Source organism: Martes martes (genome assembly GCF_963455335.1).
Source record: "Martes martes genome assembly, chromosome: 1".
Lineage (NCBI taxonomy): Eukaryota > Metazoa > Chordata > Mammalia > Carnivora > Mustelidae > Martes > Martes martes.
The window spans coordinates 211,075,463-211,203,262 of NC_137888.1; the positions used below are offsets into that span (position 1 = coordinate 211,075,463).

A 127,800-nucleotide genomic window follows, 5' to 3' on the forward strand; every position below is an offset into this window, starting at 1 on the left:
CCTCAGTTTAGCACCACACCCTGCCAACTGTAGTTATAAAATTTTGAGCTAATTTTTGAAAACTTTCTGTTGAGGTATGGTCTCCACCCCATAAAGTCCACAAAAGGCCCTCCTCGTCAGAGTGGATTTTTACATATGTGTAACCCTGTGGAGAACATGCCTTTCCTCTAGAACATGGCGTCTCAGCCTCCGCAGTGTTGACATTGGGCAAGGCAATTTTTCGTTGTGAGGGGCTGTCTTGTGCATTCGAGGACATTGACCTCGACCCTAGCCACTGTCCTCTAGAAACCAGTAGCACACACACCTCTCTGCTTTTTTTTTTTTCCTGGAAGTTTTTACCTTTGACTGTCGTCACCCATCTCCCCAACCCCTACCCTTTGCCTCCTACAGCCAGCAGTCTGTTCTCCCTATTAGCGAGTTTGGTTTCTTTGCATTCCATATGTAAGTGGGATGTTTTTCTCTCTGTCTGGCTTATTTCACGTAGCACAATGCCTTCACGTTTCCTCCAAGTTGTTGCCAAAGCCAGGATTTCCTAAGTCGATCAGAGAAAGACAATTATTATATGCTCTCTCTGATAGGAGGAATTTGAGAGGCAGGGCAGGGGGGTCGTAGGGGGAAGGGAGGGAAAAATGAAACAAGATGGGATCGGGAGGGAGACAAACCATAGGAGACTCTTAATCTCAGGAAACAAACTGAGAGTTGCTGAGGGGAGGGGGGTGGAGATAGCGTGACGGGGTTATGGATGCTGGGGAGGGTAGGTGCTATGGTGAGCGCTGTGAATTGTGTAAGACTGACGATTCACAGACCTGTACCCCTGGGGCAAGTGATACATCATATGTTAATAATAATAATAATAAAAAGGCAGGATTTCCTTCTTTTTCACAGCAGAATGCTGCCCCATTGTTTATCTATACCACATTTTCTTTTTCCTTTCATCTGACCGGGGGCACTTAGGTTCTTTCCAGGTCTTGGTGATGGTAAATAATGCCGCAGTGAACATGGGACTGTGGACGTCTCCTTGAGATCCTGTTTTCATTTCCTTTGAATGTGTACCCAGAAGTGGGATTGATTGCTGGATCAATGACAGCTTTAGTTTAAAGTTTTTGAGGAACTGCCATTCTGTTCTTTCTTGAAATGTGTATTTTAATTCCAGCACTCAGCATACCGTATGGTGATTCACCGCTTTCGTACGTCTCCCTGTGCTCATCACAAGTGCTCTCCCTCGTCCCCGGCACCTGTTTCCCCCAACCCTCTCCCCCTCCTCCCCGTAACTAGCAGTTTGTTCTCTGCAGTTAAGACTCTGCTTCTTCTTCTTTTTTCTTTTAAAGATTTTATCTATTTATTTGACAGAGAGAGAGAGATCCCAAGTAGGCAGAGAGGCAGGCAGAGAGAGGGAGGGGGAAGCAGGCTCCCTGCTGAGCAGAGAGCCGAATGCAGGGCTCGATCCCAGGACCCTGGGATCATGACCTGAGCCGAAGGCAGAGGCTTAACCCACTGAGCCACCAGTGCCCCAAGACTCTGCTTCTTGATTTGTCTCTTTCTTTCCTTTTTTTCCCTTTGTTTGTTTTGTTTCTTAAATTCCACAGAAGAGTGAGATCATAAGGTATCTGTCTTTCTCTGACTGACTTATTTCACTTCGTGTTATACTCTCTAGATCCAACTGTATCATTACAAATGGCAAGATTTCATTCTTTTTGATGGCTGAGTAATATTCCTGTATGTGTGTGAGTGTGTGTGTGTACCCCGTCTTCTTTATCTGTTCACAGGTTGATGGACTGGGGTGCTGCCATCTCTCGGCTCTTGTAAATAATGCTGCAGTGAACAGAGAGGTACAAATTATCCCCTTGAATTAGGGGTGCAAATTACCCCACTCTCCATAGCGACTGCCCCGAGGCACATTCCTGCCAACAGCGCACAAGGGCTCACTTTTCCCTACATCCTCACCAACAGTTGTTATCTCCTGTCTTTGTGGTCACAGCCATTCCAGCAGGTGTAAAGCGGTATCTCACTGCGGTTTTGATTTGCATTTCCCTGACAGGTGACCTTGAACACCTTGTTGTGTATCTGTCAGCCATTTGGATGTCCTCTGTGAGAATACTTCTTGTTTGATAGCCAAAGGTCTCCAGACATTGTCAAATGTCCCCTGGGTGGGAGGCCTAACAGCCCCGGATTGAGAACCCCTGCTCTAGAAGTTTCCCTCCTGTCTCTTCTCCAGACCTGATTCCCATCCCCAGTGCATCACTCCGATTTCCATCCCTATCCGTCCGTGAGTCCTGCGTATTCGGGAACCTGTTGTGAATGGAAATACACAGCACCTCCCCCTGCGTGGTCTCTGTAACTCAGTTCCTCCTCTGCGCAATGGGTTGATAACCGCCGCACCTCACAGAGACACCATGAGAACCCAGTGAACCCATCCGGTCGTGAAGGGTGAGGCTCAGAGAAAACATTGCATAAATGCTGTGGTTTCCTGTTAACACTCTTAGCCCCTGGCACCGTTCGTCCTGATTTCCCGATGCCTGGCATACAGTGGGGGGGGGGGGGGTCAGTAAACATTATCATGGTTGTTGTCATAGCCTTCAGAGTAGACAAGCTGGCATTCTCCTGCACGGAAACTCCCTTCTCAGGCATCACCCACTGGTTTCTTCTTGAGTTTTCTCTACCTCCGCCTTTTTTATGACATTTGTGGGGGGGGGGGCGGGGAGGGGGGGTGTTGGTTCTCTCTTGTCCTGGAAACCCACTCCCCCTGCTGGTGCCATGATGACACTATGGGGTTTCTTCTCCCACTTCTCTGAGCATGCCCTTTCCACCTCTGCCAAGGCACTGCTGAGATGCCTTTCCTCCCCTCTCTTTGCTCTGTTGGTCTGGACCAGGAGCCAGAGCTGTTTTGCTTGGGCTCGGATCCCATGGTTCTCAACACACGCCCGCAGAAGGACAGGCAGACCTGGAGGTCTGGAGGCCTGCGCCGTCATCCCTAATTCTCAGGATGTCCCACTGACGGACATACCTTAAACACCCTCACCACAGGGAGGGGGACCTCGGATCCCACCCCGTCCCTGTCATTAGTGCAGGAACCACCAAGACGGGCCGGGGGCGGGGGGGAGACAGAACAAAGAGAAGTGAAGGTATTTATAGTTAAGATAATTAAGGTTCCACAATTAAACAATACTAATATAATCATCCTAAACAATTAAGACTGTCTGTAGTGGGGGATGCTCAGATCCCAGATGGCATCATCCAATAGAAAGGGACCTCAAGTCACGTATGTAATTTTAGGCTTCCCAGTAGCCGGGTTAAGAGAGTAAAGGGACATCAGGTACAAGTAATTTCCATCAGATATTTTATTTATCCCAACATGTCCAAATATGTATCATTTTAGTCAGTAACCAGTGTGAAAATGACCAAGGAGACGGCTTACGCTCTTTTCCCCACACTCCGTCTCCGAAATCCAGAGTGCGTTTCCGACAACAGCACATCTCATTTCAGACGCTGGGTTTTCTCCCCTGACCTGCTTGATCTGCGTTGACATTTGGTACAATCCCGGTCGAAAGAGGACGTGCACATGCTCGAGCTGTTGCAAGCCTGCTGGTAGAATTTCCACGGAAATTGAGATGAAATGGAATTAGAAATTCAGGTCCTCAATTGCCCCAGCCACCTCTCCAGTGCCCCAGAGCCACGTGTGGCTCTCTGCGGGAGGCCCGGCCGGATGGTACAGCCCTGGAACCTGAACATTATCACAGAACGTTCTGCTGGATGACAGCCTGGCTTCCCACCAGGCTTTCAGACCGTGGCACTGCTGACACTTGGGGCCGGGTAACTCCCTGTTGAGGGGGCCGTCCTGGGCACCGTAGGGTGTCCACCAACATCCCTGCCCTCTGCCCGCTTGACACCAGCAGCCACCCCCCTTTCCTGTCATGACGACCAACGAGGACTCCCGACATTGTCCACTGTCCTCTGGGGGAAGAAACCAGCCCTGGGTGAGAAGCACTGTTCCAGATCAAAGCCGAGTTCAAATCCTAGCTCAGCTCTGTGGGGGCTGAGGGACTTCGGGCAAATCCCGAAGGCTTGGTGTTCTCATGGCGCCATGGAACAGTGAACAGCGAGCGGTCCCCTTACAGAACGGCGGCGACGGTGAGACCTGGCTTCAGCGTCCTGGTGAAGCCATGCCCGGTTCCAGTCAATGGTGTCCAGTAATACTGGGTGTCCGGTAAACAGTAAACAGTAGCTGTGATCATGCAGTGTGAACTTGAACCCGTTAGCCCGTGTGCCCCCTGGAGAGCAGGGCAGCGCCTGGATCTTGATGGTGCTTATGGGTGCTTGTTGTCACGTTCTAGAGCAAGAGAGTTTGAATCGCTTTTTGAAAAAAAATTTATTTATTTATTTGCCAGAGAGAGAGAGCACAAGCAGAGGGAGAAGCAGGCTCCCCGCTGAGCAGGGAGCCCAATGCAGGGCTCCATCCCAGGACCCTGGGATCCTGACCTGAGCCGAAGGCAGACACTTAAGAGACTGAGGCACTCAGACGCCCCCCACATTTGAATTGCTTAAAGGAGAAGGGTTTGGGGAATCCAGGGGTCTGGGATGTGGCCCCAGCTGTGTCATGGATCTGATGCTTTGGGGAGCGCTGTTCCCCGCTCTATGAGGTAGGGGGGCGCACACAGTGATCACCCTCCAACACGACCCACCTGCTCGGCCTCTGTTGCTCCAGGATAGTTTTCTTAAAGAAGGGAGGGCACGCCTCAGCATAGAGAACCCTGATTGGGGGTCAGGACAAAGGCCAGACCCCAATTCCCCCTTCCTGCCGCCTCCAGTCTTTGCTAACCCTGTGTCTTTTCTGCCGACCACTCCCTTCCCCTCTCGGGACCTTGCCCGGCCCAGCCGATCCGCCTATCCTTCAGGTCTTAGTGTACGTGGCTCTTCCTTCAGGAAGACTTCCCTGATTCCCTGCCGCCTCCCGGTCTGAGGGTCTGAGACGGGTGTTCCTGTCAACCTCGACCCTCCTGCCGCTGCTGCAGCCCGACCACCCGTGCCCGTTTGTTGTCCGTCTCGGCCTGGTGCGTGCCCAGAGCAGAGTGGGGCTCGGGGCTCATCTGTCCTAGGAGTGTGAATGGGAGCAGGACGAGGCAACAGGAGAGTAGGGTAGCAGGAAGTTACACCGAGCGTGGGAGGACCTGGGGGTTTCCGACAAGCTTGCCTTGACCTCAGGATCGTGGAGTTTGGCTCTGGGTATACGACGCAGAAGAGGGGCACCTGGGTGGCTCAGTGGGTTAAGTGTCTGCCTTCGGCTCAGGTCATGATCTCCAGGTCCTGGGATCGAGCCCTGTGTAGGCTCCCAGCTCAGCGGGGAGTCTGCTTCTCCTCCTCCCCCTGCCTCTCCCCCTGCTTGTGCTCTCTCTCTCAAATGAATAAACAAAAATCTCCCCCCAAAAGAGAGAGAGATGGCAGGAGAGGTGTGAGGCCGTGTAAGGTGTCCACTACCCCCCCCCCAGCTTCACACCGGCCACCTGCACGTGCCTTCCCCTGGAGGTGAGGATAAACCCCACCTGTCAGGCTGTTAGAGGCTTGAGGGGTGGGGCGGGAGGGGGGGTCTCCCCAGGGCAAGATGAAGGGGGAGTATGGGGGTGGGGGGCGGGGGGTGGTCACTGAGGAGCATGGCACCTAAGGAGGACTGCTCTGGTCATCTGCACTGGGTAGGTGGTGCGGGGACGCACTTTCGGTTTTACAGCCTGAGCCCAGGGGGTAGAGGCCTGCGGGGACTACAGAGTTTTCAAGGAGGAGGCAGGATCCCATATCCCCTCGCTGGAGCACTTGCCAGTCCCTCATGCTCCTCTCGGCCCCGGGCAGGGACAGCTGAAGGGCTCTGCTTGGGCGTGAGGGACCATGTGGGGCGGAGGCGGGAGAGGGCAGGGGGTAGGGGGGTTGAGGGATGGAGTGGAAAGGTACAAGAGGCCCAGCCCTCGGCTCCCCTGGCAGCGGGCCGTTCCCACGTGGGAATGCAGTCTCCTGTCCACTCCCGCACATTCCAAAACGCCCCGAGCCAGACGTGCCTCCCCCAGGGAGGGTCCACCTGGCTCCAGTCTGGTGGTGCCAGCCCCCTGAGCAGGAAGGTGTCTGGTACCTGTCAGGGCCTTCAAAGAACAGGACAGGTCCCTGCCCTCGGTCCCTGTCCTCTCTTCAGCCCAGAGGGACCCACGGTGGGGGGGGGGGGGGGCGGGGCAGCGGTTTGGGAGCAGCCCCAGGAGCCAGGTCGGGCTGGTGGGTGGCTGTCCCCTCCTGTCCCCCCCCACCCACAGAGGGTGTCAGTCTGCAGGTGTTAGTCACTGGCTACATGGGCACTGAGAAATGCCCGCTGACCTTTGCGGGCCGAGAACCACCGCTCCCCCAGGGCGGGCCCTGCCTCTCTAGGGAAGCTCAGCAAGGCGTGTCCTCACCACCCTCCCTGGAGCCGGCGGCCGGGCTGGGTTCAGTCACTGGGACTCCTTCAGGGGGTGAGGAGCGCAGGCCAGGAAGCCAGTCAGGAGCATGGGCTGGGAGGGCCCCGGGCACCCGGGCCACCCGCGCGGGCACCTGCTGCCTCTGGCTGTGAGCGTCCTCCTCCTCCTCGTCTGTGGGCCAGGTAAGCGGGGTGGGCTGGGGCCCCGGACGGGAGGGGAGACTGGCAGGCGGGACAGGTGCCTCCGGCTTCCCCCGCCCCCACGGCCAACCTGGGAGGTTTTCTGCTTTCTGGCGAAATCCGAGGTCACAGCTGGCCACGTGAGGCTGGGGATCCCCTCCACCAGACCAAGTCACAAAACCACCGCGTCCAGGATTGCCATGGACACGGCCAGGCGTCCGTTCCTTCCCGTGCCTGCCTTCTCCACCCCGCACAGGGCTGCTTTCCCTCCATGCCTTGGCTCCTGGCGCCTAGCACTCAGGTGGGAAACGAGCCCATCCTGGGCTTCCAGGAGCTGCCGGGTGCTGGCGGGCCAGGCATGCGGCGGCCCGGTCACAGTCACGAGGGTTGCGAGGCTGAGCAGGAGCACTGACAGCGGGGGGGGCTGCGCAGACGGCGGGCGGCATTGGGGTTGGCAGGGGTTTCTGCGGGCACACTCGGTGGGAGAGAGGGAAGGACCGGCCTGGCCGGGAGATCTGTGCGCACGGGGGCCGGGAGGCAGGAAGCGGCCCAGCGTTTGGGTTAGGTGGGTGTGATGTGAGCGTATTTGGGCTGCGCGATAGAGGAATGCACAGGGCAGGGGGAAAAGCGAAAGGTAGGCTGTGAGGTTTAGGGGAGATGGGTTCTTAGATCCCACAGGGAAGTCTGTGGGCCTGTTGGTCATTGGGGGGGGATTAGCTTGGGCCTTATGGCCTCGAGGAAGCCCACCAGCCTCGGGGAGAGGCAGGGGTCCAGCATGGTGTGTTTGCCCACTGTGGGGAGAGACCAGGCTCTCTCTGTATAGAGAGAAGGTCCTCAGTTCCCCACCTGTGGGGAACCTCTGGGCTGCCCAGCCCTCTGGATTGCTTTACTCTAGCTGCTTCCATGGGCAGAAGAGCCAAACCTCTTGGGCGTGCAAGACATCGGGGGGCCCGTAGAGAGGGACACCTGCCCTCTGCCAGGTACATAAGTACCTGTTCGCGTACTTGTTCCAGGAGAAAGGACTGTCCTCAATGTTTCACTGGGAAACGGAGGCCACCAGGCCATGAAGGGCAGTCGAGAGGGGCTTCCCCACCCTGGACGGTCATGAGACCCTGGACAGTGGCTGCCTGGGAGCTGCCCTACCAGGCTGCAGCTCCCAGAGCAGGTGGGGGTGGCTTCCCAGCCCCCCAGCCCTGAGTCACCGAGGCCCCGTTCTGGCCCCGGGGAAGAGCTTTGTGGTTAGATGTCATTGTAAGACACCCACACAATGACCTGAATGGTGGGCGGGTTTGTACCCGGCAACCCCACCACCTCCAGTCCGATAGGGCGTGTCCCCCTGAGCTGTCCCCAAAGCACGCAGCCACAAACAGAGGCTGCTTAACAGCTTTTGTCCCCCAGGCTCACTCCCAAATCTGATGCCAGGGTTCTGTTCAAGCTGTGTCCCCAGGAGTGCTGGTCACCTGGACTGTGGGTCGCTACCCCTCCGCATGGTCCCATCGTTTCCATAGTACCTGGGACACCTCTCGGGGCCAGGATTCCCCTGGAATCGATCCAGACACCCTCCAGGACTTTTGACTTAAATGCTGGAAAATACTCCCTTAATCCTTGGGCAGAGATGAGAAGAAATCTCAATCTAGCCCGGACAGGCTGTATGTTCTTGGGCTGCACACTTAACCTCTCTGAGTTTCCATCTCCCCCCAGGAGTCATTTTTTAAAAAATTCAGAGGTGGAAGAAATCCATTCCTCACTCACTTCTCCCTCCGCCTTGGACCCCATCCAACTTTTTCCTCTTTCTGTAGCCTCTGCTGTTTCCCTCCTTGCCCCAGGGGCTGAGACTCTCCAAGATCCCGAAGGACCTTAGTAACCCTCATCTTGTACTGTGCACATCTTATGTGCCGGGGACTCCTCTCCTGGAAAAGAGGAAAGATTTGCTCGTGTTTCCCCTGAGCCTCAGAAACAGTTCCCTTTCTTCCCAGTTACTGGGTGACCTCCCCCCAAAAGGAAGGTGACGGGTCCAGGCGGGTGGGACCGTCCTGGGCTTCTACGAGTCCAATTTGTCACTTGACGTTCCCAGGGCTGCTCCCAGGTGGACAGATTGAGCAGGTGACTGAGTCCTTCTCACCTTCTGGGAAAGTCAAGGCCAGACCCGGTAGCCTCTACGGACCTCCCCCCGGCTCTTGACATAGACTCCTGGCTGCCCATCCACGTTCTCTCTCCACATCTGCACGCTGTCCTGGAGGCAAATGGTGGCGAGGGGTCTCAGCCTGGCCCTCGCCTTCAGCCCTGGCACGTGCACAGGCCAGTTTCCTGTTGCTCAGATGTCCCCTTGGTGGGAACCAGCGCAGACAAGAAGAGGGAGTTGGAGGCCGGAGTCCTATCTGGGTTCTTCACGCTGCCCTCCGCTCCTTGCCCCTGGGGGATGGGTATTCCTCATCCTGGAGTCTAAGTCGTCCCCTGTATTCGGATGACAAAGGTGCAACACAGCGGAGCGGCTAATAGTACTGACACTGGTGCCTGGCCAGAGAGCCTGGGTTCAAATCCCACCTCTGCCACTTCCTGGACAAGCGACGTAACCTCTTTAAGCCTCCAGGGTCTTATCTAGATGATGTGAGAATAAATGTGTGATTGAGTAGTTGCAAAGTCTAGATTAAATTAGGAGATGTCTCCAAAATAGTGGTTCTCAACCGGGTGTGATTTTTGCCTTCTGGGGGACAATGGCGGTATCCAGAGAGATTTTTGGTTGTCACAACTGGGAGGGCAGGGGCTGCTGAGATCTGGCAGGGAAAGGCCAGGGATACTGCCAGACATCCTGTCCTTGCTTCTCCCAGGGCATCCTTTTTGCAAGACGACTGCTCAGTGCCTGCTGTCCTCTGTCCTGGGATTCTCGCCTGTGTCTTCTCAGGAGAACTGGTCTTACCTCTGTCAGGGTCTCTGGGAACATTTAAACATTTACGCCATTCTCTGGCTCCTGAGACATGCCATCGAGACCCCTCTGAGCTCCATTCCCCAAAACTGCATTCATCTCTTTAATTGCTTATGAGATGGTAACCTGATCTACTCAGTCCTAAAGGTTCCTTGCATTCTAGATCTAGCACGCTTTCACGATCCTGACCTTTACTCTGTTTTGAGGTTTCAGTCCTTACCAGTTGGAGGACAGAAAGCCAGTGTGTAACCTCGGCTTTGGACTCTGTACCAGAACCTTCTCAGAAAGAATTCTCTTTTCAGAGAAAGAGGGAGCTGATGTATGTCCCATGGCTCCTTGTATCTGCCATTGCCCCGTACAAAGCCCATCCTGCCAAGCTCAGTGGAGAGGGGGAGGAGGGGTAGCTGGTGACACTCAGGTACTGGAGAGAGCTGTATGTACCTTGGATATGAGAAAAAATGATCTTTTTTTATATTACCTCTGCATTCAGTTGTCCTGAGAAGGTAGAATCCTACGATGCCAGGGAGCCATGGTTGGGGGCCTTTCTATGGGTCGAACACCGTTTGCTTATATTAATTCATTCATTCCGTAGCAAGAACTTCACAGGGTGTTCGAGAGTCAGTGGGGCAACATATGCAAAGAGTGGGCCCGGCACAGAGATCTTGAATAATTTTTTGATTTCATCATGATCATCTCTATCTCCATCATCTTCTGCCCCCTCTGATGGACGTGGCCACTTTCTGCAGGACAGATTATCTGTAGAGGTATAAGGAAGCTGGTGTCGTCGTTAGCTCAGCACAAGATTTCTGTGAACAGCAGAGACTTAATGTATGAATGGACCAGGGAATTTTTACTCGCATCCCATTCCTACGATACATACGCTCAGGTTGCGCTCTCATGAGTTGAAGTCATTCGTGCAACAGATGAATGCAAGTCACTGATGTGCAGGAGAGATTCCGAGATTCCGAAGGCAGTTTCTGTCCGTCAGAAGCTTCCGGTCTGTTGCAGTATGTCACCACATAACTGAGATACAGTAGCAGTGAGGCTGAAATTACACTTTGGTGCTGAGAGCAGACAAGAGGATCCTCCCACTCAGGAAGGGCTCCTTTTCCGTTCGTGGATCCAGTTCCACTGTGACACCAGGAGGGTGTCTGAGAATTCAGTTCAATTCTGACACTATCTATTTGGAGGGAGCATCAAGATTCCTTGGGTTGAAGGCTCCGTCCTACCAGACTGCCCCTTCCCCCAACACCAGATACCAGTTGTAAGCCAGGACTGTTAGCTGTGCTTCTGAGCAACCTGCTACAAATGGAAGTTTCCAACAACCCCCTCCAGCTCAGGATGCCAAATGCAAGACTAGGTAACTGACTATAAATTAGAGGTTCCCACAACCCCTCCTTGGGGGTTGCTAGAACAGCTCCCAGAAATCAGAAAACTAGGTTATTGGTTTCTTTCTTTCTTTCTTATCTTTTGATTTTATTTATTTTGGAGAGAGAGTGCACAAGTCGGTGGGGGGGGGGGGGTTGGCATAGGGTGGGAGAGACAGGGGAAGGGAGGGGGAGAAGCAGACTTCCCTCCCAGCAAGGCCCTCCCCCTATGTGGGGCTTGATCTTAGGACCCTGAGATCATGACCTGAGGCGAACCGACTGAGCCATCCAGGTGCCCCAGGTTACTGGTTTCTTATGTAAGGATATAATGCAGGAACAGCTAGATGGAGGAGACACAGAGGGTGAGGCATGGGGAGGGCTCAGACCTCGCATGCCCCCTGCAGGGCACCACACTCCCATCTCCACATGCTCCCAACCCAGAAGCTCTCCCAGCCTGTCCTTTTGGGTGTCTATGGGGGCCCCATGACACAGGAATGGTTAAATCATCAGCCACTGGTAATTGAACTCTACCTCTAACCCTCTCTCCCACCCCTTGGTATCCGTCCTCCCCACCCTCCTGTAAGCCCCCATCCTTAGGCGGTTTCCCCAGAGCCACCTCATTAACATAACAAAAGCCACCTTTCTAACTCTCTTCACTTAGGAAAATTTCCAAGGGTTTTAGCAGTTCTTTGCCAGAAACAGGAACAAATACCAAATATATGCGTTTCTTATTATAAAGAATGTTATCACAACTTCAAAGAAGACCTTCTAGCAGAGGAGATAATGAAGCCGCGTATTTTTAAAATTTACATTACAGAGGGAAAAAAAAATGAGCAGTGACAGTTGATGTGGAAATGTTGGAGTTTAGAGCAAATGGTCAAGAAATTATTCTAGAGATGCCTTCGGTGCCAAAAGGTGATTTTATTCAAGCACAGAGACAGGACTCCCGTGGGCAGAAGGAGCTGCCCAGGGGTGGTGGCGGTTGGCTGATTATATGCTTTCAAGTTGGGAGGGGCTTAGGGATAGAGTCAGTCTCCAAGGTTCCCAGGACTTTGACGAGGTCATTTACTAGACTCAGTAAAATCTTAGCCATGACATCCTTCAGATGCTTGAAAGGTGATTGCTAACATGTATCTTGGCAGGGGGTAGAGATAGAGGAAGTTCCCAAAGGGATTTTTGTATGTTCAAGGAGACTTACAGGGTCCTGGAGGTGGGGCTAATGTTAGGCTAAGACTGCCTTTTGCCCGTAGCAAAGTAGTAACACGGAGGCAGCTGGGATCTTCCTAGAGGAAGGTCACTCGCCAGTTTCAAGGACTTGTCAAGGGGCTGTAAGTTGTAAAGAAAAACTTTTTTAATGTTTACATTTGTGTCCATATTAATGTTTACGGCTTCTCTCTTACAAAGTTAACGATGAAGATAATCGAACTCAGTCACCATTTAAAAATAAAGTAATATACTAATCAACAACAAAAAAAAGCAGACTAATGAAAACATTCCCTAAGACACTAAAATGATTTTTAAATGAACTAAGAAAAATCAAAAGTTGAATGACTGACATGTATCTTTCACAATACAGTTATAAATTAGAAACTCCAGGAATTTGCCCCAAAACAGAACCTTAATCCTAGTTTGCACAGGAGTATACAACCCCTAAAGGACATAATTATATTGAATAGTGACCTTTTTTAAAAATTATCATAATACCTTTTTAATTTTTTTAATTTTTAATTTAAATTCAGTTTAATTAACAGTGTATTACTAGTTTCAGAGATAGAATTTAGTGACTCACCAGTTGCATATAACACCCAGAGCTCATCACATCACGTGTCCTCCTTCATGCCCCTCCCCCAGTGACCCCATCCCCCCACCACCTCCCCTCCAGCAACCCTCAGGGTTTCCTGGAGTTAAGAGTCTTTTATGGTTTGCCTCTCTCTGTTTTCATCTTATTTTATTTTTCTTTCCCTTCCCCTATATTCATCTGTTTTGTTTCTTAAATTCCACATATGTGTGAAATCGTATGGTATTTGCTTTTGTCTTTCTCTGACTGACTTATAAGTTGTAAGGAGGTTTATTGTTTTTCTTTTACCTCTGTGTCCCACATCAGTATTTATTTTCCTTCTCAGACTTTCCTGCAAATTCCGGTGGAAGGAATACGTGCACATTGTAGAACACGTAGGAAATCCAGTAAGAACAAAGGAGTATACGAGCTTGAACCGAATCTTGAGTGATGAGTAGATATTAATTTGTGAAAGACGAGCGTGATAAGTATGGACAGAAGGGAGAGACGAGTGCAGAATTATGATTTGTTCGGCTGGGGAAGTGCAAGAATGTCTCTATGATTACCGCAGGCGATGGGAAGGATGTTGTGGGAGGTACCGCTGGGGCCAGTCGTCATTCACTATTCTCTGCAGGGCGGGCTGGCTCAGCCTCTGGGGCTCGCGGCGGCATCCCTGGCCTCTGCCACTAGGTGGCAGCAGAGCACCGTTTGTTGTAAAACCCCCAAAAGGTAGCACCTTTACCCAATCTTCCTTGGGGGGCGGGGTGAGACCGGGTTGAGAGCCGCTGTAAGAGGGAGACGCAAGATGGGTCATTAGGGACACAATACACTAACGAATGAGGTTTGAAGGAGGGAACTGATAGGGTCAGGTTTTTATTACAGGAAAATTCCTGTGGTTGCCCCGTCCTTTCTCTTGTGCAGATTTGTTTCTTCTCAGTCGGAAAGGTTGTCCAGTTCCCCCCCCCCCACCTGCAACGTCCCATGTACACAGCAGGTCTTCTAGATGTAGGGTTGGCCCGCAGAAGCAAAGAGATCCCCGTCGGATCGCCCATCAGAAAAAGCTGCAGGAAGCCCAGTGGCAGCCAGCAGCCTGCTCTCAGAGTCTTAGACCTGCCCCTGGAAGCCAAATGCGAACCCGCCCTGCCCCCTTGGGTCCAGTGCTCCTACCCTATCCCCACAGGGGCCTGCGACACTGAGTGCACACGGACACACACAGGCACCCGTTGGTGGTGTGAGGTTCCTGCAGCTGTGACCTCAGCAAACAAAAGTGCCCTGTCTTTTACTTCCCCAGCTGAGACCACGACCAGAACCTCTGCTCCTGGAAGGGAGAAAAACCTGACCGTCACCTCGGCCTCCAGCCCTGACAGCAAGGTGACAGCTGATGTTCAGGTGTCCTTACCCCACCCAAGATACAGCCCCAGCACGGCTGCCCTGGGGGGCTCCGAGCACCCCAGGGCACTCCTTCCCAGTACCCCCACAGGCACGGCACCGACCCAGGCAGGCTCAGTTCAGTCCACCAGTGAAGCCCGGCACACGCGGCGGGCAGAGACAAATCCTGGAGTGGCATCAAACGTCACGGAAACCGCTGTCAGCCCTTCTCCTGCTGTGGACGTCCCTGGGATCCCCACTCTGAAGAGCAGCCCCCACAAAGGAACTTCACCCGGAGAAACCACGGAAGCGAGACGTGGCTCCGTCACCCATGGGCGGACTGTCCCCACCAGCGTCACAGTGACAGGAAGTGGCAGTTTGGCGAGCAGCTGGGCCAGGACCAGCCCCTCCCCAGAAAGCCCAGCCTCCTCTGAGATACCCACAGGTGTGAGTGTGACAGTGAAAAGTGCCCCCGTCACCTCTGCAGCTGAGACGGCGACAGACACTAGTTCACGTACTCCAGGAGTGACACACTCGTCACCTGAGATGCTTTCTCCTACTTATCCCAAGACCTCATCTAGGGAGACCCCAGACTCCAGGGAGCCGGCGAGCCCAGGACAGACTCTGTCCCACACTGGACGTCCCTTGGCCTCCCCTGAGCCTGGTTCTGAGGGAGACACCATGCTGACCTCCCGTGTGCCTCTGCTGTCACCTGCTTCAGATCTGCGTGATCAAGGGTCGGGCTCCAGCACATTCTCAACGCAGAGACTTACCACTCCCTTGATCACAGGGACCCCTTTCCTCATGACACCAAGAAATACAGCAAGTACTGGAAAAGTCACAAGTCTGACCTCTGCCCTGGCCCGTCCCTCTCCCTCGGGGGAAGGGACCATGGGGATGCTGCCCGCCCTCAGCACCTCCCTGGAAGCCCCAGACACAGCCAGGACTCTGGCTTTGGAACTGTCAGGTCGCCCCACAGCCCTCAGCATCACCAGCGTCTCCAGAGTGAAACCTTCCCTTTCTCCATCGCCCTCCTCTGCCTCGGAGACCCACACAGACTCAGCAGGCCCTGAGTTTCCTACAACTTCTCAGTCATCTCAAACCTCCCCCTTTATCTCCGTGGCAGCGAGGTCACAGGCCCACACGAGCTCACTTCATTATCCCACTGCCCTTCGCGACAGCGCCTGGCTGGAGACCAGTCCCAGCTTTGAGACAATGTCCCCTTCGGCATTAAGTGCCGTTCCAGCCGCCGCCACTCCTCCTGCTGCGACTGATGTGGCTCCAAGATCAAGTGTCCTAAACACCGGCTCCCTGGGAGGAATGTCCCCAAAGGAACCTTCAACAGCCATGTTCCCAACACAGAACACGAGAGGCCCAGCCGCCGTTGGTGCCTTAGCTTCCAGAGGGGTGCAGCCCGCGAGGGGAGATGGCGGCGACCCAAAGTTGGGAACTACCCGGCTTCTCCCTGGAACCCCATCCCCATCTGAGACATCCATGTCCTCCTCACCTAGGAAGACCCCAGCCAGTACCAACCCAGGGAAGAGCCCCACCGTTGTCCTGGGTACGTCAGCCCCATCGGTGGGGTCCAAAGAAGAGACAGTCTCTCCATCCAGACGCCCGCTGGCATCAGCAGACTCATCGAGCTTCAGCCTCGGAGCACACACCCGTTCAGAGCGTCCCAGCGCAGTGGTGGAAACCGGCTCTGACCCACCCCTCACCTCCGCCTCCAGGAAGACCACCACGGCTGTATCAATAGCAAAAATGGACACGAAGGAAACGTCTGACTCTTCAGGATCACCCCCCGAGATGTCCGTTCCCGGAAAGACCAGCCCCCGTGGTACCTCCTACGTCACCCCTCTGGGTCCCAGAGTAACACAAACAGCTCAGGTCACCTCCTCCCTCCCAGTGAAGGAGCTCAGAACCGTGGACACCTATGCGGGTGAGTCCACCCGCCCAGCGACTCACCCTGAAAACCCCAAAACCCTAAGGCCACCTGGTCCCACCAGCCCATCCACAATAGCAGGGACGAGCGCAGACACAGCTGAACGCTCCACTGGGTCCCAGGGCCCAGGTCTGGCAGAAAAGTCCCCTGGATTCGGGACACAGTCAACCCTAGGACCCGCGTCTGGAGTGGCCACTGCCTCCCCTACCTCCAGAAGCAGCACCTGGGAACTGAGCTCTGATGCGGTAGGTGCGTCCTTGACCCCGACGACCAGTAAGGAGAACACAGTCACTTCTTGGCTGTGGGCTCTCACTACGTCTCTCCCTGTGGCCACGTGGCTGAGCACGCGCTCCACGGAGGACACGGCCTCGACCGCCCCTGACATCTCAAGTCTAAGTTCATCTGAGACAACGTTTGCTACGTCTACACCTGTACCTTCCAATGAACTTTCAAGTGTGGGGGTAGACAGCAGTGCTCTCCCAGAAAAGGATTTGACCCCTGTGGGCCAGCCCCTGGGAGGGGGTACAGACACGGCCTCCCAGCACCTCACCGTGGGCCCAGAACCTAGTGCACCCACTTCACTGATCTATCCCTCCCCCGATATCACAGCCAGAGGTGTCACAACCTGGGGGACAAGAGGCAGCACCGGTGTGTCTGAATCCAGACCTCCAGGCCCCCCCAGCAGAGCAGCTGGGCAGAGTGCACTGCCACCCCTCCCCGCCACTCCTCCATCGACAGAGCCCACCTCCCCAGCGGCACTCACCGCTTTGACATCCGAGAAGGGATTCACAGCTTCAGAACTGGCAAGACCGGTCAGCTTCGTGTCTCGAGCTGAGACAAGCTCACCCCCACGGTGGTCTACAGAGGATCAGCATCTCGCTGCCCGCTCTGCGGAAACCAGCAGAGGGGTGACTCGGACGTCTGACCACGGAAAAGCCACAGTTGAACTGGGAACAAGTTTAGCTGTCAAAGGGAATTCATCTCTGTCTTTAACTCCAAGCACTCCTCAAAGGCAAAGCGACCCCTGGTCAGAATCTTCAGTGACCATAAGCAGATTGGGGCCAGGATCCTCTTCTTCAGCCTCTTCTGTGTCCCCCGAGGTGACCACTGCATTGGGCATTTCCCCCACAATGGGGGAAACCGCTTCCTCCTTAGTCTCTGTACTGCAGGGCACGAGATCTTCCTCGTCTCCCCCAGGGGCTACATCTTCTGTGGACACTGGGGAGGACACGGGGACAAGCTCTACCATGTCACAGTCTAGCTCATCCCCTGGACGGGGGATCAGTTCCTCTTACACATCCCTCCCCGTTAGCAACAGCCCTGATTCTTCTGATCTGTCCCCCACGGCAGTGACCCAGGCCTCTCCCTTAGACCCCATGGCCTCAACTTGGGTCTCTTCTTCAGCATTTACCAACATTCTGGCACAGACCAGCCACCCCTCTGCCAAGACTAGAAACCCAGGGCTAGAGGACAACAGCCTGGGAGTGGAGACTGGCCTGGCCAGAACCTCATCAGGACTCTTAACCTCTTCTGAAGCCGAGACAGAGCCCCACCGGACATCCGCCTCTGTCCTCTCAGGGGCCCCACTCCACAGAGGTGAGACTTCTGGGTCAGGAAGCACCTGTTCCTGATCCTGACAGCTTGCCCCATTTATGAATAAGGACCGGCTGCCTCTGCCTTCTTGGAAATGGGTTTGTTTTCCTTGGTTGGTCAGTGAAGATGGTAAGAAATCCCTTCCCCTTTTCTGACAGCGTATTTTACTTGTATTGCTTCAGGATTCTGGCTGCAGGGAAATGTCTGGTCTATATCTGTATCTGGTTTTCTGGTTCACTGTAGAACTCGCCTGCATAGACCCAGACTGTGGGATTGCTCCTCCGTAATTCGCTTTGTAGCCATTCCTGATGCATATCACCTTTTTATTAAAAAGATGTATTTATTTGAGAGAGAGAGAGAGCACCAGCATGGGGTGGAGAGAGGGGCCGAGAGGGAGGAAGAGGAATGAGCAGACCGTACAGTCGTTGTAGAGCCTGACACAGGGCTTGATCTCACGACCCTGAGATCATGACCTGAGCTGAAACCAAGAATCGGACGCTAAACCGACCACACCACCCAGGTGCCCCATGCGTATCACATCTTTTATAAAAACTTCTTTTTCGTGGAGGTAAAATGTATAGTTCAGTGGCGCTAAGCACACTCACACACTGTGTGCAACTGTCCCCACCATCCGTCTCCAGAACTTTTTTTATCTTCCCGAGCGGAAACTCTGTTCCCATTAATCACTAACTCCTCATTTCCCCCTTCTCCTAGCCTTTGAAATCACCATTCTACTTCTGTCTCTGTGAATTTGACTATTCTAGGGACCTCATACAAGCGAAATCATGTAATATTTACCCTTTAGTGTCTGGCTCCTTTCACTCAGCATCATGCTTTCAAGGTTCACCCATGCTGTAGCAGGTGTCAGAGTTCCCTTCCTTTTTAAGGCTGACTAATATCCCATTGTGGATATACATCACCTTTTGTTTATTCATACACAATGGACATCTGGGTTGGCTCTACCTTTCGTCTATCGCCAATCGTGCTACTATGAGCATTAGTGTACGAATATCTATTTGAGTCCTTTTTGTGCTTTGGAGCAAATACCTAGTAGTGGAAATGCTACACAATATGGTAGAATACCACATTTCTGTGTTTGGGTTTTGAAACTTCTTCTTGGGGTCACCTGTGCTCACCCAGATGAGAATCAGCCCATTGTGACTAACCTTTCCTACACATCCCTGATGGATGATCCTTCTCAGTAAGAGTGGTGGGAATAGAACTATGTGGCTTCTGTGTCTGTGTCATCTCCCTGAGATGACTGATCACGTCATCTTAGTTGTCATTATCTATATAACGACCTGCTTCCCATCAGGAATCTGATGGGAATCTTTCCTGACACTATCTAGTATATGCCCTCCACTATGTCCTATTAGAATACCTAAGTCAAAGTCACCTGGGCAGCCAGCTGCCTCACTCATATACCTCTTTGACCAGCCTATTCTTTATAGAATAGACCAGCACTTTGATGCCATGACCTCCAGACTTTCTGTGGATTCTGTTGATGCTGGAACTAAAGGCAGAGGAGAACTAGTTACTGCCCATCAGTACCTTATTCCATGGTGCTTGTTCATGGCACAACTTTTGGGCAGAGTTGGCATTCTGGTCACCCCAAACCTATGTTCTCCTGTCTCTACTCTTTGAGCAACACTTCCTTGTAAATAATCTTTGTTTCCAATGTGTTCACATGTTGATTTTTCTCAAACACATTCCTTCTAAACTGACCAATATCCATCCAACCCACCTGTCTCTCCTGTAGGCACTGATGGGACTGTGGTGTCCATTACTAACTTCCCCACATATGAAAGTTCCTCATGGCCGAACAGTGATCCTTCAACACCTGTGACCGTGGATGACCCTGCAGGTATGATATGATAGCTGCTGCTTAACTTTATCTTTCTAGGAAACATGTTTTCTGTTCTCTGGTAAACTGTGTTTTGCTAGAACTAGTCTGAGAAGTACCACCTGGATTTCTCCTAAGAATGTAGGTCTTTTGGCCATACTTCTTCAATATGGATCTTAATTATCTCTAGGAACATAAGAGATCATTCTGTGTTCACGACGTGTTCATTAGTGTATGGCTTTTACTGAAAGAAGTCCAAAACTATCATGATAAGAATTGATCAGGGATGGTTGACGGCTCCTGGAATGATCCTTACATGGGAAAAAGCCGCCATCTTGGAAGATGGGATGCCATGAGCAAGTCAGCTCTGTGTCCCAGAGGTTCATCTGAAAAGGAAATTGTTCTCTCTTGTCAGGAAGAGGTGACAGAGGTTTGGACACTGACCTATTTTATAATCTAACTTTCCCTGCACTTAGTTTCTCTTTAAAGGCCATACAGGACTTCCCAAAATGGGAAATAATAAGAGAGGATGGATACGGAATTATGGCCTAATTCTTTAGAAGTAATATTCAGTGGTCAAGGGTTTTAGATGAGGGAACAGGGGCCATGGGCAGGGTAAATAAGGTCAGACATGGGAAAGGAGCAGTACCTGTAGGAAAGGAGGGACAGATTCTCCTCCACATGGTCAGAAACGGGACTTGTTAAATGTTCTCTCAGGACAAACTCAAAAGGGATTAATCTAATAATCATGGGAAACCTCACCACAATCACTAACACTTCCTAAAATCATGAGGACACTTTTTAGCAATGGAGGGCTGAGGAAACGACTACACTGTATCACGTCACAGCTTCTCCTGATGGCCAGCAGATGACCACTGTGTGTGCTAAGACTTCAGGAGTAGATCAGACTGATACACCATACATTTCCGTTACTTCTGAGAAGCCAAGCACACTGCCTTATGTGAAGGACACCTTTCTCGATTCTCTGCCTGACCCTGCATCTACCTTGATCTTGACAACTAGTGAATAGCCATCATCAGCACCTAAGTCCAGGTCAACTGCTCAGAGAGACACAAGTTCCCAGGAACTCATTCTGGAGCTTGAAACCAGCCTGTCCATCTCAATATAGGCCTTCTCTCCAGGGTCCAGGACAGATGGGGTCAAGCATCCTTGGAATGGTCAGGAACACAGGAACGGCCATCACAGGAACATGAGTCCTTACCAGCATGGAGAGCAAGCAGAGTTGTCCCTCAACTCTCACGGTGGCATTTACAATGTCAGGGCACAAGTTCCCAGTAGCAGTAACTCCTGAAGGAAATTAGATTCTGAGGACAGGTTCCAAGGGACAGAGCTTGAAGGTTCCTTTCCTAGAGATGAAAATGTCACCCGTTTTCAGTAGTGAGGTACCAGTGACTACTGAGACGATGGGGTAGGGGCTCTTGGCCAACTGTTGGGTCACTCACTCACCTGAGAGCGCAGAAGCTGGGAATAGTTCTCCAGCTTGGATCACTACCTCAGTGGAGATAGCAGCTGTGTCTGAGACCACCACAGACACAGAGGGAACTCATCCTTTCACACATGTGGTGGTGGCCACTTCTGGGGATGACCACTTTCTTCTGCTCCTACCCATTCAGAATCCCACAAGGTCACACCACCAACAGTTATAGCCTTCACTGTGGAGGCCACCAGCCTTTACATTTCAGCCTCCATTCTTCCTAAGTCTGCGAGGACTGGGGCAGAATCTGGTTCCTCACAATCTCCTAGATGGAGGGAGACGAGTACTTCTCAGGATTCCTGCACGGGCACAGACTCAGCACGGTCTTCTCCCAAATGTTTGGTGATGCTACTACTGAAATCACTGGGGCTGAGTTCACTTCCTGTGACAGAGTCCCTAGCCCAGATTTACTCAGTCAGTGGGTAACACTGACACTCTCTGACAAAACCAACATCAATCATTCTATCTCCCCTCCCATGACAGATTCTTTACACATGACCTTCAACACACCAACAAGTCCATCTAGGACTAGAGCAAACAGCTCTCTTACTCTGAATACCACAACTGCAACCTCCTGGGAAGGGTCCCCTCTGTTGAGACTCGGGGTTTTTCACTCTCCGAGATGACCACTTCTACAGAGAATTAGAGGATCCTTCATAGGCAAGACCTTCTTTTGGAGAACAGACTAAATCTCTGTCCTCCCTGGTACCTGCCCTAAGTTCAACCTCAGTTTCTTCTGTTTCCTCCAAAGCAGAGAGATCCAGAACCCCTAATTCTCCTCCACCTGCATCAGGACTAACACTATCCACATCAACCATAAACATTCAATCCCAGAAAACCACAGCTTCCCCAGGCAGTGGCTTTCCAGAAGATTCCTTCTGGTCCCTGAGCACTGCTGTGGAAGAAGACAGGAAAAGCATTTCTTGTGTATAGACATTTGAGGGAATGCTAGGCTGACACCTCAATCCTCTTATCCTTCAGGGACTCAGGACTCTGTGACAACCCCCACTCAGGAGCTGAGTGAGGGAACAAATGGAGCCATCATGTGGTCACCGGGTGACCCTACGTCTCTGGTGACGATCATCAGCCTGGGTATGTATGATCATCTTTGTGTACTAAGATTACCACTGGTCTCTGGAGTAAAATAATTGATTGCCTGAATCCTGTGCGCTGGTACATAATCAGAACTTTCTGCTGTGGTATCTAGAGGCTATTGATAATATTTTTTTTAAATTTTGACTTACTTAATTTAAATTCAATTAATTAACATACAGTGTTTCATCAGTTTCAGATGTAGAGTTCAGTGATTCGTCCATTGCCTATGACACCCAGTGCTCATTATTTTTTTAAATTTTATTTTATTTTACTTTTTCAGTGTTCCAGGATTCATTGTTTATGCACCACACCCAGTGCATGCAATCCATGCCCTCCATAATACCTACCACCAGGCTCACCCATCCCCCTACCCCCTACCCTCCAAGACCCTCAGTTTGTTTCTCAGAGTCCACAGTCTCTCATCATTCATCTCCCCCTCTGATTTTCCCCCAACTCTCTTCTCCTCTCCTCCCAGGGTCCTCCATGTTATTCCTTACGCTCCACAAGTAAGTGAAACCATATGATAATTGACTTTCTCTGTTTAACTTATCTCACTCAGCATAATCTCCTCCAGTCCCATCCATGTTGATACAAAAGTTACATGCCCTCCTCAATGCCCATCACCCACTTACCCCATCCCCCTACCCACCTTCCCTCCATCAACCAATATTTTTTATGGAGCATTTATTGATTTCTTTCTTTTTTTTTAATATTTTATGTTTTTGTTTTAGAGACAGAGGGTGTAGGGGGAAGGGCAGAGGGAGAGAGAGGGAGAGAATCCTCAAGCAGGCTCCCCACTGAGCACAGAGCCTGATGTGGGGCTCCATCCCAGGACCATGAGATTGTGACCTGAGCAGAAATCAAGAGTTGGATGCTTAACCACCTGAGCCACCCAGGAACCCTTAGATTTATTGATTTCTCATATGAATTGCTTCTCCTTAGTAATTTGTATGTTGAAGAGCCAATCTCTTCAGCCTTAGGAAGAGATGCAGTGTCTATACAAATGAGTTGAGCAATAGTGAAGGGCCTTCCTAACTCAGACACCATCACTAAAGTCAGGGATTGGCACAGACAGGAAAAGATACACTTGAGATGCCGTTGGTTTGCTCTATGGGACAATTCATAATTATAAGATGATTCCAATACTATCCACTGTTACAATATTCAGTACATGGCCCGCAGGTGAAAGGTGTTCATTTAAGGTGCTTAAGAGGATGAATACAGCTGTCCTGATGCCTGAAAGCATCATTTGACATTCAATGTCATTTGACATTCAATGGCATTCGATATCAATTTGACATTGACAATCATTTTACCTTCTATGGTAGAAGGTAGAAATGTTCTGCCTTTTCCTGATGAGAGGTGAAGGAATGTGCAAATACATAGGAATTAATGTGCCTTGATATACCTCTTCCCTTAACCTGCTAAAACCAAGCCACAGAGCTTTTAATTAGAATCACAATTTTGAAGTCTGGGGGATAAAGGCAGATATTAGACTAAAATAGAATGATTGAAGGCTGGACCAAGGAGGAGAAGCAGAGCAAAAGGTGGAAGAGCTTTCCCCCATTCCTGGGTAGAATCTTAACCCTCCATTAAGGCATGAGATATGGTATATATGGTCTGCATGGAGGCCACACTGATATAGAAACACAGGATGCCAGAGGGAGCTCTGCGAGCCAGTAGACCAAAATCATATACCCAACATCAGACACAAGGATGGACAATAGGATTCCTGCCACCTAGAGGAGCAGAATATGTGTAGATTTGTAAGGAGAAAGGAAGGAGAATCAAAAGCAGAACCCCTTTTTTACTTCCTTGTAAACTTCCTAACTAAAGAGCTGTTTCAGTCACAGGCCTGTCCACCAGAAGCCCAGGAACATCTGAAGATATCATAAACCCAAGCTCTAGGGAGCCCAGCAGCAGCCACAAGACCAGAACCACTGTGGGAACTTCCTTTAGGGAGACCACAAAAGAGACTGCCTCCACAGACGTCGTGGTGGGACCCGCCACCCTTCAATCCCTGACCACAGGAAGTGGCAGCACCAGACTCCTTCGCTTGCCCACACGAACTGTGGTACCAGCAGAGTCATCTCCAGAAACAGTGGTAGTTACAAAAAACGCCTTACATTCCCCATATCCAGCTGAAGCTCGGGCCACTACATACTCTGGGACACCAGAAGGGACAAGCCAGTCAAGAGGAACAATGTCTTTCCCCCACCCAGAGTCAACTTCCACAGGGACTGTCCAGCAAGTGAGCTCAGTCCTGACTTCTAAAACAACTGAAATGGACTTGTCCACATGGCTTGTGGGGACCACAGTGGGCACGAATTTCCCTTTCAGCACAACTTCCACTGGCCTTCAGCACTCTGCAACAAGTCTATTTGTAACCCCCAAAGTAGCCACGAGCTCAGTGACAGAGAAATCTGAACTTGAAACCATGACAAATGTCAGCACCATGGTCACTCCTTCCATTGCCTTCAGTAAGAAGGCAGTGATGGCTGAACCACAGACCGGTGGATCTGTGGGGGAGGCTCATTCATCCACTAGCCCATGGTCAGAGCAGACAGCTGGGCAGGACCCAACACTGAGTGCCTCCCCTGCAGACCCAGACACAGCTATTACCACCCCCCGTTCTGATAGGTCAGAAGGCTCAGCCACTATCAGCCTCATCAGTGTGGCAAGAGAGAAAGCTCACTCCTCTGCATCAACTACCTCCCCTTTCATGGGGCCCAAGTCTAAGTCCATCACGGGATTGGAGACCCCTGAAACCTCACCTCTACCTGCGGCCCTTTCTGTGACATCATCTCCTACAGAACAAACAAGCAAGGGAGGGGCCCTCCCTGTGAAGGTCATCACCTCCAGCCCCGGGGGAACAAGGTCAGTTTCAACTGTAATGCCTAGCCCAGAGAGGAAGTCCAGGACCTTAGACAGCACCCAAACACAAGGGACCTCTCCATGGACTGTCACAGACACAGCAGCCTACTTCCATGTCACTGGTTTGCCTGGAGCCAGTTCTACAGGGACAACACTGGCTTCCTCGGCAGTGGCCATTGCAACAGCTGAACAACAGGCAAGTATGTCTGTGGGTGAGGCTTATTCAGCTGCTGTCACATGGTCAGAGAAGACAACTGGGAGTGATCCGATCCATGGTGCATCTCCAGAGGCCACAGACACATGGCATCTAACCACCAGACAACGAACTACATCACCATTGGTGACCTTTAAAAGCCAAGCCACTACTGGCCTCACCTATGGCTCGGGACGAATACTGAGCTCTTCCCTATCTATCACATTTCCTTCGATGGGGTCTAAGGCACTGGTGGCCATCACAGGTGTAGTGGCCGGTGATGCTGCCTCTACAACTAGACAACGGTCACAAACCTCATCTCCTGCAGAAGTGAACATCACGGGTGTCACCATAGCCCCTACTCCAGATATCGCCACCACCATCACCACCATGGGAAACAACTCAGTCCTGACTACCACGTCCAACCCGGAGAGGAGAGTGAGCACCCTGGTCACAGAGACCAGCATGTCTACCCAAGAGCATCCTTCCAACTGGTCACCTACAACTGCTTCTGTCCCAACATCAAGCTCCTGGGCTGTAACAGACACAGCTTCAATGTTGGAAGCCACAGGTTCTGCTGAAACAACTTCTGTAATGGGCATGTTATCCTTAGCATCTAGCACTGAATCAGGCTCTTTATCTACTTCCCATGGCCTTGGGACCATCCTTGGAACCAGCCTAGCCATTCCATCTCCTCACGCTTCAGCTGAAGACACAAAGTCCACAAATATGAGAACATGGCGTCCTTCAGACACAACACCATCTATGCCCATCTCAACCACTTCTGGGATCAAGAAGATGAGCCCCTCATATCCTCATTATGTAAGCACAAGTGGGACCAATGACCATCCAAATACAAAGACTGACCCCCAAATCCCCCCTCCTATTTCTCCATCGGATTTTTGGCCCACTCTGGACTGGGCTACTGGGAAATCTGTATCATCATCCACAGCCACTACCTCACTTCCTCAAGGGGGCACAACGCAAGAATTACCTGGGGAGAACAAGGTCAGCCCAACTACCTCACAGCTGCCAGTCGTGACAGCAGAAACTAAAAGTGGGTTCACACCTACTGAGATGGTAAGTCCTTCCAGAGTCACTTTATCAGGGAGGACAGATCTCATCAGCAAAGAAGCAGAACACAGTTCTCACCAGTTTCCTACCACAACAGCTATAACCAGGGAAACCCAAATGTTAATCCCTGGAGTTACATCACAGGGCACAGGTGCCATGGATGCGTCAAGAGCCTCCTGGGCCGAGACTCACTCGGCTGGGACTCAGGGCTTTACACGCTCACTTGTGACCATTAGCGTGGACACAGGTTCTGAGGATGTGTCACAGACCAGCCTTTCCTCTGTCCATGATACCACATCTCATTCCCCCCTGGTGGCCTCGCATGCCCCAACGTCACCTTCTCTAATTTCCCCCACATCACAAGCCAGGGACCTTTCTCCATCTGTCCCTGCCACATCACCTGCCACACAAGGGACCACCGGCACATTGAACACAAGCTTGGGACCTGTGACAAGTCCACATTCAGGTTTGAACAGCACCTCAGGTGACACCCAGGTAATTTCAGAAGCATCCACTGCTACAGAGGGACTCCACCTTTCCGGGAACACAGCAGTGACCAACATGGGGACCATCACGACTGCACAGGAGTCCCAGTCCTCTGCACCAGCAGGATCAGAGACACCGAAAGGCACCACTACAGTAGTCACCTCTTCGCTCAGAGTGGATGCCTCATTTTCCACACCAGAGGCTGGCCTTTCTGAAGCCACAGAGTTTAAGATAAACTCAATGTCACCCATGGGCCTGGAACCATGGGATACTGGCACCTCGTGGCACACCATCATGGCCTCAGAGAAAAACACTTCAGTAGTAGTCACTGATACTACCAGAGAAGCCCCACAGACCAACGTCAACTCCTCCAACAGGACATCCATCCTTGGCACTGATCACTCCACAATGTCACCAGACACAAAAATCAACACCAGCCTCTCTACCTCCTCCATTGTAACTGAGTCCACAGCTATGGCCATGGCCACCAAAACACCTCTCACAGGGGATACATCACAGGACATGAGTACCACAGATGCATCAGCCATGGCCTCTTGGGCTAAGAGTCTCTCAGCTGGGACTCACGGTTTTACCCGCCCACTTGTAAACATTAGTGAGGAGACAGGTTATGAGAAAGTCTCACAAACAAGCCCTTTCACTAACGAAGACACCAAATTATCTCCCGTCCTGCCCACACGTACCACAACGTCGACGTCCCTGAATACCCACACATCACAAGCCAGAGACCTTTCTCCAACCCTCCCTCCCATCTCACCAGACACGCCTAGCATGCTGGGGAAGACAGGTACATTGAACACAACTGTGGGAGCTAGAACAAGTCCGACTTCAGGTTTGAGCAGGGCCTCAGGTGACACCCAGGTGATTTCAAATGCATCTGCTGCTACAGAGGGACTCCACCTGTCCGGGAACACAGCAGTGACCAGCTTGGGGACCATCACGTCTACACAGGAGTCCCAGTCCTCTGCCCCGGCGAGATCAGAGACACCCAAAGGCACCACTGCACGAGTCACCTCTTCGCTCAGTGAGGACGCCTCATTTTCCACCCCAGAGGCAGGGCTTTCTGAAACCACAGAGTCTGAGACACAGTCAGCGTCATCCCGTGGCCGGGAACCACGGGAAACTAGCACGTCCCCGCACACCACCGTGGACTCGGAGACAATGAGTGTCCCTTCTCCAGTGTCCATTGATACTACTGCAGAGGACTTTAAGACCCATGCCATCTCCTCCAGCAAGACATCCATCCCTGGCCCTTCTCAGTCCACGATGTCAGCAGACATCTCCCCAGGAATCAACACCAGGCTCTCTACCTCCTCCATCTTGACCGAGTCCACAACGATAGCCACGGTCCCCAAAACCGTTCTCCCTGGGGCCACATCACAGGACACAAGTACCACGAATGCCTCAACCACGGCCTCCGGGGCTGAAAGTCACTCAGCAGGGACTCAGGTTTCTGCAAGCTCAGTAGTGACCATTAGCATGGGCACGGGTTCTGAGGTTGTGTCACGGACAAGCCCTACCTCTGACGAAGACACCACATCTCCACCCCCCCTGGTGCCCTCACATGCCTCGACATCACCTTCTCTACATCCCCCCACATCACAAGCCAGGGAGGCTACTTCACCTGTCCCTGCCTCTTCACCAAGGACGACTGTCATGCTGGGGACCAGTGGCGCGTTGCGCACAAGCTTGGGACTTGTGACAAGTCCACCTTCAGGTGTGAGCAGCACCTCAGGTGAGAGCCAGGTGTTTTCAGAAGCGTCTCCCGCTACAGAGGGACTCCACCTTTCCGGGAACACAGTAGTGACCAGCTTGGGGACCATCACGTCTACACAGGAGTCCCAGTCCTCTACCCCAGCGAATTCAGAGACACCCAAAGGCACCACTGCAGTAGTCACCTCTTCATTCAGTGGGGATGCCTCATTTTCCACCCCAGAGGCTGGGCTTTCTGAAACCACAGAGTCTGAGACACAGTCAGCGTCATCCCCTGACCTGGAACCACGGGAAACCAGCACGTCCCCGCACACCACCGTGGACTCGGAGACAATGAGTGTCCCTTCTCCAGTGTCCACTGATACTACTGCAGAGCACTCTGGGACCCATGCCATCTCCTCCAGCAGGACATCCATCCCTGGCCCTTCTCAGTCCACGATGTCAGCAGACATCTCCCCAGGAATCAACACCAGGCTCTCTACCTCCTCCATCTTGACCGAGTCCACAGCGATAGCCACGGTCCCCAAAACCGTTCTCCCTGGGGCCACATCACAGGACACAAGTACCACGGATGTCTCAACCACGGCCGCCGGGGCCGAGAGTCACTCACCAGGGACTCAGGTTTCTGCAAGCTCAGTAGTGTCCATTAGCGTGGGCACGGGTTCTGAGGTTGTGTCATGGTCAAGCCCTACCTCTGACGAAGACACCACGTCTCTATCCCCGCTGGTGCCCTCACATGCCTCGACATCACCTTCTCTACATCCCCCCACATCACAAGCCAGGGAGGCTACTTCACCTGTCCCTGCCTCTTCACCAAGCACGACTGTCATGCTGGGGACCAGTGGCGCGTTGCGCACAAGCTTGGGACTTGTGACAAGTCCACCTTCAGGTGTGAGCAGCACCTCAGGTGAGAGCCGGCTGTTTTCAGACGCCTCTCCCGCTACAGAGGGACTGCACCTTTCCGGGAACACAGCAGTGACCAGCTTGGGGACCATCACGTCTACAAAGGAGTCCCAGTCCTCTACCCCAGCGAGATCAGAGACCCCCAAAGGCACCACTGCAGTAGTCACCTCTTCGCTCAGTGGGGATGCCTCATTTTCCACCCCAGAGGCTGGGCTTTCTGAAACCACAGAGTCTGAGACACAGTCAGCATCATCCCCTGGCCTGGAACCACGGGAAACCAGCACGTCCCCGCACACCACCGTGGACTCGGAGACAATGAGTGTCCCTTCTCCAGTGTCCTCTGATACTACTGCAGAGCACTCTGGGACCCATGCCATCTCCTCCAGCAGGACATCCATCCCTGGCCCTTCTCAGTCCACGATGTCAGCAGACATCTCCCCAGGAATCAACACTAGGCTCTCTACCTCCTCCATCTTGACCGAGTCCACAGCGATAGCCACGGTCCCCAAAACCATTCTCCCTGGGGCCACATCACAGGACACAAGTACCACGGATGTCTCAACCACGGCCGCCGGGGCTGAAAGTCACTCACCAGGGACTCAGGTTTCTGCAAGCTCAGTAGTGACCATTAGCATGGACCCAGGTTCTGAGGTTGTGTCACGGACAAGCCCTACCTCTGACGAAGACACCACATCTCCATCCCCGCTGGTGCCCTCACATGCCTCGACATCACCTTCTCTACATCCCCCCACATCACAAGCCAGGGAGGCTACTTCACCTGTCCCTGCCTCTTCACCAAGCACGACTGTCATGCTGGGGACCAGTGGCGCGTTGCGCACAAGCTTGGGACTTGTGACAAGTCCACCTGCAGGTGTGAGCAGCACCTCAGGTGAGAGCCGGCTGTTTTCAGAAGCGTCTCCCGCTACAGAGGGACTGCACCTTTCCGGGAACACAGCAGTGACCAGCTTGGGGACCATCACGTCTACACAGGAGTCCCAGTCCTCTACCCCAGCGAATTCAGAGACACCCAAAGGCACCACTGCAGTAGTCACCTCTTCGCTCAGTGAGGACGCCTCATTTTCCACCCCAGAGGCTGGGCTTTCTGAAACCACAGAGTCTGAGACACAGTCAGCGTCATCCCGTGGCCGGGAACCACGGGAAACTAGCACGTCCCCGCACACCACCGTGGACTCGGAGACAATGAGTGTCCCTTCTCCAGTGTCCATTGATACTACTGCAGAGGACTTTAAGACCCATGCCATCTCCTCCAGCAAGACATCCATCCCTGGCCCTTCTCAGTCCACGATGTCAGCAGACATCTCCCCAGGAATCAACACCAGGCTCTCTACCTCCTCCATCTTGACCGAGTCCACAGCGATAGCCACGGTCCCCAAAACCGTTCTCCCTGGGGCCACATCACAGGACACAAGTACCATGGATGCATCAACCACGGCCTCCGGGGCCGAGAGTCACTCACCAGGGACTCAGGTTTCTGCAAGCTCAGTAGTGTCCATTAGCGTGGGCACGGGTTCTGAGGTTGTGTCATGGTCAAGCCCTACCTCTGACGAAGACACCACGTCTCTATCCCCGCTGGTGCCCTCACATGCCTCGACATCACCTTCTCTACATCCCCCCACATCACAAGCCAGGGAGGCTACTTCACCTGTCCCTGCCTCTTCACCAAGCACGACTGTCATGCTGGGGACCAGTGGCGCGTTGCGCACAAGCTTGGGACTTGTGACAAGTCCACCTTCAGGTGTGAGCAGCACCTCAGGTGAGAGCCGGCTGTTTTCAGACGCGTCTCCCGCTACAGAGGGACTGCACCTTTCCGGGAACACAGCAGTGACCAGCTTGGGGACCATCACGTCTACAAAGGAGTCCCAGTCCTCTACCCCAGCGAGATCAGAGACCCCCAAAGGCACCACTGCAGTAGTCACCTCTTCGCTCAGTGGGGATGCCTCATTTTCCACCCCAGAGGCTGGGCTTTCTGAAACCACAGAGTCTGAGACACAGTCAGCATCATCCCCTGGCCTGGAACCACGGGAAACCAGCACGTCCCCGCACACCACCGTGGACTCGGAGACAATGAGTGTCCCTTCTCCAGTGTCCTCTGATACTACTGCAGAGCACTCTGGGACCCATGCCATCTCCTCCAGCAGGACATCCATCCCTGGCCCTTCTCAGTCCACGATGTCAGCAGACATCTCCCCAGGAATCAACACCAGGCTCTCTACCTCCGCCATCTTGACCAAGTCCACAGCGATAGCCACGGTCCCCAAAACCATTCTCCCTGGGGCCACATCACAGGACACAAGTACCACGGATGTCTCAACCACGGCCGCCGGGGCTGAAAGTCACTCACCAGGGACTCAGGTTTCTGCAAGCTCAGTAGTGACCATTAGCATGGGCCCGGGTTCTGAGGTTGTGTCACGGACAAGCCCTACCTCTGACGAAGACACCACATCTCCATCCCCGCTGGTGCCCTCACATGCCTCGACATCACCTTCTCTACATCCCCCCACATCACAAGCCAGGGAGGCTACTTCACCTGTCCCTGCCTCTTCACCAAGCACGACTGTCATGCTGGGGACCAGTGGCGCGTTGCGCACAAGCTTGGGACTTGTGACAAGTCCACCTGCAGGTGTGAGCAGCACCTCAGGTGAGAGCCGGCTGTTTTCAGAAGCCTCTACCGCTACAGAGGGACTGTACCTTTCCGGGAACACAGTAGTGACCAGCTTGGGGACCATCACGTCTACACAGGAGTCCCAGTCCTCTACCCCATCGGGATCAGAGACACCGACAGGCACCACTGCAGTAGTCACCTCTTCGCTCAGTGAGGACGCCTCATTTTCCACCCCAGAGGCTGGGCTTTCTGAAACCACAGAGTCTGAGACACAGTCAGCGTCATCCCGTGGCCGGGAACCACGGGAAACTAGCACGTCCCCGCACACCACCGTGGACTCGGAGACAATGAGTGTCCCTTCTCCAGTGTCCATTGATACTACTGCAGAGGACTTTAAGACCCATGCCATCTCCTCCAGCAGGACATCCATCCCTGGCCCTTCTCAGTCCACGATGTCAGCAGACATCTCCCCAGGAATCAACACCAGGCTCTCTACCTCCTCCATCTTGACCGAGTACACAACGATAGCCACGGTCCCCAAAACCGTTCTCCCTGGGGCCACATCACAGGACACAAGTACCACGGATGCCTCAACCACGGCCTCCGGGGCTGAAAGTCACTCAGCAGGGACTCAGGTTTCTGCAAGCTCAGTAGTGACCATTAGCATGGGCACGGGTTCTGAGGTTGTGTCACGGACAAGCCCTACCTCTGACGAAGACACCACATCTCCACCCCCCCTGGTGCCCTCACATGCCTCGACATCACCTTCTCTACATCCCCCCACATCACAAGCCAGGGAGGCTACTTCACCTGTCCCTGCCTCTTCACCAAGGACGACTGTCATGCTGGGGACCAGTGGCGCGTTGCGCACAAGCTTGGGACTTGTGACAAGTCCACCTTCAGGTGTGAGCAGCACCTCAGGTGAGAGCCAGGTGTTTTCAGAAGCGTCTCCCGCTACAGAGGGACTCCACCTTTCCGGGAACACAGTAGTGACCAGCTTGGGGACCATCACGTCTACACAGGAGTCCCAGTCCTCTACCCAAGCGGGATCAGAGACACCCAAAGGCACCACTGCAGTAGTCACCTCTTCGCTCAGTGGGGATGCCTCATTTTCCACCCCAGAGGCTGGGCTTTATGAAACCACAGAGTCTGAGACACAGTCAGCGTCATCCCCTGGCCTGGAACCACGGGAAACCAGCACGTCCCCGCACACCACCGTGGACTCGGAGACAATGAGTGTCCCTTCTCCAGTGTCCACTGATACTACTGCAGAGCACTCTGGGACCCATGCCATCTCCTCCAGCAGGACATCCATCCCTGGCCCTTCTCAGTCCACGATGTCAGCAGACATCTCCCCAGGAATCAACACCAGGCTCTCTACCTCCTCCATCTTGACCGAGTCCACAGCGATAGCCACGGTCCCCAAAACCGTTCTCCCTGGGGCCACATCACAGGACACAAGTACCACGGATGCATCAACCACGGCCTCCGGGGCCGAGAGTCACTCACCAGGGACTCAGGTTTCTGCAAGCTCCGTAGTGTCCATTAGCGTGGGCACGGGTTCTGAGGTTGTGTCATGGTCAAGCCCTACCTCTGACGAAGACACCACGTCTCTATCCCCGCTGGTGCCCTCACATGCCTCGACATCACCTTCTCTACATCCCCCCACATCACAAGCCAGGGAGGCTACTTCACCTGTCCCTGCCTCTTCACCAAGGACGACTGTCATGCTGGGGACCAGTGGCACGTTGCGCACAAGCTTGGGACTTGTGACAAGTCCACCTTCAGGTGTGAGCAGCACCTCAGGTGAGAGCCAGGTGTTTTCAGAAGCGTCTCCCGCTACAGAGGGACTCCACCTTTCCGGGAACACAGTAGTGACCAGCTTGGGGACCATCACGTCTACACAGGAGTCCCAGTCCTCTACCCAAGTGGGATCAGAGACACCCAAAGGCACCACTGCAGTAGTCACCTCTTCGCTCAGTGGGGATGCCTCATTTTCCACCCCAGAGGCTGGGCTTTCTGAAACCACAGAGTCTGAGACACAGTCAGCGTCATCCCCTGGCCTGGAACCACGGGAAACCAGGACATCCCCGCACACCACCGTGGACTCGAAGACAATGAGTGTCCCTTCTCCAGTGTCCTCTGATACTACTGCAGAGCACTCTGGGACCCATGCCATCTCCTCCAGCAGGACATCCATCCCTGGGCCATCTCAGTCCACGATGTCAGCAGACGTCTCCCCAGGAATCAACACCAGGCTCTCTACCTCCTCCATCTTGACCGAGTCCACAGCGATAGCCACGGTCCCCAAAACCATTCTCCCTGGGGCCACATCACAGAACACAAGTACCACACATGTCTCAACCATGGCCGCCGGGGCCGAAAGTCACTCAGCAGGGACTCAGGTTTCTGCAAGCTCAGTAGTGACCATTAGCGTGGGCACGGGTTCTGAGGCTGTGTCATGGTCAAGCCCTACCTCTGACGAAGACACCACGTCTCTATCCCCGCTGGTGCCCTCACATGCCTCGACATCACCTTCTCTACATCCCCCCACATCACAAGCCAGGGAGGCTACTTCACCTGTCCCTGCCTCTTCACCAAGCACGACTGTCATGCTGGGGACCAGTGGCGCGTTGCGCACAAGCTTGGGACTTGTGACAAGTCCACCTGCAGGTGTGAGCAGCACCTCAGGTGAGAGCCGGCTGTTTTCAGACGCGTCTCCCGCTACAGAGGGACTGCACCTTTCCGGGAACACAGCAGTGACCAGCTTGGGGACCATCACGTCTACACAGGAGTCCCAGTCCTCTACCCCAGCGAATTCAGAGACACCCAAAGGCACCACTGCAGTAGTCACCTCTTCGCTCAGTGGGGATGCCTCATTTTCCACCCCAGAGGCTGGGCTTTATGAAACCACAGAGTCTGAGACACAGTCAGCGTCATCCCCTGGCCTGGAACCACGGGAAACCAGCACGTCCCCGCACACCACCGTGGACTCGGAGACAATGAGTGTCCCTTCTCCAGTGTCCATTGATACTACTGCAGAGGACTTTAAGACCCATGCCATCTCCTCCAGCAAGACATCCATCCCTGGCCCTTCTCAGTCCACGATGTCAGCAGACATCTCCCCAGGAATCAACACCAGGCTCTCTACCTCCTCCATCTTGACCCAGTCCACAGCGATAGCCATGGTCCCCAAAACCGTTCTCCCTGGGGCCACATCACAGGACACAAGTACCACGGCTGCATCAAGCACGGCCTCCGGGGCTGAGAGTCACTCAGCAGGGACTCAGGTTTCTGCAAGCTCCGTAGTGACCATTAGCGTGGGCACAGGTTCTGAGGTCGTGTCACGGACAAGCCCTACCTCTGACGAAGACACCACATCTCCACGCCCCCTGGTGCCCTCACATGCCTCGACATCACCTTCTCTACATCCCCCCACATCACAAGCCAGGGAGGCTACTTCACCTGTCCCTGCCTCTTCACCAAGGACGACTGTCATGCTGGGGACCAGTGGCGCGTTGCGCACAAGCTTGGGACTTGTGACAAGTCCACCTTCAGGTGTGAGCAGCACCTCAGGTGAGAGCCGGCTGTTTTCAGAAGCATCTCCCGCTACAGAGGGACTGCACCTTTCCGGGAACACAGCAGTGACCAGCTTGGGGACCATCACGTCTACACAGGAGTCCCAGTCCTCTACCCCAGCGGGATCAGAGACACCCAAAGGCACCACTGCAGTAGTCACCTCTTCGCTCAGTGGGGACGCCTCATTTTCCTCCCCAGAGGCTGGGCTTTCTGAAACCACAGAGTCTGAGACACAGTCAGCGTCATCCCCTGGCCTGGAACCACGGGAAACCAGCACGTCCCCGCACACCACCGTGGACTCAGAAACTATGAGTGTCCCTTCTCCAGTGTCCACTGATACTACTGCAGAGGACTCTGGGACCCATGCCATCTCCTCCAGCAGGACATCCATCCCTGGCCCTTCTCAGTCCACGATGTCAGCAGACATCTCCCCAGGAATCAACACCAGGCTCTCTACCTCCTCCATCTTGACCGAGTCCACAGCGATAGCCACGGTCCCCAAAACCGCTCTCCCTGGGGCCACATCACAGGACACAAGTACCACCCATGCATCAACCACGGCCTCCAGGGCCAAAAGTCACTCAGCAGGGACTCAGGTTTCTGCAAGCTCCGTAGTGAACATTAGCGTGGGCACAGGTTCTGAGGTTGTGTCACGGACAAGCCCTACCTCTGACAAAGACACCACATCTCCATCCCCGCTGGTGCCCTCACATGCCTCGACGTCACCTTCTCTACATCCCCCCACATCACAAGCCAGGGAGTCTACTCTACCTGTCTCTGCCTCTTCACCAAGCACACCCGTCATGCTGGGGACCAGTGGCGTGTTGCGCACAAGCTTGGGACTTGTGACAAGTCCACCTTCAGGTGTGAGCAGCACCTCAGGTGAGAGCCGGCTGTTTTCAGAAGCGTCTCCCGCTACAGAGGGACTGCACCTTTCCGGGAACACAGCAGTGACCAGCTTGGGGACCATCACGTCTACAAAGGAGTCCCAGTCCTCTATCCCAGCGGGATCAGAGACACCCAAAGGCACCACTGCAGTAGTCACCTCTTCGCTCAGTGGGGATGCCTCATTTTCCACCCCAGAGGCTGGGCTTTATGAAACCACAGAGTCTGAGACACAGTCAGCGTCATCCCCTGGCCTGGAACCACGGGAAACCAGCACGTCCCCGCACACCACCGTGGACTCGGAGACAATGAGTGTCCCTTCTCCAGTGTCCATTGATACTACTGCAGAGGACTTTAAGACCCATGCCATCTCCTCCAGCAAGACATCCATCCCTGGCCCTTCTCAGTCCACGATGTCAGCAGACATCTCCCCAGGAATCAACACCAGGCTCTCTACCTCCTCCATCTTGACCCAGTCCACAGCGATAGCCATGGTCCCCAAAACCGTTCTCCCTGGGGCCACATCACAGGACACAAGTACCACGGCTGCATCAAGCACGGCCTCCGGGGCTGAGAGTCACTCAGCAGGGACTCAGGTTTCTGCAAGCTCCGTAGTGACCATTAGCGTGGGCACAGGTTCTGAGGTCGTGTCACGGACAAGCCCTACCTCTGACGAAGACACCACATCTCCATCCCCGCTGGTGCCCTCACATGCCTCGACATCACCTTCTCTACATCCCCCCACATCACAAGCCAGGGAGTCTACTCTACCTGTCTCTGCCTCTTCACCAAGCACGACTGTCATTCTGGGGACCAGTGGAGAGTTGCGCACAAGCTTGGGACTTGTGACAAGTCCACCTTCAGGTGTGAGCAGCACCTCAGGTGAGAGCCGGCTGTTTTCGGAAGCGTCTCCCGCTACAGAGGGAATGCACCTTTCCGGGAACACAGCAGTGACCAGCTTGGGGACCATCACGTCTACACAGGAGTCCCAGTCCTCTACCCCATCGGGATCAGAGACACCGACAGGCACCACTGCAGTAGTCACCTCTTCGCTCAGTGGGGACGCCTCATTTTCCACCCCAGAGGCTGGGCTTTCTGAAACCACAGAGTCTGAGACACAGTCAGCGTCATCCCCTGCCCTGGAACCACGGGAAACCAGCACATCCCCGCACACCACCGTGGACTCGGAGACAATGAGTGTCCCTTCTCTAGTGTCCACTGATACTACTGCAGAGCACTCTGGGACCCATGCCATCTCCTCCAGCAGGACATCCATCCCTGGCCCTTCTCAGTCCACGATGTCAGCAGACATCTCCCCAGGAATCAACACCAGGCTCTCTACCTCCTCCATCTTGACCGAGTCCACAGCGATAGCCACGGTCCTCAAAACCGCTCTCCCTGGGGCCACATCACAGGACACAAGTACCACCCATGCATCAACCACGGCCTCCAGGGCCAAAAGTCACTCAGCAGGGACTCAGGTTTCTGCAAGATCCGTAGTGACCATTAGCGTGGGCACAGGTTCTGAGGTCGTGTCAGGGACAAGCCCTACCTCTGACGAAGACACCACATCTCCATCCCCGCTGGTGCCCTCACATGCCTCGACGTCACCTTCTCTACATCCCCCCACATCACAAGCCAGGGAGGCTACTTCACCTGTCCCTGCCTCTTCACCAAGGACGACTGTCATTCTGGGGACCAGTGGCGTGTTGCGCACAAGCTTGGGACTTGTGACACGTCCACCTTCAGGTGTGAGCAGCACCTCAGGTGAGAGCCGGCTGTTTTCAGAAGCGTCTCCCGCTACAGAGGGACTGCACCTTTCCGGGAACACAGCAGTGACCAGCTTGGGGACCATCACGTCTACACAGGAGTCCCAGTCCTCTACCCCAACGGGATCAGAGACACCCAAAGGCACCACTGCAGTAGTCACCTCTTCGCTCAGTGGGGACGCCTCATTTTCCACCCCAGAGTCTGGGCTTTCTGAAACCACAGAGTCTGAGACACAGTCAGCGTCATCCCCTGGCCTGGAACCACGGGAAACCAGCACGTCCCCGCACACCACCGTGGACTCAGAAACTATGAGTGTCCCTTCTCCAGTGTCCACTGATACTACTGCAGAGCACTCTGGGACCCATGCCATCTCCTCCAGCAGGACATCCATCCCTGGCCCTTCTCAGTCCACGATGTCAGCAGACATCTCCCCAGGAATCAACACCAGGCTCTCTACCTCCTCCATCTTGACCGAGTCCACAGCGATAGCCACGGTCCTCAAAACCGCTCTCCCTGGGGCCACATCACAGGACACAAGTACCACCCATGCATCAACCACGGCCTCCAGGGCCAAAAGTCACTCAGCAGGGACTCAGGTTTCTGCAAGCTCCGTAGTGACCATTAGCGTGGGCACAGGTTCTGAGGTCGTGTCAGGGACAAGCCCTACCTCTGACGAAGACACCACATCTCCATCCCCTCTGGTGCCCTCACATGCCATGACGTCGCCTTCTCTACATCCCCCCACATCACAAGCCAGGGAGCCTCCTCCACCTGTCTCTGCCACTTCACCAGGCACGCCTAGCACAATGGATACCACTGGCACATTGAACATGACTTTGAGCACTGTGCCAAGTGCACCTTCAGGTTTGAGCAGCACACCTGGTGACACCCAGGTTATCTCAGAAGCTTCTCCCGCCACAGTGGGACTCCACCTTTCCGGGAACACAGCAGTGACCAACATTAGGACTCTTGCGTCTACACAGGAATCTCAGTCCTCTGCCCCAGCAGGCTCAGAAACACCCATAGGCACCACTACAATTGTCACCTCTTCACTCCGTGGGGACACCTCGTTTTCCACACCTGTGTCTGGCCTTTCTGAAACCACAGAGTTTGAGACACACTCAGTGTCATCCCTTGGCCCAGAACCATGGGATACCGGCACCTCCCAGCACATAGTCATGATCTCGGAAAAAGTCACTGTCCCTTCTCTAGTGTCCACTGATGCTACCATGGAAGCGCCTAGGACCAACATCATCTCCTCCAACAGGACATCCATCCCTGGCCCTGCTCAGTCCACGTTGTCACCATACATGGGAATCTACACCAGGCTCTCTACCTACCCTGACATGACCAAGTCCACATCTATAGCCATGGTCACCAAAACTGTTCTCCCTGGGGCTACATCACAGGACACAAGTAACACGGATGCATCAGCCATGGCCTCCTGGGTCGAGAGTCACTCCACTGGGACTCAGGGTTTTACCCGCCCAGTTGTGACCATTAGTGAGAACACAGGTTCTGAGGTTGTGTCACAGACCAGCCCTTCCTCTGACCAAAATACCACATCGCCATCCCCCCTGGAGCCCTCAAGTGCCATGACATCTTCTTCTCTACTTTCCCCTACATCACAAGCCAGGGACTTTTCTCCACCCTTCCCTGCCACCTCACCAGGCACACCTAGTTCTCTGGGGACCGCTGGCACATTGAGCACAGGTTTGGGACCTGTGACGAGTCCACCTTCAGGTTTGAGCAGGACCTCAGGTGATACCCAGGTAATCTCAGAAGTGTCTGCCACTACAGAGGGACTCTACCTTTCTGGGAACACAACAGTAACAAACATGTCTGCACAGGAGTCCCAGTCTTCTACCTCAGCAGGCTCAGAGACACCAAAAAGCACCACCGCAGTTGTCACCTCTCCTCTCAGTGGGGACACCTCGTTTTCCACTCCAGTGTCTGACCTTTCTGAAACCGCAGAGTTTAGGACACAGTCAACGTCTTTCTTTGGCCCACAACCATGGGACACCAGCACCTCCTGGCACACAATCATGGCCTCGGGGAAAATGACTGTCCCTTCTATAGTGGTCACTGACACTACTGTGGAGGCCTCCAGGACCAGCATCATCTCCTCCAGCAGGACATCCATCCCTGGCCCTTCTCAGTCCACAATGTCACCAGACATCCCCACAGGAATCAACACCAGGCTTTCTACCTCTGCCCTAGGTGTTGAACCTGGAACAATCAGCTTCATTACCCTGAAAGGTACCCTTTGATCTATGTCATAGAATATTCTTTTTTTTTTAAGATTTTATTTATTTATTTGTCAGAGAGAGAGTGCGAGAGCGAGCACAGGCAGAGATGAGAGAGAAGCAGGCTCCCTGCCGAGCAAGGAGCCTGATATGGGACTCGATCCCAGGACGCTGGGATCATGACCTGAGCCGAAGGCAGCCGCTTAACCAACTGAGCCACCCAGGCGTCCCTGTCATAGAATATTCTTATCTTGGGTGCATTAACGAGTGTTCTGAATAGAGCCATTAGGTTTATCACAGGGTTCATGACCACTAGCATCATAAATGTTTGCAAAGAGTTAACATGTGCTAGTTTTTTTTTCTTTCTGCAAACTTTTCTCTTTGTTTTTTTTTAATTTCCTTATTTATTTTTTGTATTTTTTTTTTATTTTATTTCTTTATTTGACAGACATAGATCACAAGTAGGCAGAGAGGCAGGCAGAGAGAGAGAGGGGAGGAAGCAGGCTCCCTGCTGAGCAGAGAGCCCGATGCGGGGCTCGATCCCAGGACCCTGGGATCATGACCCGAGCCGAAGGCAGAGGCTTTAACCCACTGAGCCACCCAGGCGCCCCTATTTTTTGTATTTTTTATTACTTTTTTAATTTTTTTTTATTTTTTCAGTATTCCAAGATTCATTGTTTATACACCACACTCAGTGCTCCATGCAGTACATGCCCTCCTTAGTACCCACCACCAGGCTCACCTAACCCCCCATCCCCCTCCCCTCCAAAACCTCAGTTTGTTTCTCAGAGTTCACAATCTCTCATCATTCATCTCCCCCTCAAGTTTCCTCCAAATCAGTTTTCCTTTCCTTTTCCTAATGTCCTCTGTGTTATCTCTTATGGTCCACAAGTAACTGAAACCATCTGATAATTGACTCTCTCTGCTTGACTTTTTTCACTCAGCATAATCTCCTCCAGTCCTGTCTATGTTGATACAAAAGTTGGATATTCATCCTTTCTGATGGAGGCATAATACTCCATTGTATACATGGACCATTTCTTCTTTATCTAATCATCCGTTGAAGGGCATCTCAGCTCTTTCCACAGTTTGGCGATTATGGCCATTGCTGCTACGAACATTGAGGTGCATAGGGCCTTCTTTTCACTCATAGATATATTTGGGGGTAAATACCCAGTAGTGCAATTGCCAAGTCATAGGGTTGCTCTATTTTTAATTTTTTTTGAGAACTCTCCACACTGTTTTCCAAAGTGGCTGCACCAACTTGATTCCCACCAACAGTGTAAGAGGGTTCCCCTTTCTCCACATCCTCTCCAACACTAGTTTCCTGTCTTGTTGATTTTGGCTATTGTAACTGGTGTAAGGTGGTATCTCAATGTGGTTTTGATTTGAGTCTCCCTGATGACTAATGCTGATGAACATTTTTTCATGTGTCTGTTAGCCATTTGTATGTCTTCTTTGGAGAAGTGTCTGTTCATGTCTTCTGCCCATTTTTTTGATGTGATTATCTGTTTTTTGAGTGTTGAGTTTGAGGAGTTCTTTATAGATCTTGGATATCAGCCCTTTGTCTATACTGCCATTTGTGAATATCTTCTCCCATTCCGTGGGTTGCCTCTTTGTTTTGTTGACTGCTTCCTTTGCTGTGCAGAAGCTTTTGATCTTGATGAAGTCCCAAAAGCTCATTTTTGCTTTTGTTTCCTTTGCCTTTGGAGACATGTCTTGAAAAAAAAATTGCTGTGGCTGATGTCAAAGACGTTACTGTCTATGTTCTCCTCTAGGATTTTGATAGATTCCTCCCTCACATTGAGGTCTTTTATCCATTTCAAGTTTTTATCTTTGTGTATGGTGTAAGAGAATGGTCAAGTTTCATTCTTCTATACATAGCTTTCCAATTTTCCCAGCACCATTTATTGAAGAGATTGTCTTTTCTACTGGATAATTTTTCCTGCTTTGTCAAAGATTATTTGACCATAAAGTTGTGAGTCCATATCTGGGCTCTCTACTCTGTTCCACTGGTCTTATGTGTCTGTTTTTGTGCCAGTACCATGCTGTCTTGGTGATCACAGCTTTGTAGTAAAGCTTGAAATCAGGCAACGTGATGCCTCCAGTTTTGTTTTCCTTTTTCAACATTTCCTTAGCAATTCAGGATCTCTCTGCCCTTCGTTTTTCTGGCAGTGATGCCTTCCACAAACTTACTCTCTTTTGATTCCTTCTCAGCGTAAGTTATTAAACACCTTTCCCATTCTGACCTCACTTCTCATCTCTGTCCCTATAAAGCTCATTTTCTTTGTTATATAGTCTTTGAAACCACAATCATTTTTCCTCTACTTTTCAAGAGCGCCTGCATTCTAACAGTGGCGTCCTTTGATGTTAGTGTAGATAAAAAGAGTGTGAAATTTTTCATGTATGTATTTGTAAGTAATGCATAGAATAGCTCTTGTACGTATGAGGCACCTTCCTCTGTCCCTGTTCACTGTGACCCATGCAGAGCCTCTTATCCAATGGATACTATCTATTCCATGGAGGTGACCCCATTTTCACTTCAGTACCTGTCTTCTTTGACCCTAAAACTTTGTGACAGGGCCACTTTCCCATCTCTTCTAGAGCACTAGAGTCATTCACATCCCTGGACTCTCATCCAGCCACTCCCACAGGCACACTTTTATCTCTTCTGCCCATTCATGTTTTCAAATATTCCAAGACTGATGTCACCTCTTCTCTGAAAATATGAGTTTCAGACCAGCGTTTGTCTTAGCAGTATGCTGAAATTTCAATGGAAACCTCTCTCTCCCTGTTGTGCTTTTCTCTTTTGCAGGGTCTGCTGGCAGAACCGCCTTCCCAGAACCCAGGCTTTCCATGTCTGTATCAGAAAAGACTTCTCACCTGAGTACAGTAATGCTGTCCTCAGCTGAGACCATTTCAACTGACACATGGGTGCCTTCTTTGTCTACAGCTTCATCTGGAGTTCCAGGAGCCAGCTCAACCACCTTCTCAACCAGTCCATATTGGAGGACAGAACCAGGCCCTGGAGATGCTATGCCCACCACTGCGGAGAACCTGCCTTCATCAGCTTCAATACCATTCCCCTCTTCGACCTTCACTACTGCTTACTCTTCAACCAACCCAGCCCCCCATGGGATTACTTCCTCACTCGTTACCCAACGTATGGTGGGCACCAGCACTGGGGCAGAGAAGAGCACTGCCAAAGGACCCTTGGTTGTGGCCAGTACTTTGGAGACGTGGACTGAACCAGTCAGGACATCTTTATCATCCGTTATGGATACCAGCATGACAGAGCATATTCACTTGGGAACAGTGACACGTGCCTCTCAACTTCCTTCACAATCAACACAGTTGACAAGTAAGGTCCCACAGCTCTTGTACTCCCATTATTAGTGGCTCATAGGAAATGACTCTTTTCCTGAGAGACATAAAGGAGTTAATTAGGAGTTTATAATTGCACGGAAATTCTTTTAGCAAATGTTTGTTGCTCTAGCCTCAGTTCTAGGCATTGGACGAGGCATTGGGGAAACAAAGATAAATAAGCAAGTAGATGATTCCAGTACCATGATAGATGTTCTAACATTACTATGATTATGCCAGTGATAACACTAATGACAACACACTTTTTCTAGGGCACTTATTCTCTGTTAAGTAGTGTTCTATTAAGTTATTTAATCCTCATTGAAACACAATTTGAAGAAGGGATGATTATAAGCCCATTTTACAGATTAATAAGCTGAGACACAGAGGGTTAAGTAATTTACTCAAGATAATAGAGTTAATATGTGGTAAGAATTCAGACTATGTGGCACTAGAAATCTGTGCTCTTAGTTAGGCTAAGTAGGAGTGCTCAGAGAGGAAGGAGAAAAACAAGAGATCCTGGCATCACAGAAGCTGTAGGAGGAGAGAGCTTTAGGAAAGAAAATGGTTGGTTCCATCAAATGATACTAATAGTCAAATTGAAGTAGGGTGAGTCCTTTGACAACAGGTGGGCCCTCAGGAAGGGAGGGAGTGTACATTGAAAAGAACTAAAACTACAGCCTAATTACACATAGATACAGGGGAGATACCCCCTTTGAACTGAGTGTGTTTTTATATTGAGGACAGAGTCAAAAGCAAGGGAAAAGTAAAAGAAAAAGATGAGCAAAGAAAAATGATGGCACAAAGTACCTGTGGGATGTGAGAAGGGCTGGGGGCCTAGAGGGAGGCACATCACCTCCAAGAGATCCATAGATGAGGAAGGGAACCTCTTGGGGATTTCATTCCTCTGAAAAGTTGAATTTGCCCCCAACTTTTGTTTGGGAGACAAGTGCAGAGAAGTCCTCTAACTCATTTAGCACCTGCTTTGCTAGCCAGTATCTACAGGAAGATGACTTGGTTACCTCTCGATTCACAATAAAATTAGACACATTAATAGGTATTGATCCATGTCTTAACCTGTGGCTCAGTAATTGAGTCTTGGGTGTTCTGTAAACAAGTGATGAGCAAGAGGGTAAGAAGGTAGAAGAGTGGTTGGATGGGATCAAGAAAGAATGGAAAGACAGATAAATGAAAGAAGAGAGAGCAAATGTGTAGAAGGGAGGATGGATTTAGAGAAAGTAGGAAAGAAGGAAGGATGGATGGGTAGATATAGGGATGGATGGAAGGAAAGATGAACAGATCTACAGGTGGACGAGTGCGTCAATGGACACAGTGGCCATTTGTGGCACAGAGCCCTGGCTCCATCCCATACAGCTGGACTTGAAAAGAATTGAGTTGTATAGTCAATTAAGTGGATCCATTTGGACAGTACTCTTCTGGGTGAGATGAATTAACCCAGGTTTCTTTTTTTTTTTTTTAAGATTTTATTTATTCATTTGACAGACAGAGATCACAAGTAGGCAGAGAGGCAGGCAGAGAGAGAGGGGGAAGCATGCTCCCCAAGGAGCAGAGAGCCCAATGTGGGGCTTGATCACAGGACCCTGAGACCATGACCTGAGCCGAAAGCAGAGGCTTAACCCACTGAGCCACTCAGGTGCCCCTGAATTAACCCAGGTTTCTTTTCCACCCTCACCTGTAGGGACTGATGGCATTGTGGAGCAGATCACAAAGAAACCCAATGAGGCAGCCCATGGAGGAGCCACAGGACCAGCCCATGTCTCTGTGGCACTCACATCATCTGCTAGTCCAAAAGGTAGGTTCAGCTTCACTTACTTCCCAGTAGTCTCACTTGAGGCCTTATTTCCTCTTCCAGAGAGAGGAACTGTTTGTTTCTATAGAGGAAGAACCATGTGGGGTGGCCATGGGCTTCCTGTCTTAGCTGGATCTTTGTCTAGTGGTTACCAAGTGGACGTGACTACTTTTCTTTTCCTCATAACATGCAGAGTGAGTTTAGTTCAAGGCTGGCTATGTCAGTTCCACAAATAGGACCGAGTTTAACTTAACTCTGAAAATGCTTATTAATTGCTTTCTCTGTGTTAGAGACTGTTATAAGCAGAGAATGCACAGATGAAAATACTTGGGCACTGTATCCATGAAGCTCTCAGACCAGCAGGGGAGCAACAAAGGAACAGAATAACTATGATGCAACTTTCAACATATGCAATGAAGATGTATTTGAACTACAGAAGGAAGGCTTAATGAGGAAGATGATATCTGAATCGGGTTTGAAAGGAGGATTAGGGATTTACCAGAAAGACAAAGAGAGTTGATGAAGACATTCTGGAAAGAGAGAACAGCCACGTACAAAGGCACAGAGAGGGGGTAAAACTGGAAATATTTGGGAGATACAAATAACTCGCCTTTGCTAAAGTATGAGGGAGAAGGATGGGGTGGTAGAAAATGATACTGGAGACACGGGCAGAAAAAAAACATTCAGGAAACCTCCCAAGGCTTAGTAATGCTTGGATATCCTTTAGCAAAAGGACAAAGAATTTTGAGGCAAAACATACATAAATCAATCAATCAATCAATCAATAAATAGGTTTGGCAGACGTGTGTGTTGCTTCTTCCTAAAGAACCATAATATGCATAAGCATATTAAAGACTCTGAGAAATCCTACTGTAAAGCAATTTGTTTAACTTTATTCCAACCCAGAGTTTTATACAATTGTTTGGCTGCCATAATCTTTCTCTCTAAAAGGCATCTGCTAACATTTCTCTGTGTGATTGTTCTGCCTGAGAGTTCAAGAGGTACAGGTATAGATAGCAAGGGGTTCTCCTCACTGTGGGGTTAACAGGTAAAGCTCCCCATACCCATTAATTTATTCCCAAGGTTTTTGGAACTCAGACTATTATACATTTTGAGAGTTTTCTGCAACATGCAGGTTTTAGACAGAGTTAACCCCTACCCCACAGTCAGGTGATTAGTCTTATCCTGTGACCCAGCCGTCTTTGGTTCAATCCCCCAGAAGCAGACTTGAGTTAAGGGTATGGGCAAATGGTTTGTCTCAGGTGGGGGATGGTCCCAGGAAGCAATGGAGAAGACAAGGAAAGGAAGTCAGTGCAAATTGTATCCATGAGCAGGCCACAGCTATGGGCAACAGTGTCAGTCCCACTGGGAAGCTCTGGGAGACAGCATAGAACATGTCAGTGTTGGGCACCTGGGTGGCTCAGTTGGTTAAGTATCTGCCTTCAGCTCAGGTCATGATCTCAGGGTCCTGGAATGAAGGCTTGCATTGAGCTCTCTGCTCAGTGGGGAGTCCGCTTCTCCCTCTCCCTCTCTGTGCTCTCTCTCAAATAAATAAAATCTTTTAGTGTTGTTCGATCTGAGGAGTAAAGTAGATGGGACATTTTTTATCCAACTATCTTCTATTGTTTGCTGTAGGATGCTTGATCCTAGGGTAATAACCCTCAACACTTCCAGCCTACCCCCTTCCCCTGCCACAGGCTAAGTGAAAGCCCTTAGGTGCGGGGTCACAGGGGCTGCATCAGGACCCCACTGAGGTCACGATATGGGGTATGGATAGGGTTGGCTACATCAGTTCACTAGGAAATGAGTCACTGGGTTTCAGGTGGCAACCAATATCTAGAAGGCTAACAGTCCTCATTGACTCCTTTCTACACAGAGCAGGGTTTCTCAACCTCAGCCCTATCAGGCAAATAATTTCTTGCGGATTGTCCTGTGTACTGTAGGATGCTTAGCAGCATCTTGGCCTCTACCCACTAGATGCCAGTAGCACCGTATACACACACACACACACACACACACACACACACACACACACACACACAGTTGCGATGAACAAAAATGTCTCCTGACTTTTCCAGGTATCTGCTGGGAGCAAAATCACCCCGGGTTGAGAACCTGAACTAGGAAACTTTTGTTTGAACTTCTCTGATGGATATTTTCTCCTTACATCATTCTCTTTTCATCCTGGCCCCCACAAAATCCTGAGATTCAGTTAGGGAGTGATATACTTCAATGCTGGAGAGCATTGGTTTAGCAAGACAGAATGATGTTCAGATTTCCACACAAGCAGTCAGTAGTGTGTGCCCTTGGCAGATAAAGATCTCTGAGCTTCTGTCTTTCTCTTCTATGAAACCACAAGAATAATATGATGTACATTCAATGTTCTGGTGAGGATCGAAGAGATAAATCATGCTAGGTGCTTGTAGATGTCCCTCCTCCCCCTCCTCGCTCTTCCCCTCCTCATTGCCAAATACATATAAAGCATTTCAGTATGTCCACTCTTGGAAATGTGAGAGTTTGGGATAGTCTTAGCAAAAGAGGGACATCATTCCCCCATCAGAGTCTAAATCCCCTTTATTTTATCCCTGGATCAAGTGCCAGTGGGCTTTGGGGTCTTTATAGAGAAGCCTCCTGGTGGTTCTCCCTCCTTTCTGGGGACCATCTTTTAAAATATATTTTAAAGGGTAATGTGTTTTATTTACCATTACTTGAACCTCCAGTCAGTAGCTGCTTCTCAGCCAATGCGAGTTCACTCATCTTCAGAGTCTGAATTCCAGGCACCTTGGCCAGCTTTAATACTGGTCTAGCGTGGTTCCTGGCAAATCTGACTCAGCAAACACTTATTTTGTAGTGGAAATACAAAAAGGGAGTAGTAGTAGTAGAAACGGTAGTAATAACTCCACTAATAGTAGGTAGAAGTAGCAGTAGTAACAGTAGCAGTAACAATGGTCCTGGGTGGGAAGAGCAGTAACAGCAGTAATGGTAGGTATTAGCAGTGACAGTAGTAATGGTAGTAACAGCAGGTAATAGTAGAAGTAGCAGTGGTAGTATTGCGAGCCAGGAGGCACTGGGTTTGGTGCATTATTATCAGCATTCTGAGATAGCCACTGTGCTTATACCCACTTCACAGATGAGAATATGGAAATCTAGCAAGGTTTGGTAACACATCCAGTTAGTGTAGGAGCCAGAAGCTAAGTGCAGGTCTACCTTCTTCTTAAGAGCCCAAGCCCTTAAGCACAATGACACATGATTTCTCTTAAGCCCGCGGAGACCTATCTCTGTATACATCCATCCATGTAACCATTCATTCACATACTCACTCAACAAATATTTGTGGCCACCTACTGTATGCCAAGCAGTCTTCTGGCTAGTATTAGCTGTTACCAGGCAGACTGTGAGGCATGCTATGGTGCAGATTCAGACAGCAGGGTAAGGAAATATTGAGAAGGGAGAGATGAATTCTGACATGGATTTGTGAAAGTTGATTTGAGTTAGGGTTTCAAGAAGGGTGGAATGTAAGGAATCTGATGAAAGATGGACAAAGCAGACAGAGAAAACAGCCTGAACAAAGGCTTAGGGGCTGTAAAGTACAGACAATGTTTGGGAATAGGGAGTGGCTAAGAATTCACAGAGTTACTGCACAAGAGGAGAAGGAGAAGGTGTGAGAAGGTCAATGACAATTCCTCTTCCCATCTCAGAAGCATTACGTGCATATCTCAGGCAGAGACATTTCTCTCCCTTTCCTCACTTGGAGAAAAAAATAAGCCCTTGCCAGTCCGATAAGCGGCAATCATTTTGTCCAAACTGTGTGTCCATCCCCCAATTCACAGGACCACCAACAGAGTGGACAGAAAGCGCAGAAATCACAGCTCTGAAGACCACCTCTACAGCAACTATGACCACTACAGTCTCTACTCCCACTTCCGGAATGCTGACTCTCCTCAGGACGTCAGGTAAAATGGCCAGCACAAGCACAAGAGGAACGATCTTTACAACCCCAGATGTTTCCCCTGATGTTCTAGAGATGACAGCCTCACTGGCCACCAGAACTGGAGCAGATACCAGCACAGAGCTTCCCAGGACAACCTCATCTGTTTTCAATAGAGGGTCAGAAACCACACCCTCACTGGTCCCTAGTTCTGGGGCAAAGAACAGTCCCGCTGTTCCAACTCTGACTGTCTTTCCTGGTGTACCAGAAACGGTGACCTCGCTGGTAACAAGTCCTGGGGCAGAGACAAGTATGATCATTTCAACTCTAACTGATTCCCAAGATGAACCAGAAACCTCTGCCTCATGGGTCACCCATCCTGTGGCGCAGAGCAGTTCATCCACTCCAACTCCAAATGTCTTCCCTGGTGAGCCAGGGCTGGTGACCTCACTAGATACTAGTTTCACAGCAGAGACCAGCCCAGCTGGTCAAACTCTGACTATTTCTCCTGGTAAGACAGATACAACAGTCTCATTGATTACCCATCCTGAGTCACAGACTGGTTCAGCCATTCCAACTCCAACTGTCTCCCCTAGCATAATAGGGGTAGAAATCTCACCAGTCACCAATTCTGGGGCAGAAGCCAGTACAGCATTTATAACTCTGACTGATGAACTAGAAACAACAGCCCCACAGGTCACCCATGCTGGAACAGAAGCCATTTCCACTGTTAGAGCTTTGACTATTTCCCCTGGTGAGCCAAATGCAGGAGCCTCATGGGCTCATTCCACAGAGAACAGCCCACCTGTTTCCAGAACAACTCCGGATTTTTCTCAAAGTGAACTAGGCACCACACTCTCAATGGCCACCACTCCTGGGGCAGAAGCTAGTTCAGCCACTCCAACAATCACTGTCTCACCTGGTGTACCAGATACGGTGACCTCACAGCCCACTAGTTCTGGGACAGACACCAGTACAACCTCTTTGGCTCTGACTGAATCCCTGCATGAATCAGATACAACAGTCTCCTTAGTCACTTATCCTGCAACATCCAGCCCAACAGTTCCCTGGACAACCCCCCATGTTTCCCATAGGGAATCAGACAGCATGCCCACGACAGCCACCAGCCTTGAGACAGAAGCCAGTTCAGCTGCTCCAACTACACCCATCTCCCTTGGTGTACCAGACATGGTGACCTCACAGGCCACTAGTTCTGGGACAGGTGCCAGTATGGCTCTTTCACCTCTGACTCTTTCTGCCGGCGAACCAGTAAGCACAGTCTCATGGGTTAATCATGATGGAGCACAGACCAGTTTTTCCGTCTCAACGCCAACTGTCTCCCCCGGTGTATCAGAGGTGGGGACCTCACTGGTCACGAGTTCTGGGGCAGAGACCAGTGCAAATTTTCTAACTTTTACTGATTCCTCACATGAGTCAGAGACAACAGCCTTATGGGTCACCCATTCTGCAAAGACCGGCACATCTGTTTCCAGAATAACTCCGCATGATGAATCAGACATCTCATTCTCAACAACTACCACTCCAGGGGCAGAGATCAGTTCATCTTCAGCTACAACTGTCTCACCCACTGTGCCAGGATTGGTGACTTTATGGGCTACCAGTTCTGAGGCAGAAGCCAATACAACTCTCTCAACTCTGACTGATTCACTGGATGAACTGGAGACCACAGCCTCATGGGTCACACATTCTGAGAAAAAAGCCAGTTCAGCTTCTCCACCTCTTTCTATTTCCCCTGGGGGGCCAGAAACAGCAGTCTCGTGGGTCACCCATCCTGCAGAGACCAGTCCAACTATCCCCAAGGCAACCCCCAGTTTCCCCCATAGTGACTCAGATACCACACACTCAATAGCTACCAGTTCTGGGGCACAGACAATTTCAGCCATTCTGACTCCAGCAGGCTCCCCTGGTGTATCGGGGGTGGAAATCTCACTGGTCACAAGTTCTGAGGCAGAGACCAGTACAACTCTTACGACTCTCACTGTTTCTCCAGGTCAACTGGAGACCACAGCCTCATGGGTCACCCATTCTGAGAAAGAAGTCAGTTCAGCTGCTCCTGCTCTTACTATTTCCGCTGAGGAGCCAGAAACAGCAGTCTCATTGATCACCCATCCTGCAGAGACCATTCCTACAGTTCCAAGGACAATACCCAGTGTTTCCCATAGTGAATCATATACCACACCCTTAGTGGCCACCAGCCATGGGGCAGAAGTCAGTTCTGTTGTTCCAACTCCAACTGTTTCCCCTGGTGTACCAGATATGGTGACCTCACAGGTCACTAGTGCTGAGAAAGAGGCCAGTATGGCTATTTCAACTCTGAATCTTTCTCCTGTGAAGTCAGTGACCACAGCCATGATGGTTACTCATTCTGGGGCACAGACCAGTTCAGCCATTCCAGCTCCAACTGTCTCCTCTACTGTGCCAGAGCTGGTGACCTCAATGGTCACCAGTACTGGCGAAGAAGCCAGTACAAGTTTTACAACTCTGACTGTTTCTCCAGGTCAACTGGAGACCACGGCTTCATGGGTCACCCATTCTGGGACAGAAGCCAGTTCATCTGTTCCAACTCAGACTGATTTTACACATAAGCCAGACATAACAGTCTCATTGGTCACCCATTCTGCAGAGACCAGCCCAAACACCTCTGTCCCCACAACACCTCTGGCTTTTTCCAAAAGTGAACCAGATACCACACACTCAATAGCCACCAGTCTTGGGGCAGAAGTCAGTTCAGTTGTTCCAAGTACAACCATCTCCCCTGGTGTACCAGATATGGTGACCTCCCAGGCCCCTAGTTCCGAGACAGATGCTGATATGACTATTCCAAGTCTGACTCTTTCTCCTAGTGAACCAGCAACCACAGCCTTATTGGTCACCCAGTCCAGTACAAAGACAATCACGAATTTTCCTAGTTCAACTGCTTTTCCTCACTTACCGGAGACCATAGCCTCACTGTCCATCCGACCTCAGCTGGAGATTAGTGCAGCTCTTCCAACTCAGACTGTTTCCCCCAGTCCAGCAGAAATAACATCCTTCACCACACCTGTGACCAAGACCAGCGGAGGTGATCTAGGTCCAACTATCTCACTGGGTGTTCCTGCGGAAACAGCCTCACTCTCCACCCATCCTGGCACAGACATCAGCACAACTATTTCAACCTCAACTCTTTCCCCCATTTTACTGGCGACCACAGGCTTACTGGCCCCTAGCCCTGCATCAGATGCCAGCACCAGTATCCCAACTTTGACTCCTGGTGTTCTTGAGCCTGTCAGTACCCCTGCAACCGCTGGTGAACCCTCACCACCTGTGACTTCAGTTGGACTCCCTGAATTGTCCAGAACTGTGACTCTGATAGCATCAGAGACCCCAACACCATCGAAAACTGGTCACAGAGAAGGACTGAGTTCAACCACTGTCCTGAAAACCACAACTCTTGAGACCACCAGTGTAGCTGCTACAGGTTCAGGCCCCATCATGGCAGAGAACGCAACCACCTTCAGTACCTCAGCAGGAAGTCCCTTTGTCCCTGAGACCTCACCTGGGATGTCCACCGTGACTTCTGTGAGTGTGACTTCAGAAACAAGTAAGAATGATTTTTTTTTTACTGTGGTTAAATATATATATCTCTCTTATAAAATTAGCTATTCTAAATGTACAGTTAGGTGGCATTAACTACATTCACAGTGTTGTATAAATATTATCCTATCTTTCTCCAAAACTTTTTTTCACCCCAGACAGGATCTGTGTACGCATTAGACTTTAGTTTTCCTTCCCCACTCCTCTCAGCCCCTGGTAACTCTAATTCACTTCTGTCGTCAGTTTGCCTGTTTTAGATATCTCATACATGTGGAATCGCACAGTATATTTGTGTGTGTGTGTGTGGCTTATTTCACTGAGTACAATGTCATCATGTCATAGTGTGTATCAGAAATCAGAACTTCATTTCTGTTTACAGATGAATGATATTCCATTGTATGGATGGACCACATTTTATCTGTCTGTTCATCTGTTGATGGGCACTCGGGCTGTTTCCACCTTTTGGCTACTGCAGATAATGCTGCTATGAATGTGGGTGTGCACATATCTGAGCCCCTGTTTCCAGTTCTTTGGGGTGCATACCTAGAGAAAGAACTGCTCAGTCATGTGATGTACTAGTTCATTAGGGCAACAGTAATGAACTTCCAAACACTGGGTACCTTGAACAATAGAAATTTTTCAGTTCTGGAGGCTGGAGGGGACCCTGGGAGAATGTGTAGAACAGGAACTCTGGAATCATCCTCTCTGCGGGGGGAGGGGGGTAGATAAGGGAGCTGGGGTATTTACCCACCAAATCCCATCAATCATTGCTAGTGGGGGTACTCCCTGGGCCTGTTCATTCCCCCACATTGAAGAGAGGCAGGTGCTACTGTGTACTGAAATGGTAAGAGCGAAGGGGAAGTGGGAGTAGGGTGACCAGCTCATCCTGGTTTTCCCAAGACTGTGTCACTTTTCCACCTGGTCATCGGCATCCCAGGAACTCACATCGTACTGGGAAAAATGGGATGGTTGCTCACTCTATGTGGGAGGGTCTTGAACAGCAGGCCAGTCTAGGCCAAACCCCAACTCCGTGCTGGAGTTAACGTGTGCCCTTGGAGCCTTCCCTCCCACCCCCCACCCAGGCCTGACTTAGGACTGGGCTCATTTTCTCTTCCCACCACCACAGCTGCAGTTCCTTTCTTGATGCCTTTTACTGTCAACTTCACCATCACCAACCTGTACTACACAGAGGACATGGAAAACTCAGGCTCTGAGATATTCAACGCCACTGAGAGAAACCTGCAGCACCTGGTGAGAGCCCCCTGCCAATGCTCACCTTGTCCCAAGCCTGCCACACCCCAGAGTCTTGGCCCCTCCAGCTCATCACCTTCTCCTTTGTTCCCAGCTCAGGACTTTGTTCAAAAACAGCAGCATTCGTTCCCTGTATGCTGGCTGCAGGCTGACCTTTCTCAGGTAAGTCTTCCTCCAAAGCACCTACAGAAACCCAATTCTCTCTCTTCTTGCTCCCTCACATCCCAGTCAACCACAGCCTTAGGCCTTTGCCAAGATGCAGCATATCAAAGTGAATCCAAAGTGTCTGGGTTTGAACCCTTGCTCTCCCATTTGCTAGGTCTGTGATCTTGGGCAAGGTGCATAACCTCTCTGTTCTTCAATCACTTTATCTACAGAGTAGTGGTAATACTAGTACCTTACTATTGGGGTTATTAATCATTCATCACAATGCCTGGCCTATTGGGAACACTCAGTGGGATCTCATAGTATTAGCCAGTGTAGTATTTTTGCCAACGACGTCCCCAGAATCCCTGACACTCTCCCTGTCCCAGCTCCTATCTACCCTATTGGGGACAAACTCTGGACACTGCAATTCTGCAGTATATTCCTTGAAAAGAGATAGGGACCTTCCCAGAGGATATTCCATAGAACCAAAGGGGAAAACAAACCAAGTGTTGTTTTTAGGATATATTGCAATTTTAAAAGCCCCCAAATAGATCTGAACCCTACAGAAATGGCCTGTTTTCTCCTCTCTGCCTGTTCCCATTTGGTGTCCTCTGAGTTCAGTGGGCTCAGAATTCTTTCCTTACGTGTCACAACCCTATGACCTCTCCTGGGGATACTGCATCCAGCCAGTGCCGGTCATCCTGCCAGAGAGGTGGGTCCTCTACTCACATGGCTTCACGAGAAGAGGTTCCTGGAATGTTGTAGACCAAAACCATCCTAAATGAGCTCCACCCACCACACCTGCCCCCATCTCCCCAGGAGAGGGGGGAATCAATAAGATCATATTACCCATATGATACGCCCCCCCAAATCTAAGTGATGTATGTGTTTTCATCCATTTCATCTTTACAACAACATGAGTATTACCCCACATTGTAAAAAGAGAACACTGGGGCTCAGAGTAGTTTCCTTGAGAGGGGCTGGGATTTGAACCCAGAGGTTCTAGTTTTTGAGTCTCTCTTTTTAACCACAATACAGTGGTGCTCAAAGTCACTGGACTCAACATGTTACTTACATCCTTAAAAGGACTCAGAACTCCAATGAGCTTTTGGACTTGAGGGTTATATCTGCTCGTATTTACTGAATTAGAAATTAAAACAAATGTTATAAATACGTACGCATCAATTTATTCAAAGTAATGAATCTATCACATGTTAACACAAATAACATAATTTTTATGAACAATAGCAGTATCCCCCCCCCCCCAACAAAAAAGCCCAACAAGAAGAGAGCCACTGTGTACATTTTTTGCAGATCTTTTTAATGTCTGGTTTAGGAAAAGACAGTAGGATATCTGCTTCTGCATTTAATATTTACAGTATTTCACTTTGTGGCCTCTGGAGAACTTTTCACAGTATACTCCTGAGAGAATAAAAGTTATAACAATGTCCCTGGGCCACACTTTGAGAACCATGCTTTGAATAGCATGGACAGTAGCAAGACTTCCCAGGCAAAGGAGGAAGAGGGTCTTTCTTCCTGTAAACTCCCTGCTTTGGGTCAATCACTGTAGGTTCAGCTAAAATTCAGGAGAACAGTATTTTTGAGGGGCTCCTGGATTGCTCAGTGGGTTGAGCCTCTGCCTTTGGCCTAGGTCGTGATCTCAGTGTCCTGGAATCGAGCCCCGTATTGGGCTCTCTGCTCAGCAGGCTCTCTGCTCCCCCCACCCCTGCCTGCCTCTCTGCCTATTTGAGATATCTCTCTCTCTCTCTCTCTCTCTCTCTCTCTGTCAAATAAATAAATAAAATCTTTTAAAAAATAAAAAAAAATTTTTAAGTATTTTTGAACCACATTGTCCCTTCTCACCTCTTAATTCATTTTCTCTGTTTTTCTCTAAACTTGGTTGCCTGCTCCAAAGGTGCTCTCAAGGGGTTGACCTCAGCCTTGGGATCCACCAACTTGAAACAAAGTCTTCCCTTCAGGCTCCATGATGGTTCTTGCACAATGTCACAAGGGCCTCACTCACCTCCTCCAAGGTCTTCTGTCCTTTGCTGTTCCCTTCCACATGTCGCCTGGGTTCAGGATTCTCGTTTCTTCCCTGGGAGCTCCACACCCCCAATCTTATGGCCCAAGCAGGACTCAGCTCCTGGAGAGGATGCCATCTGTACTTACATTCTTGCATGGACAGGGGCTGTACTAGGTGCTGGTATTTGAAACAATGAGCATGAACCAATTAAATAAAAAGTTTGGGAAATGAAAGAAGAAACTTAGGTGCAGAGTAGCCCTGGAGAACACTTAAGGTGGGGAGGTCTGGATCCCCATATAAAAGAGAAAAAGATGTGTTTGAGACAGCAGATGAAACCCCAATAAGACCACTAACATAAACACCAAGGGGTACAATCACCAAGAGTGGCTGTCCCTCAGGTGTCTCAGAACATCCCTATTCTCCTGTCCTTCCTTCCCCAGGGATGAAAAGGATGGAACAAGCACCAGAATGGATGCAGTCTGCACCTACCACCCAGATCCCACAGGCTTCAGGCTGGACAGAGAGCAGCTGTACTGGGAGCTAAGTCAGCAGACCCATGGTGTCGCTCGGCTGGGCCCCTACACCCTGGACAGGGACAGTCTCTATGTCAATGGTGAGTACCTCCATTGCTATTGGAGTCTCCTCCTGAGCCCCAGATGGGATCTCCTTGCAGTGCAATTTCTCAGGACCTGTGTTCATAGTTTTGGGCCAACCTAGAATTTTCATAGGGAAATTCTCTTCCATCAGAACACCGACAAAGCAGCCTTCCTTCCTTCCTTCCTCCCCTCCTCCTCCTCCTCCCTCTTCTCCTTTCCTTTTCTTTTTCTTTCTTTCTTCCTTTCTTTCTTTCTTATAAAACTAATATTTATTCTGTACCCTGTCATTTTAAATATTAGAAACTTTGAGAATGAAAAGGTTTGGGAGCTGGAAATTCTTAGGAACCTTCTCCTTTCACATGATTTACAATACAGAGCACACCTTTTTCTATGCCAGGGTGAATTGTCATATTACTTTCTAAGTTTTAATCCGATTCAAGCATTTTACCCTGTGTGCTTTCAATAGGGTAAACTATCTCTGAAAATTTCATTAATGTGAAGTTTTATTTGCTGTCACTTCCTTTGCCTATCCTCACCTTTTTTGTTACAACCCTTTTCATGAATGCTGATAAGTTTGTCTTCACTACATTCCATGGTCAGTTAATTTGTCTCTAAGTCCTACTAGTATTTTTTTTTTTATTTTTAATTTTTTCTAATTTCTTTTCAGTGTACCAGAATTCAATTGTTTATGCACCACACCCAGTGCTCCATGCAGTACGTGCCCTCCATAATACCCACCCCCTGGCTCCCCCAACCTCCCACCCCCCGACCCTTCAAAACCCTCAGATTGTTTTTCAGAGTCCATAGTCTCTCATGGTTCATCTTCCCCTCCAATTTCCCCTAACTCCCTACTAGTATTTATTTTTATCTTATTTAAGTTTTTTTTTTTAATTCCAGTTAGTTAACAGACAGTCGTTCTGTTAGTTTCAGGTGTACAGGATAGTGATTCAACACCTTCATACAACACCTAGTGCTCACAGAACAACTTCCAAGGTCTGAAAATAAAGGCTCCCTGCATAGTCTTCTTCATTGCAGTGACCTTTCACAGAAACCCAACTGGAACATGAAGCCATCAGGGAAGGAAGAGAGTAAAGCAAGCCTACAGTGGCTGTTGGGAGTTTTCACTCCTCCCCAACAGACAATGAGTTCCCAAGGTGGTGACTGATTTGCTTCTCTCTCTTTGTTATGATAGCCTGTGGCCCTTCACTCATCCTCCAGAGGCCACCTGGACTGTACCCCACCTAAGAATCAAACAACAGATCTGTTAGCAATGTTTTTAGCAATAAATCCCTCAACAATGCTCTTAGCAACAAGCCCACAGTAACACCTGTACTAAAGGCTAATATTTGTTGAGGGATGCCTGTGATCCTGAACGTTGTATATATTATGTTTTGCAAATCCTGCCCAACACTCTATGATGTATTGTGTATATTTTGTGTATTTTACAGAGGAGCAAGCAAAGCTCAAGGAGGGAAATCTACTTTACCAAGATCAGACAGTTAATATGAGTGTTAGCAACAGAACTCAAACCCTAATTTGGCTCTAAGGCCCCCAAGAAGCCCCTTCACTACTAGGCTACACTGCAGATGAACCCAGCTAGAACAGGCCTCAAATCTCAGGATGGAAAGGCATATCAAGGAGCCCCTAATACAACAATTTAAACTAATGCTCAATTAATTATGTCTCCACTGCATTGCCTTTGACATTGTCTTTCTATCTGGATTAAAACCTGTATTATATTCCAATAGTCCTCAAGAATTACTTAAAGCTGTAGCTGACAGTGTGGGTTTGGGTGATTTATAGGTCTTTCTTTAAGCCTTGGTCCTGGTTTTTTGCTCATCCTGTGGCCCTGGGCAAGCCACGCAACCTCTCTAGGCTTCAATTTTCAGAATGGAATTTTTAAAAACATCATTTAAGATTATTGTAAAGGTCAAATGAGATAAAAACTGGAATAATCTAAGTAAACCACAGGGCTCTTTCTACTAGGTCCAGTCTCAAAGAACAGTTTCATTTGAAGAAACACAGTCATACCATCAATTATAAAATAGGTCTAAGTTATACTTGCATTCCTAACAGAGCATCAGAGAGGAGCCAGTCCATGATCCAGAGCCATACTTATTCAAACCCTCTTTTCCCCAACTCCTTCTCCCTCTCCAACTTTATACTCTCTGGTTGACTCCCACCTCTGCCTGTCTGCCTCACTCTGTCACGCTCATGATGTCAGTTCAACATTACAGAAGTCTAGGAACTACGTCAAAGATCATGCTGTCTCTGAAGAGTGGGGTAGTAGGAAAATCTCAGAGACCAAGGAAAAAGTTATATTTAATTGGCGGAGAAAACACAAATAAGGCTGGAAACACTCTCATAAAGTTTTTGTTGCTAGCACTCATTTGGTGAGGTTGATATTGTCCCAGGCCCCTAGTGAACCCCCATAAGATGAGGGGTATTTTGATTATCATTGTCTTTGCAGTTGATGATCTCGAGGACAACATGGATGTGAGCACCGAAGTATGAGATAGTTAACTCATAATGAGTTGATGAGTCCCAGAGAAAGCACTCGAGAAGATTTGTGTTGTGTGTTTCAAGTCATACCCCTCACATTATTCTTAGCCTCCTCCCATCAGCTTACTCTTCCTCTCTGGCTCTCTCCGCAGGTTATAACCCTCAGTACTGGATCCCAACCACCAGCCGTAAGTCATGAGGGCCCAAATGTCCCTGAACCCCAAGGACACTTCCTCCCTACACTGGATCCCGGGGACTGGGGCAGAAGTACCCACCACCCCCCAGGTTCTCAGCCCCAGAGCAGCTCCAGACCACCCACTAGAGATCATCTCACTCCTTCATGATTGGGCCCAACAACATATATTCATACTGTATTCTTTCATTCCCTCAGCTCCGATGACTTCTACATTCTCTCCGGGACACTCTGCATCTCTACCTCCCACCCCCAGCTCTACAGGTAGGAGTCTAACCTCTGAGTCCCAGGAAACTTCAACTCCTGTTCTGGTTGGGGAATGCCTGCATCATCTGGACCCTTCCGCCCATGCTGCCCCAGCCTGTCCCACTGTCTCCCTTGCTCTCTCATCTCTGGCCACACCAGCCACATTTCTGTTCTTCCAGGGACCAGCATCCTTCCATCCTCAGGGTCTTTGCTCTCATTGTAGTGGCAACTCAGCTCTGGTCCTGATTTCTCTTTGTCCTTCAGATTCAGGTTGGCCGGACTTTTGCTCAGACCTCTTCCTGTAGAGTAGGATTTCCCCACATAGATGGGGAAATTCCACACATAGATGGGATCTAATCTCTATTCTATCTCTATGATCACTTCCTTCGTGGAAATAACTACTGTTCGGATTTCTTGACTGCTCAAGGGTTTGTGGCCCAAGGTCTGAGCACAAAAGTCTTGGCCCCTCTTCTTCCCACCAAAATGTCGATGACAGGTCAGCCTTTGGACACTCTGAGACGAGCAGACTGAGGTTTCCTTTTGAACTGATATGACACAGCTAACATGGAGCTCTCCTCCCTTGGCTGGCTGAGGAGGGAAGGTATCCCAGATAGGACATCTCAGGCTTCACCTACTGGATACTATGGACAGAGAGACGGCACTAGTCTCTTCCTTCTAGTGTACCGGTCAGGCCTAAGACTGTGATGGGTCTCCCCTCTCTCTCCCTCCAGCTGCAGGCGTGGGTCCTGACCTGGTGCCATTCACCCTCAACTTCACCATCACCAACCTGCTCTGCACCCCAGACATGAGGCGCCCAGGCTCCATTAAGTTCAACTCCACTGAGAGGGCCCTGAATCGCCTGGTAAGAGCCCGACAGTGCCTTCCCCAGCCTTCCCTGTCCTTACCCCGCCCCCCACCCAGTCATCTCAGGCCCTCCTGCTCACCTCTCTCTTCTTCCTCCCCAGCTTGGTCCCTTGTTCAAGAACACCAGTATCGGCCCACTGTACTCTGGTTGCAGACTGACCTTGCTCAGGTGAGACTTCCCTCCCTTACAACACAAAGGCTTGCACTGTCACAGGCAAGTTCACCTGAAGGAAAAGACCTGAACATAGCAACTAGAAGAATCATAAATGACTGGGGTCTTCCAGGAATTCAGATGGGCGGCATGCCCTCTGCCTGGGCGTATCAGAGAGGGCTTCCTGAAAGAGGTGGCTGTCAAATAAAGATCTTAAATTACTTGGAGAAGCAGATCCACGGAACATTCATACTCACTGGCCAGAAAGGTCATCCCTGACTCATTGGGCAGACATGAAATGAGGTACCTCAGGCCATGCCCTATGACGGGTGCTAAGGGCACCAATATCACAGGCCCTTCCTTCAAGGTACCCACAGTACAGGGAGGACAGCATATGGACTTAAAACCACAATAGGAACAGGATTAGTACAATGATAAAGCACTATATGGAGGCCATAGGAACCTGCAGGATGGACTTTTAGCTCATTGTGAGGGAGTTGAGTGGAGACAGTCTAGAGAAGGCAATGCCTGAGCTGAATGAGCATTCACCAGAAGAAACTTTGGCAAAGGTACTTCAAGGGGTGGCATATCTCTCAGATCTGTGGACAACCATGGAGTTGTAAGCAGAGCCTTGACGTGATGTCATTTCTTTTAAGTAGTGCATTGGTAGATAAGGGATGGGAAAATTTGATGTGAGGATGAGATAGGAGGTGGGGAAACCAGTGAGATGTTGAGCTGGACCTGGATGTTGCTTGGATGGGGCGGGGGGGGATCAAGGACAGGGGAAGGTCCAGGATGCTTCCACATGTTTGGCTCCTCCTAGATGAAAAGGTCCCAGAAAAGAATGCATATGAGGAACCAGACAAGACCCAGTAAGAAAAACATCATCAAACCAAGGCTGGGGCCGGGGGCAGCAAGCTGAAGGTGAGAGATGAACAAAGTACATAAGTCTCCCACATCTCAGGAGGCCCCTATTCCCATGTCCCACCACCCTAGGACTGAGAAGGACGGAGCGGCCACTGGAGTGGATGCCATCTGCACCTACCGTCCCGACCCCACGGGCCCCAGGCTGAACAGAAAAGAACTGTACCAGGAGCTGAGTCAGTTGACCCATGGTGTCACGCGGCTGGGCACCTACACCCTGGACAGAGACAGTCTCTATGTCAATGGTGAGTGTCTGTGCTGCAGCTGGGGTCTCCAGTCCCATGCTTCCTTATACTGGTATACCATATACTGGGCTGATTCTGCTCCCCCGGGGATATTGGCGATGTCTGGGGATATTGATATTGGCATGTCATAATTGGAGTGGTACTAGGGACATCTAGTGGGTAGAGACCAGGGGTGCTGCTAAATATCCCACAATACATAACACAGCCCTCCACCATGAAGAATTAATGAAGCCAAATTGTCCATAATGCTGAGTTTGAGAAATTGCTGTGTACAAATGTATATATAGTTTTGATGCAAACCTAGCCTTTCTTTTTTTTTAAGATTTTATTTATTTATTTGACAGACAGAGATCACAAGTAGGCAGAGAGAGAGGGAAGGAAGCAGGGTCCCTGCTGAGCAGACAGCCCGATGCGGGGCTCGATCCCAGGACCCTGGGATCATGACCTGAGCCGAAGGCAGAGGCTTAACCCACTGAGCCACCAGGTGCCCCAACAAACCTAGCCTTTCCCTGGGGACTCATTTTTGAATGCTTAACACACCATGAGAGGCTGATTTCCTTTCTCTTTTCACCTCCTGGATGACATCTTTCTTCCTCATTTCCACTGCTTCCCATAGGAGCCTAACTGGAGTGTGCAGACTCCAAGGAAAGAAGTGGGTGATGCAGAACTCTGTGGCTAAGGTTTCTGAATGGGCAGCAGGCGACCATGCTGGCCCTCACCCCATGTCATTCTCTCCATCTTGACAACCAATGTTCTGAGTTCCCACAGGCCAGTCAGAGCTACACACACTTCATGAGATAACATCATACTGAGCACGTACTCCATGAGTAATAACCACATACGTGACATCATTGGCCACAATGCTCCTAAGAGCAATGCTAACAGTGAGAACAGTAACTATAATTGTAGCCAATTCTTTAAAAAAAAAAAAGATTTTATTTATTTATTTATTTGACACACAGAGAGAGAGAGAGAGAGTACAAGCAGGGGAGCAGCAGGCAGAGGGAGACGGAAAAGCAGGGATCCAGAAGTGGGACCCCAGCCAAAGGCAGAGGTTTAACCCACTGAGCCACCCAGGCGCCCCCAGTTGTGGCTAATTCTTATCAGAACGTTCTTATGTGCGAGGAATTGTGATAAAATCTTCATTCGTATTATCTCCTATTAATCTTGCCAAAAACCATGTGAGTTTTTATAGCCATTTTTACTGAGAAAGCTATCTTGCATTCAGACAGGAAGTCATTTGCCTGAGATAATTGAGCCATCATGCATGAGAGAGTCAAGATTCAAACAGTCCCAGGATTGAATCTATACCCCAAGTTCTTAGCCCCAAGGCAACACTGCAGACCACGCAGATCAAGAAAGCCTCCAATCTCAGGACAGTAAAGGACATGAACGACCTCTAGCCTAACAATCTAACCTAATGCTTGATTAGTTATTTCTCCTCTGTATCAACTTGGAGATTTCCTTAAAGCAATGGTTAACAGTGTGAGGATTGGTGAGCGACAGATCTCTGTTTTACATGACGATGGACATACTTTGCAACCTCTCAAGGCTTTAAGATCACATTTTCAGAATGGAACAAATACACGTAACATGCACGGTTGTCCTGGTGGCCAAACGAGAGAGTTCAGGAATAACCCAAGTAAATCACAGGGTTCCTCTGGGTCCAGTCTTTCCTCCCACCACTCACAGAGCATCCAAGAAGGTGACCATGACTCAGAGAAACACTCACGAAAAATTCTCTTTTCCCAATTCTTTTCAGACTCCAATTTTTATACCATCCCTCTGACCTCCAATTCTCTTCTCATGCTCATTATTCTAGTCCATTTCCAAAGTTTTTCTAATATTGCAAATCACACATACATTCCCCCTCCTCCATCTTGTTCCCCTCCACAGACCACCCTCTCAACCTGCCACAACTTTATCACTTCTCCATCACACACACAAAAGAAAACCCAGAAACTAAGCTAGAAAGACAAAGTCATACTATCATAAAATTTTATGAAGGGTGGGATGCTGAGAGAGCAAGAATTAAGTTATTTTTGTGGATTGAGAGGACATGGGTAAGACTTGGAACACAGTTGTTTGTAATTTTGCCCCATTTCCTTGTTGTGTGTTGTTTAGTGTTATTTCTGGTGCATAGTACATTCCCAGGAAATAGGGACAGTTCTTGCTATTGTATTTTTCTTTCGGCAATAATAACAGTGATGATGTTCATCATTATTTGCAAAGGACAAAGCACATAAGGGCACTGAATAAAATGTAGCCATTATTTTCATTTATAAATCTCAGCAAGTTTGTTACTGAATTTTGTCTCTAGGTCTACCTTCTACCCCCTTCTTAACTCTTACCCATTATAACAGCCCTTTACTCCTTTCTGCAGGTTATAACCATCAGTACTGGACCCCTACCACCAGCAGTAAGTATTCAAGACTGTGAAATTTCAGTACCCACTGGACCCTTATTCCCCAAAGCACATTCTTCTGGAAAGAAGCTGCCAGTGCTCCCTCCCTAAGTGTCCAGCCACAGACTCAGAGGAGCCCCCAACCCACCCAGCGTTTTGCTCTGAGTCCAAACAGAAGCTCAAATTCTAATGAACAGCTTCTGTCCCGCATTCCTTCAGGATGAGACTTAATAATTTTTCCCATTTTTTTTTCTCAGCTCCAGTGACTTCCACATTCTCTCCCGAATTGTCCACCACTCTGTCCCCCATCCTCAGCTCTACAGGTAGGAGTCTGCTCCCTGGGACCTGTGAAAGTTCAATTCCGCATGGTCTGGTTGCCCTCAGCCACCTGGCCTCAGCCTGTTCTACTCACTCTCTCCCTCACTCTCTAAGCTTTGGCCACATCAGACACTTGTCTGTTCCTCTAGTGTCCTAACTTCTGTCTGGCCTTTCTACTAGCCCTTCCTGGGGATCACTCTCAGGATTGTGGTGAGGGTAAACTGAGACAAAGTGCCCGGTACAAAGGCTATCACACAATTGGTGTTCCTCAGATGAAGTGTGTAAAGGGTATAGTCACTCAGTTCAGACCTGTGGCCTTTTGATTCTTCATACCCTAACCCCAGGATGACCATACAGTTGTTTTTTTGTTTGTTTCATTGGTTTGGGGGGCACTTTGACAAAGAAAGAGAAGGTTGAAGTTAATATTTACATAAGAGCTGTATGACTGTCCAGGGGACACCAGGAGATGTGACCAGTCCACCTACACTCCAGTCTCCAAAGACGGCTTAATGGAACTGAGGCAGGAGTCAGTCACACAGGGAACAGGCTTGACCACTCAGGCGGCCACACATTCTCTCATGGCAAAATCAGAAGACATGGGGAGATGGAGAGGAGAAGGGAGTTGGGGGAAATCGGAGGGGGAGACGAACCATGAGAGACTGTGGACTCTGAAAAACAATCTGAGGGTTTTAAGGGGCGGGGGGGTGGGAGGTTGGGGGAACCAGGTGGTGGGTATTAGGGAGGGCACAGATTGCATGGAGCACTGGGTGTGGTGAAAAAACAATGAATACTGTTATGCTGAAAATAAATTAAAAAAAAAAAAAGAAAAAGAAACATCAGGCTGAGAGCATCCATCCCGTAGAGAGGCCCCTCCCCATCTGTAAGTCTGGCTGGATGCAAGGCTGACATAGACGAAGTGATAACCTGGATCTGCCGCTCTACAGCCATCCCAGCCAGAGGTCATAGTGAACCCGCTCTCTCCCTTTCTGGCTGCAGGTGTGAGCCTGTCTCTGGTGCCCTTCACCCTCAACTTCACCATCACCAGCCTGCGCTACACAGAGGACATGGGGTCCCCAGGATCTCCGCTCTTCAATTCCACAGAGAGGACCTTGAATCGTCTGGTGAAAGTCCCTCCAATCCCTACCCTCCAGTGCCCACTTTTGTCCTGCCCAGCCCCTCGGCCCATCTACTGACCTGCACGTCTTTCATCCCCAGCTCAAACCCTTGTTCCAGAACAGCAGTATTGGGCCTCTCTATTCCAGCTGCAGGTTGACCTTGCTCAGGTGAGAACTCCAGGGTCCACATGCAGGCAATGTGCAGGGGGTTGGGGGGCACCACGAGCTGGGCCACCATCCCAGGGACAGCTTGACCAGTCTGTGTCACATTGTGTTTCTAACCAGAAAATGCAGGATCCTCTCAGACTCTCCTTCCCAGGTGACAAGGTTGAACTTTTCAGAAAGATCATCCTTCTGGGACCCATCAAGAAAACAACTAGGCAGTCATGCTGGCTTTACCACAAGAGAGCCCTAGTTTTCAACCAGGATTGATTTCCCTCCCAGGGCTGCAATGTCTGGAGATATTATCTGTTGTCACACCTCAAGGGTGGGAGTTGCTACTGACATCTACCAAGTGCGGTCAGGGATGCTGCTTAAGATTCTACAAGGTAGAGGACAGTCTCCCAGATTCCCAGATCCCAAGATCCCAGATCTTCTCAGATCCCAAGATCAAGATTGATCTGACCCGTAATATGTACAATGCCAAGGTTGAGAAACCTTGCTCTAGGGAATGCATGATTCTCTCTCCTGCTTATGCCACATTTTAGCTAATGATTGACTTGCACTGAATACTTAGCCAGCCCTCCCTTGTACTGTCCCCTGGCAATGACCAAGTCCTGCTTTCTGACCTCTCAGAGGTAGACTTGGGATCACTGAGTAGTAATGTACAGTGGTTGTACAGTTTTAGCTAGAGCCTGACAAGCCTAACTCCCCTCCATGTTACTTAACATCTCTGTGCCTAGCCTCCTCTCCTATCAATGGGAGTGTCTCAGTTTGCTTCCTTGCACAACAAATTTAGCCAGTGATTCAGTTGGGTGGTGATTTGTTCTGGATTCTGCTGGGAGATTCTCCTGCCTGAGCTGGCTCACCTGACCTCAGATGAGGCTCATTTCTGCGCCTGCCGTCAGCTGCTGGCTGGGATACCTTGGTTCTCCCCCATGTTGTCTCATCCTCCAACAGGCTAGCTTGGGTTCATTCACATGTTCAGAGTTCCCAGAGCAGCAAGAAATGACAAGCCCTTTTGCACACATGCTTTCCAAGCTTCTGCTTGCATCAGTTTTGTGAACGTCCATTGACCAGTGCCAGTCCTGTGGCCAAGCCCAGATTCAAGAGGTGGAGAAACAGACTCCACTTCTGATTGAAGAATTTGTGGCCAGTTGTGGGAGCGTAATGAGGATTAAAATGGAAGGTGCTTAGCAAAGGAACGAACATATAGAGAACATGTAGTAAATTATTCATGACCTTTCCTAGACCAAAGTGCTGAGAATAACCCCGACGTGTACACTCAGGTCACCTAGGCTCTTGTGTGAGATCTCCCAGTCACTGGCCTTTTGTCTGAGGATGGAATGCCCTCAGCTCCAAAGACGCCAGTTCTCCACCATGATGCTGTGCTTTTCCTTTCCACTGGCCTTGAGATCTCTCTGGCTCTGAGATGCCACTTAGGCTCATGCCCATCTCCACCCTAGGCTGGCTGCTTGGCCTCACTGTTTCTTTCAAAAGGCTCAGTCTCTCTCACTGCAAGGTCCATTCACACCAAGAGCTTTGGACCTATTAATGCCTAATAAAAATGGCTGTCTTTTCTTGAGCACTTACTAGTGCTATGAGGTCTGTCCTGGTCATTTGATAGATGAAAAAAATGAGACCTAGAGAGAATGAGAGACTTACTCAGAGTCACCCAGCAACTGAACAGCAGAGCTGGGATTTAAGCAACTTGACATTGCTTTTTTTTTTTTTTTTTCACCTTGTCTGAGTCCCCTCCATCATGCGTCTGTTGTTAGTGGATATGTTGCCTTGTTATGATTTTCATCTCAGATCTCAGCACAAACATCAGTTCTTGGAGATGCTGCATCCTCTGTGCTCAGGGACCTTGGTTGTCCTATTCATTTCCAATCCCCCTCCAGCACCAAGGCCATTCCAAGTTGCCCACCAGTCCTCAAGCTTTCACTGTCCCCTTCCTCAGGGAGGCTTTTCAGGGCCCTTGTCTGGAATCCCCACCTTCTCTTTCCCATGTTGTTCCCCACCCAGGCCTGAGAACAAGGGAACAGCCACCGGAGTTGATGTTGTCTGTACTTACCATCCTGACCCTGCGGGTCCTAAGCTAGACAGAGAGAAGCTGTACTGGGAGCTGAGCCAGCAGACCCATGGTGTCACCCAGTTGGGCTCCTTCACCCTGGACAAGAACAGCCTCTATATCAATGGTGAGCAACCTTTTTGTAACCAGAAGTTGAAGCAGAGAATCTGCCCCCAGGAAGGGATGTGGACTCTCCACTTGGCCACAGGGCCTGTCATATGTATCATTTCCCACCTGAGCAATGTCCCCTGATGAGTCAAGGACCCCCATAGGCCCTCCAGTTTGCAAACCCCCTTTGTATCCCTGCATTTCAGGGCTGTGATTTATATACTTGTCTGGGCCACAAAGTCTTTATCTAGACTGATGAACGAGGACATCCCTTTGGCTGAAGTCAATGACAATTCAAGCATCTGGCCATCTTTCTCCCTGTCAATATCTCAAAATCCCTTTGGGACCCTGAAAAGCACAGTCGGCAAACCGATTTCTAGAAGCATTAGTATATTTATCTTCCCAAATAAATTGTAAGCTCATGAAGACGGGGGACTGGGTCTTTGATTTCTCAGCCTTTTAGGAAGAAGATAGAGTTACCCCTAAATCACAATTGTTGACCTGTGTAGACCTGAAGTCTTTGTTGGGGGTAGGGGCTGGAGGGATTTGGGCTACATCTTAGATCTCCCTCCCATGCTTGCATTCCAGTTCTGTCTCCTTTTCTCATTTCAGGGTACAACCACTGGACCTCGGCCCCCACACCCAGTGGTGAGTACCCCCAGCCCTAATGACCATATGATCTGAGCTCCTGGTGAACAACCACTGACCCCCTACTCCAGGGCCTGCAGGAGAGAAGAAGCCAAGAGACCCAGCAGTCTTACCCAGTTCCTCCTACATTCAGTGGCTATAGATGGATAAGGACACCCTGCTCAGAATCGCCATTCTTACTCCAGACTGTTTATCCTTAGCTGCCGTGACCCCCACGCTCTTCCCAAGGACCTCGGTGGTGCCAACCCACTTCTCCAGCTACACAGGTAAGCGACTTGTCTCTCCATCTCCTTGTAGGGAAGCTCAAAGCTAGATCTGGAAGTTGTAGAGAAAAGCTACAGTGAGGGAATCTGGAGCTGCCATGGGCTCCCCTGCTCTGAACTCCTCAAAAGCAGAGACTGTGTCCGCCTCATCTGTCCAGCTGCGTTGACCTTGGACAATTGCCTGAGCCTCTCAGTGTCTCAGTGTCTTTACTTGCCAAGTGGGAATAATCATACTTCACAAGGTCGCTGTGAAGGTTGAATGAAAACGTATGGAAGCACACATCCCTGGAGCTAGCAGGGAATACAGTATCTGTCATACTGGGCACATGACAGGGCATGTGACCTGGACCAGGCAGAGGGGGGAAGGTGCTCTGTTAGGTGAGGTCCCTCCCCTCACCAAGTTCCAATGTATTGAGAGACTGGAACTGAATATGCAGTTACAATTAATGATAAAAGATAACCATGTTATTCAGCACCTAGACATCCCACACGGCGTAGTATTCTTTTTTATTTTTTTATTTCAATTTTTCATTTCATTTTTGTGATAAATATAGATTCATTGGAAGTTGCAAAATATAGTACTGAGTTCCCTGTAGGCATCACCCAATTTCTCCTCAATGGTTAACATCTTACATAACTATAGTATCATATCAAAACCCGGAAATTAAATGTGAAAACCCACAGACCTCAGATTTCAGAAGTTACTGGTTTTATGTGGACACGAGTGGGTGTGCACTTGCGCATGCGCACGTGTCCGCATGCGCGTGTGTGGGTCTGCGGCATTTCATTACATAGGCAGATTTTTGTAAGCATCACTGCAGTCAAGGTACAGAGCAGTTCTATCACTGCAAAGATCTTTCACCATCACACCCACCCAGCCTCATCCTGGCAACCACTAACCTGTTATTTTGGGAATGTTGTGTCAATGGCATCATATAGCCTGTGACCTTTGGGGACTGGCTTTTTTCACTCAGCACAGTGCCCTTAAAACATACTAACTAACTCTTAACAAGCAGCCAGTTAACCTTTAGAATTTCTCTACAAAGTAAGCTATGCCCCCGTTTTATAGTTGAGGAAATGAAGGTATGAAGAAACGAAGAGTGGTCCCCTCTTATCCATGGGGGATTTGTTCCCAGACCCCCAGCGGATGCCCAAAACCATGGAAAGTACGGGCCCCTATACGTACATGTGTTTTCCTATGCATACATGCCTATGATAAAGTTTAATTTATAAACTAGGCACAGGAAGGGATTAACAACAATAACTAATAATGAAATAGAACAGTTGGGTGCTTGGGTGGCTCAGTGGGTTAAGCCTCTTCCTTCAGCTCAGGTCATGATCTCAGGGTCCTGGGATCGAGTCCCACATCGGGCTCCCTTCTCAGTGGGGAGTCTGCTTCCCTCTCTCTCTGCCTGCCTCTTGGCCTACTTGTGATCTCTGCCTGTCAAATAAATAAATAAAATCTTAAAAAAATAGAACAACTATAACAATATACTGTCATAAAGGTTGTGCGAATGTGGTCTCTCTCCAAATACCTAATTGTGCTGTACTCACCCTTCTTGTGATGACGTGAGATGACGAAATGCCTACGTGATGAGATGTGGTGAGATGAATGACGTAGTGTTAGGCTGCTACTGATCTCCTGATGATGCCTCAGAAGGAGGACCGTCTGCTTCAAGGCTGTGGTTGACCCCAGATAATTGAAACCGTGGAAAATGAAGTTGCGGTTAAAGGGGACTACCATACAGACAGGTTTAGTGTCCATGGTCACGTCTCCTGGGGAGAGGACAGAGTGAATTTGAAACCAAGTCCGATCACTATAGTGTGGTGGTTGGTAATCATAGTAACCACAGCTCTATGCATGGTCTCTATGAAAGGTCAAGTCCTGAGAGTTATGGGGTGGGCGGGGTAGGGTAGGTTGAGCAGAAGACAGGAGACCTCCTTTAAAAATTGCTGTTTGACTCATATTAAAAAGAGAATGTTTCTTCTGTGTTGGATGGGACTGAATTGATTTTTTTTTCCTTTTCCTTTCCCCCTAATCCATGAGATGGCTCCAATCCTGTTACTTTTAACCTCTCAAGTAGAGGCTATCAAGGCCCAGTCTAGAGCCTCACCAGGGCCCAAGACCTCGACCCCTGCCACCTACCCTGGCCCACGTCCAGACTCAAAAGCCCCATGGCCTGCATTTTGACCCAATTGCCGCATTAAACAATTTTTATGCATAACATAGAATTTACCATTTTAACCACTGTTAAGTGTACAATTTAGTGACATTCCCAGTGTCATGCCACTCACCACTATCCATTCTCAGGAGTTCTTCATTACCCCAAACAGAAACTCTGTTCCCATTGAACACTAACTCCCTATAACCCCGACCCCCAGGCCCTGGTTACCTCTAGTCTACTTTCTTTTTCCACGAATTTGCCAATTTTAAGTGCCCCACGGAAGTGGAACCATACGATATTTGTCCTTCCGTGTTTGTTTTATTTCACTTAGTATAATATTTTCACGGTTCATCGTGATGTAGCAGGTGTCAGAGTTTCCCTCATGTTTATGGCTGACTGTTATTCTACTGCATGTATATGCCGCCTTTTGTTTATCCATTCCTCTGCTGATGGGCTCAGGGTGTTTCCACCTTTTGGCTATTGTGAAGGATGCTGTTGTGAACATTTTGTATTCAAGGATCTGAGTCCCTGTTTTCAGTTCTTTTGAGTCTATACCTAGGAGCAAAATTGCTAGGTCATATGATAATCCCATATTTAACGTTTTGAGGAACAACCAAACTGTTTTCCATAGCAGCTCTGCCGGCATTCCCACCAACAATGCACAAGGATTCTAATTTCTGCATATCTTTGCCAATATTTGTTTTTACCTGCCTGCCTGCCTTCTTTCATTCTTCCTCTTTCTATAATAGCCTAATAGCTATCCCAATAGATGTGCATGCTACTGCATTTAATAGCATCTGGCTTTGCTCTTTATCTGGTATCTGTCTTTGGTCCTAAGGCAGCTGGCCTACGTGCCTACTCTGAACCCCTGCTTCCCAATATCTGGGTCCTCCATCCCTGTCCCCAGAAGTTGTCTTAGAGGCCAGCCCCGGCCTGACTCAGGCATGGCCTCCTTTTTCCTTCCCCTGGTACAGCAGCGGTTCCTTACCTGGTGCCGTTCACTCTCAACTTCACCATAACCAACCTGCACTACGAAGAGAGCATGCGCCATCCAGGCTCTTGGAAATTCAACTCCACGGAGAAGATCCTGCAGGGTCTAGTAAGAGCCCCGCTCACCAGTGCCAGCCCCGCCTCACATCACCCCGCCCCCGCCCACCGGTGCCATCCCCGTACCTCACTTCTGCCCCCTCCCATGCCCATATCACTTCTGTCCCATTCACTTCACCAATACTCCAGCTCCACGTGGCCTCCCTCAAGGGTTCCCTCTCACCTCCCCTCTCCTTTCTCATAGCTCAAACTCCTGTTCAGGAATAGCAGTCTGGGATTCCTCTATTCGGGCTGCAGACTGGCTTCCCTCAGGTGAGTCTCTCTCCCCAAGAACACAGCGTATGGGACCTTCATCTATGGGCTCCCTGACTTCGTCCATACTTGGGACAACTACCGCCAACGGGTACCACACACCATCACCAACAATTAACAACCCCAGCAGCTAGCAGTTCCTAAGATCCAAGGCACTAGGCTAGTACCTTCCATTTCACCCTGCCAGCCCTCGGGACAGCCTCGTGGAGCAGGAACCAAAGGTGTGACAGGCTCAGAGGGATTGAACCTGCATTGCGGGTTCTAGAGCCCAGGTCCTAGCTCCTAAGCAGCGCTGCCTCCTCTGCCTCATTATGACCTGGCAGTGTGTGGAAATCACCTATCTGGCAACCTCTAAGAGGGAAGAATCAAAGAGGGAAGGAAAGCAAGCACACTGTTGCAGAGCGAAAGTGGGCTCCTAGATGGCTCAGACTCATGGGAGGTCTGACCTGCCCTGGAATGGCTCAGGCTTGCAGAGGATGCCATCCCTTGGGATGGGGGAGGCGGGTGGTTGACACCGCTCCATACCTGGCATTCTCACCTCCCACATCTCTCTAGAATCTCTAGGTCTGGCTCTCCTCACACTCCCATTTGATCACAGGCATCTACCTCCAGCTCTCCTTCCTTCCTGGGGGAAGAGTGGGCAGAAGAGCCTAGTGGCCAAGAGCCTTGGGGGAAGCCAGAGCAGAGGTCAAATTCCAGCTCTGCCATTTGCTGAGATCCTGGGCAGGTGCCTGAACCTTGCTGTGCCTCATGACTCTGTGTGTTATGTATATGATATATTAGGCCCATACATAACATATGCACATGAACATATGTGCGTATGTGGAGAGAAAGATTTGACCCTTGGATTGTGTGGGTTTGAATGGCATGGGTCCATGTATACATGGATTTTGTTTTGATAAATATAGTGCAGTGCTATGAATGTATTTTCTCTCATGATTCTCCTAACAGTTTTTGTCTAGCTTACTTTATTGTAGGAAAGCAGTATATAATACTTATACCATAAAAAGTATGTTAATTGTGTTATCAGTAAGGCTTCTGGTCAACAGCATTCTGTTAGTAGTTAAGTTTTGGGGAAGTCAAAAGTTATATGCAGATTTTCAACTGTGTTGGGTGTTGGTACTCCTCACCTCCATGTTGTTCAAAACCTAACTGTATATATATACACACACACACACATACACAGAGACAGGGAAAGAATAGGTATAATTCTATAGTATATTTTATATCTATACCTAATATATTTATATAATACCTATATATATAAAATATATACAACTATAATATATATATATACATTATACCTATATATAATATATGTAACTATAATATATATGCCTATATATAATATATATTATGTATATAGGTATAATAAGTATAATATATAATTATACCTATACTTAATACATGGGTATATATTACACATATGTTATATATAGACATAATAGGTGTAATATGTTATATATAGGTATAATATCTAATATATATGACATATATAGGTATAATTCCTAATATATATTATATGATATATAATATACATATTACCTAAGTATAGATAATATGATATACAGGTATAATATATAATTATACTTTATATACAGGCTTATGTTATATATAGGTATAATAGGTATATTATGTATGGGTATAATATCTTTTATGTATGATATATATAGATATGAACCCTAATATGTATTATCTATTCTATATATTAGGAATAGGTACAAAAGGTATAACATATAATACAATAATAAATAAAACAAAATAAATATGTAACAAATCTATGTCATATACTTACATGTTAAATTGACCATTATATTATATTATGTCTAATTGCATTGTGTATGATATATAGTATGATGGGTATAGTGACAACTGTGGGAGTTGAGCAATACAGCCCACAGGGACGCTCTGAGGGTTAGGTTCTGCGATCATGAGTACAAAGTCCTGGGCCAGCTGCGTGCTCAGAATTTAACAAGGGGTGGTTGTTATTATAAGAGACATTCTATCCATGGCCCTGGAGTGTGGGAACACCTTTCTCTCCATATCTCTCAGGAGTGTATGGCTGGGTGAGCATGTAGGTGGGTCAGTGTCCTGTGGCCAGAGCTGGTGCTGAGACATGGACAGGTCACACTTTCAGACAGACCCACCCAAAGGGCCTGTGTGTCTCTCCAGCCATTTAGTCTGTTGAGTCTTTAGAAATGCCCCATCCCAGCATCCAGACTCAGTGACTTTAGCTTTTTGATCTCACTATTTGAAAACCCCAACTCTCTACAGGAAAATGTCACCAAACCATGCTGCAGTCCCTGTCCTGGGGCCACCACCACCCATTGCAGCATGACCCCCAGGCACCTTGTTGTGCCCGTCAAGACCTGTGATGGATGTGGCTGTTGTGGCTGCAGGTGGCACCTTCCAGGATTGCTCACCCCATCAACATACCCTCTGTGTTCTGCCACAGACCAGGGCTTTCAGAGGCTCCTCTCCCAGGCATGCAGGAGGCTAGTTGTTTATGGAGGGCATCTCCCTCATGGTGGCAGCTTCTGTTAACTAGGGTTTCCCAAGTTTCTGCCTTAGGGGCTGGCAAGGAGAGAGAGGGAAGGACCAATAGAGAGAGAGGTAGTTAGACCAACTGTGTGATGATTCTTACCCAGGCCTGAGAAGGATGGGGCAGCCACCAGAGTGGATGCCATGTGTATGCATCGCCCCGACCCTGAAGGCCTGGGACTCGACAGAGAGCAGCTGTACTGGGAGCTGAGCCAGCTGACCCATGGCATTGCCCTGCTGGGCCACTACACCCTGGACAGGAACAGTCTCTATGTCAATGGTGAGCAACCGTGATGTGGTCAGGCTCTCTTCTCCCCCCTTGGGCAGCCTCTGTCCTTTGGCTTGAGAAGGCATTCCCTGGGCAGCCCTCAGGGCTTGGCCCCGTGCACTCTATGTGCTAATTCATGGTTTCCTCTTCATCTTGGACTGACTTCACCCTCAGAGCCTTCCTTCCCAACAGGTGCTGATGGAGAAAGATGATAGCACCCCCTACTAGAACCCCCTCCACTGCTCCAGGGTAGCCCTGCCTCTTGTTTGGTCCTCCACCTCTTCCTTAACCCTTACCCACAACACCCTCTCCCTCTCCCTACAGGTTTCACCCATCAGAGCTCTGCATCCATCACCAACAGTGAGTATTCAACTATGACCCAGGGCCCCTCAACACACAGGGCAGGCAAAGCACTGATGCCTCCTTATGCCTGCTTATGTCACCTCCAGGAGGGACAGAGCTCCTGGGAGGCCACAAGTTATTTACTATCCTCTCTGCCCCAGTTCCAAAGGGAATCTCAGTTCAAGCCCCCCATGAAAGCCTAATAAGTAGTCTCTCTTGTTGGCATTTCTGCCATGTGATTGCCTTTCTCCTTTCACTGATGAGAGCTTTTCCTCAGCTCCAGGGACCTCTACAGTGCACCTGGGAACCTCTGGGACTCCATCCTCCTTTCCCAGCTCCAGCCCCATGGGTAAGTACCAGTCAATGGCACATCTGTTAGAGGAGACCTGAGGAGTGTAAACACATTCGACATTATTCATTCAAATAAAGATGGAAAGTCGTAGTAAATCTAGTGGTAATGAGTCAGTCACCAACCTTCAATGAGCATCTACTCTGTGCCAGGCTCTGGAGAATATAGCAGGGAACACAAAACAGAAAAAAGTCATTGCCTTCATAAAGCTATATATAATGATGACTATGGTGATGTTGATGATGGTGGTAATGGTAGTGATGGTCATAATGATCATGGTGGTGATGGTGGTAGTGGTGGTGATGGTGGTAGTAGTGGTGATGATGATAATGGTGATGGTAGTGATGGTGGTGATGGTGGTGGTCATGATGATGGTGGTGGTGGTGGTGATGATGATGATGATGATGATGGTGATGGTGGTAATGATGATGATGGTGCTGGTAGTGATGGTGATGGTGGTAGTGATGATGGTGGTGGTGGTGATGATGATGATGGTGGTGATGATGGTGATGGTGCTGATGATGGTAGTGGTGGTATTGATGATGGTGGTGATGATGATGATGGTGATTATGATGATAATAGTGACAGTGATGTTGATGATAAGGAAGGTGTCATTAGGTTATTTGTGCTTGGTAAGTCCATAGGAAGTATGTGGATTTTCTCAGGATTAAAAGGAATGAAATACACTTTCTTGTAATATGTGAAAATATTCCCTCCTTGTTCTTGTTCAAATCTTTAATGACTCTCAGATTATGTCCAGGACAAATATATGACATCTGTGCCATCACTCCCCAATCCCTCATTCATGACAGACAAATCCCTCATTCATGACAGACATCACTAAATGGTAATAGCCTCCATTCTTTCTGAGTTCAAAGCAGCTTGAGAATCCTTACCAACAAAATACCCTAGGCAGTTGCTACCAATTCAGTTGAAGTTGCCATGGGATTGTGGAACAGAATTCAAGGAAATTAGGTTCCTTGATGGGTGGAAGGCTCTCTGGTTTTTCTGGAAGGCATTCATGAGTTAGGAGACTCTGCTCAAGCTCAGCTGGGTCATGACTCAAGCTCAGCTTGGTCAAGCCTGTCCACACCTCCTCCTGACCAGTGTCCAGGAAAAGTCAGTAGCAAGTTTGGCCTGCACCTTTGGTTTTTCCTGCAGAGGAAGTATGCATTCACAGCTCTTCTGGGGATTCACTGAGGGATCAAACACTCGAAGAAGAGGAGGGTCGCAAGTGGCAGAGAGATAGTCTGCGGATGACCTGGTAGAGAATTCCTCCCTAGGTCTCGGTGGAATCTTCTGGACTTTGTCTACTGGGTCTGCAGTTTGAGGGTGCTCTCTAAATGCAGCTTACATAAATAGATTCATAGACACCCAAAGAACCCCAGATTTTTGCCACTCCCTCCCTTCTCCTGTCCTTACAACTCTTCATACTTTCTCTTCCTGTCGTTCTGCAGGTTACACCCATCAGGTCCTGACCTCCACCCCCAGCAGTAAGTAGTAATTTGGGCCCTAGCATTGCTCTGCCTTGGGGCCCATCTCTCCTCCTTGCTATACCTACCCCATGTCCCCAGGGACACAAGGAGCTTGGAAAGCTCCAGGGTTTCCCCCATCTTCACTCCCAGGATCAGAAAAGACAAGCCTGGCACAGGCCTGAGGAGTGTCTCATGGACCCACAAGGGGCCCTATGTCTTTGGGGAGGGCTTCCCTCCCACCATATTTGACTCACTGTGTTTTTTGTCTCAGTTGCACCAGCCTCTACCATCTCCCCAGCAACCTCAGCAACCCCCATCCTTGCCTCCACAGGTAGGAGCTTCCTCTGTGTCATTCCTCTCTCGCAAAGGTCTCCTGCACTTGGCCAGTGGGAGGTATCACATGGAGTACCATGCCCATTCATTCATTCTTTCACTCAAGAAGCATTTGTTTAGCCCATACTAGATGAAGGGCCCTGGTAATACAGCAGCAAACAGAATAGAAAGGACCCTAGTCCTTGCCAACTATCCCCTGGGGGCAAACTGGCCCAGCTGAGGTTCTTAAAAGTGCTCCTCACCTCCCCTCTTGATAACCATCCCACTGTGGTGGTACTGTGGTAGCACACCGATATCTGACGAGTTTGCCCCAAGTGACAACTAACTAAGGACTTGAGTATACAAATAAGAATTGAATTACAATCAGCATGGCTGTGGGGTGAGTTCTGCAGGTGTGGGGGGGGTCCTCTCTCCTGAGTACTTGTTTTTCATTTCCAAGAAAGAAGGGAGCAGCGCGAGCTACATGTGTACCTGAAAATGCCCTCTTACAAGTCCCTGTTAGAGACTGATTGGGCAGACTCTGATTGGGCCAAGGGCTAACTTCCCATTCTTGGCATCTCAGTGGCCCAAGGTAGACTTTGATATCACCCACTGATCCTACTGAGGGTCCTGGATGACCCATCATTACTAATGTTGCCTTACTTGAGTCTCTAGTTACTGTACAGCTAAGGCCTCTTGAAGGTGTTCTGACCACTGACCACTCAGGCCAGAGTAAGCAGGTCACTGCATGGACCTGCCCTTGGTGCTTGGGTGGATGGGTTAGGAGCAGAGACTCTGTGACCACAACACCCAGGTTTGAACTGTGCTCTGCCCTTTATAGATCGTGTGACTGCAGGCAGATTCTTTAACCATCCTTGGGCTCATTATTTACATCTGTGAAATGGGGATAAGAATACTATCTCCCTCTGAAGGGTTTACCTCAAGGCTTAAATGGGTTAAAATTTAAGTGAAGCACTTAAAACAGGGCCTGGCCCAAACAAACTGCAATGTATTTCTTCAAATAAATCTTTAAAAATCAGTAAATAATTGGATCTCACAGAAATAATTTGGGTTAAAAAAAAAAAACCCTCAGAAAAAGGGGATGTCTGTCAAGAATTTTAGCCAACTGCTTTCTGTGTAAGGCTGCATTTACCTCCATTGTGTAATTTTCCACACTCATCGCCAGAGCCCCTCACGTAATGCTAATGTCTGGGATCTCCTTCCTATGGAAACTGCCCATCTAGGAGGAAACCCCTAGCCAGTGCTTGAAGAGACAGATGTGGGATGACCCACACTTAGGCTCTCTGGCGTCTTCCTCCTGCTCCCACTGCAGCCACTGGTCTTGCCCTGGTGCCGTTTACTCTCAACTTCACCATCACTAACCTGCACCACCAGGAAGGTATGAGTCACCCTGGTTCCTGGAGGTTCAACAGCACCCAGAGAAACCTGCAGCAGCTGGTGAGTGCCCCGCCTGCAGCACTCCTGCCTGGTCCACTGAAGCACCACCTCCGGGCTCTCTGCCACACCCACAAAGACCCCACCTACCTCACCTGTGCTGCCTCATTCAAGCCCCACCCACTGGCACCAGCCCCACCCATCTCATGTCCACCCTGCTCTCCACCCCTCAGACTTTCTACTCACTTCCCTCTCCTTCACAGCTCGGACCCTTGTTCAAGAACACCAGTGTGGGCCCCCTCTACTCAGGCTGCAGGCTGACCTTGCTCAGGTGAGTCCTTGCAATCCCAGGCCAGGACCACCCCAAGGGCCCCCAGACCCCAGGAGTTCCCTCTGCTTCCTTCCTGCCTTCTCTGTCCATGTCCCCAGAAGAGGTGGAATTCAGGAACCACTGGCTCCAGGACCAAGGCCTCTTCTGATTGCAACCACCCCCCACCCCACCAACTGTCCCCAGGTTCTGGGGAGCCCCTCAGCAGGATATGACCCTAGGCTAGTCATCCTTCCGAATTCCCTCCTGCCTCCCTTTGACCAAAGAGGGCATTTCCTTTAGGTTTTCAGTTCTGTCCCCAGGATTCCTCTCAAGACAAGCACGCCTTTTCCACTTGCTTTAATCCCAAATTCCAGCTCTTCACCTGTCTCAAGTAGGAGCTCTCCTGTCCCCCAGCTTGCAGGTTTCAGACCTGCAATTTAATAAAAATCCTCCCACCCACTGGCTGTGTGCACAGCCCCAGGCTGGCCAGAGGTGGGTGCCAGCATTCTCACTTGCCCTGGCCCCTTCCTGTCCTGCCCCAGAGGTCCCAGGCACCCTGCCTGGGGACTCCATCTATTGTTACCCCTACCCACCCACCCCCCAGGCCCGAGAAAGATGGGGCAGCCACTGGAGTGGATGCCATCTGCACCCATCGCCCTGACCCCATGGGCCCTGGGCTGGACAGAGAGCGGCTGTACCAGGAGCTGAGCCAGCTGACCCGCGGCGTCACCAGGCTGGGTCCCTACAGCCTGGACCCGGACAGTCTGTACATCAATGGTGAGGGATTGCCATCTGTGTCCACCTTTCACCAGGCCCCACATCCTCCCCTCCATTCCTCCGTCTCGCTAGTTACTCGCCCTCCTCACCCTTTCTCCCTCTACCTGTGCAGGTTACACCCGCCAGACCCAGGCCACCACCCCCAGCGGTGAGTGTCCAGAGGCTTCCGAAGTCTCTGCAACCCTGTGGGTCCCTCTGCAACCTTAGAACGGAAGCGGCCAGGAGCCAGCTGCCTGCCCTCCGCACCCCTGCTCCACCCCCAGCCTCGGGTGAACAGGGACCTATGCCCAAGAAATTCCCTGGCATGACCACCCCCTCGCTGGTATCCCCAGGGTGAGGAATGCCCACCCCCAAGCTCTTGGGTTTTTTCTCTCCAGCTTCTATGGTGGCCACAGTTTCTGCAAGGGTGCCAGCCTCCTTCTCCAGTCCCACAGGTAGGCATTCTCTCCTCTGAAGAGGCTCCCAACTACTCCTGCTGGGCCCTAATCCCAGGACGTGGGAGGAGAAGTAGAATGGGTGGCATCTCTTGGGGGAGCCGAAGGCCAACTCTTGAGAATCTGCGGGGCGCTACCCAGGTCCTGGGGAATTCTTGAGCACCAATCCCACTCCCAGCACTGGGAGTCCTGAGCCATTCTCTGTAACCTGTCTGAAACCTATAGGTGACCCCTGACTTCCCAATCATCCTACAACCCATGGAAAGTAGAGTACAGATTGGTTCATGATAATAGATTCGTCCAGTGGCCAGTTTGCCAAAGCCAGCGCAGTCAAGGATCGATTCTCCTTCAGTGTCCCCAGTTAACTGATTTACCAACCGCTTGTTTTAAGGAATAGTCTCTGTGAATATATTCAATAGATACGACTTTATTCTTCTTATAACATCTTTCTGACTTTGTTCCTTATGAATATGCATAGTCTCCCTGACCAGAGTCAATGCATATAATCATTTCATTTTAGTGGCATTTTAAGGAATTTTTTAAATTTAATTTTATTTTTCAGTGTTCCAAGATTCATTGTTTATCTGTCAAAGTCTAGGGACCATGGGGTCATTTCCACTTTTCATCAATATTTTGTGTGCGTTTGCCCCCCCCCACCCTTTTTATTATGAAAACTGTCAAAAGTAACAGAAACATTGAAAGAATAGTGCAAGGAACATCCATCTGTCCACCATAGTGGTTGACTTTCTGGCTTGTTTGCTTCTTGTACATAGTTCACTTATGATACGGCATGGATGTCCCCAAACTATGCTATGCAAAATCATACAGTGGAGAAAAGCACAGGGCTGAGGTTGGTGCTCAACACCCAAAAACCTTGTCAGTGACATTTTAAAAAAAATACCAGACCTCTAATAAAACAGCACAGTTTTACTTATGTTAAATGGTTAAGAAATACAGCATAAATTACTGCAGTAAATATAGCGCTTTTCCCAGAAAGAGACCTGACATTTGTTGTAGAAGTAGTCATGTCAGCAAACAGATTGAAGCTGGTGAGTAATTGTGACGTTCAGGAGGGTTGCTCGAAATCCTACAGAAACTGGGAACCCAAGGTGGGTAAGGGTAACCCCCCTAACATCTCAGGGGTGTGATTAAGCCGGTAGAGGGTTGAGCTGTGTGTGTGCATTTTGGGTACGCCCGCAGAGTACGCCCACAGAGCTAGGTTCAGCTGGGTTCTGGGTTTAACTAGTGTTTCTTTTGTGTGTCTTGCAGACAAAATTACACATGCCTGAACGGGAAATTTACATAATGCTCACTTTGTTCCCTAATGTATCAGTGACCCTGAAGAATTGCATTTTCAAAACAAGCATTATGGCAGAACTGACTATAGAAAGCGGTAGACATAATTTTTTTCCTGAACCATAGGAAACTTGCAAATATCACGATGCTTCACGATTAAGGATTTCAGCAAGAATTGTCACAAAATCAGGACATTGCCTAATGTAACCGTAATAGCATTACCATGCTTCAAAAAATAGGAATGCTTTGGTGTCATCTAGCATGCCATTCATATTCACATTTTCCCCAATGTCTCCCTTGTTTAGGTGGCTTTTTTCAAACCAGGATTTAGTCAAGCTTTCCATATTGATTAGGTGATTGTCTTTTTAGTGTCTAAATTTAGAATAATGCCACATACCACCCTGTTTTTATTAGGACATTGATTTTCAAAGACGACAGAACAGAAGCCGGTTTTGCCTGCTTGCTTTAAATATACTTTTGAGTAAGAATATTCTTTTTTTATCTCTACTTTTATTTTATTTTAATTCAACTGATTAACCTATAGTGTATTATTAGTTTCCGAGGTAGAATTCAGTGACCCCTCAGTTACATATAACACCCAGTGCTCACTAAGTCCTGTACCCTCCTTAATGCCCGTCGCCCAGTGACCCCATCCCCCCACCCTCCTCCCCACTTCCCCCCCAGCAGCCCTCAGTTTGTTTCCTAGAGTTAAGAGTCTCTTATGGTTTGTCTCCCTCTCTTATTAAATGAATACATTGGGGGAAAAATTGTTAGTGGACAAATTGTTCCTGAGGCAAATTTTCAAACTCGGCATTGAAGGCTGAACCTGTGGGGGGGGGGGGTCTTCAAAGAGGCCCTGGTAGGCAGGAGAAACCAGTCAAGCCAAGATAGTCTTATGGTCCTGAGCTATGGGTTTCTTACCTATTCTTCCAGTCCAACCCCAAGTAGGGGTTTTGAGGGATTTCTGGGGGGGGATCCCTACTCAAAAGGGGAGAAGGGCAAGGGGACTCCAGGGGAAAGGAGTGGCCAGAGAAGACATCCTCCTGTCTAGGAGCAATGGGGACTCCCTGCTCAGTGGGGAGCCTACTTCTCCCTCTGCCCCTCCCCCCTCTTGTGAGCTCTCTTGCTTGCTCACTCTCTCTCAAATAAATAAAATCTTTAAAACACACACATACACACATACACACACACACCCCTGGATATAAATATTTGAGTTTGTGGACTCTGAGAAACAAACTGAGAGTTTGGGAGGGGAGTGGGGGTGGGGGGGATTGGTGAGCCTGGTGGTGGGTATTAACGAGGTATTAAGGAGGACACGTATTGCAGGGAGCACGGGGTGTAGTGCATAAGCAATGAATCTTGGTACTCTGGAAACAGAAAATAAAATTTAAAAAAAATTTTTTTTTAATTTTTTTAAATAAAAAGATATATGCAGCTAGAAAAAAAAAAATTTGAGTTTTGTCCTGGCAGGCTTTTGAGCTCATGGGTCCCAGCCCGCTGTGAAGAATTAAATACCCCACGAGCCCATAGGCAGACACCACGTCTGGCTCTTTATCTAACACCCAGACACCAGCATCTTCTGTTTCCCTGTGTGGCCAAAGCCAGAGACCATGGGTGACAGAACAAACCACTACCTCCACTCCCCACCCCCCACCCCCCATCTCCAGGCTCAGATGGGACTCAAGGGAGTCCCAGGAGAGGGCAACAGAACAAACCACTACCTCCACTCCCCACCCCCCACCCCCCATCTCCAGGCTCAGATGGGACTCAAGGGAGTCCCAGGAGAGGGCAGCCTCTCCTTGTATCGCCAGGATGATGAGGTCCTCTGAGCAGGCTGGGCTTGTGTCCTGGGGGGTCTTTGCCCCACTTCTGGTCCAGGCCTGACTCAGGGCATGGCCTCTTTTTCCTCCTGCCCCACTGCAGCTGCTGGCCCTGCCCGGGTGCCCTTCACCCTCAACTTCACCATCATCAACCTGCATTACACAAAGGCCATGCGGCCAGGCTCTGCGAAGTTCAACTCCACGGAGTCAGTCCTACAAACCCTGGTGAGGGCCCTCTTCTACCAATCCCTCTTCTCCGACTCCCTCTCCACCCTCTCTGAGTTTCCTTACTACCCTTTTGGAGGATACAGAGGGCTTGAAGGGCAGACTGTTTCTGGGTTCAAAACTTGGAACTGCCACAGGCCAGTGACGTCCCTTTGGAGTCACGATTTTGCCTTTTCGGTACCATTTCCTCCTCTGTACACTGAGACAAGAGAAACCTGGATCCCAAAGGGTTCTTCTGAGAATTCAGGGTCGTACTGAGACGATTGGGGAACTACGGTTTTATCTGAAAATCTCGTGTTTTAAAATGGTGGTTGCTTTTCCGTTCTTTTTCATTCACCTGCTTCTTCCTCCTCAGCTCAAGCCCTTGTTTGCCAACAGCAGCATTGGATCACTCTACACTGGCTGCAGAGTGACCACGCTAAGGTGAGACCTCCTCTTTGTCTGGCGTTAGGAGGTACAGGCAGGTGTGGGCTCGTTGGGTTGGACTGGCCAGGGGCCCGGACTAGGGAAGCAAGTGAGATGCCTAGGCCAGAGAATTAAAGGAACCGCTCGCCCTCAGGGTTAGCCCTGCCTCTGCACAGCCCCGAGAGTAAGCACTCCCTTAGATACCCTATCCAGGCACCTTGCTGGTCTCACACAGTTCCCAGCTCTGGTGCCAGTCCCCTGCGCTCCCCTCTCTAGGTTATCTTAAGCCCAATCAGAGAATCAGGCTTATGTGACCTGAATAGGGCCATACACAGACAGGAAAGGGTGCATCAGCAGGTAGCACAGGGCATTCTTTTTTTTTTTGTAAGAGCCTTCTTGGCAGTCCAAGGACTATTCTTTTGGCATCCGGGTGACAGTTAATGTGCAAAGAAATATAACCTCGGTGGAGGTTGCTGGAGGGGAGGTGGGGTGGGCAAATGGGGTCACTGGGGGATGGGCATTAAGGAGGACCCAGGATGGAATGAGCATTGGGTGTTACATGCAACTGATGAATCACTGAATTCTACCCTGAACCTAATAATATGCTATATGTTCACTTTAACTTAAATTTAAACAATTAAATTAAATTTTTAAAAAGGGAAAAAGTGATCTCTGTGGAGAGACGCCTAACATGTCTTAGGTCCCAAAAGGTAACCAATATCTCTTGTAAGGGTCCCGACCAGTTAAGAGGTTTACCATACCTAAGGAAGCCCAAAGCTAGAGTCTCCTGCAAAGTATTCTTGTCCATTTTCCGCTGTCCCGGAAAAGACGCGGTCATCAACAAGGGGTCATTTTCACCATAAGCAACATCATCGGGCAACACAAATGGCATCACACCTTTATCAAGTTTCTAGGCGACCAGAGCTGGAAGCAGCTTGGCTCAAGGTCACTTACAAGGTCACTGCTAATTGTGCAAGGGATACTCTGTTTCTTCCCAGTAATACCCTTGGCAGTGCGACCTGCTGGATCCCCCAGGTTTTCCCTTCAGGGTTAATTTTTCCTGCCTCCTTCCCCCAGATACCTGGGAATACAGGAAGCAGGTGGGCCGGGGCCGGGGGGGGGGGGGGAGGCACTATGCAGCATCTCATGCTCAGGTGCTCAGGTCCAAAAATTGGGTTGGATCAGCTTTTCAAGAGCTGATGAATCTGTGCAGAGCTGTTCCCCGGTGCTAGGGACTGTCCGTGTTTGGCTCTGTGAATATTTGTTTTATTAAACAGTTAATTCATGGGTATTTGGCACCAGAGCTAGGTGTGGTATGTCAGTCATTTCTGAACCTCAAGACATTCCAGCAGTAGGGTTAGACCACTATCCATGCTGCAAAGGTGGGAGAACCGAGTCAGACACACTTATGTGGATTATTCAGTAAGTGACAGAGCGAAGGTTTGAACTGGTGGTCATCTGACTGGAATATCCACTCTGGTCCTTTGTTGCCCAAGGATGCCCCTTCTCTTAGGAGTGGCTCGTGTCTGGACCAGGAGAGCAGATGAGCAGGCATTCGCACACAAGTGGGCTGCTGAAAGGATGTCCTGGCAGGGATGTCCCTCGGTCCTGTTCCCATACCCATGTCCTTCTCCTCCCAGGTCTGAAAAGAGTGGAACAGCCACTGGAGTGGACGCTGTCTGCACCTACCAACCTGACCCCTCGGGTCTCCAGCTGGACAGGGAGCGGCTCTACTGGGAGCTGAGCCGCCAGACCCATGGTGTCACTCGGCTTGGTTCCTACATCCTGGACAGGGACAGTCTCTATGTCAACGGTGAGCATCTGGTGGTGACAGGGGTCTTGCCCTGCACCCCCACATGGATTATTCTCTTGATGCTCTGAGCTCTGGCCAGAGGGATACGTTCATGTCTGCCTCTAGGCTTTTCTCTCCTCATTCTTCCTTTCCTTGTGAGATCCCCCTTCCCTACCAAGGGCTACATCACCCACAGGGAGGTGGGAGGTCAGAGAAATGTTATAGGAGGCACCCCCCGCGGTCGGGCAGGGAGAGGACCTCCTGATGGCAAGTGTTCCACCAGCGGCCCAGCCCCTTCATCCCCCGCTTAAGCCGCTCAAACACCCCCACCTCCCTTTTATCCACCCCCTGCAGGTTACACCAGACCACCACCGACCTCCATCCCCAGTGGTAAGTGCTCAAATCCCGGATGGCTCCATGCCCCCCATACCTCGTGGGAACAGCGGCTCCCTCTGCCCTAAGCCCAGGGCTTCCTGGAGGAAGGGAGCCTTAGCCGCCTGCTCACCTGCCTTCCCCCACCTCTGCCTTCCGTGACTCTGGCTGGGCATCAAGCACCCCTGCCTCTGGCATCTCCGAGGAGACAGGGCCCCATCTCTCTTCCTCTTCCTCTCTTCCTCCCTTCTCTTCCTCATCTTCTCTGCTGCTTCCTCCTCAGTTCCTGTGACTTCCACGCCCTCAGGAACCTCGGCAGCTCCAATCTCCTTCTCCAGCTCCACAGGTAAGAGCCTTCTCTCCGTGGCTCCCTCCTTCCCCCCACCACACACCTCTGTGCTTTGCAGTGAGAAGGGAAAGAGAGTGCACACACGCAGCTCAAAGCAAGGGGACGGCGTGGAGGAGGGGATCCTCAGATCAGGCCCTCGTCACTGACCGGGCCAGCTCCATCCCTAGGTTTGGGGAGCTCTGCGACGAGCTTTTCCATTCCAGGCTGAAGCAGTGACTCCTTTTAAGGCCCCCTTTGCTTTCTGTGAAGGTTTTGTATCAGCTAGGTTTACCGTGTAACAGACGACCCTCACGGTAAGACAATCGTCTACGGCTGCTCACAAGTATATAGGTCAGCGGGGCGGTTCCTCTGGTCTGAACCAGCCTCCCTTATGTGTCTGCTGTCACCTGAAGCTTAGCTAGGTGACTCTGCGCTGGAGGAGGCCTGACTGATGGCTGGGGTGCCTCCGTCTCCTTCAGGTGGCCTCTCCCCATCCTGCAGACTAGCTCTGGCTCCTTCATTTGCTGGTCATGGGCTTCCTAGATGCAGGAGAGGGCAAGCCTTGGTGCAGAGGCCCTTGCCAAGTTTCTGCTTGCATCACGTTTCTCTTGTCGCATGGGCCAAAGCAAGTCAGGGCCAAGCCAGCGTCAGGAGGTGGAGAAACAGACTCCCACCTGTTCGCGGAAGGGGCTACGAGACCACACAGAGGTCTTTACCTCCACAGAGGTAAAGAATTTGTGGTCACATTTATAGGCTACCTGGGTGGCCTGCCAGGGACCAAATTGTGACCCTGTTGGCTTTAGGGACCCATAGGGTCAGTTAGTGAGATTAGATGCAGTGGTACATTCTGGAACAATTTTCAAAGCTTTAACTTCTGCTCGAATAGAATGGATATAGTCAAAGGCAAATCCAGGACTAATTCCCCAAGGGCAGAGACTAAAGCAGAGAAAGCAGGTGTAAGGAGCGGTGAGAGCAGTATTGACTGACCGTGCATCACTCACGGACACCCTGCTTCACACGTATGGTCTTCGACCCCAGCAGATGGACACTGCTCTTTCTCTGTTTAGGAGAGACATAAGACCGGTCCATGTGGGGCTGGGTGTTTTTCTAAGGTCACACAGTCAGTGGATGGGCAGGACTTAAGTTTAAGTCATTCAAACTCTAGAATCTGAACTTCTGCCCCCAAATAGCTGTGTGGCTTTGGGGAAGTGACTTGACTTCTCTGAAACTTATTTTCAGCCTCTGTCATTTGGAGTAAAAGGATTCACTTCCAGGGTTTGTTTGAGGATATGAGATACTATATGGAAAATACTTTTTTTTTAAAGATTTTATTTATTTATTTGTCAGAGAGGGAGAGAGAATGTGCGGGAGCACAAGTAGGCAGAGCAGCAGGCAGAGGCAGAGAGAGAAGCAGGCTCCCCACTGAGCAAGGAGCCCGATGCAGGACTCGATCCCAGGACCCCAGGATCATGACCTGAGCCAAAGGCAGCAGCTTAACCAACTGAGCCACCCAGGTGTCCCTAGATGGAAAGTTCTCAGCACAGAATAAGCTCTTACCAAAAATCAGGTCTTACTATTTCTGCTATTTCTAGTATCATTATTAATATCATTACTGTTAGCCGAAAAACAAAATAAAGTTTCCCTTTGGGGGTGGAGATACTCTGAGCTCTCGCGCCAGATGTGAAAACACTGGGCACCAGGGATGTGGATCCAGACTCTACCCCACCATCCCTAAATCCAGCTGAGGCAGTGACTCAGGGCATGGCTTCTCTCCCAACCTCACTGCAGTCTCTGGACCTGACCTGGTTCCGTTCACCCTTAACTTCACCATCACCAACCTGCGCTACACCGAGGACATGCAGCTTATGGGCTCTGCCAAGTTCAATGAAACAGAGATGATCTTGCAGAGCCTGGTGAGAGCCCCACCCACCTCATCCCTCCACCACCCACCTCATCCCTCCACCACCCACTGATGTCCACCTAGCCACTGATGCCAGCCCCACCTGCCTCTCCCATGCCCCGCCCACCTCCTGCATGCCCCTCCCACCTCTCCCTGCCTCGGGACAGATGCCAGCCCCGCCCACCTCCCCCATGCCCCACCCACCTCTCCCTACCTCCCAACTGATGCCAGCCCCACCCAGCTCACCCCAACCCTGCCCTTGTCCAGGTCAGTCTTTCTACTCACCTCCCTCTCCTTCAACAGCTCAGACCCTTATTCAAGAAAACCAGTGTCGGCCCCCTCTACTCTGGCTGCAGACTGACCTCGCTCAGGTGGGACCCCCAGGAGGTGGCCCTGTGAGGCACAGTGGATATTCTTACCACGGTCCTTTAGGGCTGGGTCCTCCCTTTGGCCTCAGCCCCTTCCAGCTCCCAGCCTGGCGTAGCCACTGTCCTTTGGGTTATGGGCCCCCAGGCCCTGCTGTGGACCTTCCCATCGTCCTGAGCCTCAGATCTCCCATGCAATATTTCGTAGGAACAAAATGACAGAACATAGCAACTGGAAAGTATGCATCGAAACCCTTCATAAAGATTGCATCCCTGATCCTCCACAAGGGACGCAATCCCCAGTCTAGTGTACCTCCAACCCCCCACCGCATATAAGTATTTCTGAAGGCGAACACACAGCAAGCACTTAGCATGTGTCAGACATCAGGGTTCTTGTTGTCCGGTCACTATTGACATTCTGGGCCAGACAGTTATTGTCACGGGCGGTCGTTCCCTGCACGATATGATATTTAGCCACATCTTGGCCACTAGATCGATTCCTGTAATGTCCCAGCCCCCAAAGTTGTGACAACCAAATCTATCACCAGGCATTGCCAAATGTCTCCTGAGATGCAGAGCACCCTAAGTTAGAATCACTGGGTGAAATGCGTCCTGTCCATCATCTCCCTAGACTCACTTACCATCACTACTATTATCCCTATTTTGCAGAGTAGTCAAGGCACAAACAGATTAAGGAACTTTCCCAGAGCGGATGGCTGCCAAATGGTGGAGCCAGGATTCAAGCCCGGTCTCCTTAGAGTCCCTGCCTTTTCCCACTAAGCTTGCTTTGCTTCTTTTCTCTGGGAAGACCCATAGGATCTCTTCCCCCATCACCCCACCCTTCAATTTCCTGCTCCCTTCGGTGCAGAGACGTGCTACTCAGCCCCCCTTTACCGAGGGATAGGGCTTCTCAGCATGCATGGGCTTCTCCATTCCGAGGTCCCCTGGAGGGTTTAGCCTCATTGGGCATCTCCCTAGGACATCTCCATGCCTCCAAAAATAGAATCGGAGAAAGGATTCTCTCCCCGTGGTGCTAGAATAGAGAGGGATGGAATGAAGCCCTCTTTCTTAGGACCTAGCCCAGGTTGCTGATGCACCCATGGTAGAAGTGGTCTCTTCACTCCCCTTGCCTGGATTTCCACAAATTTCCTTTCCATCCACAAACATTGCTTGAGCGCCTACTGTGTCCAAGCTTTGTGCTGAGGTCCAAAATCTCCATGGAGGTCAAGAGCATAGACTCTGCCATCAAGAAGAGTGTCTTATATTAATTATATGTAAACATGTGCAAACACATTTGTACACATTAATTATATGTAAACATATAATTAATGGTATACTATTTTATTTATAAAATGATGACAGACACTCCCCTAGCCCTTAGGGATGCACCAGATACTACTGTAAGCATTATACTAATATCAACAGACTTAACCCTTGAACCTCACACTTGGGTGCCGTGATTATACCCATTTTTGAGGTGAGAAACTGAGGCCCAGAGAGACTGTTACATGTTACTATATGGGTAGTGTAGTGGGTCTAGGAGGAGCTGAAGTGGCAGTTCATACCTAGAGAGGAAGACGCTGTGGCCTGGAGACACAGCTCTGGGCCAGGAGGACTGATTCGGGGAGAGGAAAGCCCAGGTGGAGAGCCTCGGGGTAGCGAGCACGCGGAGCAGAAACGCTCACCTGGAAGGAGGGAGGCAGAGGGATGCGCAGGGCGGGCGGTGGGTGCGGGGAAGTGGGTGTTGTGAGGGGCACAGCCCGGGTTCCCACAGGCGGTAGGGGGCCAGAGGATTTCAGCAAATTCCTCACAAGGGAACATTCCCCTTTCTAAGTGGGACTCGGTGCTGTGATGACAGGGGATCGTGAAGCGCAGGGAGGGCCCGGCTCAGCCCCGTTTTCAGAATGTGGAGCACATTCCCTCAGCGGTGGGTGGCGCGTCTCCGGGACCCGTCCACAGGGGCCCCACTACGTCCTAGCTTTCCCCAGGGTACCCCCTGACTGGTGCCCCTCAAGAACGCTCTGCAGATGGATCTTAAATCATCCGCCCCGCTGGGTCCTGCCCTCCCCAGGACCCAGAAGGCTGGAGCAGCCACCCGCGTAAACGCCGTCTGCTTCCGCCGCCCCGACCCCGCGGGCCTCGCGCTGGACAGAGAGCGGCTGTACTGGGAGCTGAACCGGCTGACCCATGGCGTCACCAGGCTGGGCCACTACACCCTGGAGGAGGACAGTCTCTGTGTCAGTGGTGAGCAGCGGCCCTGCACTCTGCTGAGCTGTCAAGCGCAAGGTCCACCCCTCCATCCACCCCCACGCCCGTCTTCCTTTTTCCCTTCTGCATCTCAGCACCTCCCCTCTCTCCTGTCCTCTCTGCGCAGGCTACACCTACCGGACACCAGTAACTGCCCCCAGTGGTGAGTACGCGGGGGTCTTCAGAACCCCCCCCCCAACGAGGGAAGGAAGCAGCAGACCCCCGCCCACACCTCCAGCTGTCGGGGAGGGCAGGGGTCGGGGATGCAGACTGGGAGTTCACTGCAGTAAGATTCGGCTGTGCATCACCTCTGTGCTGTTGGCTGAACACAGAGAAATGGCCACGACGTGGGCGTCAAGGGTTGTAAGAAAGTACCAGAAGTGGGCTTGAATAAATAAGAATGTTAGTTGGTAGATTGTCTCCTGCGGATCCTGCCCACCTTAACCTGCTGCGTGTGACGGTCTCAGGTTGTCCTCCTGGGTGGTTCTGGCACTAGGTCCCCAAGGACCCTCAACACTTGCTGTGGTCTCCAGTGAGATAGCTGCGGGTCCCAGGACCTGCCCCCGTACCCATCCCAGGCCCGACTCATCTCCTCTCCCTCCTCTGCCGCAGCCACTGGACGACCGCTGGTGCCATTCACTCTCAACTTCACTGTCACCAACCTCCACTACACGGAGGACATGCAGCCTCCAGGCTCCCGGAAATTTAACAGCACAGAGAAGTCCCTGCAGCTGCAGGCGAGAGCCCCGCCCACCTCCCCCCTGCCAGCCCCGCCCCCTAGCCTCATCCTGCCTACTGATGGGAGGCCCCCCCATTCCAGCCCAGACCTTGGGAGCTAGCCCCTCCCACCTCACTCTTGCCTCACCCACCGATGCCCGTCCAGCCCCTGCGCCTCAATTCACTTATTTACTTCCCTTGCTTTCACCCACAGCTCGGACTCTTGTTCAAGAACACCAGTGTGGGCCCCCTCTATTCAGGCTGCAGGCTGACCTTGCTCAGGTGAGTCCTTGCAACCCCAGGCCAGGACCACCCCAAGGGCCCCCAGACCCCAGGAGTTCCCTCTGCTTCCTTCCTGCCTTCTCTGTCCATGTCCTCAGAAGAGGTGGAATTCAGGAACCACTGGCTCCAGGACCAAGGCCTCTTCTGATTGCAACCACCCCCCACCCCACCAACTGTCCCCAGGTTCTGGGGAGCCCCTCAGCAGGATATGACCCTAGGCTAGTCATCCTTCCGAATTCCCTCCTGCCTCCCTTTGACCAAAGAGGGCATTTCCTTTAGGTTTTCAGTTCTGTCCCCAGGATTCCTCTCAAGACAAGCACGCCTTTTCCACTTGCTTTAATCCCAAATTCCAGCTCTTCACCTGTCTCAAGTAGGAGCTCTCCTGTCCCCCAGCTTGCAGGTTTCAGACCTGCAATTTAATAAAAATCCTCCCACCCACTGGCTGTGTGCACAGCCCCAGGCTGGCCAGAGGTGGGTGCCAGCCTTCTCACTTGCCCTGGCCCCTTCCTGTCCTGCCCCAGAGGTCCCAGTCACCCTGCCTGGGGACTCCATCTATTGTTGCCCCTACCCACCTACCCCCCAGGCCCGAGAAGGATGGGGCGGCCACTGGAGTGGATGCCATCTGCACCCATCGCCCTGACCCCATGGGCCCTGGGCTGGACAGAGAGCGGCTGTACCAGGAGCTGAGCCAGCTGACCCGCGGCGTCACCAGGCTGGGTCCCTACAGCCTGGACCCGGACAGTCTGTACATCAATGGTGAGGGATCGCCATCTGTGTCCACCTTTCAACAGGCCCCACATCCTCCCCTCTATTGTCTCACTCATTACTCGCCCTCCTCACCCTTTCTCCCTCTACCTGTGCAGGTTACACCCGCCAGACCCAGGCCCCCACCCCCAGCGGTGAGTGTCCAGAGGCTTCCGAAGTCTCTGCAACCCTGTGGTTCCCTCTGCAACCCTAGAATGGAAGCGGCCAGGAGCCAGCTGCCTGCCCTCTGCACCCCTGCTCCACCCCCAGCCTTGGGTGAACCCATTAAAGCCCCAGACATAGGCGCTGGTCCCTGGCACCTGCAGGATGACGAGGTCCCCACCCCGAGCCCTGGTTTGCTGCCAGCTTCTACGATGACAGAGTGTGCATCATTGATGGGGGCCGTGTTGGGCTGTGGGTCTCCCCTGTGCCGAGAGGGCTTCTGCTGCAGCAGGATTCTGCATGAGTTCAGATCTCCACTGGGCGTTCACATTTCCAAGTTCTGTAAGCAGGTCCTTTGTCTGTCTGGAGATGGGAGAGGAACAGACTTGGATCCCCCTCCAGCACATAATCATCCTCCTTTTAAAGAATTTCAGCTGTGATGATGCAGCGGCCATCTTTCCAGTAGCCCAAGTTCCCTCTTCATTGAGGACCTCTCCCTTCCCCTCCTCATTGTCACTCCCTCTCTTCGCAGGTTACACCCATCCAGCTTCAGCCACCACCCCCAACAGTGAGTATTTCAGACCTCTGTGTGCCTGGGACCACCACCCTTTCCCTAAAGACAGGAACTGCTCAACCAGGAAGGCTTCCCTCCTGATCCCCCCACCCTTCTGGGTGGGAAGGAGTCCAGAGGATGTTAATGGAAGTGCGGGCTGAACTGGAGGTCATGGGACCCACCCCTCCCTGCCCACACAATACACCCGAGGATGATGCCCTGACACCAGGCTGAATGGGGCATAGGGCCAGGCACACAGTTTGTGACGTGAGCTGCCACCGTGGCCATCATTCCCTTATAGGTGTAACCCACCTTTGATTTCATCCCTTGTGTTCTTTTCCCTCTGTTGCTGTGACCTCTGCAACCTTCCCCCGTCCTCTTTGCCCTATCCCTCAAGTTCGCAAGTAGGAAGGTCCTACTGGTACCAAAATCGTTTCTACAAAATCATTCGTTCAAGATCACTTCTTCCCTCATTATTGCTTATTTAGTTTCCCTGAGGAAACCCATCCATTTCTGTGGGTTTCAGGGACCACCTAACAGCTCAAGGTCTAGCTGTTCAGAATCCTAATCCTGAGTCCAACCCACACCACACAGTGGCTCCTCACCCTTGGTCCACCCACCTCCTAGACATCACCTGACCTCTCGGTCTCTGACCCTGAAGTCGCCACCTTCTCCCAAACTTGCTCCTTTTCCTTATCACCAAAGGCAGGGACACAGGTGCCAACCTTCACCCTCCTTCTCACTCACCTCCCATCTATCCATCACCAAATCATCTCTTCTCCCTTCATAATATCTTGCAAGTTCTTTCACTGCATCTGTGTCATTCAGCCTTTATTCACGCCGCTGGCATTTTTCGCTAGGACTGGTGCAGTAGCCTCTACTCTGCCCTCCTACAGTCCTCTGCATAACAGCTGCCAATGGCCCTCCCAATGTACTTCTGTCCATATAATTCCTGTCTTGTTGACAATCTTCGGATGACTCCGCCTTATCTACAAGTCGTGTCCAAATCTCTGAGCTGTATAGTCACTGCCCCCCCTTTCAGGGCTCATATCTATACTTCCACAAGGCCATAATGAAAACATTCAAGTCCCTTGAGGGCAGCTGCTCAGTCTCCTGTCAGGCTCATCCCAGAGTGATTCTTCTGCTTGAGCATTCTTCCACTTGCTCCCTGTTCCCCTACCTCTTACTCGTGCTTTCAGTCACACCTGAAAAGATGCTTCCTCCTGGAAGTCGTCCTCGGTCGTTAGTTGGATGCTTCCCTGGGACTGAAGACCCTCCCGGCTCCCCCGCAGCATAATGGTCTGGCCACGCTCCTGACCACAATATTAGGAGACTGTGCCCTATTCACCCTCGGACCCCCAGAGCCCAGCACAGGGCTTCACACACGTTAGATACCCAATACACACTGGCTGAATGAATGAGTGCAAGTTCCCAATGTCTTAAAAATCCTGTAACATTCTCTCCTTCAGCTTCTACAGTCTGTGGCTATACTTAGGTCCCTTGCTGGTGTTCCACTGTTGGAATTCCAGGCACCCTTGGTCCTTACTATGGTCCAAACTGGACATTTTTCTCTTCCTCCCCCACTGCAGCCACTGGCCCCACTCTGGTGTCCTTCACCCTCAACTTCACCATCACCAACCTGCACTATACTCAAGACATGAGGCACCCAGCTTCTTCCAAGTTCAACTCCACTGAGAGGATCCTCCAGCACCGGGTGAGAGCCCCCCAACAACCACCATCAGCCCCGCCATACGCCTGCTTGTGTAGTCCTTTAGCCCTTCTGCTCACGCCCCTTTCTTTCCCCACCAGCTCAGGCTTTTGTTCAGTAAGACCACTATCGGGCCCCTCTACGCTGGCTGCAGACTGGCCTCGCTCAGGTGAGACCCCCAGATGGAGGGATGCATTGGGTCCAGTAGACCCTCATGGACTGGCCAGCGGGGCTCAGTTCCTGGGCATGCCTTTGGCATCGCTGGCCTCCAGCACTCGCCGTAACACCTTCCTGTGTTCTTCACGCCCAGATGGTGGGAATGTTCAGGTCTTAGAAATGAGGTGTCATGTTTGTCCTTACGGATCATTTGTTTTAGATGAAAGCTTTCCTCTTGGAAGAAGCACTATCTCTTGTCTTCAAGTGTTAAAGTCTTAAAGTGTCTTGTCTTAAAGTGTTTTCTGTTCTTAGTTGCAAGGGGGTTGTCTCAGATGAGAGACCCTTTGGAGAGCCCCTCTGGGCTTGAGCCAGCCCTTTCCATCCCCTCTCAGCCTCCTGCCTTCAGCTCTCTTGCTTTCCACATCTAGAAGGACCCCTCCTCAGTACTCCACGTCCCCATGTCCTTCCTTCCCCAGGCTTGAGAAGGGCGGAGCGGCCACCGGAGTGGACATCCTCTGCACCATCCGCTCTGATTCCGCAGACCCCAGGCTGGACAGGGAGCAGCTGTACTGGGAGCTGAGCCGTGAGACCTATGGCATCACCCAGCTGGGGTCCTTCACCCTGGACAGGGACAGCCTCTACGTCAACGGTGAGGGGCTGTGCTCCAGGCAGGGTCTCTCTCCTGGCCAGAGTTTTGTGTTTCTCTGAAAGGAGCTGTGGTACATCTCCTTCTTCTCTGGTCTTGGTTTAGTCTTCATTCCAATGACGTAACCATGGACGCTAGCCATCCACAGTCTCCTTGCCTGGGTGCCTCCGCCCCGAACACCCCTCCACTGCCTCGTCCCCTCTGCTTTTCCTACAAAGTCCCCCTAAATCCTGCCTTTCCCTTAATCCCTTATGTTCACCCTGACTCTGGCTCAGCTCCTCTGGCTTTCTCTCCACAGGTTATACCTATGGAACCATAGTACCAACAACCACTAGTGAGTATTCCTGGCCCTGGTTTCCTGGGTCCCATCCCCACTCTGTTCTCCTTTTACATCCCGTCTTCAGTGAGGGAAAGACCTGGGAGGGCCCCTCATTCCTCCCTTCTCTCTCTGGGTTCTGTTGGAGGGTCCCAGCCCAGGGCAAGAGCATCTCACACACAAGCCCGTCCTCCCACCATTCTGACCTTCACGTGGTTATCCCTCGGATTCTCCTAAAACCCTGCCCTGGCACTCTTCTCTCTTCCTTCCACTCACCTCTCTGTCCATTGTTCTGAGAGTGTCTCAACATCAGTGTTGCACCATTTGTTGGGTTTTCAGTGAACATGTATTGAATTGGTGCCTTCCGGGCACCGTGCTACGTACGTTACATACTGTCTTGATCAGCTCTGGCTGCCAAAGCAAAATACCACAGGCCAGGTGGCTCAGGTGACCGACACGTATATTCTCACAGTGCTGGAGGCTGGAAGTCCAGATCAAGGTGCCAACAGGGTTCGTTGCTCTGAAACCTCTCTCCTTAGCGGGCAGGTGGCATCTGCTTGCTGCCTCTTGGCATGTCATTCCTTTGCACACACATTCCCGGTGTCCCTCTGTGTCCTAATCTCCTTTTCTTTTTTTTTTTTTAAGATTTTATTTATTTATTTGACAGACAGAGATCACAGGTAGGCAGAGAGGCAGGCAGAGAGAGAGGGGGAAGCAGGCCCTCTGCTGAGCAGAGAGCCCAATGTGGGGCTCGATCCCATGAACCTGAGATCATGACCTGAGCCGAAGGCTGAGGCTTTAACCCACTGAGCCACCCAGGTGCCCCCTAATCTCCTTTTCTTATACCGAGAGCAGCCAGACTGGACTAGGGCCCACCCCAAAAGCCTCATTTTAACCCAGTTACCTCTCTAAAGGCTCTGTCTCCAAATACAATCACCTACTGAGGTACTAGTGATTAGAGCTTCTTGAATTTGGGTGTGTGTGTGTATACAGAAAGGGCAAGAGACACAATTCTTCCAAAAGCACATGCACTTTATCCTTTAGTTCTCCTCACTACAACCATGTGACTCAGCTCCATTTTACAGATGAGTAAACTCGGGCTGGGAGAGTCTGCCAAGCCATACAGCAAATACATGATAGAACCAACAGTTCCTGTGACTCCAAAAACTCACAGTCTCACTCCTCCTTCAGTTAATTTCTTTAAAAAGACATGCTGATTTTTGGTGTACACCTGTTATGTTCAAGTTCATCCCCAGCAAACCCTGGAATGAGGACCTTGTAGCTTTTTCAAGAATTAATTGCCCCTGCATTAAAGGTGTGTTTTTGCAGCCCTCTCAAACTCTCTTCTTGGGTCCATCTCTGGTCTGTTATCCCACAGCATCCTCCATTGTTCCTTCCAACATCACTGGGGGTCTGGGCTTCTCAGGTGCAATGACAACCATATTTTCCCAAATGATAAGAGGAAAAATAAGTTAAAGTCAGTTCCATTGACTGTATTTTATTGCTCAGTATCCACTTCTTGGAATAGTTCCTGAAGCATTATAGGATCCATTCAATGTACATGGAGGGAAGACAAGAAGGATGGATGGATGGATGGATGGATGGATGGGAGGGAGGGAGGAAGAAGTGATGAATGGGAGAGAGGACAGAAGATGGATGGGCAGATGGGAAGAAGAAAAGATGAATGGAGGGGAAAAAGGAAGAAGGGAAAATGTCTAAATAGATAGAAGAAATAGATATGAAAGAAAGGAAAGATGGATGGATAGATGGAAGAAAAGAAAAGGTGGAGGAAGGAAGCAAGGAAAAGTGGATGGATGGAAGAAGGTGAGGATAGAAGGACAGACAGAATAATGCAGAGAAAGAGGTATGAATGGAGAAAAAGGAAGAAAAAAGGAATGAGGCAAGAAAGAATGTTGTGTACAAGGATGGTGGATGGATGGATGGATGATGGATGGATGGATGGATGGATGGTTTGGATGGATGGGTGGATGGATGGGTGGACGGATGGTTTGGATGGATGGGTGGATGGATGGGTGGATGGATGGATGGATGGATGGATGTCATGGGGACACGGATGGATGGATGGGAGGGTTGGTGGATGGATGGAGACATGGAAGATGGATGGATAGAAGGATGAGTGGTTGGATGGGAGGTTGGGTAGACAGATGATAGAAGAAAGGAAAGAAGGGATGAAGGAAGGGAGAAGAAAAGTTGAATAGATGGAAGGATGAATGCATGGGGGGCACCTGGGTGGCTCAGTGGGCTAAAGGCTCTGCCTTCGGCTCAGGTCATGATCCCAGGGTCCTGGGATCAAGCCCCGCGTCGGGTTCTCTGCTCAGCAGGAAGTCTGCTTCCCCCCATCTCTCTGCCTACTTGTGATCTCTCTCTGTCAAATAAATAAATAAAATCTTAAAAAAAAAAAAGAATGAATGCCTGGATGAATAGAAAGAAAGATGGAAGGAAAGAAGGAAGGGTAGACAGAAGGGAGCTTGGAAGGAGTAGTGAACAGAAGAGAGGGAGGGAAGAGGTAAGTTTTTCTTCCAAAGGTTTGTCCTGAACAGTTAACCCTGAGCTGCTCACTGCTTATCCATTCTAGAGCCAGGCCACTGGGCCTCTGGTCTCACTTGTATCATATGTTCATTTATTACACCTCCCCTGGGATCTACACAGGTCACCCCAACTATTGAACATTAAGCCAGCGGCATGTGTTTCAGCAGGAGCATGTGTCTTCAAGGGGAGGTCATGAGCAAGAACTCTAGGATTGGAGAACCTGGTCCAGACCCAGACTCTCCCTCTCCAGTCATGTAACCCTGGGCAGAGGACCATTTCCGTACTGTGGTTCCTCCTCTGTTTAGTGTGGGTGATTCTAGCTCCCAGCTACTTACCCAGGTAAAAAGCTCCATATGTAGTGAGTGATCAGAAGGTATTTCCTTATTTGTTTTATATAATGAATATTTATATAGTGTTTACTCTGTGCCCAGCACTGTGCTTAGGCACTTTATAGAATTTGACTTGTTCAAACCTCGTTACAGCTTTTGTTTTTGTTTTTGTTTTTGTTTTTCATTACAGCTTTTGAATTAGGAATCATTATCTTACAGATGAGTAAATCAAGGTATAGAGAGATTGGTTACAGCTCCTAGTTGGATTTTTTTTTTATGCAATGCATAGAAGTTTGGCATATCTGGGTGTAAGAGAGACACAGAGAAGAAAAGAGAGACAGAGGCACAGAGAGATAAAGAGTTAGAGATGGGGGAGCAGAGAGCATATGGAAGACAATGTCTGGGGTTTTCCCCGGTTCCACACCAGTATGGTGAGTTGGAGCCTTTCCTTTCCAGAAAGAACAAAGCCACTAGTGTTTACGCAGAGCCCCTCCACTCCCGCACCTGGGTGGGAATACCATCTCCAGCCCCCAAATCATTACGCCTGTCCTTACCTGCTTCTGGAGTTGTCCCCATTAACAAGCGACCCTCGGGTTTGTGGATGGAGGACAAGAGGCCCTTGGAAGCCCCATCATGGGTGGATGTTGGGTGCCCCAACGTCCCCATAAGCCTTGGCTCTCTCTGCCCCTGTCACAGCTGGGGAGGTCAGTGAGGAGCCATTCACTCTAAACTTCACCATCGACAACCTGCGCTACTCGGCAGATATGGGCCGCCCCGGCTCCCTCAAGTTCAACATCACAGACAGCCTCATGCAGCACCTGGTAAGAGGCCAGCTTTCCCGTGACCCCTCCTCGGGGCTGTCACTGGGTCTGACCACACTGGCCCTCTCCTTCCTCTCCAGCTCGGCCCGTTATTCCAGAGGAGCAGCCTAGGAGCCCGATATGCAGGCTGCAAAGTCACCTCACTAAGGTGAGAATCCCCACCACCACCCACCGTGACCCCCTGCAGAAGGACAGGACTTCTGACTGTGGGGGCCACTGCCGGTTGTAGCAGACTGTCTTGGAGGGTCCTTGTTGGCATCCATGTCTTCATGTTACATTATTGTTAAAATTGTGGCAAAATACGTATAGACGTAAAATTAGCCATTTCACTATTTTCAAGCATATATTTCAGTGACATCTGTTATGGGCACAATGCTATGCACCCATCACCCTACTCATTCTGACACTCTTCATTGGGCCATTACTTGCACTTTTCTGGGTTGGTGTGGGTTCTGTGGGCGTTTGCAAAGTACTTCTCCAGCTGTGTTCTCAGTCCGCTGTCATCAGTGTCATCAGTGGTACAGCTCCCCTGAGGCAGGTGGTGGGCACCATGGTGACAGCACAGGCACTGCCCCTGTACTCATCTAGTGGAGGAAGAAGAAACTAAGTGAGAATAAAATATCTAAAATGGTTTCAAATATAGTAAGGTGATGCGAAGCAGAAACACAGAAAGACGGGAAAGCAGCTTTACCTAGGGCACAGGATAGCGTGTTCCTGGAGGTGATTTCTGAGCAGTGTTCCAGGTGGAAAAGAAGGATTTGGCCGTGAAAACTGTTCCAAGCGGAGGAAACAGCATGGGCAAAGGTCCTGAGGTAGGAATGAGCTTGGCATATTTAATGAACAGCAAGGAGGCCAGTGTGGATGGAACACAGAGAGAGGGACAGAGAGAAAGGAGATGTGTTTCCAGACAGCAGCAAGGTCCACACCATGTAGAATCTTGGCAGGAATGGATTCTTTTTTAATTGTGATAAAAGATACACAACAGAAAATTTACCATCTGAATCATTTTTAAGTGTCTGGTTCAGTAGTGTTAAGTATGTTCACATTATTGTGCAACCGGTCTCCAGAACTTGCAAAAACTAAAATTCTGTACCCATTAAACAACGGCTCCCTGTTTCCCTCTACTCCCAGATGTTAGCCATCAGCATTCTACTTTCCGTCTCCATGAATCTGACCACTCTGGGTATCTCACCCAAGTGAAATCATATGGTATTTGCCTTTTTGTGTCCGTCTTAACTTCACTAAATATAAAGTCCTCAAGGTCTATCCACCTTGTGGCCGGTGTCAGCATTTCCCCTGCTTTTAAAGCTGAATCGTATTCCATTGTATGGATATATCCTATTTTGTTCATCCATTCATCAGGACTTTTGTTTTTGCATGGAACAGGCAATCGGCAAAGTGCTGGGAGTTCAGCACAACAGTGAGCTAAACTGTCCCATTACTTGACTTCATGGAGGCCGCTGTCTAGAGGAAACAGGAACAAATAATATAGGTTGACACTGAGGGCCATCAGGGCTGTGATGGGGGAAGCATGGGGTCCTATGGCAACCAGGATCCTCTCCTGACTCTGCCTGGGAGGGCTCTTGGAGAACGAGGAGGTGTCTAAGTTGAGAGCTGAAGGATGACCGGGAAGTTATCAGAGAGTAAGGAGAGAAGGGGAGAGAGCTCCAGACAGAAGTCGCTGCATGTACAAAGATCCTGGAGTGAGAGAGTGTGGCCAGGTGGAGAAACTGTGAATGGTTCAGTAAGGCTAGAACATAGGACGTGACATGTGCAGCGCCCACAGGTGAAGAGGCACCACGTGGGCTGCACTCCCTACACATCAATATCTCCTTCCTCAGGTCTGTGAAGAATGGCGCCAGAACAAGGGTGGACATCCTCTGCACCTACCGGCAGCCCCCCAGCAGCCCGGGTCTGCCTGCCAAGCAGGTATTCCATGAGCTGAGCCGGCAGACCCGCGGCATTACCCGGCTGGGTCCCTATTCTCTGGACAAGGACAGCCTCTACCTCAATGGTGAGCAGTTCTCGGCCCCCCTCACTGCTTCCATCCCCCCATCCCACAGGTCAGGAAACTTAGGGGAACCCTTGAGACAAATTCAGGTGTGAATCTCAACTCTATACTGACCCCTACCCTCCAGCAGTCACTCTGTAAGGCTGTCCCCGATCACACCTGTTCTATAGATGAAGACATGGAGGCTCTGAAAAGTTAAGTAATTTGCCCAAGTGGGTGCAGCTAGAGAAGGACGGAGCCAGGCCTGAGCCCCAGCAGTTAGTATCCAACACTGTGCTTCACGCTATGCTTTTAACTCCTGAAAGATCATTCCAGGGGAGGTGTGGGAAAAGAAAATCCCACATCTGTCTTCCCTCCCAGCTTCTCACCCTAGACCAAGGATGGGCTTCTCTCCTGGGTGGGGCCCTAACGCCAGGAAATGAGGTAGGCACTCTGGACATCCGTGGTGTCCAAGCTTTGGACATACTGGGCATCTTCCTAGAAGCCAGGAAGGGACAGTGTTTAAGAAGGTGACCCCCCTCTGGGGTTCTGAGAGGCAGAGCATGGAACGTGGTGAGGTTTATTGGAATAATTCAGCTTCTCTCCTCTCTGTCCCCAGCTTGGCAATGGTATTTGGCAAATCACACTTTCTTATCACCATTGCCACATTGGGTGGACAGGGAGACATCCTGGCCCTTTATGACTCCCATTTGAGCAAAGAGGGAGATGTACGGAGAAGGAAAGCAACCTACCCATGCCACTAGTCAGTCTGGGTCTGGATGTCGAGAGATCACAGACCGGTGAAGATCCCTTCACCCTGGTCCTTGCAGGGGCAAGTTTAGGATATTTCCCCCCTAGAAAATATGCTTCGTTTTGTTCACTCAGCCAGCAGTCCCCAGAATCTGCTATAAGCCAAGCCTTGTGCTTGGCACCAGCGACACAGGCTACATGGGCAACCTGTCCTAATGTTAGCTCCAAAGGGACAGAGATATTTTGTTCAGTGATATATTCTCCAAATGTAATAGAACTCGGCACATAGTAGGTTCTCAATAAATAATTGTTGGTTGGAGGAATAGATTGGAGGGAGGATGGAAGGGTAGATACTGGGACAGGTAGATATGTGGGGGAATAAATATGTGAACATAAATGTGATGAGAGTCTCTTAGGGGCATGCTGGAGAGGTGGATAGGGAAGGGTCATTTCTAACTGGAAGATCAAGAAAACCCTAATGATGGAGATGACGTTTGAGTCTGATCTTAGAAAATGCATAGATGCTTACCTGGTACACAGAGGGAAAGGCCAGCAGGAGCCCCACATGGACAAAGGCATGGAATATCTGGGATTGTGCTGCCATCTCCCCTTATGCGTGACATTTTTGTTTCCAGGTTATAATGAACGTGGTCCAGATGAGCCTCCTACAAGTATGTATCTTTGCAACCAGTACCCATATCTGCCTGTATGGGTCTTGAGCCAAACTTTTCTCCTAATAATAAAGGGATATAATAAATAAATTTCTCCTAATAATAAAGGGAGCTTGCCCCAATCTCAGGCTGCTCTCCTGGGTGTGGCCAGGGGTCAGTGGGAAGAAGAATGCTGAGTCCTTGGTCTCTTCTGGGCCTGCAGCCTTGGCATTGGCTTTCTAAACTTTCCACACCCTTTTGGGTTGGAGGAAGAAATTTGGACAAACATTTCCCACAGGGATGCGGGGTTGAGGTCAGATGATGAGTCCATGCCTCCTGAAAACAAGATCTCCTACAAGGGCCACAGAAGGGGCCTCAATGTCAAGATGCAACTGTGGTGGCCACTCAGTGGTTTGGCCAAATTTGCCTGTTCAGTTGTCCAATGGTCCCTTCATCTATCTTTTAATCCGTCCATTCTCCCATTCTCCAAGTTCTGTCTTCTCTCAGACTTCTCCATTCTTCCTTCCCTCTCTCCATCTTTTCTTCCTTCTTTCCCTCTGTCAATCCAAACTTTCATCCATTCTTCCTTTCTTCAATTCATCCATCCATCCTTCCTTCCCTCCTTCTCTCTCTACTTTCATCCACCCATCCATCATTTCATCCATCCGTTCTTCTCTCTCTCCTTCTTCCCCCCATCCATGCTTCATTCCTTCTCTTCTTTGTCCATCCTTCCGTCCATCCATCCTTCATTCTTTACTTCTTTCCACCCATTCATCCCTCCATCCATCCTTTCTTCCTTTTCCCTCCATCCATCTATCCTTCATTCATTCTGTCCTTCATGCATTCTTCTATCCTTCCATCCATCCATTCATCCTCTGTCTATTCACTTGCTTGTCTTTTCCTCCTTTTTCCCTTCCATCCATCTCTCCAACTTTTCTTCCTGTGTTTACTCTTTCTTTCTTTTTGACCCTTCATTTGTTCATTATTCCTCGGTCCATCCAGGTATCCCCCCTGTCTGTCCACTTTTCTGCCCATTCATCTCCCTGTCCTCTTGCTTAATATCTCTCTTGTTCACCTACCCTTACTTTCTTGAGTTTATTTCACTCATGGACTCATTCACCCCTCTACTCGCACAATGCCTCCTTCCCTTACTCTCATGGATGACACACCTGTGAATGCTTGTCCTGGGGCAACCACTGCTAGAGCCCAGACAAGATTTGGGGAGTTTCTCCCACTGTGTGGGGACTCTGTCCCTTCCTGATGACTGCTCTTTCCACAGCTCCTGAAGCAGCCACCACATTCCTGCCTCGTTCATCATCACCTACACAACCAGAAGCCACCACAGGTATCTGGGAGATCCCTTTTCCTTCCCAAGAAAAGCTCTGCTCTACCAGTCAGTTGTAAAATTCTGGTGAAGGACAGTTATGTCAATTGCAAAGATTGTACTGACAATTCAGTCTAATGCATACCCTTATGGAGCCACTAGTTTTGTGAGATCAGCAGACCATTATAACACAATGTGAGATATTTTGGGGAGAGGCATTTAGTATAATTTTGGAGGGAAGTCTTTCTGGAGAAAGTTTCACCCAAAATGAGAGTTTAAGAATAAGGAGGCGTCATCCAGGAAAATAGGGGATGAAGAGTTTTCCTGATATAGGAGATTTGATGACCTAAGTCTCAGTGGCAGAAACAGTATAGTGTATGGAGAGAATTGAGAGGGATTTGGTTTGCATAAAGCATAAAGCTGAACTTGGAGTAGATGGATATGTGAAGCTGAAAGGATCACAAGAACCATATTGGGAAGAACCTTGGGTGCCAGGTCAAGAAGTTTGAACTTGACACTGAAGGCCAAAGGAAGCCATGGGTAGTGGTGACTATACTGAGATTTTTTACTTAAGAAAATTTCTTCTAGTTTTCAGTGTAGAGAACATTCTTTAGAGAGGGCATCCAGTAAGTCTGCTGGGGTGTTGGTCCAAGTGAGAGAAGAAAAGGCTTGAGCTGGAAGAGGATAGAGAGGATGTATATGAGGACCATTCTGCAAGTGGTATTGGGGTTACATGGAGGGGAAGGAGGAGCTGAGCGACATGATGGTTTTGAATTGGGTGACTAGATAGTGGGTGGTGGTGCCACTGGAAGAGAAGATGACAGAGTACAATGAACGTAGGACTCTGATTTGGTCCAACTCTCAGTTGTAGTTGCCATCTCTCCCCTCTCTTCTTGTAGCTATGGGATACAACGTGAAGACCCTTACACTCAACTTCACCATCTCGAACCTCCAGTATTCAGTGGACATGAGCAATGGCTCAGCTATGTTCAACTCCACCAAGAGGACCCTGCAGCGTCTGGTGAGACCCTGGTCCCAGAAGTTCCTAGTGGGATCAATTCCACCCAGCCCTTGCCCCACTTTTGTCTCTCCTGTTCATCCTCCTCCCCCTTCCTCCCCAGCTTGGATCCTTGTTCCAGAAGAGCAGTTTGGGCCCCTTCTACTCAGATTGCAGACTAATCTCCCTCAGGTAGGACTTTTTTTCTGAGCATTTGCCAGTAGTGACCATTTTGGTGACCAACCCTTCCAGTCTTCCCACTGATCTCCCATTTGTTTCCCCCTTCCTTGTGATCCCCATAGTGAGGTTTCAGGACCTCCCTTTAGAGTCCCCACATCCCTCTCTCCCCAGACCTGAGAAGGATGGGCCAGCCACCCATGTTGATGCCATCTGCACCTACCGCCATGACTCCATGGGCCATGGACTTGACAGAGAGCAGCTTTACTGGGAACTGTACCAGCTGACCCATGGTGTAACCCAGATGGGCTTCTATACCCTGGTCCATGACAGCCTCTTCATCAATGGTGAGTGATTTATAGCAATCATTATTGGTCCCCATTCTACTTTATTTCCTCTTTAACAAGTCAGCCCAAGTTATGATGAGGCAATACCCTCCCCAAACTCTCCGTGGAGAAAGTCTCTCCTGTTATTTTAGGTAAATAGCATGAAATTCTTTGACAAATTAATATAATGGATTCTAATTTGAACCCCAAGTGTCTGACTCATGGGATCTCTTGGGACAGGAGTTCTACAATGTGAGGCCCCTCTATGTCAGTGGTTCTAACCTAGAGACAATTCTGCCCCTCAGGAGACACTTGGCAATGACTGGAGACATTTTGGTTGCCACAACTGGGGAAGAGTGCTACGGACATCTAGTGGCTAGAGACCAAGGGTGTTGCTAATGTCCTCCAACGAACAGGAGATCCTCACCACTGAGACTTACATAGCCCCAAATATCAGTAGTTCCGAGGATGAGAAACCCTGCTCTCCATGGTCCCATGGTTCCTAGATGGGCACCAGACCAACTAATCATATTTCACCACAATTGTTTAATTATCCAACTCTATGCAATTAAGGCTTGTAATGTGCCACTATAGCCTCAGTTCTTTAGTTAGTATATCCTCATGCCCAGTGAATGAGTAAATGAGTGAACCATTGGGAGATGAGTATCTCAGCCCCATATTTGAGGACCCACTGAAATTTATATTCACCCCTTCAACAAACACATTTACATTACCATTCTGTCCCAAGCCATGTGCTGGCTACAGGGATAGAACACACAAGTTCTCTCCCTGAAAAATCTCATAACCAAGAGGACTGAATATTACTTAGGGACACACCAAAAAGGCAGAGACACTGTTATTAACAGGGTGCCATGGAAACACAGAGCAGGGACAATTCAGGGAAGGCTTCCTAGAAAAAGAGGTTATGTACCCAGTTAGGGTTAGGCTCCCCCTGGAACATGGCAAGAACAAGACAGAGAGATCCCTGCTCTCCTGGAGTTCCATCTCATTGGGGTTCTGAAACATGAGTAGGAGTTTTCCAGGAAAAGCAGAGGATTGAAGAAATTCCAGGAAATGGGAATTGCAGAAGTGCAATAGAAAAACTCACCCTGGGAGAATCCCTGTAAAATTCCAGTTTTCCCCATTGTGGGGTGACTTTCCATTTGGAAGTCCCCAGCATGTGGGCCTAAGTTTGGCTGACTCTGACAGTAGGCACTATGCCTCTCTCTGTACTAATGGCTAAGAGTCTCCAATGGTCTCCTCCTCTTCTCATTGGCTCCAGGCTATGCACCCCAGAGTTTATCTACCCAGAGGGAATATCAGCTAAATTTCCGCATCATCAACTGGAACCTCAGCAACCCAGACCCCACATCCTTGGAGTATACAGCCCTGTGGAGGGACATCCAGGACAAGGTAGTGTCTCTCTTACCTGTCCTGTCTCTCCTTGCCCTGGATGTCCCCCTCATTCCTCTGATTCACATATATTAAGTGATTATTTCAACTTTGCACTTTGCCTATGTGTTTTGAGTTCTCTCAGTTTTCAAAGGTGGTGCCCTGGCTGCCTTCCCTGTTTTCTAGATGGGCAAACTGAGGCTCAGAACAGGGAGTGGTGTGCCTAAGGTCACACAGCCAGGATACAAACTCAGAGCTCCTTTGCTCCAAGGCCTGTGTTCTTTCACTGGCTCCAATAGCCCCCCTCCAGCCCCAGAAGGCCTCCATCTCACCCACTGTCCCCACCCTTTATTCTAGGTCACCAAACTCTACAGTGATAGCCAGCTACAAGATATATTCCGCTCCTGCCTGGTCACCAATTTGACGTAAGTTGAGGAGGTTGGAAGCACTGGGTGAGCTGGCAGCTTGCGGCTCTGAGCTTCCATCCTGGCACAGTCTTCGAGGTGAAAGTCACTGACAAGCTACCCATGTTCCCCCACGTCCCTGTCAGCCATTCCTACCATCTCCTTCCATAGGACTTTGGGGAGGGGTAAGGGAAGGATTAACCTCATGGGTCCACCAACACCAGCATCCACCACCTTCTCTTCTTTGAGATACTTTCAACAAAGATAAGCCCAGTAATAACATTTCCCATGGCCCTACCCCTGCTGAGCACTTTCATGCGTGGTCATCTTGGGATTCTCATCCAGCCCCTGTGAGATGGATACTCTTGTGATCATCCCCATTGTTCAGATGGGGAAGCTGAGGCTCAGAGAAGTAAAGTGAACAGCTCAAGAATTGCCCGAATTTGGTTGGAACCCAGGTCTGTGAAGAATGGGTGGAAGAAATGAGACACTGGGGAACAGGAGGATCATGGGACACAGTGCCAACTTTGAGTGTTTCCAGACTTCAGTTCCTTTGTCTTTAATATGGGGATAATTATAATGATACCTTCCACCAGAGTGATGGTGAGGGAATGTTTAAGTCACTTCCTAGAGGTCCTCCGTAGATGTTCATTATTTTTATAGTTATTTGTTCTATTCCCGACTCCTGGAAACCTTGTGTTTTTGGTCAGGGTGTCTTCTCTAGCCTGGGAGATAATCTCCCACCTCTTGCCTTTAGGTCTTTGGGCCTATTAAACAAGAACTCAGGAGACACTGCTGGTGTTGAGTGATGGCTGAGTTCCATGGTCTCTGTCTCTAGGTTGGGCTCCATGTTGGTCACCGTCCAGGTACTGTTCTCTTCCAATGTGGACCCCAGCGTGGTGAAGAAAGTCTTTCTGGACAAGACCCTGAATGTCTCATCCCACTGGCTAGGGGCCACCTATCAGCTGACAGACCTGCATGTGACAGGTGCAAGATTGGGGCTTGATTTCATGGCTTGAAGAGATGGGGTTATGAGGAAGGAAGGATAGGGCTTCTCAGGATCAGTAGAATGGATGGAGGCTCTGGAGGGGAAAGGGGGACTTTCTGGAGGCCCATGTTGATGACCCATGACATTGGATCATCCAACAGGAAGTAGGAAGAAAACATGCAGCAATTGCACTCAAGGAAATGATTATTTTTACTCATAAATCTTTCCAACCCAAAATGTGGAGTATCCTGAGCTGCTGCTTTCTTAGGCCCTCTGGCTATGACTCATACATTGATTGACTGAAGGACACATTCATGCATTCAACAAGCATGTCATGAAAGTAAATAGGCACTGATGATGCACTGCGGAAACTGCTACAATCAGAGAATTTCAAGAACCTGAGGGAACCCCGAGGAGGGACACACAGCCCATCTTGGAAAGTTTTCTGGAGGAAGTAATGAACAAACTGAGATGTGATGGTGAACATGACCTAGCCAATGGGAAGAGTTAGGGAGTCGAGTTACATGTGTTTATAACCTAGAAGACAGAATATTTGGGGAGGCTCTAAGGAGTTTGGTGTGGCTGGAGCAAACACTTTGACATGGAAAAAGTGGCGGATATAGCTATAGAAGCAGGCAGGGACTTTCTTGGGCACTGGAAGGGTTTGCAGAGGAACATAACAGAATTCTGCTTTAGAAAGCTCATCCTCTGGGTGTTGTATAGAGAGTGAATTGGGAAGGGGAGAAGACCAGAGGCAGCAAGACACATTAGGAACTTAGGTCAACAAAGGTGTATGACAGATGTCCCCTAGGGTGATCAGCACCTGCACTTGCCTTCTGTGCCCCAGAAGGGCCCAATCTCCTCGTCCCCACATACTAGTGAGCTCTCATAATGCTTGGGGGAGAGTTGGTGGATAGAGAGATCAATGGATATAAAGTGGCTGGGTGGATAAAGGGCCTTGTGTAACAACATATCTTTAAAAATCCAGCTCAGGTCACATTGCCAGGAATAAGTAGACTAGCTGGAATCACTTTTTTGCTAAAATCTTCACCTGATTGGGACTTTTATATCTTCTTTTTATTATAGAAGTGGAGCCAACAGCTCATCTACCAACAGACATAACAACAAGCAGTCCCAGCCCTGAGCACTTCCAGCTGAATTTCACTGTCACCAACCTACCCTATTCCCAGGACATAGCCCAGCCAGGCACCACCAAACACCAGCGGAACAAGAGAAGTATTGAGAATGCGGTGAGAATCCACTCCATTCCCATGTAGAGACAGACCTATGGACACTGGGTAGTCAGAGGGTGATTTTTCATAACAATTTCATAACAATTCATGAAGATAGGTTCTTACGCCCATTTACAAATTAAGAAACAGGCCCAGAGAGTTTCAGTAGCTCATCCAGGGTCCTGTAGCTAAATCATACCCTGGAATGGGATGTCTGGGATATCCTTTGGTATACTTATCTGGGCTAGTGTTTGTTGAGATAAGAAAAAATAGATGGTAAAAAATAGAAGGGAAGTGTGCTCAGTGGCTAAAAATTCTGCTGCCACTTGGCCTGGGATGGTGATCAAGGGAATATTGCCCTATCTTTCAGCTCGACCAGGTCTTCCGAAACAGCAGCATCAAGAGTTTTTTCTCTGGCTGTCAAGTTTTAGCATTCAGGTGAGTTCTAGCTTGGGATCTAATCACTCTGGAGATGTCTGATGTCCGTTAAGTAAAAGTGTCCCCATTGTCATGGTCCCAGTTCTAGCTCTTATGGAAGATAGCCCTGGGAATATTGAACTGTTACCTAAAAACCAACTTATTCCTAAACCTGTGAGCCCAACTGGTTCAGAAATTCGAGAAAGCCAGAGTAGACTTCAGCAGACCTGGAGGCACCTGATGTTGGGGCCATGGGATGTGGAGTAGAGCATCCATGCCTTAAGAAATTAGCCGTTGAAGTCAGGATCCATAGAAGATGGGGGTGGCTAGAACCGGATGACTCAGAATCCAGCAGTCGGACTGCGTTGCTCAGTAGTGTAGCCACTAGTCAAAAGAGCCAATCCAAACTTCTCATATATCTATTCAGATAGGATCACATAGAAAATGGACCCCTTTGAAGTACACAATTTAGTGCTTTATTTGTAGAGTTGTACAATCATCCCACTATCTAATGGTGGAATTTTTTTTTATTATGTTCAGTTAGCCACTGACTAGTACATCATTAGTTTTTGATGTAGATGTGATGTAGGGTGTGGAATGTTCTTTTAAAAAAATCCCGTCCCCATTAGCAGTTGCTTCCGACTCTTCCCTTATCCACATCCCCTAGCAAACAATAATCTACTTTCTGTCTGTCTGGATTTGCCTATTCGGAACATTCCATATTAATGGATTCAAATACTGTGGAGCCTTTTGTGACTGACTTCTTTCCCTGAGCATAATGTTTTCAAGGTCCATCCATGCTGTAACATGTATAAGTACTTCGTTCTTTTTTTTATGACTAAATAATATCTGTTGTATAGCTCTACTACTTAAAAAAAACTTTTATTTAAATGCAGTTTAATTAACATATACTGCATAATTAGTTTAAGAGGTAGAATTTAGTGATTCATGAGTTGCACGTAACACCCAGTGCTCATTGCATCACATGCCCTCCTTCATGCCCATACCCCAATTACCCCATCCCCTGCCCCAGCAACCCTCAGTTTGTCTCCTGGAGTTAAGAGTCTCTTATGGAGGCAAACCGTAAGGAGGTAAACCACTTTGCACTTATCCATTCATTCACTGATGAACCTTGGGTTATCTCCACTCTTTTGTCTATTATGAATAATGTTGCTATATCATTTTTGTGTAAGTTTTTGCATCAGCTTGTGTTTTCAGTTCTCTTGGGCATGTACATAGGACTGGTATTGTATGGTCATATGGTAATTCCAGGCTAACTTTTGAGGAACTACTGAACTGTTTGCCACAGAGGCTCTACCATTTCCCACTCCCATAAGCAATGTATGAGTTCCAAACTATCCAGATCCTCACCAACAATTGTTATTATTCCTTTTTTTAGGAAGGAATGGATGTGAAATGGTATCTCACTGTTGTTCCAATTTGCATTTTCCTAACAAGTAGTGATGTTGAACTTTTTTTAAAAAAAATTTTTTTAATTTCTTTTTAGTGTACCAGAATTCATTGCTTATGCACCACACCCAGTGCTCCATGCAATACCTGCCCTCCATAATACCCACCACTATGCTCACCCAACCTCCCACCCCCCACCCCTTCAAAACCCTCAGATTGTTTTTCAGAGTCCATAGTCTCTCATGGTTCATCTTCCCTTCCAATTTCCCCCAACTCCCTTCTCCTCTCCATCTCCCCATGTCCTCCATGTTATTTCCTATGCTCCACAAATAAGTGAAACCATATGATAATTGACTCTCTCTGCTTGACTTATTTCACTCAGCATAATCTCTTCCAGTCCTGTCCATGTTGCTACAAAAGTTGGGTATTCGTCCTTTCTGATGGAGGCATAATACTCCATAGTGTATATGGACCACATCTTCCTTATCCATTCGTCCATTGAAGGGCATCTTGGTTCTTTCCACAGTTTGGCGACTGTGGCCATTGCTGCTATGAACATTGGGGTACATATGGCCCTTCTTTTCACTGCATCTGTATTTTGGGGGTAAATACCCAGTAGTGCAACTGCAGGGTCATAGGGAAGCTCTATTTTTAATTTTCTAAGGAATCTCCACTCTGTTTTCCAAAGTGGCTGCACCAACTTGCATTCCCACCAACAGTGTAAGAGGGTTCCCCTTTCTCCACATCCTCTCCAACACACGTTGTTTACTGTCTTGTTAATTTTGGCCATAAATCAAAACCACATTGAGATACCACCTTACACCAGTTAGAATGGCCAAAATTAACAAGACAGTAAACATTTTTTTTTTAGTACCAATTGGTCATTTCCTATCTTCTTTGCAGAAATTTCTATTTAAGTCTTTTTCCCAGTTTTACACTGATTTTTTTTTTATTGTTGAGTTATCACCATTTTTGTGTGTTCTGGGTACTAGATCCTTGTCAGATATATGATTTGCAAATATGTTCTTCTATTTGTTACGTTGCCTTTTCACCTTCTAGGTACTACCCTTTGAAACACATCTTTAATTTTAATTTCATCTTTAATTTTGATGACTCTCAATTTATCAATTTTTTTCTTTGGTTGTTTGTGATTTTAGTCCCAAATCAAAGAAACCATTGCCTAATCCAAATTCACAAAGATTTACACCCAGCTTTTTTTTCCTAAGAGTTTTATAATTTTATCTCTTATATTGAGGCATTTGATTTATTTTGCTAAGTTTTGTCTGTGTTGTAAGGTGCGAGTCCAACTTCATTCTTCAGTTTGTAGATATCTAATTGTCTCAGTACCGATTTGTTAACTAGACTATTCTTTCCCTGTTATCTCGGCACCCTTGTTGAAAATCAGTTGTCCATGATTGCATGAGTTTGTTTATGGATTTTCAGGGTAGTATTTAATGATTCATCAGTTGCATATAACACCCAGTGCTCATTACATCTAGTATCCTCCTTAATGCCCATCATCCATTTACCTGATCCCCCACCCACTTCCTTTTTTTTTTTTTTTTTTTTTTTTTTTTTTTGGAAAGACTCGCTTTCAGAGTTCTCGGCCATTTTTTCTGACATCCTATTTTTTTTCTTAACTAACTGATCCTCAGATTGCTACAAAACCTTGGTTAATTTCTAGACTTCTGAAAAAGTTGATTTTGACCATTCTTACCAGTGCTCTCAATAATTTTATGGATTTTTGGAAGTCCTTATGGCAAACGTTTCAAAAATGTTCTCCCCGTGGCTTTTTATTTATAAACTAATTAAATTAAATAAAATGAGACATTCATTTCCTCACCCACACTAGCATATTTTAAGTGCTCAACAACAAAATGGGGCTAATAATGACTGTATTTTGACATTGCAGACACCAATGTTTGTATCATTGCAGAAGGTTCTTTTGGACAGGACCTAGAAGCAGGGAACCTGAAGCAAGGTAGAATTCAAGGTAGTCTTGTTCATCCCTTTTGCCCTTCCAGGTCTGTCCCACACATCAACCACACTGGGGTGGATTCGCTGTGTAACTTTTCACCATTGGCTCGGAAACTGAACAGAGTTGCCATTTATTTGGAGTTCCTGAGGCTGACCAAAAATGGCACCCAGCTGCAGAACTTTACCCTGGACAGAAATAGTGTCCTTGTGGATGGTAAGGCTTCTTGGTCATTGGGGCAGGAGTTTAGGGGTCCAACCTCCACATGTGGGGTCTTTCCTTGGAATCTAGAGACCTAGGGTTGAGTCAGCATTAAACTTTTTTAGGCTTATGGGAGGTGGCATATCCCCCCCCCCAGGCTTTATCCACCATTGAGGGAGAGGAAGGGATACCTAGTGGGATATTAGAGACACTTGCCTTCTCAGAGATAGCTCTGTGACCTCAGGTGGGCCACTTCCTCTCTATGGAATTCTTTTTCTCATCCCTGTACAAAAAGTCACTTGGCCAGCGGTCAGTGGGGGATTCTAGCTCTGAGCTGTGTATGAACCAGCCTTGACAGGCATTGGAAATGGATCTCTTTTCTCCAAAACACACTGTATAAAAAGAGGACCTGTGTGAAAATGGACCTGACTTGGCCCATAGGCTGTAGTTTGCCAAGTTCTGCTCTGGATCAGCACCATGCAGTAGAACTTTCTGCAATAATGGAATGTTCTCCATCTGTGCTGTCCAGCACAGTAGCCGCATGTGACTATTATATACTTAAAATCTGGCTATTGTGATTGGCTTTTATAGTTACTGGTTTTTAATGTTACCAAGGTACCAGATTTTTTAATTTGACTTGATTAAAATTATTTTTAATTTAAGAAGCTACTTGTAGCTGCTCCGTATTGGACAGCACATCTATAAGAAGTTGGCTGGGGAGGGGCTGTCCAGTAGGGTGACCTGAAACTCTCTCCCATGCCTGGTAGGTGCTATGTGTCCCTATGTTCATGGGGTTTATGCTGCAGTTACAATAACAAGAACAGGCAATTGGAAAGTATTAATTATTTGGTGTGAAATAATTCATACTTGGGAGTGGTCATCAGAGAAGCCTTCCTGGAAAAAAATTACATTGTAGGTGAATCCTGGAAAATGAGTATAAAACAACTTGGTAAAGAAGAAGGGGTGAATGTGTTTCTGGGCAGGAAAGAGAGCATTTGAGTGGGAATTTACAAATTTAGAGACATCTCTTAGTCTTGCCAGCTATGATAACCCATCCTCCCCACAACCATCATAAGATGGCCCAGCCCAATTTCAGTCCTCCTTGCCCAGAGGTATGAATTTGATTAATTTATTATGCTCCTTGGATTATGTAGCAAAGTGTCCTCATTTTTTAGAGAAAAATGGGTGAACATTATGATTTCTACTTTAACATTTCAGGGAAAATATGAATGAAGCAAGGGTGGCAAGTGCTAACAATTTATACGTTGGATGAAATATTGTTTTAATTGGGTGAAATATACATTGTTAAATCTAGATGATGTATGTTTACGATATTCTATTTTTCTGTGTATTTGAAAAGTTTTATTTAAAAAGCATAAAAACAAAATTAAAAAAGCACAAAACACGCTCACATGCATTCTCCATTTCATTCATTTCCAGGGTATTCTCCCAACAGAAATGATGTCTTGACTGAGAATTCTGGTAAGTCTCAAAGAAGTCCCAGCCCAGGATGGGGAAGGAATGTCTTGATGCTGTACTTAACGAAAACCATGTGCCCAGAGTCTTGATAATGGTGAAAGCTGGACAACCCATGTCAGGGACTGTTAGGCACGGTGCAGGGAAAGCAGGAGCTTCTAGGGGAATGACAGGAGGTGACTCACACCAGCACTTGTCTCCCCAGACCTCCCCTACTGGGCCATCATCCTTATCAGCTTGGCAGGACTCCTGGTACTCATCACATGCCTGATCTGCTGTTTCCTGGTAAGTAAGAGGGTTGCTTGTCTTTTTACTATTAGGTTGTGAGAACTCTTACAAGTTCTTATTTCTTTATAGAACTTTATAGAACTTCTTTATGCTTTATAAATCTATGTCCTTTGCTGGGAATGTTTTGTGAATTTCTCTCATAGTTTGTGAGTCTTGCTTTTTCCTTTTTTAAAGAATTTTTTAAGGATTTATTTATTTGAGAAAGAGGGAATGAGCAGGCAGAGGGGCAGAGGGAGACGGAGAGAGAGAATCCTCAAGCAGATTCCCCACAGAGCATGGAGCCTGACATGGGGCTCCATCCCAGGACCCTGAGATCATGACCTGAGTGGAATCAAGAGTCGGCCTCTTAACGGACTGAGTCACCCAGTGCCCCTTGCTTCTTCCTTCTTTTAAACAACATTAATCTTAGGGAAACATAAGTGAAAGTCATAATGAGATTCTATGACACATGAGGATGGCTAAAATCAAAAAGATTGACTCTGACAAGTGGTGGTGAAGATGAGGAACTACTGGAACTGTCAGAGAACGCTGGCGAGAAGTAGCTTGGATGCGTCTTTAAAGGTCGCATATACCTATCTAGCCATTCCACTTCTGAGAATTCATGCAAGAGAAATAACATAAAATTAAATTAAATTAAATTAAATTAAATAGTTACATTAAATTAAAATTAGAATAGACTAGAATCTATACAAAGACTTGTACACAAATGTTCATAATAACTTTATTTTACCAGCCAAAAACTGAAAACAACCCAGAGGTCCGTCAACAGATGAGTGGATCAACAAACCCTGATCTAGCCCCACAATGGAATACTAATTCAGGAATAAAAAGGAATGAATGACAAATACATGCACTGACATGCATAAATCTCAAAATAATAATGCGGAGTGAAAGACGCTAGATAACAATGAGTACATAGTGTATGATCCTGTTTATAAACAAATTACAGAAGACGAGCTAATCTACAGGGATATCAATCAGATCAGTGGCTCCTGGGAACGAGAATGTTTTTGCAAATGGCAGGGAAGGAGGAATTACAAAGGAGCAAGAGGACACTTTGGGGGATGACGAGCTTTCCTTGTCTTGATTGTGGTGATGGTTCATGAAGTTATAATCATAATTTATCATTTGTTTTACATGCATACAGCTCATTGTACACCAGTTAAACCTCAATTAAGTAGAGGGTGCCTGTGTGGAGGGAGGGAAGGAGAGGATATGAATGGGATATCAGAGAAAAGGGTAGAAAAACAGAGTTGAAGAGAAAGAGATAAAAGGACTAGGCATGCATGAGAGACAATGAAGTAGAAAAAGGTTGACACACACACAGAAGGCACCAGGCATCTGTGGCTTTGGCCACCCTCATCCCTGAGGTCCCAGGCCATTCTTACACCCACTTCTTGCCCTCACAGGTCACCGTCTTCCGGCGGAAGAAGGAGGGAGGCTACGAGGTTCAGCAGCACAGCCTGGGCTATTACCTGCCACACCTGGACCTGAGGAAGCTGCAGTGAGAGCTCTGCCTGGGGGCTCCAACGGGAGTAACCACATTGGAATAGGAATAAACCACATTGGTTGGACACAGTCTCTGGGCCCTTCTTGACTTGGCCCCTGACTGGTTCACAGGGGACCGAGATGAAAGGTTTTCCCTTTCACTGAGCCCTGAAGGGCAGCTCAGTTCTGTCTTTTGGCTTCACACCATTTCCTCCCCCAGAGGCATCAGAACTGACAAGAGACCCAGACATTGTCATCATGTAAAATCAACATCCCACCTCAGTGCAAGGTTTCTCTTCCTAGAAACATTGGAGCACGCCTCCCCTTGGCTCTGTGCCAACCACCGCACCCATCTCCGTTCCTCCGTATTTCCCCACCCTCAATGTTCTCCTGACACTGTCTCATTCTCGGAAGCTCGGGTTCACCAGGACTTCCAGACCAGTCTGTCTCAGGGGCTCCTCTCCCCTCATGAGTCCTCCAAGATGGGAAATGGTCCAAGAAGGAATGAGTGAGTCAGGAATGAATGACTGTGCAATCAACATTGGGACTTGGAGCTGAAATGACGAGGTATCTGGGAAGCCTCGGTCCCAGAGAAATCTCAAGGCTTGAGAGACATGGTTTCTGCTTTGGATATAAAGGTAAATAACACTCAGTGGGAAAGAAAAAAGTCTGAGGAAAAAGCTGGACAGTCTTTCTTCATCTTTCTCTGTGCTGACTCCAACTAGATAGAGCAGGGTTGCCCCAGCAAGCAGCCCCAGATGAGCAAGGCATGAGGCAAGCTGTGCTTTCCTGCTTTGGATTTGCGGGACTAGTTGGCGTGATCTCTACACCTTTTGCAGACAACCACAGCCGAAGACACCCAAGGGCAGAGAAGTCACGGCAATGCCACCCGTTCAAACTTACTTGGTGTGAGAGTCATATCCTCAGTCTTAAGCAGTCATTCTCTGAGAAGGCCTTCTCTGGAAATTATAATAATGATAACAAGAGCTATATCATTATTGATGCCTTAATATCTCCTAAGCAACATGAGTGGCAAACTTTCCCAGCTGCCCTCTCAGTCTCTAGCCTCTGCATGCATTGTCTCAGCTAACACTCACCACCCTTGAGAGCTGCATTCCCATTTTACGGCTAATGATACAGCAGCTCAGAGATACTAAATAACCAGGAAGGAAAAAATGTACTAAGAACCTAAGTTAAACACCTCACCACACTATCTGTTGAAGAAAAAGATAAAAACACTTTCTGAAATACGGACAGACTCAACATTTCCCTGCCAGAGGCCTTCAGTGAAAGAAACAGTCAAGGATGTACATCAGGAAGCAGAAATGTGAGCCCAGAAAAATGTAACAGGAGTCATGAGGGAAAGAAAAAATTCAGTGTATCTAAATCAGAATTAGTCTTCAAACAAGGTGTTAAAGCACATTCTAAAATTCCAGATGAGTGCTCATGGAAGAAAAGAGGATGGAATATTACGCAGCCATCAGAAAGGATGAATAACCAACTTTTGCATCAACATGGATGGGACTGGAGGAGGTTATGCTGAGTGAAATAGTCAAGCAGAGGAAGTCAATTATCATATGGTTTCACTAACTTGTGGAGCATAAGGAATAGCATGGAGAACAATACGAAAAGGAAGGGGAAAATGAAGCGGGGGGGGGGGAATCGGAGGGAGAAATGAACCATGAGAGACTGTGGACTCTGAGAAACAAACTGAGGGTTTTAGAGAGTAGAGGGGTGGGGGGTGGGTTGGCCCGGTGATGGGTATTAAGGAGGGCACGTATTGCATGGAGCACTGGGTGTTATACGTAAACAATGAATCTTGGAACACTACATCAAAAACTAATGACATACTGTATGGTGACTAATGTAACATAATAAAAAAACAATAAAACAAAATAACTCATTTTTAGGGAAGATAGAAGTACCACAAATATTATTTTTTAATAACTTATTCTCAGAAACTGATGAACCCATGAGAAAAAAAGTTAAGTAATGATGAAAAGGCTTTAAATATTACCACAGTTTGCTCAAGAAATTGACAATTAAATCCCAATGAGCAGTGTGGTTCAGTGATAGATTAATGATGCTGAAAACAGTCTCTTTTGACATCAGGATCCCCAAAACGGCACATCCATTTTCAGGAATCAGATTTCCAACACATAGAGATATTTTAAAAAGTGAGAAGTCTGGTATTTCCTTGTATTGAATTCTGAATTAACATGCAACACAGAACAGAAAAATAGAGACCTACAAACATACATCTTCTTTGAGAACATAAAAAAAAAAATTATGTTGGAATCTGTTGGAATATTAACACAAAAAGAATAGTCCATTTCAACCAGGCGTGTGTTACCCTGACTGTGAAGGCAGAACACTAAATAATGCCATGACTTTGATCACTCTCTGTTGACTTTAAAATACAAATAACATACAGAGTAAGAGAAGATAACAGTACCTCATGGAAAGGAAAGACCTCCTTTCTCTCCTCACCTGAAACCCAATCTCGCATCTCAAAAAGATCACTGTGTCTATTGTCTGTGTCACACAAAATAATTTAATATAAGAAAAGTACAGTACATATTAAAGTTTCGAAGGCTCGGGAGCATGAAGGCACCATGGACACTGCAAAGAGACCTTAATAAAGTCCCATGCTCCATTTCACCTGCACTAGCTTCTCTTTTTTCTCGTGGTGTTTTTCGGGATGCGCTTCTTGGCCCCTCATTTTCTCTGCCTCTCTAGCAAGTCTGTCTACAGCCAGTGCCACGGCCAACCTTTCTCTTGCTGTCTTCACTTTGCTTTCCTGTGTCCTGATCTCTTCCTCAGTCACCAGAAATTGTTTGCACAGAAGCTGTGGGATACCCAGACCAGCTCCTGGAATCACCTTTACCAAATCTGAAGACCCAGCAGGGGTGGGCATGGGGCTGGGGTTCAGACCACCTACAAGAACACCTGGCAGATATTCACCTGAGCACCTAGGTGCAAGTTTTTGCAAGGCTTTGGCAAGATCCAAAGTGCTTAAGTGTTCCCCTGCACTGCTACAGGCCTGGAGACCTTGCAGCCTCTTCTGCCAGCGCACCTGCTGGGGCTTGTCCAGGGTTTCCTCCCAGTGATGGCATCTGACCTCATTGCCAGGATAGGATGTGATTCTGGTTACTGGCCTCTTGAATACGTAACTGGACATCCTCAAAGGGATTGAGACGCTTAAGCAAGACTTTGGTTTGGATCGGTTTCCACAATCCTGCTGCTTCCTCTGTGGAGTCTTGACCATCATACTTCTTTTCCTTTTACCCTATAAAAATAAATCATGAGATGGATTTAAAATCATGAGATTGGCCTGAGATTGGTTTAAAATGTTTTAAAAGGCTGCCTTCTTAGGAACACTATATTGCTTATCTTGTACTTCTACCTTCCTTCTCTACTTCTGGAGATAGATCTGACCTGTGTCCTGGGAATGTCATCAAATAGATTTGGGTGAAAACCAGAAAGTTCAAGGTCAAAATTCAGGACCTACCCCAGATCATTTCCCCTTCACCATCTTGTTGTTGTTGTTGTTGTTGTTGAAGATTTTATTTATTTATTTGACAGATGGAGATCACAAGTAGGCAGAGAAGCAAGCAGAGAGAGAGGGAGGAAGCAGGCTCCGTGCTGAGCAGAGAGCCTAATGCAGGGCTGGATCCTAGGACCCTAGGGTAATGACCTGAGCTGAAGGCAGAGGCTTTAACCCACTGAGCCACAAGATCCTCTCTTTTATGATTTATTCTCACTTGTCCTTGTCACTCTTAACCATACAATTCCTGTTCTTCCATCCTACCCCTAGATCCACGGTACCCAGTCTTTTTCTAAATCTCCAGCCCCACCACCCTTCTGTGTTAGGTGACTATTCATTTGGTCAACCTGTTGACCACTTGGTGTTCAGAGCTTAAACCAATAGTGGATCTATCATCTGCCCCACTCTTAGCAACTCACTCCCATATCCCAGACGTTCACGTCAACCAACAATGTCATGGTCAAAAATAAATAATTCAGAAAACGTACTCGCCTACCACAAATTCCTGATTTTCAGTTTTCACTCAAAAAATACAATATACAATATTGTATACTTCTACAATAATTACCTTATACAATGTTACCTGTCCCTCAAGATTGGAAGTGATGCCAGATCACCATATCTTCACCTTACTTTCTCTCCTATTCCTATCAATCCTGGATTCCATGGTCTATGATCTCAATAATTCCCTTAGAATAATCCAGAATTCCTTAACACATAGCATATCTGCCTTGTAAAATTTCAAATCTGCAAGTCCCTGGTTATCCACCGTGCCATAGCTATTGCTAGTCTTAGGATAACTGCTGAGGAGAGCACACATACTTTGGTAATCACTATAAATCCAGAATCAACTGCTTCCACTGCAAAGCATCCATAATGCCTGGAAATTTTACTCTATTTTTTTATGTGTCGGCATATTTACTCCTTGGCTTTTCACAAAACTTGTTTCATACATTCCCTACTTTTCTTTTTACCTCATACATATCCAAGTTCCCTTAACTTGCCTGATACTTCACAGAGAAATGGCTCTTTCTACTCCTTCCCTTTCATTGTGAGTCATGGAGAAAAGATCATCTCCATCCTGTGCCTCTGGGGCCTCGTCTTCAAGCACCTCCTCAGATCACCTGACTCTTTCATTTGCCCTCACCATTCTGTGGGTTCTTCCCTGTTAAGGTCATAATGACTCCTTTGTTACTAGACCCAGGAGGAACTTTTCAGTATTCACATGACAAGATCTTTAAGTTGAAAACTTCTATACAACCTAAATACAAAGCAGATATAGCCGACAAGATTCAACTTAAAAAATGAGACTGTGTTATAAATGGAAAATGCTGAATTTCTGATATTCAGCACACATGAAAAACATAAACTATCTCTATTAATTTTTACACTGATTGCAAGCACAGGTAAAAATATCTTGGTTATAATTTTTTAAAATATACTATTAAAATTCATTTCACACCTTTTTTTAATCTGTTTAAAGGTGGCTACTAAATTAAAAAACAAATCCATGTTATGGAGTGCTTAGTGGTCCTATTGACAGCACTGATAAAGCCGTGTGTAAAAATAAAGCCCAGAGCAAAATGTCTGGGGAAATTTTCCCAAGGAGAGGAGTCTACTTCGACACCACAGCAAGATTCAGCACACACACACACTCAAGTACACATCATCCCAGAGTACCACCATTACTTTGCAAATGCCATGAGGTCACACTCCCACAGAGTCCAAACTAGACTTGATCTCAAGAGAGAAGTCAGAAGTCCATAAAATTTACCAGCTAGAAAGACCCAAACCAGAGATGATGCATCAAGATTTTTTTGTGAGTTGCCCATCATTGGCTTCTATTATAAATTCAATTTGTTTGGGAAACTTTTTCAGGGAAAGTCATTTTAAAAATACACAGGAAATGTAAATAATAATCACTCTACCCAATAAATGAAAATAAGAGGATAGAACACAAATATCATCATTATCAAATCACGACTGGATTTGTGAGTCAGTCAGGGAACAGAAGAGATTGGATTAACGTGGCCTCATTGGGCTGATTCTGATTGTACGTCCATAATATTGATCCTATTACCTTAGGACTTCTGAAACATGTCAGCCCTCCCAACTATCTAACCACCAAGGCCCGTCAACCAGACCAGCTGTTGCTGGCAAATCCCCTGGCTCCACCCCTCTGACAACACCTGGAGCATCCCACTCTGCCACTGCATTCTCCTACCTGCTACAGGGCAAGGAAACATTTTCTCCAAGGTTCATGCTCTGTGTGCCAAGCTCTGGGGGTGACCCTTCTCTCCCAACTGAAGAGAAGGATCAGGGTCCAGGCCCTGGGAGCTGTAGGGATTGGACATGGACTAGAATTTGCTGACCCAGAGAAGAGAATTTATAGTGTGCAAGGTTAACAGGGTCCAAGAAACCCCAGTGATTCCTGGATAGAATCAAAGAAGAGGATGCCAGACAGAGCAGGTATGTTTGGGTATGATTTTGCTTGGGAATATCAGTAAGAGGATGTGTGACACAGGTAAAGCATTCATAAACGTTGTTCATTCATATATCTACCCTTTGTTGTGGAGTAATTTCTACATACATCAAAGCACTAGTTCTTGCCCTCTGGAGCTTACAGTCAGTGCCAGAAGAATTTGTAAATTTTATTTATAATATACAGATACAACACTTGAGACATGTTAGGTATTCCAAGCATTTTCAAACACTAACCCCTTTAGTAACTCTCCATGACCTTACAAAGTAGGTACACTTGTTACTGTGCCAATGACAGGCGGAGAAACTGAGGCACAGACAAGGTAAGTAACTTGTCCGAAGTCTAACACCCAGTAAATGATAGAGCTGGAACCCAAGCGTGTTTTGAGTGGTATCCTGTGCTATATCCCCTTCTTGTAATTCTCATCTTTGAGTTTATTCATCAGATACATGTGTCACCAACCCACCGGTGTTGCAGACATAATCTCATGTACACCTGGTGATGTCAGAAGGAAGTCGTTACTAGTTCATACTAGTTCAAAGTATGTTCATACTAGTTCATACACCATTGTGCAGGTCGGGAGACTGGAGAGACTCCAGTGGCACAAAGGCTTTTCCAGAACAGGGAACTGACAAAGACAGACGACTGAACTCAGCTCTGACTCCTCCAAGCTGGGACCCTGGTTACATTCCCAGCCAGTTGGTGGGGTGGGCATTTATGTAGTTATGGAGATGACCTGGCCAAGGATGGGGAATAGCCAACAGTCTAGTGGAGAATTGGGGTGGGTCTCAATGACAGAAGGGGTTCAGGAAATGGAGCTTTGAAAAAGTGACCTAACATCATTGGTGACAGAATCCAACAGAATTCTGATCATCAGGCACCCAGATTCTAGAGGCAGCCCCTCATCCAACTCACTTGACCAGAGATGCTCAACAGAGCAACATGTGATCCTGTTGTATCCCTATTTTCTGAGGCTCTGGCCTCAGGAGACCCAAGAGTGAGAGCCTTATCAGTTGCTGTCAACATTGGCTCAACCCTTATTTCTAACACCTCTGGCCATTCGCCACAGGGTACCCTAAGGTAACACAGGCCAGCCCAGGACAGGTCAGTCCAGTCCAGGCCAAGCCACAACTGTGATCCCACCAGGGCAGTCCCACACCCCTTACTCTTTCCTATGTGGGGTGGGAGAAAGGTGGGGGAAGGCAGGAAATGAGGAGGGTGCCTTCCTGGGCAGGAACAGGTTGTTAGGTGTAGGAGACCTGGCAGTCTGTCACATCCATACCCTAGCTCATGGCTGGTAGGATGGAAAGGTGAGTTCTGGTTACCAAGCACCTCTACCCACATCCCACTCCTCAAGGTGTCATCTTGTTCCCTCCCTGGCTGGAGGTCAATGCTGATGTTCTCCTGTGCTGGATCTTGAGAGCAGAACTGGGGGTCCTCATTCCCTCTGGTGGTATTGTCCAAGGAGGCCCCCGAAGCCTCCTCCCCAGTTACACTTTAAGAGCTTTATGGATTAAAATGGGTCCCAGGGGAAATAGGCATTCGGGTTTTCTCTCTTAAGTCTCCATCACATTTTTAGGCTTTCGAACAATAAACCATTCAGATATATAACATTATGTTTTTTCATTCAGATATTAGGAAACAATCAAAACTGTTTTGCCTCTTATCAACGGATTATCCCCTCCCTTTTTAAGAGTCCCTGTCTACACCTACCCTCAAAGATCAAGACTCACAGTTGGTGTTCCATCTCCTATTAATGCTATCCTTGAGGATTTGCTGCTCTATCTAGCCATGTCTTTCACCACTGAATACACAGTAAGTATGTCCCCCATTGCTTCAGCCACCCCTCTACCCTGGAAAACTCATTTCCTAACTAAGAACTTTTCAGACCACCCTTTATGTACCTTTTATGTTTTGTTTGATCAACTGACAGTATAAAGATTCACATTTGGGTAAAAAAATCTAACTTATACATGATTTTTCCATGTTGTATTTGAACTATTTTAGAAAAGTTGTTAAATTTAAATTTTAGTTTTAAAACTTTTTCTGGGGGTGCCTGGGTGGCTCAGCCATTAAACATCTGCCTTTGGCTCAGGTCATGATCCCGGGGTCCTGGGATCCAGCCCCGCATCAGGCTCCCTGCTCAGTGGGAAGCCTACTTCTCCCTCTCCCACTCCCCCTGCTTGTATTCCCTCTCTTGCTGTCTCTCTCTCTATCAAATAAATAAATAAAATCTTTTTAAAAATAAAAATAAATAAAATAAAACTTTTTCTGAATGCAGACATCAGCCAATTTTTAAAAGATGTAATATATTCTCCTCAATTTTAAATAATCACTTCCCAACTTACTTGAAATGCTAAATTTATCAAATACTAAACTTCCATATATACAAGGGGTTGCTTCTGGAACCTCCATATCCCTCTTCGATTTGTTTGGATTTTTCCTCCCTTAACAAACTTTAGAGAATGTTACGGTATATTACTTTTTCCATATCTTCCCTTGCTCATTTCTCCCTGCAAAAAAAAAAAAAGAGTTCTTATTTCTCTTTGAAAAAATTCACTTCCAGTGCACCCGTGTGGCTCAGTCGGTTAAGCATCCAACTCTTGATTTTGGGTCAGGTCATGATCTTGGCGTCCTGGGATAGAGCTCCGCCCCAAACCCTGTGTGGGGCTCCAAGTTCAGTGGGGAGTCTTCTTGAAGCTTCTTTCCCTCTGCCCCTCCCCTTCCCATGTGCATGCACCTTCTCTCTCTCTGTCTCTAAAATGAATAAATAAATCTTTAACAAAAAAAAAAAAGAAAAACTTCACTTCCTTGTGAATTTGAGAATCAACATCTTCTAAAATTATGGTTCAGGGAGCCTGGGTGGCTCAGTCGGTTAAAGCTTCTGCCTTTGGCTCAGGTCATGATCTCAGGGTCCTGGAATCAAACCCCACATGGGGCTCTCTGCTCAGCAGGAAGCCTGCTTCCCCCTCTCTCTCTGCCTGCCTCTCTGCCTACTTGTGATCTCTGTCTGTCAAATAAATAAATAAAATGTTTTTTAAAACTGTGGTTTTATTCTAACTTTATTACATCAAATCAAATATTTGGGGTGAAAATAAATTCTTTTTTTTTAAGATTTTATTTATTTATTTGACAGAGAGAGAGAGATCACAAGTAGGCAGAGAGGGGTGGGGAGGAAGCAGGCTCCCTGCTGAGCAGAGAGCCCGATGCGGGGCTTGATCCCAGGACCCTGAGATCATGACCTGAGCTGAAGGCAGAGGCTTTAACCCACTGAGCCACCCAGGCGCCCCGAAAATAAATTCTTTACAATATTATAAACCATTGATAAATACAGCTTATTTTATTTAATCATGGATTTTATTTCCTTTTTAAAGTTTTATCATTTTTCATATTATCTATTGCATTTGTTTTGGAATTTATTGATGTTATTATTGTCATTATTACCTTACCTTACTTCTTTGCTTACTTACTTGCTTTGAGGGTATGTGCTGCCGAAGCAAGCACTACTTCTGATTGCTTTGAGTTTAT

General features: G+C 48.9%; 2 protein-coding genes across 2 annotated transcripts; one reads left to right on the plus strand and one right to left on the minus strand.

The window, feature by feature from the left end:
- Nucleotides 1-14,933: 14,933 nt before the first annotated feature.
- Nucleotides 14,934-118,263, plus strand: MUC16 (mucin 16, cell surface associated; the record flags this gene model as incomplete). Its single annotated transcript, XM_080820813.1, has 91 exons — nt 14,934-15,004; nt 15,773-15,981; nt 16,234-16,415; nt 16,649-16,796; nt 21,897-22,011; nt 24,492-24,650; nt 25,377-25,515; nt 25,939-26,134; nt 27,836-28,002; nt 28,302-28,390; nt 29,072-29,275; nt 29,957-30,160; nt 30,842-31,045; nt 31,727-31,930; nt 32,208-32,408; nt 32,612-32,815; nt 33,497-33,700; nt 34,382-34,585; nt 34,863-35,036; nt 35,267-35,470; nt 37,037-37,240; nt 37,922-38,125; nt 40,239-40,387; nt 43,190-43,537; nt 45,437-45,550; nt 49,378-49,760; nt 49,992-50,121; nt 50,269-50,479; nt 50,570-50,697; nt 50,746-50,871; nt 51,919-52,040; nt 52,434-52,725; nt 52,954-53,076; nt 54,196-54,320; nt 54,415-54,482; nt 56,931-57,103; nt 59,741-59,776; nt 60,759-60,889; nt 60,993-61,060; nt 62,039-62,211; nt 64,595-64,630; nt 65,930-66,054; nt 66,149-66,216; nt 68,233-68,405; nt 68,999-69,034; nt 69,235-69,300; nt 70,434-70,479; nt 72,405-72,561; nt 72,754-72,821; nt 75,470-75,642; nt 75,955-75,990; nt 79,442-79,566; nt 79,767-79,834; nt 80,418-80,590; nt 80,703-80,738; nt 80,968-81,024; nt 84,244-84,365; nt 84,721-84,788; nt 86,411-86,583; nt 86,917-86,952; nt 87,218-87,280; nt 89,051-89,175; nt 89,466-89,533; nt 91,599-91,771; nt 91,902-91,937; nt 92,387-92,511; nt 92,706-92,773; nt 93,357-93,529; nt 93,637-93,672; nt 93,788-94,021; nt 94,212-94,247; nt 95,822-95,946; nt 96,042-96,109; nt 96,573-96,745; nt 97,041-97,076; nt 100,634-100,758; nt 100,839-100,906; nt 102,600-102,772; nt 104,134-104,169; nt 106,372-106,493; nt 106,594-106,661; nt 106,821-106,993; nt 108,255-108,385; nt 108,722-108,789; nt 109,607-109,755; nt 110,843-111,006; nt 111,359-111,426; nt 114,840-115,006; nt 116,432-116,473; nt 116,673-116,752; nt 118,165-118,263. 91 exons carry the CDS (start codon nt 14,934-14,936, stop codon nt 118,261-118,263), a joined length of 11,904 nt encoding a protein of 3,967 aa, XP_080676939.1.
- Nucleotides 118,264-120,078: 1,815 nt separating this feature from the next.
- LOC308349728 (methyl-CpG-binding domain protein 3-like 1) lies at nt 120,079-121,526 on the minus strand. The gene has a single exon (XM_080814540.1). The coding sequence runs from the start codon at nt 121,512-121,514 to the stop codon at nt 120,879-120,881; it is 636 nt and encodes a 211-aa protein (XP_080670666.1). The 5' UTR covers nt 121,515-121,526; the 3' UTR covers nt 120,079-120,878.
- Between the last annotated feature and the right edge of the window lie 6,274 nt (nt 121,527-127,800).

What these genes read in the sequence shown, in the direction of transcription:
- LOC308349728 (XM_080814540.1), bottom strand. Translation starts at nt 121,514, where the DNA reads ATGATGGTCAAGACTCCACAGAGGAAGCAGCAGGATTGTGGAAACCGA.